Genomic DNA, 120,321 nt, shown 5'->3' on the forward strand with positions numbered 1-120,321 from the left:
TATCTTTATTATTATAATCTTTGGGTTGTTAGAAGGTTAGGAAATCAGGCCTGCGTTCAGGGCCTGCATATCCTGCTGACTCCTGCGCCCTTGCAGAGGGTCACTGTGCCTGTGTGAGAACACGCCAGCCTTCCAGGTGCTCTAACTTCAACACACACACACACAGAGAGAGAGAGAGACACCACAGGAGCCGCTGAGCTCCGTCACCTGGGCCACATCCCTCTCCCCTCCGCTTCCTCCAAATTGTGAAGCGCTTGCTTTCGCGGAAACCAGCGCAGAGGCTGGCTTTCTGCTCCACATTTAACCGCAGCCTCTGCACTGTGCACACAGTGCACAGCAAGAAGCCCGTCCTGAATGCCCTTTCATGCACACACACACACACACACACACGCACACACACAAACAAAGTGTTGCATCCTCAGAGAGAGAGTTACGGTACGGCTCAGCACCGAGGCCTGCGAGTAAGTTCACCACATCCTCCACCATACTGAGAAGAAGCGCACCGCACCGCCATGAGGTTCTTTCACAGCGACGCTGCTTTGAGCTCTGACAAGTGTAAATGCACATTGATGTGGTTTGTTTGATACTCTGCTTCTTGTATTTCCGTTTCCTCCTTCCTTTCCCGCCAGTTGTCGCCAACTATTTGAGCTAAACAGAGGCAGCGGCGTTATTATTTCTGTGTGTAATTTTAGCTCTCGATGACTTGTGATGAAATAAATCTATGTGAAAATGTGTACGATAAAGTTTTCATTCACCTCCACTGATGCTTGTTTACTCCGAGGCAATTTTAGGGCGAATGTCTCCCCCTGTTGTTGGATTACCGCAATAGCACCCATTTTACTGCTCACAACATCAGAATCACCTTAATGCCAGTAAACAAGTTCCTAGACTAGAATATAGCTCTAATATAATGGTGCGAAAAAAATAGAATAAAAAACAAATTACATATGAGAAAGGAAGAAGAAAAATATACAATATATATGCTTGTGAATAGTGAATACCTGGTGGATTCATCAAAATTGTAAATATTGCTCATTGTTGACAATTCAACCTTTTATTCAAATGGAATATGTATTGTCAATCTAATCATAATCATAGCAAAATATTATGTCCACAAAATGAAATGGAGTAAAGAAAAAAAAATTCTCATGTAATTATTTTAAAGGAACTGACTTAAAAACATATGTTGCCTCAGTTGGAAAACTTAATTTAAATAATCAGAACCTTGTAAAAACAATAACACTTCTTAAGAAATTGAACTCCATCTCATAAGCAGACTTATTTGCGATATCATTTACTTTTGTTTTTATTTTAGTTGTTACAACAGATCATTTATATTATATACTTGAATGTACTTAAATTTTTAAAGAAAATAATAATAATCATCATAATAATAATACTGTTTGCATAGACTAAAAAGTACACATTTTATTTTAAGTATTTAGGTATATTTTTATTTTGTTTATTTTATTTTGTAGATTGCAATAACCTCTGGTAGTAATGCCAAAGTTTATTTTATATTATTATATATTATTACTCAATTTTTTTTTTATTTCATGTAATCTGATATTACATGTTATGTTGAAGATCTTTTTTGTATTGTTATTTGTTCAAAATGAAGTAAGTTTTGAAAAAAAGACAACTTTCAAACTTACTTTCTGGATTAGTTTGCATAAAAATAACCATTTTAATTTCTATTCAGTAAATCATTGCCTTAGATTAAAGAACAGACTAAAATAATCCCAACATAATAATCCCAAGATTTGTTTTGGTTTGTACTTTCTTTACACTATAATTCAAGTTAATTTTTTTTCAATATCTGTTTTCAAATGTAATTTTAGGATTTATCACGTTTTGACATCTTACCATATTTTCTTAACTTGATTCAGGTTTGGGCTTTGACTGGGCCATTTTAGCACATCGTTATGCTTTGATTTAAGTCGTTCCATTGCAGCTTCATTCATCTTCCTATCAACTCTGACTGGCTTCTCTGTTTCTGCTGGAGAAAAGCAGCCCACAGCATTGTGCTGCCACTACCACGTTTCATGATGGAGATTGCTTTTTCAGTTGGGTTACAAATGACAGTTATTTTAGTAATCAGTAATTCTATTAATTATTCTGACCGATTAATCAGATGAAAAAATTGGCATATTTTACAGATTTTTCATGTAACTTTTTAAGCTTTTTTATACAACATTAGAAATATATTAAAAGATGAAAATAAAAAAAGTAGTTCAACTCTTTTTTTCAAGTAAGAAGATAAACAGGTTATATCTAAAATGCATCAACATGAATCTGGTGAAGATAAAATTGTGCCACTTGAGGAATAGGTACAATATTTTGTGTAATATATTTACAGACAAAGGTGTTTTTGTCTTATATGTAAAACATATACATATATATGTATATGTTTTGTATATGTATACACACATGTATATGTATGTTCAACATACATACATACATATGTATGTATGTATGTTGAACAGTTTTGGCGTAATTACTGCTCTGAATATGTTTGTTTTTTTCAGCAAATAGCCTTTTTTTTAGTTTGTATACTCCATTTAACTATTAATTGATTACTAAATTAATTGAAAATTGTTTCAATAACCGATTCATCAGTTTTAGTTTTGAACCACACATAGCATCTTTGCAGTCCATCAAATCAAATGACCAGTTTGTGTAAATGTGAGCTGGAAAAAGACTGAGTACTTTTGCAATTAACAGAGCACAATGTCGCTCATATGCTGCTTTCATAAAAACTAATGTGCACAATTTCATGCAGCAGCCAGACACATTGAGGTCATTGTTACTGCACTGAATGCATGTGCTGTGCTCTCTGTCTTCTCTTGAGCACAGGGTGAAGTCTGTGTGTGTGACCAGCGACGCCTCGCGAGGGTCCTGCCTTCAGCTCGGCGACATGACGTGGACCCCGAGGAACAGCTGAGCGGTGTACAGTTACCCTGAGCTAGAATGCAGTGAGCACAAGGGCCTACTGTTCTCCCGGATGTCGACCCCCTGCACCAGCCCGGTGAGGTCATAACATCACCTCAGTCTGCCGTTTATCACGGCGCAGTTTGCCTCAGCGTGCAGAGGCGGCTCAGGTGTCTGAATTAATCCATTCAAGAGTGTCTTCCTTAAACATTTCCTTTGTGACAGCGTCCCGTTTTCCCAAACTGTTCTTTATCTCTGGGTTTGATCCTGCCTTGCACCTCCTGGATCTCCAGTAAATCCTCACCCTGGCGGAGTGAGAGTGCAGCACTTATCAGCTGTTAAGACTGCTCCTGTACGCTACAGAGGAAAACTTGTCCTCTGCTGACACTTGATACACAAAGAGCCCCTCCACCCCTTCAATAACTCCCTCCTTTAAAAGCTCACAGCACAAAATGCTTTGCTAAGACCCATGGACACTTATGTAAGAATTATTACGTAAACTCAACATGTGGAGGCTTAGAAGAAGATAAAATCATATGTCCTTCATTAGAAATAGACGCACACATGATTGTCAGATTCCTAGTACATGTTAGCACATAAAAGCCTCTGTTGACATCTAACTGCTTCTATGAAAGCAAGGCCCCGTTCTGCTGCTGTGCCTTTGCTGGATATCTAAAGTCAAGGCCCCAAACCTCCACCTAAAGGCTCAGCTCCTGCTGGTAACAAGAATCCGTTGCTCCAGGGGTCCTGGAAGACGAGCTTTCAGGTGAAGCAGGGTGCATGACTCTGCGGCGGCGTACAGAAAATCCTCCCTGAACCCTCACAATCTGAGTTTTATTGTTGGTTTTCATCGTTGTATTTGAACTGACTTCCATGCTCCTGCTTTGAAAGCCTTTCAGCCTCCCAGTTTTCTTTTTTCCTCTTATGTTTAGATTTTCTTACTATTCTTTATAAAGAAATGTGACATACATGATTGAATGAAGAGGTCAGAGTTCATGTTACTCTCAGGCTACGTCCACAAACCAGCTCTTGATGCTCAGTTCCGATTTTTTTCTGAAGTAAGATTTTTCTTTTCTCTTTTCTCTTTTCTCATTCATATCGCTAATTAAATTATTGGATGTGCAGTCAGAGCCAGAATTAGTGGGACTGTGATGTGCTGCTGTTTTTGGACACAGACATCTTTTATAATTTCATAATAATAATTTTCAGCCTTTATTTACTCCCTGATTTTTGTCATCTAGCTTGTTGTGGTGCAGAATTATGGTGCATGTCTCAATGCAAATGAGACATGCATTTTGTCAATGACAAAAAAATTGCACAAAATGCGACATGATCATTGGACGGCAGGTGCTTTGAAAACTATTGGATCCGATTTAATTACATACAGCTCAAGGAAAAAATTAAGAGACCACTAAAATTAGTTTCTCTGGTTTTACTCTTTATAGGTATATGTTTGAGTAAAATGAACATTCTCTTATTCTATAAACTACTGACGTGTTTCTGAACTGCCAAGTAAAAATGTAGTATTTATATTTGCAGAAAATGAGAAATGGTCAAAATAAAGAAAAAGATGCCGTGCTTTCAGACCTCAAATAAATCATAGGAAACAAGTTCATATTCGTTTAGTATTGTTTAGAAACAACAACACTAGTGTTTTAACTCAAGAAGAGTTCAGAAATCAGTATTTGGTGAAGTAACCAGCAGGTTTTCAATCAGTCTCAGTGTTGTGGGCTCTTAATTTTTTCCAGACCTGTATTTGAAAGTGGCACAAATCAGATTTTTTTTTTCTATTTTGGTGAAAAGATCAGAATTGTAGCCATGCGATCTATATCCGACTTTTTCACTGCAATCTGAACGGCCCAATACCGATCTCTTCATCCGATGTGTGCTGCTTCATATGTGAAACTAAATTGGATATCCGATCTTTTAAAGGCGTCTGCAGTCTAAACGGTCATGTCACATTTTATCAGACTTTTATGTCATTGATGTGAGACATGGGTCATAATTCTGCACCAGGAGAAGCCAGACAAGGCAAATCAGGATGTAATACAAATTATGAAAATTACGATTATGAATTTATGAAAGAAATGTGCACCACCGCAGTCACACCACTTTTGGCTCTGACTTCACCTCTAAAGAGACTTCTCTACAACTTGCAGTGAAAGCTCTGCTAAAAGTCAATCTTATTAATTGTGTTTTATTTGTATTGTCTTTCTTTGGAAACGCAAAGACAATCTTGTGACGACACTGTTGGCTCCATTGCCGAATAAACATTAAAATTGATCCATAAGCACTTTGCATCAGTTATTTCTTCTGTAAATACATGAAGTCAAAGTTCTTGTGCGCATGAGGGTCGCTTTGGTTACGTAATCCCTTCACTGTTGGGTTTAATTGCGTGAACAAAAAAAAATAAAAAATCGGATTTTAGCCAAAACCAAATAAATAAATAAGTCAGAATTTGGCACCAAGACCTGCTGTATGAACTTAATGTCTGCACTAAAAAACGGTCAGGTTTTATGTTGGGCGGATTCAGTTAGTTCAGTGGGAGAATAAAACAAAAGAGCAATCTCATTAAATGTCTACTCAAAGTCAAAATCTTTCCTGTGTGAGTTTCCTGCTACCTGATGCTGCCCTGACACCAGGGCGCAGCAGGAGTCCAGCGTCTCTGAGGATTGAGTGACGGCCTGACGGTGACTGCACAGGGCGGGGGTCAAGGGTGGAGGTCAGGGGTCAGGTGCCCTGTGGAGGACAGAGATCATAGCAAGAGGGACGGATGCTAACGAGGCACAGGGGTCAGAAAAGAAACCATTAAAATAAAATAAAGCAGAGAAATGTTAGTCATCATCAAAAATAGGAAGAAAATAAGTTAAATCAGCTAAATGGATATACAGTGAATTGGGAAAAAAAATATCTATACCCCTGATAGAGACCCCTTCTTTCATCCAAGAAGTTGTTTTCTGATTGAGAATGACCCTGGCATGTGGGAGAGGTGAGATTTCATGAATTTATTTATAACAGGGGAAAAAAATATTCCATAATTATTCACACACTTTCTCCGTTAAAAGTCTCTATTGAATGTTAGAAACACCAAAATTAAATCTCTGACCGTTTGGCTTCAGTGATGAGCTCAAAGTCTTTGAGGTTGGAAGTCCTCTTTCTCATCACCCTAATCTTTCCCTCCCTTCACAGATTCTCTATCATGGATGTGCCAAACTCAAGGCCCGCAGGGCAAATCCGGTCCGCCCGAAAATTTTATGTGGCCCTCTAGGCTCTAGAAATTGCATTAATGTTTTAAAAATTATTTTATCAATGAAATCAGCAGATTTATCTGCATTCTGCTATTAGGTCAAGGTAAAAAAAGAAAAAAGAAAAGATTCATATCCAAAGCAATTCAAAGTGATTTGTTGGAAGTTACAGGAAAGACAGAAATAAACAAAGCATGAGCATAAATCATTGCGCATAAGAAAAATATGTTAAAATACAGATATTAAAGTCATAAAAGAAACTAATTTTGAGTCCTGATTTAAAGGAACCAATAGTTTCTGCACATTTCAGGTTTTCACAAAGTTTGTTTCAAACAGGAATCTAGAAACCGGTTCCATGAAATATTGACTCAGGGGAGCCAAATACATATCCATGCCGCACTTTTCAGAGTTTTATTTGTAAAACAAAGATTTAAGCCATGCGTCATTTTTCTCTCATCTTCCCAGTTATACACTTTTGCATTCCACTGCATCTATATCACCATTTTACCCATCATGAGGCTTTTTGATCTGTTTAACGTCTAAGGCTATTTGATGTGTTAACATAATTGTCATGTTATGGCTGTTATGACGTTAGGCTGGTAAATAAATAAATGCTACAAATGAAATATTTCTTTTTCTTTTTTAAAAAAGAAAACCAGCATAATAATGTGGAAGTTCAAGGCTGCTCGATAGCTTTGAGAAAAAGCATTTACCAACTTGTTAGGGAAGTTTTATTCCTTCTCAGAGTTACCATGGACAGTTATCTGTTGTTGCTAATTTAAAAGATTCATTGCAGTTTTCCAACCTTGGCCCAAGGTTGTAAATGCTTCTCCAAGCATTTATAACCTGCTGTCTCTGACAGCTGACAGGAAAAGATTGGACTCAAACTGTACAAACTTTGTGAGAAAACTACTTTTAGTACTGATGAAAAGGAAGATCAAAGTCCTGTCTGACCGTAAAATAACTGTAGATTCACAGCTTCAGATGCTAGACAGAATCATGAGCAAAACAAATGCTTATAAAAACATTCTTGAAATAATTTCTTTAAAATAGAAGCTGAACTGAGGCAGAATATGTCTGGAGAAGAAAAAAAAAGAAGGCAATGTTTGATGAACAAAGAACAAAGAAAGAAGACCTCTTTCAACTTTTCACAGAGCAGATCGATGCTCCTTTGAGCGTCAAAAATGTTTATTTTCTTCAGGGAAAAATAGATTCAGTGAGACATCAATAAATTCTTGAAGCAAACATCATACTATCTGGAAAAAAAAATACAAACAGCATAGCCTGTATGAATGTTATCTAAACATCTGGATTCCTGAATTCAAAATGAGCAAAAATTTAAACTGCATGTTTTGGTTGAAGGCTCATGGAAAAACCTTCAGCTTCATTTCCAAGGGCGTCATCGGAGAAAACACGTGGGCAGGTGTGAGGAGGAGTGAATGCAAACTCCGTGCAAAAGTTTTCAACATTTTGTCACATTACAACCGTGAACTTGAAGGAACTTTACTCGGATATTACGTGAAGGGGAAGAAATGAGGTCATGCAGTAAAAAAATATTCACCGTTAGAGATTCCTTTAGTGGTTTGATGTTAGTTTGTCACACTTAAATGCGTCTAATCAAATAAACTTTTATTAAAGAAAAATAGCAACAAAAACTAATAACCAGATGTATCGCCAACAGTCGCCAACACTTTTTTTTGCCCACTCTTATTTCCAGATTTATTATAAACTGAGTTTATTCCTCATCTGATTTGAGGAATGAACTCTGATTCAGGATTGGTATGTTGGTTTTTAGATATTTAAGCTTACTTCATATTGTCAGACAGTTTCTATTTAAGAATCAATACTTCATTTATGGCTGCATGGTGGCGCAATTGGAAGCACTTTTGTCTTGCAGCAAGGATAAGTTGTAAGTATAGAAACTTTATAGGAAATAAAATAAAGGATGAAAGAAACATGTAAGTACAGCCAATTTACTTATGTATTTTGAAAAGTAAAGAAAAGAAAAAGAGGTTGTCATGGTGCAAATATACTTAAATGATCTGATGTCTAAATTAGTTGGATGATCTTGAATATGCAAGTTTGCCAAAAAAGCAAATTATTTCATTTAACCATTATTTTACCTGGAAGTTGCTTGAGATAAAATAATCTCTTTTTCAAGACAGACCTGGCCAGGAGTCACACCAGCATACAGGATATTAAATAATAGGCACAGACAATTAAAACATTACAAAATTCCCTCGAGAACTTCCGAAATATAAACGGACAAAAATAGATTGTAGTATTAAGACTTAATAAAATAATTTTAAATGATTTAAGAATAGCATTTACGCTCTTCAGTTAAACAGAAAAGTTTTAAATTTATTCTTCTGAATAAACTGTTGGAGTTTTAATGACTTCTGCAAATTATTCCAGCACCAAGGTGCAACGTAAACTAAATCCTCTGAGGAGATTTTGGCCACAGTGAAAAGAAGCAAATGTGATTTTGTGTGAACTTCTGACTGGAGACACGAGGCGAAGCAAATATAAAGGCTGCTTACCCAAGACAGCTTCAAAAATGAATGTGAACCAGTTGCTGTTGCCTCCTTTGTTTTACTGAATACCATGATGTTAAGGCATAATGTTTATAGTGTTAACTCCTGAAGGCAGAGTATGTGATGAAATGTGAATCACTGTGACATATTGCATGCAGACAACAAAGTGTTGAAGCTGCATTCTTGTGGATACTGTCTCCATATTACAACACATTCAGGAAAGTTGTTTACAGGAGCTTTTTCCTTATCTCCAGCTTCATGCAGGATTTGTGTCGATGCAAGAAGCCACGTACAGCTTTGAGCTTTTTCAGCAGATGTTCTACATGAGGTGGAAAAGACCATTTGTGATTTGTCATCAAGCCATGTGTCCAAATATTTGTAAGCCGACACGTTGTCAGGTCCAAATGTTTTACTGATCTAAGTTTAAAGAACAAGCTTTTATATGTTTTTTTAAGAGCAAATTCAAATGATGGAGTGAAATGCAGAGCTGGTGAAAACAAGTCTGTAGTTATGTATATGTTATAATGGCTAGTAAAGCTACAATATGAATGGTTTTTCACAACAATGTACATGAATTTATCAATTTTATGCAAACAAAACTCTGAAAAGTGATGGATTCGTATTTAAAGTATTTAGCCCTCTTTTAATTTTCCCCACATTAAATACAATCTGCTGCAAATAATTAAGTAAATAAGTAAACTTTATTTATACAGTACCTTTTATAGGTCAGATATAACAAAGTGCTTTATAAAATGTAAGATATATAAACACATAAGATAAAACAAAAGAGGAGATTAAACAGCATGTGTGTGACATAAAACTAAATAAAAACAAAAAAGTAAACAAATTAATAAACAGAGTCAACTGTGTGTTGTTTAAGCTTCCTATATATCCAGCTGTTTATTGTTTATTAGAGAATATTAGTGAACAATCAGCATCATGAAGACCAAGGAGAACAGCAGGGCTAAAGTTGTAAAGAATTTTAGAGTAATTATGGTCAGCATCACAATTTTTCAACATCAAACAATAACTCTGTTTATTGGGATTTTATATGAAAAAACAAATGCTCACAAATAGTTGCAGAATTGAAAGAAAATTGTTTGAAAATTTTTATTCCAAATAAAATCTGAAAAGCGCGGCATGCATTCTGGCCTCATAGGTCCATTTTTCTTCCAGGGTTTGCATTGCAGTAACAACTGCAAGTTTTTTGTGGTATGTCCCTTCCAGGTTTGTACATCTAGAGACTAAATTTGCTTCTGATTAGATGGAGATAGTTTGTGAAAACCAATTTAATATTCTATACTTTGATAGAGTCATTATTTGATCTAAATTATTCCTTTGTGGATCTGGTTATTGTTAAGATTGTCCTGCTGAAAGTTATCTTTTAAGTTATGTGGGTATGCTTTCACAGGGAAAGCATACCCACATCATGATGCTGCTACCACCATGCTTTAGGGTAATTAATAGTGTGACCATAAAGTTTGATATCACCTTCTTCCACATTCATATATGGCTTGTGGCACACTTTAAATTGGTTTTATTTTGACTTTCTTCAAAAGTTCTCTGCCTTCTATTACTCAGTGCGATGCCTAAAGTTTTGGATATTGTTTAAGAACATAGCTGTGATTTAAACTTCACTACTTTTATTTGAGTGTTCAAGTAGATTAACAGATTTGTCATCAGTTGCGATGCGTACCCATCACCGCTAGATGTCACTCTAAATCCACGCTTAACAATGTCCAGCTCCTCTGTCTCAGAGGAGCTGGACAACACACACACACACACACACAAATGTTCACACATGTAGGAAAGAACAGTGGGGAGAGGTTGCCATACACTTACAAAACATACAGGACCACTATCCAATCAGGGGCTTCCTTGTGTTTTCAAGTCTGAGTTTCCTATTTTCAACGTTACAATCCTGCATACCAGCAGGGGGCACTGTTCACTCCAGATCTGATGGTCTGCCTCAGCATGAGTCTGATATTCTACTACACACACTTGCCAGCGGTTATGTAATGTTTGCAATTATGGACCTATCTTCTGCAAGGTAGCGTCACTTTACGTTGTTTATGCAGAAACTGAAGGTCACCAACACATGTTGCATATCCAAGTAATGCCACGTGCAGAATGCCCATCTGACACTTGTCATCATATAAAACATAAACTGGGGATCATTTTCATTATACAAATTCATATTCACTGTATGCAAGTTACAAACACACAATGTTAGCGGAGTTTACTACAGGCCACGCCCCGTAAGTCCAGCTGGTGGCAACACTCGTGATGACATCATCGCAACGAGCGACCATTGGCCCCGAGACGTTCCTCGTCCGTCCAATCGCCTGCCGAGGAACTGACGTTAGCCAGGACAGCTCCCGTTCACTTACAATAGAGTGGGCGTGGCTTGGAAACCACCTACGTCAGAGCGAGTTAGATTCTGCGCCGTGATTGGCTGAGAGCAGTGAAAGTGAGCGTCTGTTGCTGAGAGAAAGGGAAGGGGGGATGTAGTTGATGATCGGCTGCACCACACAAAGTGAAAATTAGCTCAGAAAATAACTTTTGGACGTAAACTTGAGCTCATTTTTCTTTTTCGTCTGTTTTAATCTGTCTTGCTAAAAGGGTAAGAGGACACAGTTATAAAAACGCGCGTAGCAACAGTTAGATGTGACAATGACCGCATAGGACTGTTTGGATCCTTCCTGTATCAACCTGTAGCGGTTGATGCGTTATCACGCTCTACTCAGGGATAGTACTTGTGCTGTCAATTATGGTAAACATACTCCTCATGAAAAGAGGAGGAGACGGAGGGGACATTTGTGCCTTTTTATTGGCTGGCAGTCACATACTCCCTCCTCTCGACCCTCCCTCATGCTGTTCCTATGGTTCCCAAAGCTCTCATTGGATACTGTAAAGTTTGGGACAGGACACCGGTTTCGTTCAGCATCCCCGCCGCCATTGGCTGAACCTCTCCGTCCGTCCGCTAGACTTTGACAGCCCGCTACGCCCTCTGCGCCGCAGCGCCCGCGCTGTTTGGCTACTGTAACTGTCAGCGGACTGTCATTGGTCGGTTCCCCAGCTGTTAGTGGTTCATTCACCATTTTGTGACTGTAGTGGAAAAGGAGAGCGATAGTTTTTTTGTATCCTTGTTTGAGTTTCTGCGGAGGGGAAAAGACATGTTTTGTGCAGGAAAAGTAAAGTGCGAAGTACTCAAAGCCGACCGCAGAGGGATGTCACTGGGAGCTGTACTAGTCTCCCCATCGGGAAAATAGGACCGTAAATCTTTCTGTGGAATGAGGAAAAACGCTGTTTGAGGTGAGTTGGAACTAAGTTAGCGAAAGGTTAGTGAAGCTGAACTGACGTTGATTTTTCATTTTCAGGAGTTAGCACGAGACTAGAACGTAGGAGCGCTAACGGTCGTCGAATGTTCCACAACCGTCCAAAGAAACGGAGTGACAAGGCTTCCGAGCCGAGGGGGGAAAAAAAACCCAAGACAGGGGAGGGGTGGGAGCGTAACAGCCTAAAAACTTTCTGAAATGTTTCCCCATCCTCCTACAGAAAGATCCCGCATTAATGCAGTTGGCAATAACGTCGCATGTTAATTGTAGAGTACTTTTTCTTGACCTTAGTCTTTGAGTTTTGCGCGGAGCCGCGGCACGTAGGGTAGTAAAAACAAGCGACCTATTTGCAGCGTTGCAGCCTAAATGTTTACTAACACGAAAAGAGATCTAATTCGGGATATTTTAAAAGAAATCAACAAGGGATGATATAAAAATGCATTTGGGGAAAACGTCATTTTGTGGTTATCTTGTACCACCGTCTCGTAGCCTTACTACGACTACTACAACCACCACTATACTACTAATGCTACTAAGGCTGCTTACTAGAGCGATAAAGAAAAGATTTCTGCGTTCATCTAAGTTTTATATACCCTCGGTTCTTGCAACGTTAAGAAATCTCTACTCGCTTGTGCTTTCGTGCACACTTTTCCGTTATAGTGCGTTTCTTGCATACAAAACAATGCTGCATGAGGAATAATTGGGGTTAAGATAATTAAGCGTTACTTTAAAACCGATTGGTTTGTGTGTGTTTTTTCCACCATCCTGCACAGCAAAGAGCCTGATCGCCTCGAGTCATAATATACTCCTTTGACATTGTAGAGCGCCTCTCGTAGTACTCACAGAGAAGCCGGGGATGCTTTCAGTGTTTTCTCGGCTTTTCCCTCCTCTCGTTGTCACTCTACTTTCCTGCTCTGCTATCCCGCAATCATATTCGAGGCATCCCATGACATCTGCACATTTCTAGCAGTATTGCAACAGTTATCTCAAATCATTAGATGCTTGTTTAGGGCATTTTGACTTCATCTCTCCTGCATGTTCCCACTGTGGCATTCATTCCCCATTATCCTCATTAATGCTCCTGTGTGGTCCTGATGTTGTTGAGCAGCTGGACATTGATGTGACATTGGCATTTCTGCCATTTGGTCCCAAACAGGAAGAGTCACCTCTGATCTATGCTACAAAAACCCACGATCAATCCTGGCCACAATGTGTACAAATGTCAGACCTTCTTAGTGCTTATATTTTATTAAAGATGCACCGATCAATAGGCCTGAGATCGGAATTGTACAATTTTCCCTGATTGGAATACTGAAATATGTAATTATTTTTCCTGTTCATAAATGAACTCCCTTTATTTTCAATGTATAGCTGCATCAATTACTTTAATACACTTATTTTTAGACATGGGCTTTTTTGCATAAATTTAATATTTTTTCATCCCCTCATTTGTGCTTGGTTCAAAACCACCACATTTCTTTATCTTTTGTGTTACAGCCCTTACAAGGCAGGTAAAAATAGTGTCGAACCTGATAGAAAACCAGACATCGGTATCTGCAGGGAAGTACATGATCGGTGCATCTCTTTTTTTTCTTCATAATAATGTTATTTAATATCTGCACTGATCTACTAAACAATTACCAGTATTTCTACTAAGGCACAATATTCTCTTTCTGTAACAAGCGGCCCCTTTCAGTTGCATTCATACATGCAGACACAAACACACACAGCTCACCCTAAAATACCAGAACCCCATATTCTTCTATTCAAATCATGTTGTCTGTGCAATCACCTCTCTCTCACGCATGAGCTTATAAACAAAATCGTGAGTGTTTTTTGAAGAGAGCATGTTGTCTGCTTTTTTTTCCCGTTTTACGTGTGAGTGTGTGTTCCCCGGTGACCCAGTTAAGGGCAAAGCCGCCCTGCTATACCGAAGAGTACGAGGACCACGACAGGCTTCACCATCACGGTCGTCCTTCCTTCCTCCTCTTTACGTTCTGCCTCCTCCGTCACTGCAGCCCTGCGCCCAGACAGACACCCATAAAATGTTTCAGGAGGGAAGGATGAGCTGCATGGTGCCTACATGCATACATTCTCTTTGACACGAGCTGCCAATGCAGCATTGCACGAGGCAGACACGGTCTAAACACGGCTGATGCCTTTTGTACAACAAGCCGCTTGATTGCACCCCACACCTTCTTTCATTTCATACACACAACCTGTGCCATCGTGCAAGCGGGACACATGCTTTCTCCTCTTTGACAAACTTAATAAACTGCCATCTGTTTATTAGAGTCTCATAGTTAAGTAATAAATACTCCACAACTTAATTTTCTCATGGCAACACAGAGATGAGAACTCTTTATAAATGACCGAGCGGAGTGAGTGTACGTGCCTGGTGCTTTTCATGCACCTGCATCCGAACTGAAAAACTCAACGAAATTCTATATTTTAAACTCATCAGAAAACCTGTGGGTATTAATTGCAGATATGCAAAATTTATACAGTGAAAATAGAGTTATGTATGTATAGGAGATTGTTTACATGGTAAAGTAAGTGCGTGATAATATATAAGTCCAAGGGAGAGTTTAACAGTATGCATGACTGTGCTGTAAATTCCAGAGAGGGCATTTAGTGTGTGTGTAAAGTTTGGTTTTGCTGCCGACCGGGGCCACATTACAAGGAGGGTCCCTTTATCCTCTGTTTTATTGGGTGAAACAGGCGATTTTTGTCATATAAAGGGGGAGTCCAGTTTATTGCCATGGAGATTGCGATTATCTATCGATGTAAGATTTATAGTTTGCTTTAGACCAGAGCAGCAGCAAGTTTACTGATGGCTGCCTCTAATGTTGGGTGCCAGGACTTGTCCAAATCACCTCTAAATTCCTTTTTCTCTTTCATCCAAATTCAGCCCAAAGGAGAACAAAATTGTATTTTCAGCATTTAACTTTTTCTTCCAAAATTTTGACTGACATTTTATGCACTTCAGCAGCTCCCAACACAGAGAAATTCTGATTCAGACTTGCTTTTTTGTATCATAACATTTTATTCAAGAAGCTAGTGGTTATCATGGATTGGTGATTTTTGATTTTTAAGTTAAGGATTAGGTCACATGCAGTATTTCAATTCTCTGCTTCTCTTAAGCATGGAAATAATAGATACCACATGCAATCAGTGTAGTTTTTCTTGTCATTGTAGTTGGGGAAAGCAAAAACACATTCAACTTTCTATATCGAAAATAATAAAGTAGCAAAAGGGTAATTCACAATCAAAATGATATACATTTTACTTTGGTTATAACTACTCTGGAAATGAAATGAGAACACACACACATGCCTCCCACTGGCTTATCAGCCAAAGTCTTGAGCGTTTTGGGATGGCCATGAGCATGACCAAACACATTTTTCTGTGCTAAGATCACATCCTCGCCAGTCATTTAGCCAAACAGTCAGACATGTGGCTCTGACTCCTTCCTCTTTTCCCATTTTTCAAAAGTTCCTTTACAGACCCAGCATTCCCAGTCCAGGCCCCATCATCTCCTCTAATGAAGGGGTACTTGGTCTGGTACTGGTGGGAGGTACAGTGCGTTCCTTCAATCAGAGTTTTCTCTTTTTTTTTTTTCTTTTTCATTATTTTCAGAGATTAATAATTTAGCACAATTCATAAATACACATCTATATACAGTATCAGAAATTAAACATGTGCCTTTTTGTTGGAAATAATTTAGATTTGAAGTATCTAAATTAACTAGCAGAACACTGCATGTTCTGCTAGTTTGTTTATCCACTACACTCATTTACTGGATGTTTTGATAAAATTTGAAGGTACTTACTACAAATCAGTGAGACATAAACTAACATATTTATGTTAAATTAAATCCAGTTCTATCATGCACTTTTAGAGCAGGTTTTAGTTACTATTTATCATGCTCATATATGTTTCAGGTTGTGTTTTTAAAGCTTCACTTCTCTTTGAAACGTCACTGAAAAGGTCAGTTTGAGAAACTAGAGAGGCACCGATCATTCTTATCTTGGCCGAGGCATTTTTTTGGTTTTCTTTAAAGTCAGACCAGTGCCAATTTTTACCAATTTAGATTTTTTTTTTAAGAACCATGACACATAAAAGAGAAAACTAGTGCTGCAAGGTTTGAGTCCAGGAGAAAATGAAGATATTACAAGATTATCTTCATTTAATGCATCAAATCAAAATGTCCTAATCTGTCTCTGATTGTTTTAGTTAAAAATGTGGCATCAATCCAATTTGATCCATTCTTAGAACAAATAATGCATTTATTTAAAATTTATAGATGAGCTTAGAGATAAATTTGTCCAATTTTGATCTTTATTGGATTGACTGTTTCAAATTTGTGTGAAAACCCATTCACAGGGACTGGTGCAGGAATTAATAAATGACAGCGTCCCTGCTTATGTTGCGAGCCAAACTTACAGACTGTTTATGCTGTGATACAGTGATGATTGCGTGAACGACTCTTGGTTTTGATTAGTCATTTTTGTCCAGGGAGAGATGCGTTTTTGTACGACAAAAAGAGGTACTGTTGTGTTACTCATTTATGTTGTTGTTGTTAAACAGCTAACATTGAGGTCACCTTGGGTGTGCGTGTGTGTGTGTCTGAAAGACAGAGAAACTTTTTCAATGTCAGGACAGGAAGTGTATACGTGTACTGTATGAATTAGTGGGCAAGTGTTTATATCTGCATTTGTCGGAAATCATGCATTTGCGCATGTGGGTGAGTTGCTGAGCATAACCGAAGGGGGAACACATATGCATACGTCTGTGCGGCTTGCTGTAAGTGTGTATGTCTGTAAATGTGTGTGTGTGTCATTGTATTAAGCCTGTAATCTTGCATCAGTGAGTGTGCCTGATCCTGCGCCAGGCTTTTAATTTCTCTCATTTTGGGCATATCTTAACGAGGCAGATTATTCCAATTATATTGTCTTTTTGGTGAAACATGAGTGTGTGTATGTGCGTGTGAGAAAAAGAGAGAGTATCAGTGTGACACTGACAAAAGGCGACTATGAAAAACTGAGACCTCGAGAAGAAGTGAGAGGGAGCCGGCGAGTGCTAGAATGACTGTGGAAATTCCCACTGACTACACAGGAACAGCCTGTTTGATCAAACAACCAAACAGCCGTGTATTCCTCTTTTTCTCCCACTCGTGTTGTAGTTGTGACCTCACCCAGGCCTCCGCCAGCTATTTTCCTCTGATGGAAGTCAAAACAAATGTTCACTCCCAAGTTGATCGCATAGCATCACGTCCATAATGCGCAGCGTGAGAAAGCTTTGCTGTCACATGTTGAAGTGGATGGAGGGACTTGAGTGGAGGGATCATGCAAATGATAATAGAGACATTAATGTGTGTGTGTTTAAATGAAAGAAGACTAAAGATAACTTTCTCTTTTTCTTTCTCTCCTTTCTTTCTTTCCTTTATTGCTTTTGATACAAAATGTTTTTGGTGACCTCTTACTTTTTTTTTGTAAACCAACAAGAGGCTCAGTCATGCTTGACAATAAACTTCTTCATCATTGTCACAATATAAACTTTATTTTTCTAGAGTTGTAATGACACATCCAGCTTAGGAAAGGAGACAGTGCACAAAGCAAGTTCACAAGAATTAGACAAGATTTAAAATATATTTTTGGGAAAGTTAATTATCCATACATTTTTCTTTGTTTATCTTTAAATCTAGATTACAACTTTCACAAACTTCAAACCGTGTTGTAAAGGACCTGCAGACCTCTAAGGCATTTTCTTGTACTCTCTTTATTCTTTCGCTCAATCTGCCTCATTCCCTTTTAACATTTTGCTCCATCGCTCTTCCTTACGTTTTTTCTCTTTGTCCCTTTCCTTTTTGTCTCTATGTCCATTACATTTGAAATAAACCCAAAGCAATTTCTAATAAAGTTTGTATATTAGAATAAATTTATTATACATTTAAATATATTACATTTATAGCATATAAATTATACATATATTTATCTAAATAAATATGTGTATATATATATCAAAACAATAGCGAAAGCCATAAAGCTCCACTCATGAAATTAAATATCTTGGGCTTCTCCTTGGCACTTAGACAACAACTCTGAGTGGTACGCTGCCAAATATACATTTATCTAAATAAAATTTCAAACAATCATCAGTAAAAACTGTTTTAGCATTCATGTCTGCTCAAATATTCATATCAATGCATCCCTAGCAATGCACCTCTGTTTAGTGAAGAATTATCTTGAGGAAATTTGGCCAGTCTTGGTGTTTTAGACTTTAAACTAGACAGGATTCTTTAAAAAAATTAAAAATTGCAGTTTGATTGTGATGGGAATCTATAAAGCAGATGACAAATTCTGTGTAGTTAGCAACTAATCATTATCCAGTCACAGTACCGGTAATCTAACAGTGTGTACAAATATGGACCTCACAATATATTGCAAATGTATCAGCAATTTTGGATATCAATAGATATTAGTTAATTAGATACGTTGAATGCATTTAGTTTCTCTAAATAGTTATAGTGAAATATTCCTCAAGAAACTACACATATGCAGACATAGTCAAATTCAGATTTTTTTCTATAAAACTGTTTTTGAGATTAGATCTGGGTGATAAGAACAACAAAAACATCCCAGATTGTAAGCTCGAATCTGTTTCTGTACAAACTTAAAGAACAAATAAGTATCAAAACATTGATTGTAACTAATGAGATTTAGTTTTCAGAATGTTTTATTAAATAAGTCCTAAGCTTCCTTGAAAACCAGTCTTTATTGATCAATAATGGCACATTCTCGACTAGTAATTTCATAGTGTTTCATTCCTATTTGCATTACTGTTTAAAAATGCAAATATGCTTAAGTACAACCAGTAAATGGCATAAATGTAGCTCACACTACTGTTTGCAGTCTCTCCTCCATCTGGTGAACCCACTCATAGCCTGTTAAGCCTCACGTGTCATCTGTCTTATTGCCTTTTAAAACCTACCTTTATAGTTTTTGACATATTTTGTTTCCCACTTAATCAAAATATTTTTTTTGCTCAGCACCAGATAAGGTGGAAAGAATAAACTGATTTTTACTTCCAGTTGGTACAAGGTCTATTTTCACCATGAATCCAAAGCAGAAAGACAGAATTACTGTTTACATAGGTATTTATTTATTGTAGGTCATGTTGTCATTATGAAATTAGCTAACAATGTCAAAAACTACATTATCCTAATACCTTGCAACCCAAATATAAATCATTTGTACATCATATGTAATTCATCTGTCACACCACATATATGTTTTGCTTCTTCATCGCTGTTGTTACCAAGTATTGTCAGCCAGCCTGTCAAGAAGTCTTCGTTAGTTGAGGGCAAGTCATGAAGTACTTGGTTTGTTGCTTTAAAATAAAAGCACTGAGTCTACATACAGGGTGGCAAGCAAGTCAATATGCAGATATGATAATAATCTCTTAAAGTAAAAGAGTAAAAAGGCATAGTGCTTCATAAAATAGACTTCTATTTGAAAAGAAATGTTGTGGGATTTTCATGTCACAAGCTCTCGTGCTGCAAGATCTTAATTATTTACTTGTTTTACAATTATTTTAGAGTCAGGAGAAATGTTTTGGAACAATATTTAGATTTTATTAAAGAAAAAGCTTAAGAAGAGGGGTTTTTTCCTCTAGCGATCATTTTTGTAACACTGGAATCCAGGTTTAATGTTTTGCAAGCACACAACGACATGCATGCATGCATGCATGCACTTCACAGTGAATCAGGGCAGGCATGGAGGGTATGCCCACTGAAAGCATACTCTAGATATTGAGCCAGTGTGAGTAGTGCAGTGTAGCTGAATTCCATGTATGATGTAATTTTTTTTCCCTTAGCAGTTTCTGATTGTGAAGACAATAAATAACCACCTGTCTGCTTTATCTCCCTTCTCTTTTTCAGATTACATGGTGGAAAGCAGATGAACAGAAAAAGCACAGAAGAAAAGAAGAAGAGAGCAAAATATTTAAAGGAGTGCCTTAAAATATAAAAGAGGAGCCTCATATAATTTGCAGCACTTTGTGTACAGTGAGCAAGAGATGGGACCGTTGAAGACAAATAGGAGACGATCTCCACCATTAACAAGAGGCAGAGGAGGAAAAAAACGAGTTGGTTCTCATCCCGTAAAAGAGAAAGACTCCAAAAGAGTCAAGAAGGAGACGCTTGTCAGAACCACACAGCACACACCCAGCACTCCTTCCAAACGCAAATACACCCCGACGCCCACAGAAGCCAACTCAGATGACGAACTGATCACAAACAGCAATACTACCACTAAGGAGGAGACTACTGAGCAAATGAAACCTGTGGTGTCAGACACAAGTGATGGAAAGAAGCCAGAGGAAAAGACTGAAAAGGAAAAAACGGTGGGGACAAATGGAAACAGTTCCCCACCCACTGATTCTGTAGTATTGCCTACCTCTGCCCCAGCTCCACTCGGCATAGCTGCACCCCCGCAAGCCACCAATCACAGTCCTAGTTTGGGCTCAGTTTCCAGTAGGAAGACGGCCACATTCAAAGCGCGCGTACCCAAGAAAAAATACATGTATGAGCACTTTGCTAACAATGCAAGTGTCACAAATAATATTCCTATCTCCAGCCCTGCTCTCATATCTAACAGCTACGGCAGTATCAACAGTAAAAACAGTGAAAGTGTGAATACTCTCAATAATATTTTTAAGCATAGTAACAATATTCCTAACAGCATTAATAAAGGCACTAATGTGAGCATAAATAGCAGTACTTCCAATATCACTACAAGTGGTATTACCAGTATGACTAGCAGTAGTAACAGTTGTGCTGGAAGCCAAAGTACTTATATAAATAGCATTAATAGCAGAAGTAATAATTGCGCAGGTACTCAGCCATCAGTGTTAACAGTAGACAGTAAAGCTACAGAAACAAACCATTTTGTCTCAGTGAAGGATAAAACCCTCAGGACATCACATTCCAAGGAAAAAGACTCACTCACTGGGGAAAATGAATTGGAGGGTGCCCCTAACTCGGCACGCTCTTCCTCTACCGATACAGCTAGTGAGCATTCTTCTGACCTGGATGTGATGGAGGCAACAGGACCAAATGCTAATATCCACATCCTTGCTCCTTTCCAAAACTCACACCCTAAAGAGGTCAGTCTTTCAGAGGGACTAGCTGAAGCTCTGGCTAAAGGCATGAAAAACCAGAGAGTTCTGGCTCGCCAACGAAAAAGAAAAATGGAGAGTGACATGAAGACTGCCAACGGTAAAGATTCCTGCCTCCAATCTCCTGTGTTTAGACCAGGGGTGGTGCGCAGGGTAAGTGGAGGTAGTGTTGAAGTTCAGCTCCAAGGAGAAGAAACCCTTGTTAAATACCCCTTTTGTGGTAGGACTATGGTGACACCCTCTATAGAGGCTGAGAGTGCTGTCTACTTCATCTTAGATGCACCCCCACCTGGCATTTCCCCCGTAGCTGTTGGGACTCGAGTGTGTGTCCCATTTGGTGAGGAGGAAAGGAGTCCTCTGTTGTACAGAGAGGGGGTTGTTGTTCAGGTGGACCCCCACCCTGGTGTCTCGTTTCCTTACCAGGTACTCCTAAACGAAGACAGAGAAACTCTGGGTGAAAAGTTGGTGGGGGAGAAAGAAAAAGGCAAAGTAACGGGTCGGGTTGTCTGGGTGTCCCGACAGAGCCTGAGACTACTCATCCCTCCGTGGGAGGTCTCCCAGTTAGACGGTGGAAAAGCAAAGGAGAGAGAGCTTGAGAGGGAAAGGGAGGAGAGAGAGCGCCGGGAGGAGATGGAGGTAGAGAGAGAAGTTTGCCAGTTAAGTATCGGCATGGGGGTGCTGGGAGGTGGAGCACGGCTGGGCCCTGGATTTTCACATGAGGGCGCTGCAGGAGTACACACCTCTGGAACTATGCATTCACCTGCCAGTTCCTCCACTGTAAGCTCCAGTGTAGTAGCCGTCACAAGTCATGGATGTGAAAGCAACTTGTCGGGCAGAGAAAGACAGAAACAGCCTAACACACCAGAGGAAGATGTCGAGGTATCTCATTTTAACATGGGTAATTCCATTGGTCCAAAAGCAAACACTGGAACCTCCCAGTACAGAAACATTGTCTCCAAGCCGAGTAGTTACGTTCCTACATCCACTCACCTCTCATTGGTGAGGGGTGTAGGGCCACCTCATCTCTCTACAATAACTAGTCCTCTGCCAACCCCATCCCCTGCTTTACTGACCCCTGAAATAAGCAACACCACTCCAAACCTACCTCTAACCAAAACCACTCCCACCCAGACCCCTACTCCCACTTCTGGTGTGGGCTCCTCTCCGGGCTCCTCCCGTTCTAGGACTCCTCTCTCGCTGGCTCAGCAGAAATACAAAAAAGGCGATGTGGTGTGCACTCCCAATGGCATCCGTAAGAAGTTCAATGGGAAGCAGTGGAGGAGGTTGTGCTCTAGGGAGGGCTGTATGAAGGAGTCTCAGCGTCGAGGATACTGCTCTAGACACTTGTCCATGAAAACCAAAGAGATGGAGGCAGCAGGGGGGGAGAAAGGAGGGGGAGGCAGCAGCTCAGGGACGGTGACCCCTTCAGACCTTCGGGGGAGGGCAAGCAGTGAGTTTGAGTGGGACGAGACCTCAAGAGAGAGCAGTGAGACCAGCAGCAGAGGAGACTCCAGACCTCGTTTGGTCCTTCCTTCCCTCCTCCCCCATGAACTGTCGTCAAGGTTTGATTTAGATGAGTGCGAGGCTGCCACCATGCTTGTGTCGTTAGGAAGCTCCCGCTCTGGCACTCCTTCCTTTTCCCCTATCTCCAATCAGTCTCCCTTCTCCCCTGCCCCCTCTCCCTCACCCTCTCCACTGTTTGGTTTCAGGCCGGCCACCTTCTCCCCTATTACTGCATCCCCAGTCTTACAACACCGGCGACACCGGCAGCCCAGTGGTACAGGGGGTGGAGGGGGAGGGGGCAGTAAACCAACAACCCTAACAGGAGCAGGTGAAAGGGAGAGACATGTTTCGGGCGTCCAGCCCTCCTTCCACAGTAACCTGACGTTTACGGTCCCCATGAGCCCCAGCAAAAGAAAATCAGATGCACCTCCTCCACCACCTCTTCCCTCACACCACCACGATTACACACCCAAAACAGAGCTGGAGCTGGGGGACCTCAACAACTCTTTCAGGGTGCTTTCGCCCCAAACACCAGCATCACATTCCCGCACACATACACCCACCCTCTCCCAGTTTAAAGGACTGAACACACCTTCTTCCAGCAGGCCCCCATCCTCTGCTGCTGCCTCTCCTCCTCCTCTGCTGGTGTCCGCAACCCCTCCCTCTCCCCTCTCCACTGACGGAGGGCTTCGGCGAGTGGTCCCTATACCCCAGCAGACTTTGCGGGACTCCCCTGTCATTGTTCGAAATCCTGAAGTCCCATTAGTGAAGTTCACAGAGTCTCCCTTAGAAAGAGGAGGAGGAAGAAACGAGGCAGCTATAGATAACACCCCACCTAAAGACATTGCTTTAACCCCCCTTACTCCTCAACCCGTCACGGGCCTCCAGGTTCCTGTCCCAATTAATGCTGCTGCAGCAACAGTACCCAACGGTACTGTCTACTTGCGGAGCCCAGCCCAAACTCTAGTACTTGTTTCCCCGACATCTTCCTCTCTACCTTCCACTGACCCTACTGCCACCCCCCTCCAAGCCCTCTCGGTTGCCGTAAGCACAACAGTGACAGCTTCAGTTCTGAGTAGCACGGACAGCTCCGGAGAACGACAAGACAACAAGTGTACCGGGTTTGGTGGAGAGGTCCAGCAGCCGGTTCCCTGTCACCCCTCTCCCACAGCTCTGCTCCCTCTGATCCTACCAACGGAAAGTCTGCACCCTGCCCCTCGAAAGGACATCATCATGGGACGTCCTGGCACAGGTGAGTGCGTGTACAAATGTGTGCTATGCGTGTGAGGTGAATGAGTTAAAAATAAAGGGGAGAAACTTTTCAGTCTTGCAGGAGGAAAAAATAACTAATTTGGAATCAGCTGTTCAAAGATTATGTTTGTGCATCTTGGGAATTTCTCTAAGTAGTATTTAAAGCATAAATTAATTTAAAAATAAATTTAAAAAAACACTATTAGGAGGTTCTAAAAATGCATAATTTTAGTCAGATTTCTGCACATCAGCAGTAATTTAGGCACCACAGGTGAAAAATATATCAAATATTTTTCATATAAAGGATTACAAAACACAGAACACTCATGTGAAAATACTGCTTGAAATACAACTATCTAATTTTAAGTAGATGCATTTGAACATTTTTGAGGAACTGTATATTATTGTGCAGAATATTAAGGATATCCCATATATATTTTTAATTACATTAATTTTTTTTACATTCAATATTTATAATAATGGCTGCAATTTTTTCTTTAGTCACACACATTACTATCTCAGTTTGCACAGATCCCTAGTTTAATGGGCTTGTATCTGTACCTGGCCCTTGGATTTTTATTTTTCAATAAAATGGCCAAAATATGATTTTAATAAACATTCTCACAAGACTTAATAGCATTATGGTGAATACAGATTATTTTGAGGACCAAGTACCAAAGAGAAAAACATCTTGCATTTTGCTTACTGAGAAACCTTAGCAAGTAAATGTAATTTCTTTTCTTTTTTTTTTTTTTGTTATGCTCAACACACACAAACACACACACGGTTGGGAATTGTTTTGAAGTATAAAATGTGATTCCTTATGCATCATATTTATTTTTAATTATTAAATACCAGCCCAGTAACATTATTCTGTGCTGTTCTTAATCAGATTTGAGATTACATTTTCTTAAACAAACAAACAAACAAAAAATTGTTCACACTATTCTAGTGTTAACACAAATATTTAAAATACACAAAATGATCTAACTCCTTTCATTTCAAACAGAAGAGCTATTTTTTTACTATGAATGCTAAAACAATATTGATTATTGTAATAATTGTAATATTATTTCCTACATGTAGGTTGATTATAATACATTGGTAAAAAAAATAAATAAACATGGCATAAACAACAGTTCAAGTCATTTATTTTTTAAGGTTGGTTGGTAAATTGCTATGCATTTTTTGTCGTTCTCTGTTGTAGAGTATCACAAATATACTGAGCTTATATTAGCTGAATAAGTAGTTGGGCGTTTTACTCTGAGAAGCGTCTGCAGTCAGCTGTTTAACAGACATGCAGCTTTTAATTCGTAATTTTAAACCTCAATGACATTGATAAGAGTGTGGTGCTTCCTTTAATATCTACGTCATAGGTGTCTGTTTTTTGTAACTGAAAATATTTCCACACCAGCAAATCCTTCTATATTGCAAGTGAGGGAAAGATGTAAGCGCCTTGTTTCAGCCATCTTACTGACAGTGCACAGCAATGGGTGGCAGAGACAGCAGAGAGATTTTTACATCTTATTAAATGTACTTCAAACCCTAGTAAAACAGTGTAGATTTGGAAACCACATTTATTCATCTGATTTATTGTACCTGTTTCAGCCCCCCAAAAAACCTTTTAAAACATAGCTAATAAAAATTTCAAATAGAGAGCAGGAGAGAGTTACCTTCACATAAACATGCAATGACCCGAGTGTGCTGATGCCCAGCGAAGGAGGTTCCTGTCAGCCAGCATGCTGTTGTCCCATATGGCGACCCCCCAGTCATCGTCATACCACTCTCCTGTTAACAGTAACCAAATACTAGATCTGTCCACATGATCAGTGAGATTCCTGGAACCGGCACCTGCAATTCAGCAATACAGTGTGAAAAAGATCAATCTGAGAATTTCTGAAAACTGATACTGTGTTATTCATAACTTTAGAAATTAGGGCTAAATATAAAGTGCAAAATTTCCAGATACAGATTAAACTGTTGGTTGAATTTGATCTGACTTACCAAAGTAATAATTTAAATACTATTGGTGTGCTTTTAATTGTAAATGGTTATGGAACAAAACATAATTTCTCTGTAATCCTCTGAGTGTATCTCAGAGTGTGTGTGAGGGTTGGAAAAATGCAAAAGAGGACGTATGCACTGACATGCATGCTGTGCTGTTTTGTTGTTTTCTATTGGGATTAACTTCTACATTATAAAGGATTAGCTTTGCAGATAGCGGAGGGTTCCTCTTATATTTCCAGTCATTAAGAAAGCAGTAATTTTGAGGTTGAGTGGTAACAGTCATGCCTCACCATATTTCCGAGGGACTGTGCAGGAATAACAGCAGGGGTTTGTATTAGAACTAATAGAGATTTTATATAAGATTTTTTTTTAAAAACTATTCTTAATGAAGAGTTGAGGTAGAAAAATGTTGAGAATTAGTGCTACACAAACAAATGACCATTTAGAGATAAAACCGAATGTGTGAGCAAAATGAACTGTATGTAGGCCAGCTGAAGCCTTTCCCCCAAATTGTGTTTTTTTCCCCTTTGCTGAAAAAGGGAAAAAACATGTTTAGATCATAACCAGCATAGGAGATATTGTTATTGAATACACAGCAGCACAGATAAAAAGGCAAAAGCTAGAATTCAAATGCATGCTTTGTTTTTAATTCTTTTCTTATCTTTAAAATGTGTATACGTGTCGTCAACTCTCTGACCCCAGTAGTTGTTCTTACTCACTGCAGAGTTTTTCTGTTTGCTCATATGTTGTTTGTTTAATAGTAACTGTATAGTGAAACAGGGTGTAAGCAGCCTCCATGGCCAGCTAAATGGAAGTTGGTTTATTCTGAATTGTGTGTCGGTGTCTGTATCTCATATACTGCAAGTTTTAGTGTTTTGTGTGGGTGCGTGAAAAATGTGTTGCTCAAACTCTGCTGTTGGAGGAATGCGCTGCACTATAGAGTGTGTACAACGTAAGTGTGAGAACATTATTTGTCATCGGTTTATCATTAGGTCTGTTACTTATGCACATATGGTGTCAGTCTGTCTGATTCACCTGACCTTTTGCCCTTGTTTTTTTATTTTTTTGCACTAATCGTTGTGGAGGGATTCGCGGGTGTGACAGAAAAGTGGACAGGCAAGGGAAAGAAGGGGTGTCGTTTTGAGTCTACGCTTCTTCAACTGATCCCTTTTTTGCAGCTGTAGGGACGCTGAATGAATGAATGGCACCTCTTTGTGTGGGTGTGCGCATGCTTTGCTGCGTGCATGTCTGGAGTGCATGTGGTAGCGTGTCCAATTACACATTTGGTCTGTTTCTGGATTGCAAGATTGTGCAGGTATTATTCTTATATTTATCTGTTTTCTCTCAGCTTGTGAAATTGGGGGAATTAATATTTCTTTGTGTTTTTTGAGGTATGAATATTTTTAATGTTATATGAATAATAATATAAATTGCTATGCTTCTTTTTATTTTATTGTAGTGTACTTTAATGGGATTTTGTGATAGACTGTCTAGTGCACAATTGTGGAGATGAAGAAAAGGAATGCATGTTTTTTTAATGTTGTAAAAATGTATAAAAATGTGTTATGCATTTGTATTCAGCCTCCTTTAATCTTTTATCCCCACATAAAATCCAGTGCCTCCAACTGTCTGTAAATGTTCCATAATTAGTAAATAGGGTTGGTCTGTGTGTAATTTAACCTCACTACATACTGTCTGTTAAAGACCTCCAAAGTTTTTCAGACAATCGTGAAAAGATCAAGGAACACACCAGACAAGTTACAATTCTGGAGAAGTTTATGACTAGGGCTAGGCAGAGGTTGCACTAGACTTTTTCATGCAGTTGGATGATATATTCAAATGCGTTTTGTTCTAATTAACATTCAACAAGCTGAACAGAGCATCTGCATTGGGCTATCACACATCAATGAATATTACATGAATAAATGTAACATTTTATCCATAGTGGGGAAAAAACACTGACTCAATAACATAAACACATTATAATGCAATAACATATAAACAATGAAATTAAATGATTACACTTAAATTATGACCAATTTACCTGCAGTGAATTGAATGGACAGTCTCACAACTTCCTCTTGGTGCCTTTGGACCTGAATTGCGCACCTGCTTGTGCATAATCAAATGTCTCAAGGTTTTGTTGTTGATCTGGTAGCTGAATCTGTGCTTTGCTGGAGACTGGAATTACAAGCCAGAGTTTTTAAATCCTGGGACATTTCTCCAATTTAAGTGATCAGAAGTCAGTAAATCTTTCTGAATGTGTGTATGCGCTCTTTCTGCAGCAGACGAGGTCCAAAGCCTACTGTTCAACTGGTTGTTAGCTCCCGCATAGCAAGATGCATTTAGTTCTGTGTTCAGGTCAGAGAAGATACTGATGGGAATTCATTTATTTTTATTAATTGATTTAGTTACCTCCACACGATGTACCCTGTGCATAAAGTTGAAAATGTTTCCGTGTCTGCAACAAGTGGTCAAGTATGTGAATTATAAACTGTCAAAGCGATGGACAACCTTCAGATTTTTCCATCACTGTTTTAAAAAAAACAAAGACAGAAAATATTCTGTCAACAACACCCCTGGTGATGGTATTAAACAATATCCAAATATTTTACCATCTCACTAAACACTGGTCAATCCATCATCTAAAAATAAAAAATGTTTTCATAACTGGAATCCTACCAGACATGGCTGTTCACCCAAACTGAGAGGCAGGGCAAGAAAAGGCTTTATTCAGAGATCAGATAAGTAGTAACCATGGTAACTCTGGAGGTGCTGCAGAGATCCACTGCTCAGGTAGGAGCAAAGGATCCACAACTTTTCCACAAATCTGGCCTCTTTATTGCAATGCAATATTGTTGCATTGCACGCAATAAGTCAGAAGTTCCTCTGTTGTTTGCCATTGCAGTGGAAGAAGATCCTGTGGTCAGATGAGGAATAATTTAAGTGGGCATGCATGTTACGAAATAAACTAATGCCCTGAACAAACTGTTTCCACTGTGAAACATGTTGGTGGCAACATCAGGCTTTTCCTTCAACAAAGACAGGGAAGCTTGTCAGAGTTGTTGAGAAGATGCGTGTAGCTAAATATAGAGCAGAAAAGGAGGTCCAACTTTCAGCAGGACCACAACCTCAAACATGCAGCCAGAGCGAAAGTGGCATGATTTAGCATACTCATGTTTCCTAAACATAATATTGATAATCTGTGGCAAGATTTGAAAACTGAAGTTCATAGACACTCTGCGTCCAGCCTGACTGAGCTGGAGCTATTTTCCAAATAAGGAGTAGATATATAAAACTGATAGAGGCGTTGCCCAGAAAGGTTGCCTCTGTAATAACAGTAAAAGGTTGAGCTACAAATTATTGAATCGAATGACAGGAATACTAATGCATTTCAGTTTCTAGATACTAATTTCTCCAAAAATGTGAAAAAATGCATACTTTTTTCTTTCATTTTATCATTATGAATTACTTTTTGTTGGTCTGTCATGTGGCATAATCATAAAATACATGTATGTGAATTTATCACGACAAAATGCAAAAAGGTTTATGGGTTATTAATACTCAGAAATGTTAGCGTTTTTTTATTTTGGAAAAGAAACAAAAAATAAAATTGGCATTTCACGACTTATGCAAAAGTACTTTTGAGTTCCCTTGAGCTCGAATATAATACTATTAGAAATATGTGTTTATGGTTGTGTAATGATAATGACTGTGAGTCAGAGCACACACTGACAATCTGTGTCAGCATCAGCATAAATTTGGCCTGATTTATGCCAGAAAACTACAGCGGTATTTCTGGGTAGGTGAAAACACTGAAACATCCTCTCCAACTTTTCTATGAAGTTTGTTGCCAACTCTACAGTCTTAGATATAAAAACTGTCAAATCTGCTTATGAAATGTGGATTTTCTTTTAAAATACACTAAAGGCATTATAGAACGAAATATGCTTCAAATAAGTGTTAAGAATATTTTATAAAGTAAAAATAAATTATTTTTAATTAGGCTGAAGCTCAAATCACAATGTATGAAGCATACATGTGAATGTCCAGTATGTGTTTAATTTCACAAATTAAATAGCACAAAAATTCCCTCTGAAATACCTTAACTATTTTGAAAAAAAAAAAAGTCTGATTGGGAGAATTGAAAAGGTGAAGCATGAGACCATTTTGTTAAGGTGTCACACGCAGCGTGTGTGTAGAAGACCAAGTAACAAAATGTCAATCACCCAGTACCGGATATGATGTGTGAGCGCCAAAACGTCTGTTGCCATGGCAACACAGCAAACATCTCACGATGCAGCTTGTATGACACAGAGTATTCACAGATAGAAATAGCGGTTCCCAAATGTGTGTGTGTGTGTGTGTGTGGCTGTTCGTGTGTGCCCCTGCTCACTCAGCGAGGAGGAACTTCAGCTCGCTCACACATGTTCACACACGCAAACACATCATGAGGTGCTCTTGTCGCGTCTCGGCCGTTTCAGACAGCATCACCCCAACAGCGGGGACGATCCAGAATTATTGGAGGGTTTCCTCTGAATTACCTAATGCCTGAAATGTTCAAGAGAAGAACTTATTGCAGAGATTTAAACACTTACAGTCAACACACACTTAAGGAATACAATTAAACCCAAAAATTGTTTCTATTCCAGACAGCTCTAGATTTAAAGATCAAGCAAGACATTTGTTTCTTAGCGGAAAACCACAGGCATCAAATGGTGTCATATTTGAAGATATTCAGTTCAAGAAATACCTTCAACTGATATTTGAGAACTAAAGAGAGAACTAAAACTGATTTAGTTCTCTGTTTTGTTGACATTTTTAACAAAAACATACCAAAAATATTTATACCCTTCTCAATAATCAGTTAATGCTTTTATAAGCAATACAGCAATCAAGCACTTTAAATGCTAATATAATTTTGTGCGTCTTCACTGGTATTTTTAAGCATTTATGTTTTGCAAAGAGCTCCAACCATTGATGTTGGAGGGAATCCGTGCAATAACCCTAATCTTTAATTCTCTTAAGAATCTCTAGCAGATTAAAGTCAGGAATCTGGGTGGGCACTTTAAATATAAATCTACTGAGTGTGTGAAAAAGTTTTTTGAGCTCACTTCTTTTACTGATACCATAAGTATCATTCTGCATTGAGAGATTTCTAGCTCTGAGGTCAGTGAAGAAAGTGTGAGTCTGTTATTTTTGTATTTATTTTGTATTGATTCTGATAAAATTGGTTTTCTCTACTCGTTAGACAAACTTTGTTGAATGTGAACATTTTTATGAATGGTCATAAAATGCATTTATGTTTTAAAATTATTTATGCATCTTTTAATAATGAACACTGTTGTTGAAGAGGATTTAAAAAGAGGTGCCTTACAGTCTCTATATTTTAAAAAGAATTCATCATTCGTAATGTGTTGTTGAGTTGCTCCCTAACGGAAACAATCGCACACAGTTTGTGGGAGTAAACATGTCACTCGCCTCTAAGTACACGTGAATACACTTTTTCACACTTGGACGCATCCCTCCCTCTGCTTTTTTCTTTTCTTTTTTAGGGTTTTTTTCCTACTAAAGAATTATGACACTTTTTTAACTCTTCGCTTCATCGCATTGCAGTGGCTTTGCTACCCTTCCTTTCCACTTTCGCCCTCCTCATCCTCATCTACCCGGATACGGATACCCGGGAATAACATCCCCGCTCCCTCCCGCCCCTGCTTTACGTAATGCTTAAAGCCCTGCATATCCTCCCTGTCCATGGCAACAACCACATCTGGATCGCACAGCCATCTAGACTGGCACTGAAGCACACGTGAAGCCCCCGTCAACACTTACCACTAAAATTTGTGTGCAACACTGATCTATTTTTTAAGTAGGTGAAGCATACATAGAGGAGGTTCTCGAGATGCAGCGCTACACGGGGATTTCTTGATCTGAGATGGCTCCAAGGCTTTGAGCACAAGCATGTGAAGTTGAAGCAAATTTGGGTTGATTTCCTATTCCACAGGAATTACCTCAACCTTATATACTCTTATCTTAGAAGATAAGTTTTATTGTACTTCTTATATACAAGTTTGAAATAGTTGGTATTTTGCTTGTGAATCTTTTTCTCATCGTCATCTCACACTCTCCCTTGCATCTTCAGTTTCACAGACTTTGCACTAGTTTTCTGATGCTGCCTAGTTCTTTGCCATTTATCTGCAGACTAGCAGTGCCCCCAAATGGCTGAAAACATACATTACAAGTTGCTTCACCGAGTGGATTGGAAGACCACCGTTTTCAACACTGATCTCAAGTTTGTACCTCGTATATTTTCCTCATCGATGGTTACACGTTGATAGAAGCAGCATTCAAAAGCTGGAAGGCTCTCCTGATTTAGCTATTGTTCTTTCTGCCTCCTAACTTCCCGATAATAAAAATGTTATTTGTGACTAAATTATAGTTTACTTTTTTGTGAAACAGGACAAAGGTCAGCGCTGTAGAAAGACATCTCTCTGTGTCCAAAAGCTGTCCAACATAATTTGTTTGGCTTATTTTACGAGAATGTGGTGATTGGCAACAATCCGATGTTGCCGTGACCACAGGGCAACATCGGAACCTGTGCCCAACATCGCTGTTGCCATGGTGACTGCAAAAGAACCGGTAGATTGAGTTATAATTGGACAGAGCAAATGGTGGGCTGTGGGAGGGAGAGGCGCAGAGCACAGGGGTGGAAGATGAATTAAGGGATGAAAGTGAAGGGATGGGAGAGCGAGCGAGCGCCATGCTCTGCCTGCACGGTGCCAGCGAAGGTAAAAAAGAGGATGAAGGAAAAGTTTTTCCAGTGAAATCATACCAGTGTGACTGATGTAACGGTGGATAGGCAGAAGAGGGGGTTGGACACATGATTTCACATGCATATTAGAAGCATGATGTCTGTGAGAAGAGACAGCCAATAAAACCTGCTGAACACCTACACAAATACTGCACCGCCAGCACGGTGGCGAGGAGAGCGAGTTAAGCTTAGCTCAGGGGGAATTTCTGTTTCACTGTTTCTCTTCACACCTTTTTTTGTTTTCTCACCAATCATCATGACTTATCTCTATTTTAAATGAGTAAGTGTGATGTTTCTGTGGTTTCCCACCATCATCTCATGTTGACTCTGTGCAACTTCATGCACATGCAGTTATCTGCTTTTTTCATCTTACTTGCCCTTTTTCTGTTTAGCTGTCTTAAAATGGCTCAAAAGCATGTTTTAAGGAGATTTTATGTAACAAATCAACACAAAGTAGTCCATGATTGTCAAGTGGAAGAAAAGCACAAGATTGTTTTCAAATGTAGGTATTCGACCAGATTTAGTCTGATACCCCTTAATACAATCCAAGCGGCATCAGAATCAGCTCGTTAGTAAACTGTGTCCACTTGTGTATAATTTCAGAAGTTTGTTAAAGAACATTACTGAGCATCATCAAGACTAAGAAACACTGCAGTTTACAGCAGGATTAAGTTATAAAACAAACAAGCTTTGAACGTCTTACACACCACGGTTCAATTAATCATCCAAGAATTTAAAACGTTTGCCCCTACTGCAAACCGAGCTATAACCATCCACCTAAACACACTGGAGCAGCATTCGTCCAAGATGTAGACCGGAGGCCTGTGCAAATTGGAGGGGCAGGAAAGATCAGCAACTCAGGTTGGACAAGGTGGATTCCATTTTGAAAGTTTTGGACTACATGTAAAATTAATCAAGTGTATTTGTATAACACGTTTCAGCAGCAAAGCAGTTCAAAGTGCTTTACATAACAAAAACACAAAATTACAAAGGTATAAAGAAAACACCATACAGTCAATAATTGAACAGACATTACATTTTGATGAGTGCCATCACCAATATCATACACATCAAATATGTTGGTCAATGTGTAATTTTCTGTTTCGAAAGCAACTCTTAACAGGTGGATTTTTAGGAACATGTGGTAGAAAGTTAACATCCTGAAAATGCCAGCTGCATCATAAAACGTGGTGGTGACACCACCATGCTGTGGGTGTGTTTTTACGCAGAGCAGGAAGCTGGTAAGAATTCATATGAAAGTGAATTATTCTAGCTACTGACGGATTCTGAATGAAAAATAGTTGGAGGCTACGAAAGACTGGAAACATGATTAAGCCATAATTAGGTGGTGTTCTTCTAAAATCTAAATCTAATTAAAAGTCAATTTCAAGACTTAGAAATTATTATTTACAGATGCTTGCCATACAATCTGACTGAGACTTACCTATTCTGCAAAGAAGAGTGGGAAAAAATGTCTGTCTGTAAATGTGCTGGTAGAGACCCTAGGAGACTTCCAACTGTAATTACAGCAAAATGTGACTCATGAGACTGAATGCATATGCAAACCACACTTTTCACATTTCTATTTGTAAAGAAAACTTTTAAATCATGTGTCATTCCCTCTCTTGATGGTGGTACTCCACTTGGTCTTGGTTTATCAAATGAAATCCTGATAAAATACATCAAAGTTTGTGGTTGCAATGTGACAAAAATGTGAGATGGTGTAAATATTTTTGAAAGGCACTGGAACAGTTTGTGGCAGAGGGCTTGTACTGTTTATTCAGGCTGTAACAACGGAGCAGTGACTGTAATCACCCCATCTCCACCCATAACCTCTATCACCCTCTTTGATTTTGACTCACTGTGTCAAGCTTTCCAACTTTACCACGCTGTGTTTGCTGGATTGAGTAGTTGAGAGCTCAGTGTGGTTGATAAGCTATAATCTCCTACTCTCACCATCTGACTGGCTGTTTTTCTAATACCTTTAACTCTTTTTTCACATCAGAAAGAAACTAGACTCATCCTGTACTGTTCACTATGCTGATGCAAACAACTTGAGAATATCAGAACAGAATTGTGAAAATGTGGCCTTTTGCTTTGGATGAAACGGTTCTTGCTTGAGCTGTGGAGGTAGAAAGTCAGGCTTTGACTCCATTTTCAAATCAAAGGAGTCGCTCAAAACTCAGAAGTACCCAGTCAGCTCCTGAAGGGTTAACGTTTTTTACTACTGACTGCAGCAGCTGCCAGTGGCTCTCTCAGTATTATTGGTCAAATATCACTCCTGCTGTGCTGACTGGTTCTTAGTGAAAACCAAGTCCCTCCCAGAATTGTATTTTTCTTAGATGAGTCAGGCCAAACACGACTTCTTGACTCATGCAGTATCATTCGTTCATGTCGACTTTCTTTCTGTCTCATCTCTTATACAACACAGGTACCTCTAAATGCCACCCTTTCCCTCCCTCATGTGTCCCAATTTCTGCCCCTCTCCCTCCTACCTCTATTTAAGAGAAGTTGTGTTTTCACAAGCTGTTTTCTCTCGATACACCCCTTCTCTCCAGCCCCCCCTACCTCTCCTGCTGAAAATGACTCTCATTCTATTTTTACCCGCTGGTGCTCTTCAGTCTGTTCCACCCATTTTGCCTCTCTTTTCAGCCATCACTAGTGTCCTTGTTTTCCCTGTAAGTTTTCCATCAGAAAATTGAAAATTTCAGCTGATCGAGAGAGAGAAGCATCTTTTGTGTTATATTCTGTTACATAACTAACTTGCATCCTGAATAAATATGCATTTAAACATGGAGGGTTTTTTTAAATGGTGGTAGTTTTATTTTAATCCACAAATTTGAGTTAGGGTAACAATGGATTCTCTTTCAGGTTTATAGAATAGCATGGGCTGGTTTCTTAACTCCTTATGCAGTTCATACTTTATCGTGACAGGTAAATATTAGGACGTTTTGGCAAGCCATTTTTACACTTAATTGCTAGAGAGAAAATTTAAGCTATCCATCCATCCCTTGTTCTTGCAGTGGAAGTGGTGCCTGTCTTCAGCAGCTCATCACAGGCGAACACAGAATTAAGAGACCAATTGACATAACAGTCATGTACCCGAAGAGAACTCATTTATGAGGTTTGTTTTTTGTCAGATATAATTTTTTTTGATGATATGAAACATAGGACTGCGATGGTGCAGCTGGTAGCAATTTTACCTTGCAGCAAGAAGGCCCTGGGTTCAAATCCCAGTTTGGGAACTTTCTGCATACTTTTCCTATGAATGCATGGATACTCTCCTGGTACTCCGGCTTCCTCCCATGGTCCAAAAATATGACTACTGTATATATACTGTATATAGGGGTCTTCAAATCCAGACTTTGAGAGTTGGTGCCCTGCAACTTTTAGATGCATCTCTTCTTCAACTCCCCCGTGAGTCAAATAATGAGGGCATTAGCAGGACTGCAGAACTTGACTGCATACTGAATTAAGCCATTTGGTTCAAGTGTTTCGGACAAGAAACACATCTACAATTTTTGGCCTGGATTTGAGGACTCTTGATATGAACAGTTCAGTGACTGTTCATAGTTTCATTTGAGATATCAATGAGATTTTCTATCATAAGGAAAAAGATCCTTAAATGTCATCTTTATTATTATTACTGTCTAAAATGGTACGCATAGGTGCGGCTTTTAAATAAATGCTATAATGGCTTGCCATATGTTACACAGGCGCCTCCCTGTATAGATGGTCTTCGGGAGCAGAGGCACAGGATGTGTAATGGGTAGGGAACTAGTTAAATTTCTATTAAGTCATTGGTTGGCCTAAATCTTAGTGTCGGCGTTTGATTGGCTCCTTTGAACGTCACTCTAGGTTTACTACGACTCCTCCGCCAATGATATGAACCTAGGGAGGGCGTAAAGATAGACACACTAAAATAAGCACTTTTACAAAGGTATATAAATGATATGTATGATTTATGAAGGGGCTCAAAAAAGCAGCAGCTCGAATTGTTTTCGTTGTGTTGTTTATTCCTGAATCAAGTGAAGATATTGAGTTGAGAAAAACTTGCCGCCGTAAAACCCAGTAAAATTTGCATATGACTGGCATTCCACCGCACGGCCCAACCAATCAGAGTTCGCGGGGGGCATTTGACGGGCAGCGAGCTCAGCCAATGATTGAATAGAATTTCCACAGAGGGCGGGACAAGCCTGGGCGAGGTTGACAGGATGAGAAGGAAGGGGAGGGGAAACGAGTACGGGGGGGCAGGCAGCCTAGTTTACAACAAGAGGAAGAGGGAGGGAAAGAGAAAGAAAGGCTTACCAGGGAGGACGAGACTAAAATAAAAGAGTAAACTCCAGCGGGGAGCTTCGGAGATGCAATGCGAGGACTTTTCTGGGCCAAAACAACACTCGTAACGGCAACTGCTAAACGAACTGGACGGAGCGCGCGTATGTGTCGTCCGCACCAAGTGTTAGCTAACCTGCTGCAGACGGACGGATTCAACCAAAAGTCGCTTATTTTTTAAAGCCGCTGGAGGCGACTTCGACTCGGTATTCGGGGGTTTGATGCCGAGCTGTCGTGCCCTGGTTTTAAAGCTTGACAGGAGAACCAGAGGAGTGAGAAAAATACAACAAGCAACTGCGATTCACTCCCCCCGCCTTCCCTTTTCTCCTCGCTGACTGGAGCCAGAAGTCTTCACCGTGGTCGCTGGGGTTTTTATCGCTGTGTTGTAGTCTTATCAGTTGGCAGCTTGTTTCAGGTCTGCGGCCAAATTGGCCAGGTAGAGTTCGAGCAGCTTAATTAGAACCTGTAATAACCTCTGTTTTTTTATTAATAGGTGGGATCAAGCTGATGGATAGCGGACTTGCATGCACAGGGTGATGGATGAATGCACCATATTTTCGGCATCATCCCATGCTTGCTTATTTTTTTACAGTTAAACTCACGTTGGATGGTGTTTCCTTATAGCTTCTTTTGTATTTTGTAGGTGATTACCTGGTAAAAACAGGTGCATAATACAGCAGAGTGAGTGCTACGGGAAGCAAGTCACTGTTTTCGAGTGCTGCACTTGTGAAACAGTTGTAGTTGGATTATTTAGGCAGCCAGTTCGTGTGAATACACCTTTTGTAGTTGGGACATGAGAACAATTGCGTTTCTTTTGCCTGTGTCTGTGCGCCGGGTGCATGACCAGGGGCGTTCCCGAGAGGTTGGTTCAATTTGGAGCGGTGCACTTGAGGCTCCGCTTATTACCAGAGGCAGCTAAAACTGCCTCTCCAGGGTGTTCTTGGTTGAATTAAGAGGTGTGTATATACATATAAAAGGGAGATAACGACGGGGCAAACACTGTTACAACAAGCTGCTGTGAACTCCTACAACTAAAAATACACACCAATCAGCTTTAATCAGCCTGGTGTATCTCGTTTCAGCGTTGTGGAGTCTGTTTGATACGGTGCTGTCCTACATCAGCCCTGAGAACTGCTCCAGTCCAGGGCTTCATGTACCTCACTCCGAGCCCACCTGGTTGCAGGTAAAATGTAGCGCAGAGCAAAGTTTGACATGGGCCAGGAAGACTGCGTAGTTCCCGGGTGGATGTTGTAACCCAGGCCGTGGATGGGCTAGAGGCCTCGTTAACCCTTTCCCGACCAAGCTGCTGTAGTAATGTAAACAAACACGGAGAGAGGGCATCGGGGGTAATTAGACCAAAGGGAGCTGGATCTTTGCCTTCAATCCTATTTATATTTCCTGTGGGCCGACTTTACGTCGTTAAAATCAGATTTAAATTGTGTCCTTTTTTTACTCTTAACGTTTATACTGTACATTTTGTCCACTGATGTTGCATTGCTTCGTGTGCGCAAGATTGCGGTATTCTGCGATACCACAGATGGACTCAACTCTTGTATTTTGAATACAAACCGGGATACCTCTGTCTGTCACGTCTTTGAAATCCTCATCATGCATGGTTATGATGTTCTAATAATTGTGAATGATGAGCGCGACCTGAAAGAATGAAACAGGTTCAGACACCACTGAGCACATGTCGTCATCTGAGAGCTTCCCACCACTATCAGCACTAGATTTTGGATTAAAAATGTCGTCTTACCTTGATTTTTATTCATAAAAGACCATATTATTATTGTTTTTCTACCCCACCCCCCTTTTTTGGAGACACATCAAGTATTCAATTATGTTCTCCTCAGAGAATCCTCAGTACCTTCGCCAAGGATTAAGCATGTTTGGTCAGTAAATATGTTGATTTTCTTTCTGTATGATGTGAATGTCGTTTGTTTGCCAAATGTGAACACATGTAGCAGTATTTAATCGTGCTAAAGCAGCCTTTTAGTGGTTACCTATCCCTAATGAGACTCATTCTGTTGCTTGATTTTGTGGATAAGCTTTTATGTACTCTCTTATTCATTTATGCCTCTTCAGACATTGGATGCAACAGCTTTTGTTGTCCACCCAGTCTGTTTCTGAGAACAGAAAGTCCTTCTTGTACATCTGCTGATTTTGGTGTGATTTTCCCAGTTAAATAGATAGAAGTGTATTTCTGTGCCAGCTCATTTATTTCTCTGTATTTTTGAATGGCTGGTAGTTTTCTACATTTATATATGTTAACCAGTCTGCAGTTAAAAAACAAACAAACATTCGTTCTTTGTGTCTGAAGGAGTTGCTGTAAGTTTCTGGGTTTGAGTCTCAATACTTCAATACAAATATATATTTCATTATGACATTACAAACTCGTTTTGAGAAATTAACTGAGTGAATCTGTGGTAAGAACGTTTGAGGTTAACATAACCCCAAAATACAGGAAGCAAGTTCTAAAAAAAATCTAAATAGAAAAAAATCTTCCTTTGAATCTAGTGTCATACCACTGCAGCATAAGGCAAAGTTGCAGGCATAGTTTAATGCAATTAAATCCTGCCCTCTTTCTCTGCAGTGTGGACCAATGTAGAACCACGGTCAGTTCCAGTCTTCCCTTGGCATTCATTGGTTCCTTTCCTGGCACCCACCCAATCAGATGCTCCGTCTCATCCTAGTGAGGGTCAGCACCCTGTCAACCACCCTCAAGCAACCAGTCTAAAGACAGGTAAATAGTTTTGTAAACAGTATTATCACAATTTTATTATGTTTTCTCATTATGTGGCTATCTTTGTTCTTTTGTGCCATTGTGTTTCTTCAGATTGTCAGGGGGTGGCAGCGCTGTCACAGGAGCCTGCAGAGGCACCTCCCACTGTAGAGAAAAGTCCCCCATCCAGGCCTCCCCCTTCGTCTGATGAGCCTCTTCCAGAGAAGGAGAAGGGAGATGTGGAGAGGGAAAGACCTGACAGCGAAACCGAGAGTGATGTAGATGACCCGTAAGAGCAGTTCCTCTGTGTTTGTTTGTTTCATTTCGATTCTGCTGGTGGAGACATTTAAAGGGCTGGATAGATGCACAAACACCACATTGCCCATCTGTTAAAGCAGTTATAAAACTGTCCGAGCCAGCATTCACAGTCATTTTTTTTTCAGTGCTGTGTACCCACACAGAAAGTAAGTGAGAGTGATATTTTCTGCATCCTTGCTCTAATTTGGGCTGAAGAGCTCAAAGCCAGAACAAAAGCAGATAGGAACAAAAGCACTCCATCTTTGGTCTCTATCACTACATGTAAAGCAGTGGCTCGGCTCTCAGCCTTTGAAATAGATGAGCTTTCTGTCTAATATGCAGATGGACAATGGAGTTATAGAGTAGATGGGAAGCTGTTCCAGTCTGTAAATTACTAGAAAGAAAAAACATGCAGAAGCCTGTATGAATTTTTTTAAAGGAAATGTTTAGTAAAATTGTTCTTTTTCTGTCCATTAGCTTCCTCCCAGGAGTTGTACCAGAGCAGCCTCTCTCCACCTCCCCAGTAAAGCGACGTACTCAGTCTCTCAGTGCGTTGCCCAAAGATGGAGACAAGAGCAGTCCAGGAAAGGTACTCCCTATGAGGTTATGACAGAAACATAACTCTCAATAGTTCTTTAACCTAAAGAAAAACTTATTTGATGTTTTTCTGCTTCTCTTGCTCACTCCTGCAGAGGGAGAAGGATCACATCCGGCGACCAATGAATGCATTTATGATTTTCAGTAAGCGTCATCGAGCGTTAGTGCACCAACGGCACCCAAACCAGGACAACAGGACAGTCAGCAAGATTCTTGGGGAGTGGTGGTATGCCCTGGGAGCTATGGAGAAAAAGAAGTACCATGACTTGGCCTTCCAGGTATACAGATCAATATTCTGACAGAAAATGACACATATTTCAATATTATAGATGAGGAACTGTAATCCTTTCTTGTTTTAGGTGAAAGAGGCCCACTTTAAAGCACACCCAGACTGGAAGTGGTGCAACAAAGACAGGAAGAAGTCCAGCTCTGAAGGTCGTGGTGTCCCAGGAAACAAGGATATCAGAGAAAGAAGCATGTCCGAATCAACAGGTTGGTCTTACCTACAATAAACGTATAAGTAGCTCAATTTTCATGGCAGTTGACAACAATTGATTTTTTTTTTATAGAGCCCCATTCTGTGGAACTCAAGGGTGTGGGTCCAGGTCTGGTGGGTGTGTCAGAGAGGAGCACAGGAGAGGGGCATGTGGGTCAGCTTACCCGGCCCAGAGCCTTTTCCCAGAGTGCCGTGCACAGCCTGGAGAGGGGAGACAGGGGGAACACTCAAGCTCTGGCAGAGCTGGCCCAGGTAACGAAGGACAACTGGTAGGATCGTACTTTAAAAAAAAAAAGTCTTTATTTATGGCAAAGATTTTTGTTTTGCAAGGAAAATGCCATCTTTGTCAAGTTTTGGTTTCCAGAACACGCTAATTAAAACAAATATTCACAGCTGTTACTATAGACTACCATGCATTTTAAATGCCTCCATCATTAACTCCATCTTCATGTTCTCCAGATGTGTGTGGACAGCGGTGGCCAGTTTACCAGCCATGCTCCTGCACCCTCTCAGGCTCAACGGGGGGTCAGTGAGGATATGACCAGTGATGAAGAGCGTATGGTCATCTGTGAAGAGGAAGGAGATGATGATGTCATTGGTGAGAAATCTGCCATGCTCTGTTCATTAAGCCACATTAGATTAGAGATGGCTGAGTGTCTGTTCACTACTTCCTGCATCATAAAGCTTCTGTAGCTTTCCAGCAGCTCATGGAGAAGCAGTGAGAACATCAATCAAGTCAAACATGTGTCATTTATGCAAGCTTTTTACTGTTTGTTTTTTTTCTCAATTTAGTCTCAGGTGCTGTGTAATAATTTCATTTTGACCGTAAACATCAGCTTATACTAAGTAGAGATGAAAATCAAGCAATTTTATGGCCAATTTCACATTTCCAGTCTTTGTAAACTTTGACTAGTGTATAATGATTGCAGCTGATTTATCTTGAAGAAATATAAGATATTTAAAATATTTTTCCCTTCCTGCCTGCCATGAGTGTTTAGGAACAGATTCCACTGCTCTGGGAGAAAGCAGTTGATGTGAATTATGATTATTTTATTAGAAAGGAAAAATAGATCTGGAGTGAATCGACATTTGAAACTGTCTTTGCCATCTTATATTAGCTACTAGCAAGACTAGCATTACTAAAACTCAATTTTTGTGTATATTTCTGAGAGAATATAGATCCTTACTTTCAGATCTGGGATGTTGAATCCTCAAAAAAATAGGACTTTCTCTTTTCAGCCTTTCTGTTATCCACTAAAAGTCTCACTCTCAAAGGCTGAATAAACCACTAACATGTCTCGCAAATATTTAAAAACGATAGTTTCTTTTGAATTTATTACAGCTTTTGTGTTTGTCGCTTATCCCACTGTTTAGAAAAATATTGTATTCTTGATGTTTTACAGCTGGTTATTGGTTAGAACCTAAAATTGTTTGATTTCTGTCACCTACTGATTTTATTTTTGGTGCATCTTTAGTTTTGACTGAAGAATTAAAACACTTAGTCATAAATAATAATTGGTTAATATTAAGGCTGGGACTTCAACACGTTCATAAACGTCTTTGTTGTTGAGCTTATATGTGTTTGGTGTTTTTTTTTTTAATAATTTAGCTGTCAAAGGGTTTTTAAATAGAAAATGTTCCCTATTTTGTCAATATATAGTTTTTGATTAAAACATGATTAAGTACAGACCATGCAAAAGACTTGATTAAAAATTTTAATTGAGTTCCACCACATGTTAATATATACAAATATTATATGTTGTAAGGAATTCCAACAGTAGCTGTAGCGTATTTTGCTTTTCCACAGAGGACCCTTATCCCAGCAGCTCCATAGACCTAAAGTGTAAGGAGCGTGTGACCGACAGCGATAGTGAGAACGGTTCAGGAGATGAAGGGGATCGGAAGGTATGCCACAAATGTTCCTGTTCATATTTTTAGGTCTCCTGCTGCATATTGATTGGGTTGTTTTGTAACACCTCTCTGTTCACTTTTTTAGAGAGTATTTGCGCCCGTCATCTGTTCCACTGCATCATCGTCTTCCTCACACCATACCCCTCATGGCAGGAGTGTCTCACTGTCCTCTTTTCCCAGCAGCAGACGTTATGATGAGGGCAGATCTGGAGTGGTAGGGTTTTCAGACCACAGAAGAAAGGAAAGAAGTGATGGAGAGACTAAAGACACTTTAGTGAACGAGGGAGGCAGCAGTATGCAGGCCTCTTCTCTCTCCATCTCTTCTGCTCAACTGGTCAAATCAACTTCTTCAGCTGGAGGGCCTCCATCCTCATCAGTAGGTTCCCTAGGAGCAAGCCAAGCTCTGGGCATTGGTGCTGTAAGGGTTGCATCTACCGTAGTGACGAACGTGATGCGTCCGGTCATCAGCACACCGCTCCCAATCGCCAGCAAACCTAGAGATGGCGGCCCGTCGTCAAGCCCGCATCCTCCAGAGAGGAAGTCCCTCACTCCCCAGCAGCAGCCCCAAATTCTGATTGGTCCAGGAGGAGGAGTTGGGCCTCCAGCCGGAGGGGGTGGGTGCTACACTTCATCATCACCAAACCCTGTAGGTGCGGGTGGTGTAGTGACTAACTTAGTGTTAGGAGGGGCTCTGCCTGCTCAGTCTGCTGTCCAGCTCATCACTCCCTCCCCTCACCCTCAGCCGTCCCATCAGCATCCTCTTCCCTGTACAGCCGTCTCTGCGTCACACAGCCAAACCAACGGCCCCCTGCCCCTCCTCCAGCCCCAGTTCCTCCCTGGCTCCCCCGCACCGCCCCCCGGGGCTAAGGCCATCACACAAGTTCAGTACATCCTGCCCACCCTCCCTGCCAACACCAACCCCAAGAGCCCACCGCAGAATCTCAGCCAGCCAACCAGTATCTTCAACCTACCCACAGTTCCACCAACACATGTGTCCCTGGCCAATGGGAAACAGCAGGGGGCCGGTCTGCAAACAGGATACGCTCCCAGCCCTGCAGTGGGCGTGGTCAACCCTGGAGCAAGAGGTAAAAGGTCAACCACAAGTCCCACAATGTCCTGCATTTCCTCTGTGACTTCTAATGATGTGATCTGTTCCTCTGTCAGTGCAAACCCAGTCTCCGGTGCTCCAGGGTAAAATGTTTGTTCCTATGACAACAGTTCGGACTGCGCAAGCCCCTGCCCAGCAGATTCCCATTGTCACTCCACCCCTTCCCGTCCAGAACGGTGCACAGTCCGGAAGCAAGGTCAGGGAGCGCTTCACAGGAGGGAATAACATGGAAACGTTTTTCCCAACTCTGCTTGTTTTGCGTTAGGAGCATCAACATGGAAAATCATCCATGTTTGGCTGTTCGTCATGGATTCTCTCTTTTTTTTTCTTCTTTTTTTTTTTAATTTCTAGATTATTCATCTTGCCTCCATGCCGATGGTCCAGTCCCAGCAGCCTCAGGGTGGAGCAGTGCATCATGCCAGCCCCTTCCCAGTAACAGTGGGAGCAGCAGTGGTGGCACCAGGATCTGCCCCCTCCCAGGCGGTGCTGCTGCCGCCTGCACCTACAAGGTAAACAATGACAAACTCTAATACACCTGGTAAATATTACATTATATTCGAACAGTAATGAAAGTTTTTAGCCAATTTCTTGTTTTAAAAAATGCACTCTTAGCTCTGTCTTTTAAGTATTTTATTGCTTCATCTTTCTGTTGTAGTTTGAAGACAAAAATTTTCTCTTTTGTTTTTACTTACTGTTACTAATATGCTCAACCATTTCTTTCCTTGCTCAGAATGACAAAACTGTTCAGACAATAATCACATTAAAGAAGAAAATTTCTTAACCAAATGAGGAAAAGAACCTGAAACAAGTTTTATTCTCATGAAAGATTTATCAACAACTGTTGGGAAGTGAATGAAAAATCTCTAATGAAAAAAAGTCCCTTGTTAATTTGAATTTCTGTCATCTATGCAGTTTGTTGTGAAATTGGTTTTGCAAATTCAGAAAAGTTAACATATTTTTTTATGATTTTACATTATAGAGCTTGATAAAATTTGGTGTAATCTTGTGGTGACTTGAAAATAGTTTAGCAGTTTTTGACAAAAATCTAAAAGTTTGTTCTTACACAAATAGCTCTGGTGACAGCATCATGGGGATCAGCAGGGACTCATGGGAAGGCTGGTGGAGGTAAATGCAGTGAAATCCTGAATGAAAGCTTGTTAGAGACTACAAAAGAGAGGTGAATTATCACCTTCCTGCTGGACAACAAGTCCCAAACAATTACAATACAACAGTTTAAATAAAGGTCTCCAGTTCCTGCAAGCTGTCCTGCAACGTCTGGATGCATCCTGGATCTAACGCACCTGAATCAGAGGAATGAGTCTTAGCTCTGTTTATTGCTGAAACCTGAGCCGAAAGGCTCAGGTTTTGGAGCCTTACAAAACCTGAAGCATCTTAAAGTTTCAGGACAGGTTCTCGAGGACCGTAGCTGCAGACCTCTGGTTTAGATCAAAGCTTATTCAAATCTTATAACGGTCCAGTGTATTTCAGCTGTTTTGGTGATAGTTTCTTTTCATTTCAGCCTTCAGGGTAAACTGATTCCAAATTGCTGCTCATGAAGTGAAGTCAAAAGTGCTTCTATCCCTGTAAACCGGTTTACAACCAAGTAAACAGGATACATTACAAATAACAAAATCTCCTTCTTTTCTACTGTTTCCCCAACTGCTGCTGTTCTTTGTAATTGAATCTGCTAGGAGCCAAAAAAAATCCTTCAAGTGTTCTCCTACTGGTTGGATCTATAGCAGTCATTTTAGAGATGAAATGGAGCACTGCAGATCGATGTTTGAGAGAGATGGATGAACCCAATAAATGTCACCGATCAGATGTCTGGGAAGGCATAAACAAAGCTTGACATAGCCATCAGCTTACAGGCATATGTCATTCTCCTTGCTGCAGATATTAGAAATCATGTTTCTTTATGACATTTTCGCCTTTTTGTTTCTGGATTTTTGTTGGGAATATTGATAATTTACAGGTGTCCTTGGCCCAAGTCCAAACTTTCTTCTAAATATCACAGCTAGGGCTGCAACTAACAATTATTTTAGTTATTGATTAATCTGTCAGTTATTCTGACGATTAATTGGATAAAAAAGAAATTCTGCAGATTTTTAATATAGACATTAATTAGAAGTACATTAAATGATGCAATAATACAGTTTATATTTTAAATTAAAAAATAAAAGTTTTATTTTTTAATTAAATAAAACTTAATTAAAAGTTTTATTTAATTAAAAATAAAACACAAGATTCAGTTGGTGTATGCTTGATCATTTGTAGCAAGGGACACATTCTTCAGGTAAAGATATGACTTCCAACATCAACATGTGAAAAACTGAGTGCTTTCTGCTTGAGTTAATATTAATACAGTGCAGGGCTAATCTGTTTCTTTACAGAATTTCAACCATGTGAAGCTAAAACTTCCACCTGGGGAGTTTTGAGTAAACCATATTTACAGACAAAGAAGGCTTATGATGTTTTTCAGCAGTTGGTCTTTTTTGAGTCTCTACATTCCAGTTAATGAGCAATCGATTTCTAAATTGATGATTCTTTCAATAATCAATTCATTGCGATTAATCTGATTAATCGTTTCAGACCTAATCACAATTTCTAATCCAGAAAAGGGAAATTACATTATGGGTTTCATTACTAAATATTATTTTGTATCATTTAATAATCAATAATTTGTTAAATGAATGAGCCTGCAGATGTTTTGCCAGAAAAATGTTGACTTAATAGTTTTAGACCAATTGTCCAAAGAGATTGTATTTTCTCTAAAACAAAGTTGCTGTGTCTGAACTTCTCTTTCTCTCTGTGACATTGGATAAAAAATATTGGAATCAGATGATAAAACATCTGATTATTCTTTAAGAGGTAGTGCTGAAAAAATAAAAGCATAGTCTATTTAACATAGCCAGGTGATAAATTGAGGTGGAATACATTTGTTTGTGCTGTATACGTTGAAGGAATTAATAGATTTTACCGTGCTTAGTGAGCAGACAATGCAAGAGGCTAAATTCCTGTCGGGGTGCAGCAGTAAGACTGCAGCTCTATTCTGGATGTGTTAGTCATGCTGGTGGTGGCCTGAGTTGCCTCTGCCTGCCCACCCCCACACTACCTCTCAGCTCCTCACACTGCACTACTCATCTAGTGCTACTTGCTGTGGTGTGCACTCATCGACTGACCCTCTCTGCAGCGCTTCTCTTTTTGTCTTCCTCTTTCCTTTCTAATCAGGTCTCTGTTCCTTACATTCTGGCTCTGCATTGTCATTGTACTATTACAACATCTGCCACTGCCGTTGCACTTCTCTTTAGATCTTATTTATATTTAAAGTGTTAACCTCACTGTTGTCGTTATTCCTATTTTTGTGCCTCCTGTTCAGAATTACCTATGTCCAGTCCACCCCGGGGGTGCCATCCACTCTGCCTCTAGTCTCCACAACAACAGGCTCCTCACCCACCCAGCAAGCTCTACCAGTGCCTGGATCTGCTTATGTTCCCTCACCTTTAGCAACCCTTGGGTTTACAGCCATTGCACCACCTGGACAGACACTGGTTCAGCCACTGATTGCAGGTTAGAGGAGACATAAAGTCAAAGTTTTTGTTCCTTTCTACTACTTCTATGTTTGAGAGAAAAGGTCACCTGAAGAATTTACTTGATTGTCAAACATGAACCTTAACAAAATGAAGTTTTAATTATTTTATGCCCAATGGTTCTGCCAAAGATGTATACCTCCTTTTATGTCAATGTTGGTTTAATGCACTGCATAAAGAGTAACTATCACTTTTTCATTTATGCATCTGCATACTTCTGCTTTACAAAACCCCAATCTTTGTTCTTTTTATCCACTTCAGGTGCATCTGAATAAATTAAAATAGCATTGAAAAGTTGCTTATCTTTAGTATTTTAATTCAAAAAGTGAACTCGTGTATTTATATAGACTCATTAAGCACAAGGTGATATATTTTATGTTTACTACTTTTAATTTAGAATATTTTAACTTGGAGCTAATGAAAACATAAAATTACATTTCTCAGAAAATGCCTCCCTCTCTCATGAATATTGAGAAAATATTGAGTGGTCAACCACTTCCTTAACAAATGTGGAGTAAAGATGCTATTGCTGTTGCCCTTTCTTTGCAAGTGTATTAAAATTATAATGGCATTACTTGTAGCTGTACTAATGTTAAGCTACAAAAAATAAGTTGAACTGACAAAACAAATATGGATAATAAAGATGACATTGCTTCATAAGTTTATTTGCATAGCACATTTTGGCAACGAGGTTTTGTCGGAGTGCTTTATATAGCGAATATATGAAACAACAAACAGAAGAAATATTATGTTTCAGTGGCATGAAAAAGGAAAGTGATGAAAAGTTGGAACTAAAATAAATGACATTCCAGTTATTATTAATCAAAAGCAACTCTTATCAGGTGGGTTTTCAGCCTTGATTTAAAGGAACTCAGTGTTTCAGCAGTTTTGTGGAAGTTTGTTCCAGATTTGTGATGCATAGAAACTGAATTCTGCTTCTCTACGTTTGGTTCTGGTTTTGGGATGCAGAACAGACCAGAACCAGAAGACCAGAGAGGTCTGGAATGTTGATACAACAGTAGCAGACCTTTAATGTATTTTGATGCCAAGTGGTTCAGTGACTTATAAACTAGCAGTTGTATTTAAAGTCTATTCTCTAAGCTGCAGGGAGCCAGTGTAAGGACTTAAGAAATTGGGTTTATGTTCTCTACTATCCTAGTTTTAGTGAGAATGTGAGCAGCAGCATTCTGGTTCAGCTGCAGCTGTCTGACTTGCTTTTTAAGGCAGACCTGTGAAGACACTGTTGCAGTAATCGATGCGGCTAAAGATAAATGTATGAATGAGTTTCTCTAGATCTTGTTGGGACATTAGTCCTTTAATCCTAGAAATATTCTTTAGATTATAGAAGGCTGACCTTTTAGCTGTCTGTGTGGCTCTGAAGGTTCAGGTCTGAGTCCATCTCTACACACAGATTTTGGCCCTGATTGCTGGTTTCTGGCTGTAATAACTGAAGCTATGAGCTGACTCTTTAGGTCCAAAGATAATAACTTCAGTTTTGTTTCTGTTCAGCTGAAGAAAGTTATGGCACATCCACACATTGATTTGTTTTAAGCACCTATTCTTTTGGGTTCCTAGTCACCTGGTGACATAATATAAAGAGCTGTGTATCATCTGTGTAGTTATGGAAACTAATCTTATTATTTTCTATAATCTAAGCTATCAGAAACATGCAGATATTAAATAGGAGTCCCAGGATGAAACCCTGGGTTACACCATATGTGACTATTGTCCACTCTAATGAAAAGTTACCTTTTTACACGAAGAAGCCCCAGTTCTTTATGTAAGACCAGATTAGCTTAAGTACTGTACCAGAGAGTCTGACCCAGCTCTGCAGCCACTTATCCAGACAGGCAGAGAGGCACCAATACTCCCATTTTACCGCTGATGCAAAGCTGTGGAAAACCTAATAAAGGAATTGTAGTCAGAAATATAAAATCAGCTCCATCTCTTCAACAAAAGCCTCCATGGATCATTTTTCCTGAGCTGAAAGCCTGCTATAACTCGCTGTGAATGTCTGAACAAACAATAAAATCATATCGGGTATTAAAGTCATATTTTAGTATTATTTGAACTGAGACGTGCTGATTTTGCTGTATAAAATTGAAGTTGTATTGTTTGGACAAGATTAATTTTGGCCCTAATTGAACTAAAAAATGAGACAGTTGTGGTAAAACTCTTAAATACATTTTTGTCAGTATTTGCAGAAATAAATCACTTGTAGGATAAATGTGCAAAGCTGTACATATAAATTAGGCCAAAGTCGACTATATTAATACTTCCATTAGTTAAAATAAAAGAAAACAAAGTTTTTTGTTAGTATATAGATAAATGAGATTTATTTAATGTGGAAGTAGTCTAATGGATGTCCCTCCTCCTTACCCAGGTCAGGCCCCTCTGCTCGCCACAGCTCAGTCCCCACAACCCTCCACCGCCGCCCCTGCCTCAGGTTCCGGGGGCCAGATAGTCACCGCCATTTACCCTCCATCACCAAGCGTCACCATGGCAACAGGGGTGGTCTCTATGGCGCCAGTGCCCCCCAGCGTGGTCTACTCTGTCTCTAACCCTTCGAGCGCTTCTCCCCACATCCTGCCGAAACACACGATTGCCCCCTCCACCGTCATGCAGCTCCATCTGCCGCCCCACCCGGACCGCCAAGCGGACAGGCACTTGCCCCCGGACCGATCCGCCGACCGTCAGAGCGACAGGCAGCCCGACAGGCAGGTGGACATCCTGGCACATTCAGACAGACAGGTGGAGAGGCAGAACATAAGCTACAACAGTAACAGCTCGGCAGCACCCCCTAGTGGCTCAACTGCGTCCATAAGGCCCAGCAGTCCTCCACTTCAGATCCAAGCACCTGGTAGGACTGCCAGTTCTTTTTCAGATGAAATAATGATGTTTTGAAGCTGTTGGGGAAAAAAATTACATTTTTGTGGTTTACAGGCAGCACACCCAAGTTACTACATCTTCCAGTCAGGCTCCCCCAGAAAGTAAAAGCAACGGTGGCAACCATTCCTGTTGGCAGCTATGACGGAGGTGGCCGAGGGAAAGACAGAGAACGAGACAAAGAGAGGGAGAAGGAAAGGGAGAGAGAACGAGAGCGAGAGAAGGAGAGGGAGAGAGAAGCAGCAGCCAACAGTCATTTCTCCTTTGAGCCTGAGCCTTCAGGGCACACGGGGTCTCCGGCAGCACATCCCAGTGATGAGCCGCCGTCCTCCGACACACCTCTGGAGGGTTCCAGCACCGCGGACTCCTCTGACCCAAGGAACAGGGAAAGCACAACAACCAAAGAGGTGAAGCGTGACACTCTAACACTACAACACAGACGGTCACAACAAGCAATAAATCAGTTAATCTCATGATGAAATGAGGTTGATCATTTTCATTTGGACAACAATCGTTAAAGAGATATTCCCCTTTAATATTGGAATTTTGAAAAATAAAAATAAAACATTTCACATTCAGTACTACATGTGTCAAACTCGAGGCTCAGGGGTCAAATCTGGCCCACTATAATTTGTTATCTGGCCCTCTATGCTCTAAAAACATAAATAGAACCTTCAAGATAACATTTGTGTGCTTAAATATTATTTTTTATCAGTCAAGTTAAAGCTCTTTTGTATCTTGTATCTGTATGCCACCAAATTACATTATTGAGAAAAGATGTTCAATACTATTTCATTTTAAGAATGCAACAACAGCTATTTAATATTGTTTATGGGTTTTATCAATACATTATTTCACAACTGGTCCTTTGAGAACATTCATGATATTTTTATGGCCCAAAATAAAAATTAGTTTGACACCCCTGCAGTACGAAGTAGTTTGCACTTTTAATATGCAAAGTCCAAACTAACTTTTAGGACCTTTAAGACTTTTATATATAGATATATAAAGGTCCTAACTGTTACTTTTGCCTGTTTTCCCTGTCAAAGCTGAATGATTAGTTGGTTTTTTTTAAACGCAATTTTGGTTACAGAGACTGCATAAAACATTTTAATTATTGTTGTTTTGTTTATTTATTTTGGATATTTAAAATCTCTTCCAGTTGCAGTTTTATTTATTGCAATAATTTTTGGCACAATTTATTGTCCAGCCTGATTTTTTTTTTCCCAGGCCACCTTTGCGTTAGTTTTTAAGATGTATGTTTTGAACCTTTTCACAGGGTGGGTGGAAGGAGACTCTCCCCTCCTCTCCTCTCCCCCCTCCGTCAGCCACAGAGCCCGCTTTGCCTCCTCCACAGACTGACAAAGACGGACCTACACCCAAAAAGATCAAAGCCCGCCCACCACCACTAAAGAAAACCTTCGACTCTGTCGACAAGTGAGTCATTACCTCTGAGAATATTCTGCGTACAGGTTATTGATTGGTGGACTGTGTATATATACTGTATATTTGTGTGCGTTTGTTGGACTGGCAGGGTTCTCTCAGAGGTATATTTTGAGGAGCGGTTTGCCGAGCTGCCGGAGTTTCGACCCGAGGAGGTTTTGCCGTCACCCACCCTGCAGAGTCTGGCCACGTCACCTCGCGCCATCCTGGGCAGCTATCGTCGCAAGAGGAAGAACTCAACAGGTCTCCCTTCTGATTTTTATATTTGTGTTACTAGACGTTAATATTATTCAGCTTTGTTTGCTCAAAAGGTTTCCTGCTGTCGTTCAGATTTGGACTCTGCACCTGATGAGCAAGCCTCTCCAAAGAGGAAGAGTCGGCGGCGTTCCAGCTGCAGCTCTGAACCCAACACACCTAAAAGTGCTGCCAAATGTGAAGGAGACATCTTCACCTTCGACAGAGCAGGTAGTGTGTTTGTCCAGGAAAGTTTCAGGAATATGTTGGTTGTTAGTCATTGCAATATAAATTAAATTAATTTTATCACACTGAATAAAAAAATATACTTGTTGCCACCAGCTAAAACTTTTCATTTGTGTTTAATTAGGATATTGTTGCTATTTTTGATTTAAAAATTTATACTTATTTAGCGTCCAACGCGGTCTTAAAAGATCTGGAGTTTGAACCAATAATTTTCTACATCTTGATAAGAAAAATTTATTATTTACATTTTCAGACCTTGTTTTTAATCTTAAACATAAAAATCTGAACTTCAGGAAAAATAAAGGCCTTTAGACCCTCTAAGGCAGGGATGTTAAACTCCAGTCCTAAAGGACCGCAGGTTTTAGATGTGCCACAGGTACAAAAAACGCTGGAATGAAATGGCTTAATTACCTCCTTCTTGTGTAGATCAGTTCTCCAGATTCTTGCTAATGACCTAATTATTGTATTCAGGTGTGGTGCAGCAGAGGCACATCTAAAAGTTGCAGGGCAGTGGTCTTCCAGGACTGGAGTTTGACAGCTGTGCTCTAAGCAAAGGTTTTTAATCTATAATGTGATTCTCGACCTGAATCTGGTTCCAAAGAAAGCACTTTTTGCTTGTTTGTTTATTCTTTTTTTACAAATTGAATAAATGTATCCTAGATTACAATCATACCCAGTAAATTTCTCCCTTATGCCATACAGTGAACAGTTTTATCACTGTTTTCTGCTTTATAGTTTAAATTGTCCGCACTAGATTTTGAAATGGATGCTAAAAAAGGAATGAATTTGCCCTTTAACAGTTCTGAATCAGAAGCATGCTCCAGCATTGTGTTGCTTTGTAACTTGGGGAACATATAGTTAATAAAAGCTTGAGGGAAATGTCCTTTACTCAAATGTCTGATGGAATAAAAACTGCTGGATTACACGCAGAATAAGATGATGACATGCAGGTGTTCGCTAGCAGCCTGACGAGATCTTTGGACCAAGAAGAGACGAAAATTTAGTTGAAAAGATCTCAACAGGAAGCTAATGAGCTAATTCCTGTCAGCTTGAATCTGATTGTTAAGGATATTTATGAAAACAGCTGAGTCAGATATGAATTAGTTGGCCAACAAACCTTCTCTGTGGGGTTCATTTCTTTATTTTCATTCTTGGCATTTCTTAATGGGAAGATAGACACTAATTATTCCCATTTTCATTTCATTATTTTATTTATCCATATAATCACTTTGATGCACATTTAAAACAATTTCAAATACTGTATGTAAATAGAGGAGGGTCCAATTAAATGATTAATTGGATTAATTGTGATGAATCCATTATTACATTAATTTAGTAGAGGATTGTTAACTGGAGTACATACACTCAAAAAAGGCAGTTTGTTGAAAGATAAAAAAAACCATCTTCGGAGCATTAATTAAAAACTGTAGAAAATATGACACAGTTTGCATTTAGGATCAAACAATAATAAAAAGACTTTGTAAATATGTTTTATCCAAAACTCAAGTGGCAAAGTTTGAGTGGTTCAAATTCTGTAAAAAAAAAAAAACAATTAGAAGATCAGTAAATCTTCCATTAATCAACTTTTGCTATCTAACTATTGATCAATCATAAAAAAATAATTGATGGATTAATCAATAACTAAAATAACTTAGTTCCAACTCTATAATATAGAACAAAAGTTAAGACAATGGCTTTAGCATAAAATATAAGGAGCTAAGTACAGTGTTTAAAAATGATAACTCAACCAGTGAGTAAAGGCTGTTTAAAGCTAAATTTTTTGAGATGTTATTTATCATATAACTTATAAAATCCTGAGCAGATCTCACTTGTCTTGGAAGACTTTAACTTTAGCCTTTTGAAAAGCTCTGCTGCCTTTATCTTTAAGCCCTTAAAGATTTTTTTAAGACTTAAAGCATTGAATTCAAATTAGGTTTTAATCTCCATGTCTGTTGGTTGTCCAGCCACAGATGGAGAGGACATTCTGGCAGAACTGGAGTTTGAAAAGGTGCCGTATTCGTCCCTGCGACGAACTCTTGACCAGAGGAGGGCGCTGGTCATGCAGCTGTTCCAGGAGCAGGGCTTCTTTCCGTCAGGTACACTTACACACAAATATTAACAATAATCTAAAGAATTAGTTTGTAACTACAAGCCAGAGTTCATACGGGTGCTTGAAATTCTTGAAAGTTCTTGATTTTTAATTAAATGTTTTCAAGGTTTGGAAATGCTTCATTTTTGTGCAAAGCTCTTGAAAGTGCTTGATAATCACACTGAACAGTTTTGTAATGACGCGAAACATTTAACCAAATCAAATATTTTCACAACATAATTAAAAAACTGACTTGTTTTTTTCCTCACTGTTTGGAGTTAATCAAATTAAACGTTTCCTTTTTTTGTAAAGTCGGTTAGAATTACCAAACGGATTTCTATTTGAAAAATGTCAGAAAACTTAAAAATTTTTTGTAATGTTTTTTTTTTCTTTTTATTTTGTGTCAGTATTTACCGTAATGTGAGAAAAAAGGTCATTTACCTTTACACAATTTGGTTGGATTGTTTCAATGTAATGAACATGTACTATGCCTAATATTGATCTGTTGAGTTTAATAAAGGTTACTTATATTTTATGTTAAACAATGTAACTGAAAATGGGGGATATTTTTGTTAAATTAATGTTTTGTTCTTAGACTAGTCAGGTATATAGGGTGTGTGAAAGATATTTCAAAACATAAAATTTTATTATATTTTAGTTTACTTTGTCCCTGCTGTAGAATGTAGAATACAGCCTTTTTTTTAGTTCATTTGTATTGTTTTTATCTCCGAAAGCAATACAAATGAACTGGAAAGGTTTGAAAACTCACCTTGAAAATTCTTGAAAAGTGTTCAAACCCTGATGAGCGTTGATCTCCTGCTTGCAGCTCAGGCCACTGCAGCATTCCAGACAAGATACTCCGACATTTTCCCCTCCAAGGTGTGTCTGCAGCTGAAGATCAGGGAGGTGCGGCAGAAGATCATGCAGACAGCGACACCCTCTGATGCCTCCATTTTAGGCCCGTCAGAGTCCGCTGCATCGGCTCCAGGACCGTCCGGCTCCCAGGTGGGGGAGGGGGCTGGCAAAGGAGGTGGAGACCTGCATGATGAGGAAGTGGAACAGGGAGCAGACGCGAGTCCAGAGGAGCTTCGTGAGTCACAGGACTCTTCTAGATGAGTGGTTGACCAGTCAGCAACTTCTCCGCTTCCACACTTATCCGTATCCAGTTAGGATTTGTTTGCAGTATTTGGACATTTTAAATGTTTTATTTTGTGTCCCTGTCACACCAAAAACACGAACACTTTAAAAACAAGTGGCACAGAAAGTACCACATAAACAAACTGTTCATTCCCAGACTTGAATCAGCACTCTGTATCGACCACCTCAAAGGAAGATTGATGCCGGTGATCGAAGGACCATCATGTACAGCTGCACTCATTTGCCTTGAAGATGAAACGGTTCCCGCTTCGGATAGACAAACGGCAAACGGTTAGCAATTTTAAAAGAGGTAGTTGGTCCATGTTTTGATTTTTGTTCTGTTTTTAATCATTTTAGAGTAAAGGCAGTGTGTGAGGAGCAACCTGTATGTAAACTTGACTGTTCTGAGTTTGTGGTTTGTTTCTGCTGACGTTCGGGGGCTGGGCCCTCAGCAGCCGGAAACGATGCGATTGCTCGCAGTGGACCTTGAGAGATCACTTCCTCACCCGTGGGCCTTCAGAGGAGGTTTTACCAGGAGTGACTCGAAGATAATCAGAAGCTAAACGTGGACTTTCTGGCAGTGCCACCATTCCTGCAGTTACCTGACCAGCCAGGACTGACCCGTTAACACATGCCAGTAGTTGGGAAGTGAGCATTCCTGTGCCTCTTGTTTGTTTGCCATGAAGGAAGGAGGAAAAGTCGGAGTCACCGGCAGGCACATCCTGGCTCTCAGATATAGAGGTCGAGCGGAAAAGTTCCTTAATCCTCTGTTGCCAAGCAGTTCATTTACTTCTCTTTTTATATTTTGTTTTGTATTTAACATCGTCATTCTCAGTTTGTTGTTGTACTATTCTTACGGTTATTACTCATATCATTTAAGTGAATCATTCTCTTCTTTGTATTCGTGTTTGTTTGTTTTTTTCTTCTTTCTGGCAGAATTTCTTTTAGTTTCTGCTGACGTTAAATTTCTTCTTCTCTTCGGTTGAACTTTTTTTATTATTATTATTTAACAGTTTTGGAGGCAGGTGAGACATGCTGCTCCACGCCTGTACAGTTCCTCCATTGTAGTCTTCCCTTGACTGGCCTCTCACCTCAGCAAGGACCTGCGGTGTAATTCTTTTTATTCATTTCAAACAGGAATACAAACACAGCGTGGACCTTTTTAAGTCATTTCAACAGTAATAAGTCGTCTGTTTTTAGAAGACCCCGTATGCCTCTTACTACCCTCGCTAGGTTTCTATAGTCTCAACACTTAAACTTCTCCTTCCTCCACCTCTGTCCTCCCCTCCTTCCTCCTTTTGTCACTTTATTGCTCTCTCCTGACCTCCTTTCTAGAAGGGCGGAGGAAGAAAAACTGGAGGAAGTGAAGGGAGGGAACAAATCAAAGAGAGCTGGTAGGACATAATACTGGTTGTGTCTTTGTGCAAGACTTGGTTGTGTTGTAAATAATTACTGTAGAGTCAGTAGACTCATTATTGATATGGAAAAACAATCTGTCATTGAGCATATGTTGACTTTTATCATTACTGAAGAAAAAACAATAAATATGACTATTAATGTTGTGTTTTGATTCTGATTCTGTTACCCTGAGAGAAATGTATAAGTATAAATTAATGTATAAGTATAAATTGGATTTAAATTTCAATCTTTAATTATTGACTGATTTAAGGTCTGTATCTGGATGGGTGTTAAAGGTGTGTTTGCACAGAAATGTCATCTTTGAGCTCTTATGTATTATTCCACACTATGCCACCTACTGGCCAACTAGTGTAAGTTCACAAAACAAGTGTTTATCCCTGGTGAACACAATAATCTTTGGAGGGCAGAAGTGTCAAACTCCACACCTGAATGGCTGGTGTGCTGCAACATTTAGGAGTTGCTCCGATCAAAAAAAATAAAAATAATCTGGTTGTTAGATGGGCTGTAAAGATTGACTGCAGGTTGAGGAAGGAAATTAACCCTTTACTGGACTTTGAACACATCCAAAAGCTGCAGGTTGCCAGTCCTGGTGGGTCTGACTAAACTTTTCTATAATACAACATGAAATAATGTTAACAATTAAGTACTAAAGCAACTTAAAATATAGATTAATTTGTCATGTTAGGAAACTAATCATGTCCATTGAAGTGGACATTATGCATCATTTATTTTGGGGGGGAAAATACAGATGCAACTACTCAAGTAAAAGAAACATGATCAACTACAACTTACGGTATATTATAACCAAAGCAATGTTTTCTGCAAATTTGTTTGTACATTTCAGTCATTGTCTTCTAATTTTGGATAAAATCAGTGAATTGTGTTTGTTATTTAACTACCAACGGTGCTGGAATTAGTTCGGTGCATCACTGAGCTCATTCTTTACCACTTCCCTTCATGTTTAGTGTGAATACGTTTGTTTTGTAGAAATGTCTGTTAAATTACAGGAATAATATTGAGTGAATGATAAAGTCATTGTACTGAACAATGCTTGCTTTGTAAACCACAATATTTTATTGTCTAGGTTTAACTAAATTTCAAAGTAGCATCTCATTTTATCCAAATAGTCCCACTGATGCCATTTTTGGCCACGTACTGAACCAAACCTGTACAATGTAATGTAATATGTATAATACCAGCAACAAACTGCTACCCTGTCCTGTCTGTGGTTGGAGGGCAGCCATTTATTTGGATTTTCTAATGAATGCGATGAACTCATCAGTCTGGATCTGGAAATTTCCACACCTATTTGACCTTACTATCGATCCCAGTGCCAGGATTATTACAACCATTCTAACTATGCATATTTCTTTCTCTATTTTATGCAGGATTTTCAATTCGAGGGGGAAAAGGAAAATGAGTAGAAGCTGGAGATAGGGCAAGATGGAGGAAGAACAGCAAATGTGTCTTACTAGGTAAATGTCCTTCTAATTGATTAAAACTTAAGGTTGTACAATAGGGTTATTTAAGTATTAGTTATGTCCAAATACAGCTGTCTGGTTGAAAAATGCAGAGAAACATTAAGAAAAAAAACATTTATTTTACAATGAAACAGTGATAAAAAATAATATAAATGTAATCAGAGGCACAAACAATGGTCCTTATTTAAATTTATAGTCATATCTTTAATTTAATAGGTATCACTTCCAAATGTATCAACAGTGATCCCCCAAATGAGAAAAGAGGAGGAAACCTGACAAACTTTGGTCTTATATTCGAGTTCAGAAGTATCTGGTTGCGTTAAATCATCACATTTTCCTTCACAGCATTGAATTAGTCTTAGTTTTCAGCCAGTATTAGGACTAACGTTGAATCAGATCCAGTTTTGGTTCACTCAGAGCAGCTGCAGCCCGTCCGCTGCTGGGTCCGCAGCGAGGCCGTTCTCCAAAGCTCTCTGATAGATCTCCAGCGCCTGCTCCAGAGGCAGAGCCCCTCCCTCGCTCGTCTCGATGATGGCGATCGTCTCTCCAAACTCGTTACACATGATGGTGGGGGTGCCTTGTGTCTGTGAAGAAGATTATTATTAATTAGTAACAAAGTATTGGGATTCCTACTCTTAATTTATCCTATTAATATGGATGGTCCTGGTGAGGGAAGACAAAATGAGTCCTGCGTGTAATCCAACAGGATTAATTATCATTTAATTGTAAGAAAATGTAGATTATGTAAGGTTATATGGTTCCATAATGACCACTATGACCCTCTAAAGCAACATTAATGTGAGTGAAATAAACCCAGAGCCAGCTCTGAGTATTAGTGGCATTGTAGATGAAAATTACCACCAAAAAAGTTACATTTTGGGGCTAATTTAACATTTTCACAAAAAATTGGATAATCTCTACTGTCAAAAAGTTCTAAACTTGGAAAAAAAATCATAGCAACCCTTAAATGTGAAAGCAAAAACTGATTTCTACAATATGACAAAATACTTAACTTTGTATAAGTTTTCAGCCCTTTTAAAGTAAACAGAGGTCTAGTGTATTCAGGGTTTCCCCCAGTGTATTGTATTCAAAATCACACCAGAGTTCACTTTAATCTAACAGAGACGGAGCGTTTTAGGTGAACCAGAGTTTGATTGCACATTCACACCTCCCCAACAAACTGGAGTTTCTAGGTAAACAAACTAGAGCTTGATCAAAGTGGACTAAACATGGCTGGTGTGAATGCTCCGAGTGGCCATGCAAGAAGACACTCAACTAGAGATACTATGGTCAGTGGAAGAAAGTTCTTTGGTCTGATGAGACCAAAATGGAGCCATTTGGCCTACAGACAAAATGCTATTGCAGAGTGAAAGACTGATTTGTAAAAGCAATAAAACAATTTTTTTTAAAAAGAGTAAAATATTCAGCGGTGAATACTAAGAGGCACTGTACCTGCTGTAGCTCTGAGGTCTGGATCTGGATGAGCTGGGTTTGCCCGTTGGCCAGGTCCACTACGGAGGCATCCACCACCGCCACTGCAGAGCCAGCCTCCGCGGCAGCAGCCTCCTCGTCCAGCTTCTGCTGCCTCGCGTGGGTCTTCTTGTGGTTCCTCAGGTTGGAGAAGGTCTTGAAGGCTTTGCTGCACAGCGGGCACACGTGCGGCCGCTCGCCCGTGTGCGTCCTGCGGTGCTCGGTGAGGTGCATGCTCTGGATGAAGCCCTTTCCGCAGGTTTCGCAGCGAAACGGCCGCTCACCTGTGTGGACACGCATGTGCTCCCGCAGGTGTGTGCTCTGACGGAAGCGCTTCCCGCACACCTGGCAGGGGAACGGCCGCTCACCGGTGTGGACGCGCTGGTGGAGCGCAACCGCAGAGGATGACACAAACAGTTTGCAACAGATGGGACATTGGTGAGCTTTGGGTCGCTTTCCGGCGCTGCGCTGCGGCCGTCCTCGACCCAGGGAGAAGTGGCTCAGTCTGTGAAGCCACAGGTTGGAAGGAGAGTTAAGCTTCCTCCCACAAATATTACAATCTAAGGCTCCTTTACCACAGCTGGTTAAATCCCCTGATGATTCGATCACTGTTGTTGATGTAGATGGTTCTGACAGGTTTTGGACCGGTGTCGAGTGCTGCTCCACACAGTGACTTTCCCGCTGACTCTTGGTCAGAAAGCCCACTTCACAATGAGGACAGGGAAAAGGAGCCGGAGCTCCAGGGTGTTGAGTGAAGCGGTGCGCAGCCAGCTTGTTGGGCCAGCGAAATGTGGCGGGGCATTCCGGGCAGGCAAGCTTCGGCGCGCTGGAGTGCAGCAGGCTGTGTTGACGCAGGTTGGATGACTGGGAGAAGGAACGGTAACACACGTCGCAGCGGTATGGGCGAACTCCAGAATGGATGAGGGTGTGGCGCATCAGATTGGCCAGCAGGGAGAAAGTTTTACCACAGTCTGAACACTGGAAGGGCTTCTCACCCGTGTGTATGCGCATGTGGTTCTGCGCATGGATCTGCTTCTTGAAGAACTTCCCACATACGCCACACACGAACCTGCGCTGAGGAGTGTGGGACTTGCTGCGGTGGTGAGCGAGCAGCAGCTGGGAGGGAAACGTCTTCGAACACGAACGACAACTAAACGTCCCTTTGTCTGACGACGAGGCGGTGTCTCCTGACGCGGCTTCATCGACAGAACTGGAACTTGCGACATCTTTCATCATAACCTGCTCATGAGCTGCTTCCATTTTAACATTGTCCTTCTCCTCCGTCGTTTCTTCAGCATCCAGAGTCCTCGGAGACTCAGACTGTGGATTCCTCAGTTCCTCCATCTCTTCTTCTGTGAGTGGAGCCTGCTCATTGATTCCCGCTTCATCTATTTGAGGTTGCTTCTTCTCTCTTGCTCTCTGTAGGATAGCAAGAGCGGAGGCAGATGCTCTTTGTGGAGGTGAAGCCTAGAGAAGAATAGAGATTACGTGACATTACGTTAAGAGGGCTGAAGCAGTGAGAAGGACAGGGGTATGCCAGTTCCTACCACAAAGATGTGAGTGGCTGTTCCTGATGAATCCTGGTCGAGGTGGGTCCGACGATGGTAGAGGTATTTAGTCATGTTGGTGAAGGTTTTGTTGCAGATCTGACACCTGTGAAATGGATCTGCAACATGTACCTTTCTGCAAAAGGTCAAAATGAAGAAAAATGCATATTCAGTCAAAGTCATTTTTGCTAAATAAACCTTTCCAAATTATTACAGCTCCAATTGAATAATAATTTGGAACAGGGCATTTTGAGTTTTTTATTTTTGAAAAATATACTGTTCTCATGGGAAGCTTTGTTCAGTAAAATTTGATTTATACTGTAATAGTTCATGACTTGAAAATTATACTGACCATCATTTGCATTGACCATTTAGGAAAATCTGAGAAAATATCACTTGCATAATAATTTGGAACATGGTGTATTTATATGCGAGTTTAATCTATCAATCTGTTTCCGTGTCTGAGAAATGATCGACCAACTTTTCAGCTAGAAAATATTAAACTTTGTTTGCAAATAGCTGTCTCATTTTTAATATTTATTTACCATCTTTATTCTATTCAGCTCTAGAGGAGATTAGCACACTTTAGGCTATTAATTATATTATACAGTATTATAACCTTCTGTACTTTAAGGAGCAATATTTATCTGCTGCAAAGATTCTCCCCAAAAAGGTTTTCTTCTACAGTTTAGAAGTCATAACATAAAAACACATTAACCTTACCCAGAGAACCACCAAGCAGCAGCGAATTTTAATATCTGAGTAGCAGTGCATGTACTGGATTTAAATCCCCAGGAAGTTTCCAGTGTTTTTCACAGGTTAGCAGAATGAAATTTACAGAATAAGAAAAAAATTGGATCCATGAAGAGTCCCCCCCTCCACACACTTGGACCCTTAATTACTGTAATGTAATCAAATATTCACCTGTGCATGATGAGCGTCATCTCAGTAGTGAAACCATTCCCACAGTCCACACACAGATACCGTGCAACGCCTGAATGAGTGCCTATGTGCGTCTGCAGCGACAGCGCTTTCTTGAAGATCTTCCCGCACTCCGGACACTCGTGCGTTCCCTCCTCGTGAACACGCTTGTGAGCGGCGAGCCGGTTGATGGAGGTGAAGGCGCGGTCGCAGAGCTCACAGCGTAGGGGTTTGGCCAAACCCAACGCCTTCATCTCTGCTGCTCTGCTCCTCAGATCCTGCGACTTCAGCAGAGCCTCTTCGCTTCCTCGCATCTCCTCCAGGCCACTCATGACACCCGGCCCTCCACTCTCCTTGTCCTGGCCCAAGAAGTGCTCCCCCTGGTGCTGGAGGAAGTCCTCTGGAGTATTGAAGAGAAGGGCGCACTCTGAGCACTCGTAAGGGTGGATGACCACCAGCTCGGCTGATTGCTGCTGCTGCTGGCCGGCGCCAGGCGCCAGCCTGAACTCCAGTCTCTGAAGGCCGTTCTCCAGGACCTCCAGCTTCGCCGAGGAACTCTGACCCAGAGCAGACAGCAGTGTCGGCTGCTTGGAGCGGTGCTGGCTTGGGACGGTGGAGCCATCTGCCAGAGCTTGAGCGGTGAGGATCTGCAGGTGCATGGTGGCGGAGCCAGGAGTCGGAGTCACAGGGGGCAGCAGGTAGGAACGGGTGGACCCAGCAGGTTTGGAGGAAGATCTACGAGTCTTCTTCTGCTGCTGCTGGTGGGAAAGTACCTGAAACACAAGATAAAATGAAAACATAAGAGGATAGAAACTCATGCACTGTTCAGAAGTTTGGCGTTTTAACTTAGCAGGATAAACATCTACGATATCAAATCCTGTCCACTACAGATTTAAATTTTCAGGAAACAGACAGCATGTCTAGATCAGGACTGGTTGTACTAGAATGCATCGATAAAACACATCAACAAACTGCTGAATTATTACAAAATAGTTGTGCATACATTCAATAAGTGAATAAATAAAATAATATTGAACATTTTTCCACATTGATCAGTCCCTACAGAAATTTGTGACCGTTGTGATTGTGACTTTTTTTGCAGTCAAATTTACTAATTTTGTGGAGCTACTTTAGAAACATCTGCAAGAAATTTTGCAATATTTAAATAGGCCTTAAATGTGAGTTTTTGTTACTTGCCAAATTGATCACAGGCTGGACATCAAGTAAGGATGAGTTTGCATAGAAGTAAGAAATACTGCCACCTGCAGGTGGGAGTTAGCATCATTTAAACCCCACGTTTTTGATCATTTTTGCAGAAAATTCACAATTTTGCATTAGCAGGAAAAAATGTATTTGCGTAAATTTCCACCACCGTAAAAAACTGGAGGGACTGACTGATGTAATTTGGCAGTAGACAGATAAAAACTGTTTTGATTTGGTTGATAAAATAATATTTATGCATACAACTGTTATCTTGAAGTCTCTAAGTTTCAATCTGAGGTTTAGAGGGCCACATAAAACGCTGTGGCGGGCCGGGTTTGGCCCTCAGGCCTTGAGTTTGACTCATGTGGTCTAGATAAAACCTTTCATTGAAAGATGGCATTTGGCATTTTCCCCCAAAACAAGAGGCAGACAAACCAAACAATCACGGGTTTATATGAGGTCTAGGTAAAAACACCTGTGCCAGGATCTCTCCAGCCTGCTGCTCACTCAGCACAAAGTTCTGCATGTTGTTGAGAGGAGTGATGGAGCCGTCCGCCTGCAGCACATACTCCTGTCAGCGTGAACAGAAACACAAAATCAGTCTTTTTATGTTTGATTAAAACATACTGTTAAATGTCCATTTACTAGGATAATGTAACATTTTAAAGTTTGGAGAAAAAAAATTAAAAACAGTGACCTGAAAAAGAGGCAAGCAAGAAGACATCTTGCAATAAAGAAAATTAACTCTTTCATGTTTTTGACATAAATTCAAAATTATCTTCCCTTTAAATGAAATGGTTATTGGTAATTAAAAGCGCCTGGGTGTTGTTTGCTACGTGAAGTTAGTAGAACATTAACTCAGAAGCTGACTAAGCAGAAATGTCTCTGCCAAACTCCATTACCAAGCTGCAGCTGATCAAAGGTTGTATTTACAACATAAACAGAATAAGTCATCGGTTGGACGCTGGTTTGTTTCTCAGGAATGGATGAGTGTGTTGGATCGCTTACGTTGGAAGCCTGTGTGTTGCTGTGTGTGCTGCTCCTGCTGTGCGTTCGCCGGTGCTCCAGCCAGGTATCAGGGGAGTCGAACAGAGCCAGGCAGTCGAGGCACTGGTACTGAACGGGTCCCTGCGCCTCTGAGCTGGCCTGCTCCAACTCCTGAACCTCACACACCTCTGGAGAAAAAAGGAGAAGAAGAAGTTTGAGTTGGCTTGCAGCTCAGACGCTGTTTTTCATTTAGCAGCGGTGAAAACATGAGGCAGATTCAGCAAGAAATATGACATTTAGAGCTACTGAAAACACGCAGATACAGGGAAAAGAGGAAACAATAGAGCTTCTAATAAACAGGATCATTTATCACAAACAGAGGCGGGGAAAAGAGATGCAACCCAGAGAGTTTTGGAAAGAGGCAATGTAAACAGTTTAGATTATCTCTGATGTCAACTCAGCAAAGACAGAAGTCATGTGAGCAATTTAACTATTTAAGAATTTTATAATTTCAACAAAGCTGCTACTAATGAGAAAGAAACAACTGAAAAGGATTAGAGCTGGGAAAGGAGTAGGCACCAACAGAGAAGAAGATATAAAAGGAACGGTTCTTAATGTCTATAGTTAATCTATAGTTAATGTCACTGTTCGTATCATTTCTTCCTGAATAGTTTTCTGCGTTTGCAAATATTTTTACCGTTTAACCTGTGTTATGAAGTGGGAGAGAAGCAGAAGAGGAAACGGAACAGACAGATGAGAGAGAGCAGCTAAAATGACAACATATCAGTTCCAGCGTTAAGTGTTCGAGAGGGTGAACTTGCACTATTATGTCATCCTCATTAAATTACTTGAAAAAGGCTTTAAAACAATAATATTATTGTTTATCGCAACAATTATTGGGAAAATGATCATCCAGTAAAATTTGTTGTGACAAGCCTAATATTTTTGCATAAAAATCTGGTCATAGTAAAATACACTTATGGTTAGAAAGCAATAAAATAGAAAATACTACAGGGTTTTTAATAATTTATCAAGGTGCTACATGTCCTGTAACTTTTGCTTTTAAATCACCGTGTTGCTCGAACTCCATCCCAGCCTCTCTCATGTGCATCTCCTGATGCTGCAGCAGCTCCTCTGCATTCACAAGGAGGCTCCCACACTCCAGACACTGGTAGTGCTGACCCTGGCCGATGCCCGAGGCCTCAGCATCGTTTTCCTGGGCCGTGTGGATCTGCTGGTGGATCAGAACCTCCTCCAGGGTGCCGAAGAGCTGCTGGCACTCGCTGCACATGTACTGGTGCTCCACATACATGTCCTCTGCCTCCTCCTGGCCCCCTTCTGCCATCGTGGCAGGGTGTCAGCGTGGGTGGTGACTTGTTATGCCTGTGAGTTTATCATGGGAAGTTGTCTGAAGGACTGATTGATGGTGAAACGTCACAGCCCGCACTTGTTAATGAAGGCAACTTCTTGGCATCTAGAGAAACCTCGGGTTTGCGGCACGCCTGAGAGAAACGACAACAAAAACAAATTAAAACCCTTTTTAAAAAGTACAATTTACCTCCTATATGTTTATAATTGATTTATAAGTGAAATCCTCTATTAATAAACAACAATCCCTGTAGTGTTGATGGAGGCATGGTGAAAGAAGTGCGGGAACAAACACCCGGCCGTTAGCTGAATGAAGGGCCTCTGATGCTAACATTACCACCTCGATCAACTAAAAACCCCACAAATTCTTCACCTGCTTCCAAAAATAAACTCCTATCTTTGTTTACAATGTGTGATAGCGTATGGAGAGCTGTTGGCGGCGCTCCTTTGGAGGCTGCAGACCTATTTCTCGGCACCGCGGTTTCCTGAAAGCGGAGGCCCGGTTCGTCGGGCGGTCCGTCAGGCGGCGCTAGCCACTTTTCTCCGCAGCTCTACGGCCATGACGGCGGGCCCTTCTTTACCCTTACCTCTCATTTACTGTCGCTGAACAGACCGTTGTGTGCTCTTCCCTCGTAGTGAACGCACCCGTTTGTCTTTGATGGCAGTCTTTTGCCAGCAGTCGTAGCTTTAAAAATTCTCAAACAAATAAATCGCCATATAAATATGGCTTATAAAGCGTGTAAAGCGACGTTTACCCGCCGTTCGCCGCTGTTCCTGTGCTGTAAAGCCCCGCCCAGTGTGATAGCGTGTGCGTTTCAGCTCCTGTGATTGGACACAGCGACTGTCGATCATAATTGGCACTTTAATGCTGGGAATTGTAGTTTTTATAACCATAGAAATTTTAAAGCGAGGAGAATTTTCTCCAAATACAGGGCAGTACTAAATGAATACACTGATGTATTCAAAGTTAAAATATTTTATTTTTAGTCTAGCTTTCACATGAACTTTAGTAGTTTTGCTTTTACTTAAATAATTTTTAAATATTTTTTCTTATTTGCTTATGAATTTTTAGAAAATGTATCCAGATTGGTTTTAATGCGTCTTTATTTTACTCTTTTGCTTGTTTGTTTGTTTGAGCTTAAACAATACTATACATCTATTTTTTTTACTATACATCTATATATATATATATATATATATATATATATATATATATATATGTGTGTGTGTGTGTGTGTGTGTGTGTGTGTGTGTGTGTGTGTGTGTGTGAGCATATTTATTTTCTGTATGTCATGTTGCTGCTGCTGCTGATGTTGCTTTCTAAAATCAGGAATCTATAAAGTCTGTCTTATCTTTTCTTATTAATACATTAAATAAATGTTTTTATTAGCATTTATTTGTCTTACAGTTAAACCTTTTAAGTCTTGTCAATGTGTTTGTTTTAATTCCTCCAGCCTACCCCCCTATTTTGTTTACATTTATCTCTGGTGTTTTCTCGTTGTGTCTCTATGTTTCCTTGTGATGGATGGTGACCTGTTCACCGTGCCATTTGCCTCTTGCCAAATGGTTGCCTGAGATAGGCAGCGTCTACTGTGCAACATTTCATATTAACCTTATGTTGATTTATGCCTGTTTTGACAATTACCTGTCAAAACGGGTAATTTAAGGAAACTCCTTTGTGTAACATCTATGGGTAGAATATTACTAGTTTTGGTTTCATCAAGAGCCATAATCTGTCATATTTCACAAAGAAAAAGCAGCACTAATTAGATCAGAACCAAAATGTAGTGTTTTCAGATAATATATAAGCAAAGAAACTGCACAAGATTTGAGCTTTTTTGGTTTTGTATCAATAATTGATAACCGTTTTTACAGACTAAAATCAATAATAATACACAATTTTCAGAGTAAAAAGCCTGAATTCTGCCTTTTTACTAAACAATCTGAGATTAAAGTCATATTTTTTTCCTGTGGCCCTAATCCTCTTCCGTAGATAATAACCTTCTATTCCGTTCTCAAAACTCAATTTCCCATGAACCATTGTAGTCTTTACGTCGTTGTGCGTCAACTCCCCAGTCCCCCCACCATCACTGTTCTACAGAGGAAGAAAGGGGGAGACGGGAAACCTATACTGAACGCTGTAAGTGTAATTTTTTAAAATTTATATCAAATATTACAACACGCACACATATGGCAGTGTGTCCGCCCGTGTTGCTGCTCTAAACATTCAACTGTGCCCTCGGCTCTAGTTCACACAAATATGAGCGGCAGCGGGCGGGCCAGGACCAGCTCATTCGCTGAGCCTCCCGGAGCTCCCGGATCTGCTGCAGCCGGTGCCGTATCGGCGGGGGCCGGCGGAAGCTCGACAGGAAAAACTGGGGCTTCACAAGCCAGTGGAAGCGGCTCGACGAGCTTTGGAAATTTGAAACTGCCCAGTAAGTTTTGTATTCACATTTTATATGACCAGTCGTACGTGGTATTGTGGGCATCGGAGGAATGTATTCTTTGAAAATAAAGGCGTCAAAGTAAATTTGATGTCGACTGTTGCTGGAGAGCTAAACATAGCAGTTAGCCGGATAGCCTTGTTTTTCACCGAGGTAGCGCAGCGATCAACGGCTTTCATCTGCTAGCAATGTCGTTAGCTTTGGTGGCGAAAAGCTTAAACTAGTCGCGGCTCAGCGTTAACAAAAAAATAAATATTTTTTTAAAATTGCCGAACAGTTCTTTGCCATTTGTTTGTGAAGGATGGAAGTAGCTCAAGCTGAGAACATCATATTTTCTGCTATTTATATCAGAGGTGGATGCTAGCTAACTTGCTAACGTTTGGAAAAAGTGTTGGGAAAATTCATCTACTCTTAACTTTTTCGTCGTCTTGAAATCTGGCTAATCTAATGGATGCGTTTTCTCACTGATATTATGTCAGCACTAGATGGTTCATACATCTTAACAGAATATATATTGGCATGTTGGCGGAATGTTCCCAAGGAGGATTAAATGCTATTCAGATGATCCGAAGATCATTTATGTTTTCGAAAAATTAAGACCGCGACAGCATTTTAAAAGCTGACATTCTTGTATTTTAATGCATTTGTTCTATTGAAATCATACATTAAATTTTGATCCTCTAAAATATATATATTCATATATATTGCAATCCCCCTTTTAATGCTCTGTCTGTTTGTTCACTTGAAACAAAAACTGAATTTTTAAACATTAATAGTTGACATAGTAATTGAATTCTGTAATTCAGATGAAAATTATTTCCAATTTCAGATGGAAACTGCACCAAATGCAGGCTAATTAGACATATGCTGCAAGTGTCGGATCATCTGACAGTTACTTTACATTATTAAACTATAATTTTTGATTTTCATCACGTACCTTTTTTATTTTACCTACAGGAATGGGAGAAAAAAAACTAGGGATAATATTCTGTATATTTATATTTTTGACAGGAATTGTCAAATTGCATCCCATAATTGCAAATAAAAGCCATTTTACAGGAGACAGCTTTTATCTCCTGTAAGATAGGAGATAAAAGCTATCTCCTATCTTACAGGAGATAAATATAGGACACATGCAACCCATAACTTGCATGGGATAGAGTTAACCCATGCAAGTTATGGGTTAACCCTAACCCATAACTTGCATAATTAGAGCACAAAGAGCTGTATGTTGGAGAAAAAACTAATTTAATCTGAAAGAGCAATAAAATAACTTAAGTGATATAATTGTTGGTTAGAGGTGACAAAATGGCAAAAAAACAAAACAGCAATAGTAAATGAAAAGGTGATTTTGAGGTGGATGGTGCAGCGAGTAGTATAATCACGTGCCAAGCGATTAGAGAACTAACAGCAACAGCAGATTTGCTGATTGTAACATACTTAATATGAATATAATACAGTACTGATTTCTCTTGTTTGCAAATGTTTAAAATAATCCCTAGGTTTGTAGCTCTGTTCATCAAAAAGGGCTCAAAACCATGAAGCTGTGCTGGCATCAACATTCTTTAGAGATAATTGAAAGATGGATCTTTTATTCGCTATTTATCTCCTGCTTTGACAGTTTGTTAAATCTGGTTTTCCCTTAGGCAGGCTTGTGTGCAGACATGTAAATGTCATTTTCCTGCTTAGCTAAGGATTTGTACCCACAATATTACTTGTTGCTTTAAACAAGATAGTAAAAAAAGGCAAAACTAGCAGGTCACTGTGTCACAATTTTAGTTCGAGCCACAAGCTGAAGCTATAACAAAAAATGACTGTTTTATTTCAGAGTAAATTTTAGTGTTAGAAATACTGTCACAATATTATTCTAAAGGGTGAGAAATACTGCTGTATCAGTGGAATTTGGTTTTTTTTGTGAATTTTTCGTGAAGCACTTAACTCTCAGCATTGGTAGTACTGCTACTACTACTAGTTTATTGATTTACTCTGTTTTTAATAGAATAAAGTGACCTTTTATTTTCTCTTAGGGGATATTCAGGTATATCGCCAACAAATATACCTGCATGAATAAAATCTTGCAGGTTCACACAAAGGTAAAATAAGTAAGACTATCCAAAATATGAACATAAATTCACATGAAAACACATTATTATTCAGAGCTTTCAAAACAAATAACATAGAGTGGTCAAAGGGGAATAATATGTTCACTAAAACCCTTAAAGAGAAAGATAAGAATTTAGAATATTGTGCTGCCTTCATTCAAATAGTTAATGATGACGATAGTTATGTAAGTAAATTACATGAGCTCTCTGTTTAATTTCATTATCATTATCTGATGGAAGCCTGCACAGACCAAAAAGGTGTAAACTGTAATCTGTTTGTAAAATAATAAGCATCTTATACACTTTGTAGAATTAACTGTCCATGATTTAGGTATTTTTAGTATTTGTTCAAAAAACATCTTGAATCATATTTTGAGGATGACTAAAGCGAAATATTTTGGCATCGAGTTGTGCAAGTTTTTAATAGTTGTAATACTCTGTGGCATGGACTCATTTTATAGGACCCTATTAATTATTAAGTGCTGACTTATTCATTTTTATTTTCATCAGTCAGCATTTCTATTCATCAGTTTTCCATGTCTTTATCTTTTTGGTAGGTTGTACAAAAATACTTTTTTGTTCAGTTGCCCATCGTTACCATAGCTTTTAAAAATCAATTTAAAATATAGAAATCCTCAATATGGCTAGTAAATCACAGTATCTTGTTTATCATGTAGCTACGTTTAATGTTGCGTAGCTACATGATTTTTATATTTTTATTTTTATTGTTTTAGTAGTCATTGCAAACAGAACATTGGTGTTCTGTTTGCCTCAATCTTGTATCGATTGGTGAGCCATAGCAGAAGAATAACTCGTCTAAAATTGTTCGTCTTTTTGTCATCAGATCAGCTGCTGTGATCAGGCATAAAGTTGATCAGACTTTATAAAGTCTGCAGTGTGATCTGGTTACAGATTCTTTAAAGCTGGGTTCTGTGCTGAGGACAGCTATTAGAAGTTGCAAACTCATATCGCTGCTCTGTGGTTGTTCAGTGTGACAGATGAGCTGAAACCTTCAAACTTGCTCTTCAAACTAAACATTAACTACAACCAATATCAAATAGTGTCAGAAGTTTTCTGGAAAAGTCATGCAGTGCGACTGCTGCAGAACAAACTGATTATCTTTTTTGGGGAGGGTTCCATGTTATTAGTGCATCCATGCCTGTCTCCTTTTATCTTCCAGCTTTATATTGACCCTTTACATCACAACTTGTTTCTCTGCAAGATTTTTGAAATCTTTCAGCCCATGTCAGGCTTACTCTGCGACTTGGAGCCTCCATTGATCAAACTTGATGTCTACTGCATCACAGTGTTGCTCCACTGGAGCAGGATCTTGAAAATTCAGTGACTGAAACACATTTCGGTGCCCCTTCAATCACTCCTGTACCATTTTTGCAGAACCTCACTTCATCCTGCAGAAACGGTCTGGACCCATTTGGTCAACAGTTAATATTCAGGTTAGTTTAGGCGATTCACGTCAAAGTGATTTCCATGTGAGAGGCAGGCGCTTTGCTTGAATATCAATTACATATCTGTCGTCAGATGTAAGAAAGGCTTTTTTCTTTTGAAACCAGATTTTACTTTTTAAGTCATTTTTACTGTTATTTTTCTATGTGTTGAACACTTGCCCATCCTTTATCTTTAAAGGATGGGACGTTTTTAGGTTTTAGTCTTGAAATCTGAAGAACTTTTTTACAGACTTATTTTGCCTTTACCTTGTTCCAAAAGAACAGATTTTTAAAAATTGCTTTTCTATTTATTAGTACCAACTTATATAAAACATTCACATACTTTTTCATAGCTTTAGTCAACCTGACCTTTTGTTGCCTTAAACATTTACTTAAATACAAACTCAATTTGTCTGAGAAGCTTTTTCTATTTTCCTTAAAAAGACTGAATTTCACGTTGTTTCCTACTTTCTAAAGTCTCCCACTTTTGTCCACATTGGTGTCATAAATAGTGAGCGCAGTGATAGCAACGTTTTAAACCAGACTGGTATTGTGAGTCACGACCAGTCCACTCTAAAACCTTTCATCAGTTCAGCCTTTAACAGCGCTTTGACTCAGGGGCGGCCACATTAGCTTCTGACCTCCTGCTACTTTACATAAATCCAATCCCCGTAACTTCCATCTAATGTGGTATGTAGATTTCCTGTTTAGGGATGACAAAGCTGTGTCTATTATTTGCAATCACCCCTGAGATATGCATGCTAAAGTACTTGAATCCGCAGAGGAAGAGATAAATCTTAGCAACACAATATGTAGAGTTAACAGCATAAGTAAAGGGAAATTAATCAATTCATCTTGAGTTTGTTGTAATTTATTCTGCTGGTGGGTCAGTTAAGATGTTTTGTTCTGTTGAAAAGGCAACAAACTTGTAGGTAAAGAAATTATAAAGCACTAATGTCTTTAAAGTAATTTATCTACGTCTTCCTGTCATTAATTCATCATCCAACACTGCCAGGTAAGGTGCCAGAGGTCCACTAATGATAAAATATTGATAGTAATTTATCACACAACTGACAATCTTTTTATCAGCTTAAAAGTGTGCTAAAGTTTTTTTTTTTTTTGCTTACAAACAACTCTGGGGTAATTTTTCATGAAGTACAGGTATAATGAAAGTCACCCTGCTCATCCATTTTCTTTAACTCGTCAGGTTAGGGAGCAGAGCTTCTCTCTGACAGCCGGGCAGAGCACTAATCTTTGCATTTATTATTCAAGACACTATCATGCCACCGTTTTTTCATTTTTAATGTGCTCCCATTTAACTTAACTTTTTTAAGAGAAGTGGTGGCTGTGCTGAAACGCTACCCAAAGGGCCCGTTGAGTGGAGCAGTGATAGAGCACTGCGCAGGCCCCACACATTGACTTATCTCAGCGCTGCTAACCCGAGGGATCAGATCTAGGCTAATCATGATCTAATCATGTGGATATAATACAGGCTACTGGGAAGCTTTGGATAACTCTGCTATAAAAAGTTTTAATGCATAAAACTTAATAGTTGTGAAATTTCTTTTATCAAATCTTAGTCATAATCCAGTTTCAAATCTTTACTGGAGAGTATTTTATCTCTTTGGCTCTGTTTTAAAACAGAAATAGAAAAGAAATGTGGAAGGGTCTTGTTAAGACAAGCGAACTGAGCAAGCCCAGAAAATGTTGCACCTCTGGGTGTGCTGCTGTCCACGCAATTTCATCACAGGCTCTGACAAGCCTGTTGGCAGTGGGCCTCTTAACTGCTGCTCCTCTCCTCCTGGTGTTTTTTTTTTTTTGTATGTGTGTTGGGTTTTTTTAGGGGTTTCCTATATGTCAAATCATTCCTGACCCAACACATGCACAGGCATAAAACACCACACAGCTATTTGACTCTAACCGGAGCTGTCAGGAAGTGTTACATCTTCAACATCTTCCTTTTGCCTGTATTTGTCACGCGAGGTCAGACATTGGTCTGACCTTATTGTGTTTTTAGAAGCATTACTGAGAAAAAAGATTTGATGCAGTTGTGGTCCCACAGTTTTGGGTTTTTCTGATGGATTTTATCACGATGGTGTCTCAGGAAGGAGGTCATACAGAGGTTGGATTTAGATTCGGTTCTGCATTAATGCATGCCTCCAGACTGAAGGGTTTAGCCTCGTTTCACCCAGGTGAACAAGTGGAGTGCTGCAGGAAGTCTCACTGCCTCATTATCATCCAGTGAAGTCTCTGGAGCCAACATATAGGTTACATCTATTAAATGAGATACTCATCAAAGACTGTTCATTATCAGGTGCAGAAACACACGGATCCTTGGACAATTTAAACTTTTTCACTTCTGCTATATTAGATTAACAAACTACAATGTGTTTTATGGAGATTTTAAATGATAGGATAATGTAAAGTAGTACATAAATGTGAAGTTAGAGGAAAATGATACATATTTCCAGGATTAAGAAGCCTATAGAAGAGTAGAATTAGGTTTTATCTATTTACTAATATTTGGTTTACCAAGCATTTTTTCCCTTCAATTTTTAAACTGGAAAAACTGAAGAACAAAAGATACAGTTGATTTTATGTTTTTTTTAATATTTAATTATAGTATTTTATCTTTGACTTGCCACATCATAACTTGATTTCAAAATTTTATTATACAGTATTGCTACACAAGCTACAAAAAGGCAATTTCATTACTTTTTTAGACCCGAGAGATCTTTAAAAACCTTAAATTTACGTAATGATTTTATCATTGAATGGACTACGGGTTCAAGCACTGTTCTTAAACAGTGCTCTAATGGATCTGCTTTTGCTACAGAATACTTCAGTCTGTAAATAAAAATCCTTATGAGTCCATAGGAGAGAAAAAAAGTGAGGTTATGGCGTTAGATTTGAAAGAAGAGCAGACTTATTTTGGTCCAGGTGGCAAAAAGCTGTGAAAAGGCTCAATAACACAACATAAAGACAGTCAGTACCAGCATTTTTTGTTTCACAGCTTATGGAAATGACATGCATTAGACCCCATTACTATTCAGGCAGTTAAGGCTGCAGTAAATGACATTTTTTTAAAATAAAGAAAGTGTACTATCTCGTTTTACAAAAACTTCAGAAAGGTTAATGAAATATGGACAATTAAAAGGAAACATTTAGAATTTCTGTAGTTTCAAAATTAAACACCTTGATGAATCATTGCAATTAAATCTTCCAACAAGTCTTTTGGGGAATGCCTCTACCACGTTTACTCATCTATAAAATTAACTTTTTGCCTCGAGCTCGAATTGAGAGAATCTGAACACAAATTTCTGCTGGAGGTTCCTACTTTAAAAAATTTTTGCAGCCTCTGGAAAGGTTTTCTTCTGACATTACTTTGTATGTATCTCCATCAATCTCCTCTTCTCCTCCTGTGCCTGCTGGAGAAGAACGCCCTCACATCATCATCAATTAATTTTCATTTCCGTCACAATGTGATTTAGGCATGCTAAGTCGTTTCTGTTGTGCTGTCCACAGGAGACAGCGGCAAAGTGACGACGGTGGTAGCCACCCCCGGCCAGGGCCCTGACCGCCCGCAGGAAGTGTCCTACACAGACATAAAGGTCATTGGAAATGGCTCCTTTGGCGTGGTCTACCAAGCTCGCCTCATTGACACGCAGGAGATGGTGGCTATTAAGAAAGTTCTCCAAGATAAAAGGTTTAAGGTAAAACAGAGGAGCATTGATTTGCTTAGACAACCACAAGAAAGTGTTTCCTGTCTCCTTAGCGTTTTCTTTTTCTGTTATAGAATAGGGAGCTGCAGATTATGAGAAAGTTGGACCACTGCAACATTGTGAGGCTACGCTACTTCTTCTACTCGAGCGGAGAGAAGGTGTGTTTGTGTTGACTTCATGTTTTATGTTGAAAGAAATTTTTTGGTTGCAGCAGCAGCAAGCTCCCACGCCCAGACAATTAATGTTTCATGACTCACTGATGATTCATGTACATGGTGAGGGCAAGGCGGTCGAACAGTGCATCAATTTAAGCTTTTGTAGACGCTTGGTTTGACACTTTGTGTTTAGATTTCAAAGCTTGACTTTATAATGAACTTTGCGAAACGCATTCAAGCAGATCGGTTTTTTTGGGTCAAAACCTATCCTTAGATTACGTTGTTTTTACTTAAATAGGTTCAAAGTTTTTGCTGGTTTTAGCCCGGCATTGCATCGTGTTTTAAAACTGTTTTGAGATGAAAATCTTTTCTATCTCGTGATCCAGTTTATAGTTCCACAATACCAACCCTTGTTGGTGATACACAGTCTGCTACTTTATTAAGAGCATTTTATTTGCTTGAATATAGTAAAATAATGCTACGTTGCTTAATTGTACACCCAACTTTGATCAGTCACCTTTGACTTAGATTTTATTGATCAATCAGCAGTGACGGTATTAGATTTAATTTTTTTGGACAGCAACAGATAGCTATTTTGTTTTGATATGACTCTTTGATAAATCATCTCTTAAACTTTTTATGCACAGCTTCATCTTGGTACTTGGGGCCATAATGGAATAAACTGAAGCTTTTGTAGCTAAAAAAATAAGTATATTTTTTACTTAATACTTTATTTATTCCGCACTACATAAGATGCGGTTTCAAGGGAAAATACATGATTAGGAATTGGATGAATAAATATGTTAATATTAAAATTGTTGCACAAATGTAATGTTTCTTCAGTCAATATGACTTGGACATTTATCCAAATTTTACAGGACTTATGTGGTTAATTTTGTACATTGGTGGTGTTAAATAAAGGTTGGCAGTCAGACTCCTCATTCCCAGTCACATTCTGACCTGCATGTGTTTGAAGAGGAAATGCTGCTATAAAAAAAGCCCCCTTTGCTCGAATTGCAGATCTGGAAAAGCAAGTCTGGAGCGAAAATAATGTAGTTTGTGACTTCACACCCTGCTCCTCAAGAATCCGTCAAGAAAATGTCTGTTTGACAGCAACTTGAGATTGTTTTCTCCCATGTAGTGTATTTTCTGTCTTTCACTTCTCTGCACCAGAAAGACGAGGTGTATTTGAATCTTGTGCTGGATTTCGTCCCGGAGACGGTGTACAGGGTGGCTCGGCACTTCAACAAGGCCAAGGCCATCGTTCCCATCATCTATGTTAAGGTAAGTCGAGGCTAAAATCATCCACATTGTGCTAAGAAGTTATCCCACCCCCATCTGCAGGCTTCAGCTATTTTTTGTTATTTCAGAATAGTTCAGATTAAGTTTAATTGCATTAAAATTGATCTCATTCAGATTTTTTTTTTCAAATTAGAAAGTGGAAAACTGAATTACAGAAGCTTGCAATGGGTATCTCAATCTCGTTGTAATCTGTTGATGACAGTGACAAATAAATCTTATCTTATTTTTACCTGGTCTGCATCCTTTAAAAGTCTTAAATTCATTCATCTAAAATTAAAATGCTTTAACTTTATTTACAAAGTAAGTTGGTTTTTAACAACTGTTAATCACAGGTCTTAATTTTTTTATTGGCAGGACTATTTAATGTTGTGTATTCAGTGTATTCTTTTCCTCGCTGGACTTTTCTGTCTGGCAAAAGTTTGAGTTGCATTCAGACATCATCATTGCTTTCTGTGATTCTAAATGGTGACTCACTGCTAACATACCATATCTAGCTGGTAGCTTTTTTGCATCTTTAATGTGTAAGTGCAAATAAATCGCCAGTTGGCTGGATAAAATTTGTACATTTCTGTGAAGATATAGGTATTAAATTCTATTCATAATTATCTTTAATTTGAGTTGGTGAAACCTTGATTGTTATTGCTCTGCATTTATCTTAAAAACAGTCAAACAGTCAATTGTGTTACAATTTCTGCACAACATAAATATTGCAAAATACCTTTTATAAAGAAACTGCTTCACAAGTTGAATCTGTTTACATCCCTCTGACTGCAGCTTCAAATCCTAGCCTGGAAACTTGCTCTTAAAAGGACTTACTGCTTTAAAGTTGATTATAGTTATTATTTTTTTATTGTAAAATGGCATTTAGTATAAATCTTGAATATTTGTTTCCTCTCTGCTCTCCTGAGGATATAATGAACCCATAAGTCTGTTTGCTTTCACAGACAGCTCAGCAGGATAATGAAAGCAGAAAGAAAAGATGGACCCATGGGAGTTAATCGTTTGCAATACCCTTGGATTCCTGTTAAAACGCTGCTCATGTTGGTGTTTGTGTTTACTGCATATGAAGCAGCGGAGAGGACATTATAGCTGTCTCATGGCCCATTTCCCCACCTCAGCCTGCTGCTCCCCTGAGGCGTCCACATGCACGCTGATCTCTCTCTCTTTTCTTCCCTGATGTCCTTTTCTTCCTTCTCAGACATATTTCCATCGTGTCACTGCCAGAGTCCTTTTAATTTTTTTTCTTCTTCCCTCCTATGTTTTTACCATGTTTCCTTCTCTTCCAAGCCCCTCTGCCCTCTCGTTAACAGCCGTCATTTCTTATCCCTCAGTCATCTTGTCCCCCATTATTTTATAATCCGCTCTGCCTGCTGTCTAGGCACCCCGTGGGCAATAATGGCGATAATTATGACGATGACGGCAGTCACCATTTGTCATGTTAAGATGCTTCCTGCGTACAATTCACAGATGCAGCAGAAGATCGCCAACTTCATCGTATTGTCATATTTTAGATTTGAGGCTGACATCACCGACCTAGATGTGAGGACACATGTCAGAAGATTTAGACGGGGACGGTTACACTTCTTCTGGGAGAATTTTCACCACTGTGCTATTTCGGTGTAGAAATGTGTCACTGCAGGCTCCATCACAATCCACACAGTGTTCGCCTAAACCATTTTCATGTAGCCAAACATAGAAGAAGGGAATATTTGGTCAGTTACTTATGAAGTCTGTCAGCTGCCTTCCTTCATAACTGGATCATGGTGACACATACAGCTTAGCAGTGATTGGCAACCACTAGAAAACAATTTTTTGGTTGTGAAATTTTTAAAACAAAAGCAATTTAGTTTATGCGTTTAGGGGATCATTCCAAGTAGTATTTTAAATTTTTTTTATTTACTGGATCTTGTCTCTGGGGTGAGTAGGATAGAGTATTGTTTTCTTTTCATTTTTGTTTAGTGATAAATTATATATTTTTGATCTAGTAGTTCAGATGACATTAAGGATGCCTTTTTTTGTCAAATAACTAAAAATTATTGGTGCCTGAAAATAAGATTCTGCATGAAACAAGCAGTTTATACCCTGGTCTCCCATGATGACTCAGAAGTGTTTGTATATTTGAGTGTGAAACAGCTTTTGTTTAACTGAAATGCTTCACAGGGACTGCAGCAGTGCAAACATTTGTGTTGACAGCTCAGTTGTTCCTGGCCTCCTGTGTAATGAGGGAAGGAGCGCTCACTCCAGGTAGCAGCCTGTCAGTGGGAGAGCACGCAAACATGTAGGTTCTCCTAAAACATGCTTGGTCTCCAGAGACCGAGGCGCTGGGGAGCAAGAGAGGCAGGAATTTCTTCAGAGTGGGTCTCTTATATCTCACTGTTCAGAGCTTTTAAAAAATCCAAACAGTCCTTAATAAGCAGTGCTCTATCTAACAGATTTTGCTGGACAATAAATTGTCCCAGAAATTATAGCGCTATAATTGTTGCTTTGAAACCATTTTCAAGTAATACATCCATAATGGCATAATAATGCACTGTTCACTCTTTCGACGACCAATACATTTTAATTTTGGGAAAGAAATACTCCACACTGGAACTGGAAGACATTTTAACTATCAAAAATAAAACACAACAACCAAAAACAATAAACAAAATTAAAATAAAGAGCTTATGCAACTGAAAACATAAATAAAATGAGTTACTAAGTCTGTGTGAATAAAATAACCCTTCAAAAATATTAATCATCAGACTGGAATTTATAAAACTCATTTTATTTGATCATGCTATCAAGTAATGGCTTACTGCAACAGGCTGAGCTGTAACAAGGTTTATTTATTTTAACGCTGTGACATGGGAAAAGAAAATTGCATTTTTGTTTTTTTCATAATTGGTGAGACTGACTGCTTGTTTAACTCTGTGATTGTTTCTGTCTGTCCCTCTCAGGTGTACATGTACCAGCTGTTTCGCAGTCTGGCTTATATCCATTCCCAGGGCGTTTGTCACAGAGACATAAAGCCTCAGAACCTCCTGGTAGACCCAGAGACGGCCATCCTCAAACTTTGTGACTTTGGCAGGTTGGAAAGTCACTTCATTGTTTAGTTCTTTCTTGATTGCTGACTTTAACAAAACAATTTTGCAATCTCTGACGATCCTTTTTCCCCTCACTCTTCAAAAACTGTGCAGTGCAAAGCAGCTAGTTCGAGGGGAGCCGAATGTGTCCTATATTTGCTCACGGTACTACCGTGCCCCAGAGCTCATATTCGGCGCCACCGACTACACATCCAACATTGACATCTGGTCAGCCGGCTGCGTGTTAGCCGAGCTGCTTCTGGGCCAGCCCATCTTCCCCGGGGACAGCGGTGTGGACCAGTTAGTAGAGATCATTAAGGTACCGCCGCTCCGATGTCATCTGGACAGAAAAACTAACAAATCAGTTGATAACATGTTACGTTAACGTACCAGTAGCGGTAGAATGTTTTTTTATTAATAAGTTTGTAATTCAGTTTAAATGGGTGTACAAATCACATAGTTTAAAGCAAAGTAATGAGTTTTTAGGAACAGCAGCTTTTTAATTGACGCTAATAGCCTCAACTTAATAGAGAAGTTGGAAAAAAAACGGGTTTTGACTTGAGACATGAAAATACGGAAGGTGTTTGTTTTTGCTTAATAAAATAATTTAGTATAGTAAAAAAAAATTGTGGAAACGGCAGCTGAGGAAATCGTTTATCCTCAAACCGGGGAGACAGATGTAGATCTATTAATGCATATACGTATTTATCTAGTTTGTAAATCCAGTTCTTTCTATAACTTTTTCTTCAACTCTAATTGGTGAACTTAGCAAGGACATTTTTCTCCTACGTCTACAGACTTTATAACTCTCTTTCTGAGCAGATGGCTTCGTTTCAAAATCTGTTTCATCATTCAATGTGTCCTTCCTCCTTCACTACTATATTCCTCCATTCTTTCTTTCCCTCCTTGTCTTTCATTCTTCTTTCTCTCTAACCTTTGTCCTTCCTTCCTCCTCCTGTTCCTCCATGTTCTTCCTTTCTTTGTTTTTACTTACATTTCTTTCCCTCATTGTGTCCTCCCTTTCACACTTGGTTTCCTTCCTTTTGTTACTTTCTTGTGTGCTTCCTTGCTTACTTCCTGTTTCTTTTCTTCATGTTCTGCATGCAAAGTGTAGGAATCTGCTATAAATTAATGGTGTTCTTTTGCAGTTTCTATTTATGTTTATTGAGGACTTTGGAAAGTTGAGTCTGGAATTTGTACATGAAAATATGTAGGAAGCCTGAATTTGAGTCATAAAACCATCATGGAAAAAAAGACATTTGCAAAAATCAACAAACAAAAAAAACAACATGGAATCAAAAATGAACAGCTACCAGTCAGGAGTGGAACGAGTCTATGAAGCTTTTCTGATTACCGCTTTGTTACAAGAAATAAGAGATGTTTTGTCAACAATTGGACAATATATCTAATGCACCATATAAATGGAAACCTTAATATACATTTTTTGTAATGGTCTTGATTGGTAACAAGTAATTTTCCATCATTTCAGGTTTTGGGGACGCCGACGAGGGAGCAGATCCGGGAGATGAACCCTAACTACACAGAGTTTAAATTCCCACAGATCAAAGCACATCCTTGGACAAAGGTTTGTTTTCTTTGGTTTATCTCCTGACTTTATACAATTGAACTTTTAAATCTCCGCCTATTTTTCCCCCCAAATTTCCAGTTGCTCATACCCAATCTTCTCTTTTGACGGGTTTTGTCCGTACACTGATGCTGACTCCCTCTCTCCTCTCAGGTGTTTAAGCCTCGCACCCCACCAGAGGCCATCGCCCTCTGCTCCCGCCTGCTGGAATACACCCCCGTTTCCAGACTGTCTCCTCTGGAAGCGTGTGCGCACGCCTTCTTCGATGAGCTGCGTCAGCCCAACACCCGCCTGCCCAGCGGACGGGAACTGCCGCCCCTTTTCAACTTCAGTCCTGTTGGTCAGTTCATTTCTGCCCTCTGCGTAAATTGTTTAGCGATTTAGACTCGCATCTAGCTGCCGTCATAAGTTAGCAGCTGTTGTTGTTATTTAACTGACTGTATTTTATCTGTAATTGACAATTTGTTCCTCTCTGCTTTCAGAGCTGTCCATCCAGCCCCAGTTGAACTCCACACTCATTCCTCCTCACGCTCGTGCACAGACATCGCCTGCCTCACACGGTACAGTTAGCCGCTTTGCTTATGCTTCCTGTTTTGGTCCAACTGTATTTGTTTCTGTTTAAAGTAAAATCAACCATGGATAGATGTGAAAGTTAACAGAAGCTCAGATGTTAAAGGTTTAGATCTTCCTATCAGCAGCATGAAAGTTATTAATTTTGGCCTTTTAATGAGTCATTTGAACAATTTTCCAGGGTGGAGTAAAAAAAACAAATGACTTGAGTTATTGTCAAAAGCAAGAACAGGACTCAAATGTAAACAGAGAACCTTAATAAATGTTTAAGTCTCCCATAGCAAGTTGAACAACTAGCATCTGGCATAATTCAGGATAGTTGAGCCGTCTTCTTGGTGGAAAGAGTTTAGTTTCACCCATTAGTTGGTTTTATGTGCAGACCGTTTTAGTTTTGTCCTTATATTTTTAATGCAGTTGAGGTCGGGGCTGTTACATAGCTGGATGTAAACCTGTTTCATTCTTTTCAGAACCAGTTGTGATCTGTTTGGGATTATTGTCTTGCAGGATTAGTTAGTTCTGTCCAAATTTCAAACCATCTGACCCAAACTGTCGAAGTTGGTCAGGATGTTTGGGAAAAGCCCAGGAACACAACAGGCTGACATTTGGCTTCTATAAACACACTGACCACATGCTGAAAATTAATCATGATTATGCTTAAAGGAAGGGAAAGAGTAAAAAATATCAAGCAATTTAAAGAAGCTCTACTACTAAGAATGGATGGATGTAGGCGGAAACAGCAGCATAAAGACTCAAAATAAAGGTTAATTTACTGAAACAACACATTCAGAGCATTAATTAAGCCAAAACTGTTAAAAAATTAAAGATAAAAATTTTCTTTGTCCGTAATGTGGCTGTGTTTGGTTCAAATTGTTGTAAAAACGAAAATCTCCTATTAAGCATCTTTTGCTATTATTAATCGGTTAATCAAAGAATAATCAACAGATCAGCCCTGCATTGTATTGATACGTCAGGCAGAAAGGACTGAGGTTTCCACATGTTGATGATGGAAGTATATTTTTTTAGCCTCTCATTCATCCTTTGCTAGAAATTATCACGCTACACGAAAGGAGTTCCGTTATTGCTTTTTAAGCAATGACATGTTTTCTTATTCAAAAAGGAATTGCTTTTTAATGCATTTCTAATATTGTATTAAAAGGCTTTAATGAAAAATATGCATAATGTGCCAATTTTATAATCCTTAATTTAATTATTTGAATGTATCACTAGCATGCTAAACGCCTGTGAAATGCTGGAAATCGCTCTGCAAAATGCAGCAAAGGATGTCTGTTGCATCTTCATTCCACCCTGAAAAACAAAAAGCACCTTCTGCTTCAAATTAATGACTTTTATGACAGAGATGAGAGGATGTGAACTGACTGCAGTGTGTTTGAAATCTGACCTGTGATTAGTAACTCTGCCTTTTCCCCTGCAGAGGGCAGCGTGTCGGACAGTACCGCCCAGCCCAGCTCAGCACCTGGATCCATCAACAACAGCACCTGAGCATCCATCCCTCTATCACAAATTTCAGTTTCGTCTTCCCCAATTATTTCTTTCCCCCCCCACATCCTTTTTTTCTTTCCCCTGCTACTCTTCCTCTAAAAGCTTCGTCCAGGCTCCAACCTTTAAAATAGAAAAAGATAACCAAACTCACTCAACTGAAACGCTCTGCATTTGTACCTTTTCCAAAACTATTACAGTAGAAAGCGGCTGCTGCGGCCACTCGCTTCATGAAGCTGTGGGTTGTTTTATCGCCGTTTTTGTAGCTGCCCTTTGGTTTAATGGAAGCTGCAGTTCAAATGGGCGGATAAAAAGTCAAAGTCGGTAGGATAAGGAGAAGTCTTCTACACATTCTGGGGTTTCTGTATTAAAATCAACAGCTGACTTTTATTTTTTTTTTAAATGTATTTAATTTGCATTAAAATATTTTAGAAGTGGCCACTGATTTGACTTTTGATTGGCTTTGGAGTTGAGATGGCGAGGAGTATTTACAGCTTGATTTTTGACAATCATCCCAACCAGAGCTCAGCGTTTATAGAAGATCCTCTTCCGTTGCTTTCTGAAAATGTCCAAATAGTTCCAAATAATTATTTTAACATTCTGGTCTCTCACCGGAGAAACCTTTTAAACTAGAGCTGGTTTTAAATGGTAGTACAGAAACGGAGCGCCACGGCTGTTTACCGTTTTGTTTTCGTGCTTTAGCTCCTTAAACTGCCTTTTTCCACAACGAGGAGGAAGCGTGTTTGAGCAGAGTTTACACTGCTTCAGGTTTGTCGTTTATAAGCTTTGTTTGTCAAGCTGGGAAAGCCGAGTGGTTGGTGTTGATTCTCAGTAAGTATTGCACATCTCCAGGCGGGAGTGGAAGGAAGCAAAGGGGACAGTTTTTAATGTCACACAGAGGAAGAGAGAGCCTCTGCTGCGGGGCTCCAGTCGCATCTAAAACACGAGCCTCGCCGCCTGCCATGCGTCGGGGCGCAGCGCCGCGTTAATTATGTTGCTGTACAGTGTTGCGTCTCACATCGGCTCGATTATGTTAAAAGACTGACATCAGGTGCAGGGGGCCGCTCATATCATGTTGCTCTTTGAATGCATTGCTAAGCTAACAGTCCGCTGTCAGTACAAGATGGGTTTCTTTCTTTCGAAAAAAGAAAAAAGAACAAAAAAAAAAACCAAACGTAGACGTGCATGTTCAGTTCAAGCTGACCCGACTGATATGTTATAATCTGACCAGATGTTATGCTCAAACCCCTGGAAAAACTCGACAGCTTTCGGAGCCTACCCCCTTCCATTCCTCCTCTTCCTCCCACTTTTCCCTCCTTTTTTTTCACAGCTGAACTGTAAATATATCAAGTACCTTTTATTTTGTTATTTTTGTTATTATTGTTATTATATTGTTGTTCTTGTAATTTTCTTTTCTTTTCTGTAGTAGACCGGCCCAGCAGCAGCAGCCGGACTGTTTATCCTCAGTCGCAGTCTGTAAATACAGTTTCATTTCAGTCCCTTGTTCAGAAAGGGGAGAAAAACAGAACAAAATGTTTCATTTTTATTCTCTCTCTTCCTCCATTCCTCACCTCCACTTTCCCTCGTCCTCCATTAATGTTGTCATGACTGTTTTATTTATTGTATTGTTTTTAGGGGAGGGTTGGGGACTTTCTCTTTGGATTTTTATTTTTCAAATCCAAGTTGGTTCTGTCAGATGCAAAATAATTTCACATCCAAGATACTGTACTCATTTACGATCCTGTATGTATGCAGGTGCACATGCGAGCCGATTCTGGTTTTCCATTAAACTTCAATGTGAAGGGAATGTTACAAGCCTCTGTATACGTGGGGCCCGTACGTGTCTGTGTGTGTGTGTGTTTTAGGGCGTGGGCACAAATCACATTGTGTGTGTGTGGAGGAAAAGGGAAAAACGAATCAACCTAGATGACATACATCATCTCCTTTGTCTGACTGTGAGCTATTTTTGCTTTCTGCGTGTAAAAGTTTTGACCCGTCAGTCTAGTTTGTAATTTTTACAGATGGAAAGTTTGAGCAGGGAATGTGTGTGTGTGTGTGCACCGTGCTGGCTGACCATAAACATTCTCCTACATGAAGAGCTAGCTAATCATGTTTTCTTTTAATCCCCCCGCAATTTCCTGAGTTGACACTTTATTTGTGGTGACCCTTTCATTGCCCCTTTTTTTTAAAATAGGGTAACATGTCATTATCGGGGACAGTGCCGTTTGATAATGATGAAATGTGAGGGATGGAAGGAGAGAGACAGTTTTTGTTTGTTGGTATAAATAATTAAACTCATTAATAAAGTGATGAAACTGTCTCTGCTTCACATTTATGACTGATTGGCTTCTGAAATACAGTCGTGGCAGAGGATGCACGATGTAATGACACAAGGAAGTACAAAATTACCTTTAATTACATGGGGGACACATTTTTATTTTTGAAGTTTTGTGATCCATCTAAATAATTTTGGAGCGAGTACTTCAGCAAACAAGCTGCACAAGTTTAAATTTATTGTGGGTAATCACAGTTAAAAAGATGCATTACTTATGTAGTTTCTTATTAAGGAATGGATTTTGATGTCCAATTCATTTTTTGTTCATCTGTGGGAAAAGAGTGTGAGTTAATTGGACTTTTACGCAAACAGAAGATACTAAAATGTGTTTTTTGTCTTAATGTGAGACACCTTATCCCTTACATTAGGAATCTGCAATAGTGCATAGTGATTTCTAGAGCCTTGTGTGAAACTTTAGGCCATCTTAAAAAAGCTAATAATGATTCTGTGCAAAACTGATTTAAATATAAAAATAATTCTAGACATTTAGCTGGGGGTTTTTTTGTTGTAATTTTTAACATTGTAGCTTAGCAGCTATTCTTCAGGAATCATGCAGATGACTGGGACTCGTCCAGTAAAGATGAAGTGTGTGACTAATGGTCGTCATGTGGATAAGTTCACCCACCTGAGCTGTGGATCCTGGCAGCTCCTCCAGACTTCCCATAGGCCTCTTGGCTGCTTGTATTATAAATGTTCTCAGGTGGATGGCCGTGTTGGTAAGTTGTGCCTTACTCTTCAAAGCTGTTTTGTAACCCGAACCTGTTTAAACTTCCTGCTTCTTGGTCTTCATGATGCTGATTGTTCGCTAATGTCCTCTTAACAAACCTCTGAGGCTTTAACAGAACAACTGCATTTCTACTAAGATTAAATTAAAACACAGATGGACTCTATGATAATTAGGTTTCAATTAAGGGAACTGTTTATTGCACTACATTGTATTTAGGGGTATGTACATTATATTAAGATGCTGTCATGCATTTGTTGGGTGAGCCTTTCATTAAAATCGACTCATTATGCTCTGCAGCTGAATAACTGGAATCTGGGCAAGATCGGCTGGGTGGTGATGCAGTCACAGTGGTTGTCATGGGAACCAAGCTAACGCAAATGTCAGTGAGGATATCTTTGACCTCGGCAGGTGAAATATTGCCCTTCCACAGCTGGATCTGATGTGATTGGGCGGACATGCTGTTTGTCGCTTTTTACTCGTGTTTTTTATTTTTTTTTACTTGTCTCAACTATACATCACCTTGAATACAATCTGATGTTATGAGTTTAATCTTTGTGTTTGAGCTTTGGTTTGTTCACAAATACATCTCGGCAAATAATAGTCAATTGACAGTGATTGTTTTTAAGTTTGGTAAGTTGATCTTGGGCCCCACTCCCAGACCAAATGACCAAATCAGTGTTGGTTCTGGTTATGTTCCTAACAGGAAGAGGGCCTCCTGAATCATATTCTGATTAAGGCCTCATTCAACCTTGGGCCACGCTGATTGAGCATTTTTTTAAATCCTTTGAACAAGTGTCAAAGTTACTATTTACATAAATATTACTATTATTTTTCTATTATTACTACACTTACTAATATTTATGCTGGGATATTTGGGGTAAATCTGTTCTATCCTAGTTATACTTTTGTATTCTATTCATTTTTTCCTACTTTGCTCCATTTTATGGTTTTTCTATTAATTTATATGCTGGTGGTTTCCAGATTAAGCAATCCTGGTCTGGTCTAGTTTTTCTGTGTGAATATATTGTTTTTGGTGTGTCAGTGTAATCTAATTACATCTGCTTTACAAAGGTAAATACTCCTGCCTTTAATATTGTCATATCTCTACATGCTGATGTTTTTGAGGCTAGTAGAAAATGTTTCAACCTAAGCTTTCTTTCTATTTATTTTCTTATGTACTTGTTTACTGCACATTTGATTGTATCTAAATGAACAGCACGTCCAAGTGATGTGTCGTCATGACTTTGTTTCTTGCCTCCTGGTGTAATTCACATTTTTGCAACACAAAACAGACTTTAAACTGAACTAACGCATACACATTACTCTTGAGTTCATGAAAAGCTTGTACTGCAACAGATACACAGACGTTGGCAAAACAACAGAAGACCATGGAGGTGAAGATGCAGAGCAATCAATGCTGTCTGACAACACTTCCTCTTTCTCCTGGGACCTGCAGTCTCTGAACCGTAACCTCCAATGAAAAGCCTACCTGCTAAGCTGTCATCATGCTGATATGATATGACAAGGTTGAATGATGCTGTTCTGCAGTGTGCTGCTCAGATTGGACAGTTTTTGTGGAGCCAGTAAGTGACTTCTCTGGCAGAATGCCCGGCCAGCTTTTTAATACCATTTGGAGTCGGGTTAAGCAGTCCAATGGAGCTGCTCATCTTTTCAATCAGACGGTGGCCACAGGCAGCACATTCTTGGAAATTAGTGGAGTGGACCAGTCTATGCATGAACTGACCTGGGTGGAGAATGCCTGACGTAGCAGAAATGAGATACACCAAACAGCTGGCTGTCCTCTCCCTCAGCAAGGGTAATTTAATAAGTGTTTGGGCAAATAGTCAAGTTTATCAGCCCTCTGAGGGAATTCAGTGCAGTTATTAACATCACTTTATTAAAAATATGAACTCAGAACCTTCAAATAATGTTTCACCAAACAAAAAACCCAAAACATCGATCCACTTCCAGGAGATTCAACACATGCAGCACAATTATAACCACCTACTTTCTGAATGAGCATGCATTTTGATGAAATGGTAGGAATATTGACCAGTCCCCAGGTCAAATGGACAAAACAGTCCGAGGGACTTTACATGTTCTCAGTGAACTTTCAGCATTTTTTCTAATTATTTCTTCTTTCATGTATTTTATCTTTTTAAGTATTTGTATCATGTTTATCTCTAAATCCCCCCCAAACTCCTGAATGTCATCTACAGGACACCATAAATGACTTCCAGTCCCGGATTTATTTCACAACTTTAAATGTATCGCTTGTTACTTTTTCATACAGTGAGCACACTTGCATGAAAATCTGTAGCTTTAATCCAGTGAAAAACACACAATCAACCCTATTAAGTCTTCATTTAATAAACAGAACATTTTGTTTAGCCCTCCAATGCTTTCATTATTTATTTTTTATTTAATTTTTTAAACTTTTGAGTCATTTTGTTCATCTTTGTTGAAACATTTTTACCTGGATGCATTATGAATTTAACATATTTTTCCCACTACACTGTCTTTTTGGCTGTTTTTAAGTGTACCTGCTATTCTTGTTGATCTTATTGTGCTAATTAAGTTTTTTTTGGACCACAGATTTACCATGAGGGTCTTGTAGATACACATGCAGGGCCCTCTCTCTAAAAATTTCCCTAGGCGTGAGTGTGTGTGTGTATGGTTGTTTGTCCTGTCTGTCTCTACGACAGGCTGGCCACCTGTCCAGGGTGACCCCGCCTCTCGCCCGGAACGTTAGCTGGAGATAGGCACCAGCACCTCCTGACCCCACTAGGGACAAGGGTGTAAGAAAATGGATGGATGGATGGATGGATGGATGGATGGACATGCAGGGCCCTTATCACAAAAGGCACTTTGAAATAGATAAGACTAAGAATGATAAAAAAGATTAGTAATCCAGTCACTTTCAGTACAGGTTTTAGAATAAATGTATCAGGCATAGTGGCAAATTGAGTGTTAGAGGCTCAATTTTCTAAGGTCATTGTTTGACCTCCAAGGTCATTGATAGAGGTCATTGACCTCTAACAATGACCTTGCATTGTTAGACATCAATGCGAGGTCAATGGTTCATTGACCTCGCAGACAATGTGAGGTCAGACTGTAAATGCAGAACCTGCAGATGAATAAATGGCTGGATTTACTGATAGGTGGATGCAATATTTTCTTAATTCAAACCAGACCCAGAAACTCAGGAGCATTTACAAGCCCAGATGTAAATCCAGGTATTGAGATAGGCAGCCAAACAGAATAATGGGGTTTGAATGATTTTTTTTATTGTCAAGCATATTTTGTGTTGCTATGTGAACATATTTCTGGATATATAAATGAAAGATTAGTCCTGTGGATCATAAAGAACGTCTGCAAGTACTTTAAATATAAAAACAGGAAATTTTCTAAAAAAAAAAATTGTAATCTATATCTTTGAATGAATCTACTACTACAGCATTGTCGTTGATGGTGGCGGGCTTTTGGACTACAAAATCCTTGCAGTTTGTAAAGTGGAATCGTATTGGTGGACAAAGAGACGCATTCCGCCAATCAGGTTGAGCCTATCAAGAAGGAGAAAAAGCTGAAGTTGTTCTATTTCCTCCTCGACGACTAACGTATGTCTGCGGTGAGTTTTGTTATATTATTTTTACTTATTTTAAGCTGCTGTCGTTGTTTTTCGTAAAAAAATATCGCATTGCTACATTTACCTGTGGTGACTGCATATGGAGGATTTCAACGGGGGGAGACAGCTAATGTTAACTTTTAGTCTGACGCCGCCATTATACCACCGAAGAAGCACATCCCGCCCTCCTTCTTGAGTCTTTTCTTCTTCTTCTCCTCGGTATCAGAAAGTAAGCAGCACTAGTACAAGTTGTTAAACGGGGCACCGACTCCGGCTAATGTGGCTCCGTGGCTCGTAAAGAAGGCTAAAGCTGGCGGCAGAAGCTGCCTGCCACGCCGGGGACACGTTAGCCATGTTACAGAAAAGATGGCCATGTTAGCAGTGCTGCTCTGCTCATAGATAAAGCCACCGTCTTTAACGGCTGCTAGCCCCGTTTAGCCTACATTGGAACGGTCATATTAGCTGGCTGTCGCTGCTGATCGGTCGCCCAGGAACACGGAAACATGAGGGCTTGACATTATGCTAGCGTTTAGAAATCATTTATGCTTATAGAATGTAGTCAATATTTTATTGTTTGACAGTTTTGCCCTCTTATCAGTCGGCAGCTGACACTAGCTAAGCAGTAAACACAGTGTTGGCTATCATTAGGTCATCCTTCACACTAATGTGACAAATCCCCTAGCTTAGGATTGATACCACAGTGAGTCCATTAAGGTACAGTTCACATCTTATTTATACCTTAAAGCTGCATAAAGACTCCCAACTGCAACAAATAGTATTCATAATACACCTGTTTTGTGGCCTCTTCATTGCTAACCTGTTACTTTTGAATCAGTTACATGTTAGTGTTAACCTTCACCACGGTACACTGTTATTTTTATAGTAGAGTATCAACAAAAATAAATAAAGATGCTTCGTAAAGTATAGGTAGTAGCTATAGGGACTATTATAAAATATAAGCAGATAAAACGACTTCAAATAAATACAATGAATGTAAATTTTCACAATAAAACATGTTTTGTTGCACTCAATAAATTAGTGTATTATTGGGAAGTTTAACTTGTTTCAGTCATTAATTTCAAAAAGGAAACTCTTATTGTACAGATACATAACACACAGTGATTTTATTTCAATATTAGTCAATTAACGCTTGAAATTCTCAGAAACTGAATATTACATTCAACCAGAGGTGGGTAGAGTGCCCCAAAATTGTACTCAAGTAAGAATAGCACTACATATGAACACATTTTTACTCAAGGAAAATAAAAAGTAGCCATCCAAGAAGTTACTGAAATAAAACTATGTTTTGTAAAAATGCTACTAAAGCATTGGATAACTGATCATAACATCTGATTTAATATTTTAAAACGATGTCACCATAAACACAAAAATATAAATGTAATGTGCAAATTCTGGTATTTTAAAAACTAAAATGGAAAAAATAATACAAATAATTACAAAAATGCATTCAGGCAGAAAAAACACTTTTATAAATAAACATTCTTCAAAATAAATGATAATTTATTTCAGACAGACATTTCACCAACAAATAATAAAAGTGAAACTTTCATATTTCTAAGGGTAAATAAAATTCTTTATTACCAAATATAAGTACTCAAATACATACAACATTTGTTCGGTGACTGTGAGTCTGAAAAGGAGTATGATGAAGTTTAAACATTTGAAACAAATAACAGTAGGGAATAAAAATGTTAGAACAGGGTAAGATTCCATTTTTTTAATCCAGTGACTCAATTAATTGTCAGAATAATAAATAAAATACTTGATTGCTAAAATGATTTTAACTACAGCCCTAATTTCTACCAAATTTCTTCCTTCCACCCAACTTTCTGCTTACATATTCATTGATTAATCTTTTTTTGAGCAATGAGATTTTGTGGCTTACCCTCATTTTTAAAAGGATGGGGTTTTTTCAAGACAGGTGTCAAGTTTGCAGTCTTCCCCTTGATCACACAGTGTTTCTGTAATAACATGCAGTGCAAGGTGCAAAGGTTAAGGCAAATACGGTGTTACCAAAGGGAGATGCACTAAAATCTTCTGAGGGAAATTTCACCTGTAAGGGGCTTTAATGGAGGAAAATGACATGTAGATTTAAAGGTCAATAGCAAATCAGTGGAGAAGAGTAATATGCATTTGAAAATAGATCCTGAATGAAGCATAAATAAAAAAATTAAGTCTTTAATAAAGAATTTACTTTTTTATTTTTGTACATTTTATTTTAAAATGTTCAATATATTTTTAAACTTATGTATTTATTACCCTATTTAGACTTGGGAGGGTTGGAGTGCACACAGTAGATTGTAAACTGACCCCAGGAAGATGCAGCATGCTGCTGATGCTAATGAGGATCTCAATGAACATAAACATAAACTTGCACTAGTACAGGATCAGATGCGACTGTGTGTAATTGGAAATGTATCTAACAATATGATTGGATTTAATTGGATGTGAAATGTAACTGAACCAAATTGGCTTCCAAATAATTGGTATGTGCTTCAGCTGTTTTTTCCTAAATATTATATTTGCTGTTAATTGGCACTTTACATACAGACCGAACTGGGTTAAATATGCTGCTATTGAATGTGAATTTCTGTTTTTGTCTTTGCTTTTAATGTTGTTTGTTGCTTTCTTTTTCCAATATCTTGCCACTGAAAGACCAACGACATTACGAACTGATCTCTTTTAAATATCGACTTTTTCTTACAGGTGTGACCGACGAGTTCTGATTTTGTTTGTAGGGATTATAACATAAACTCAACTTTAACTTAATTTAAAATGATAAACATAGTCCATGAAATAAAAAATGGAAAAAGTCGCTTAATATGCAGCTTTGAATCCAATAGAAACTGAACATGCATCTAATTTGTACTAAACCGAAAACAAAATGTATCAAACAAAATGCTTTCGGTTGATGTGTTTCCAGACTGGAAAGGATTTTTTGTTGTTGTTGTTTAATGCATTTAATGACTAGAGAAAAAAATAAATTACATTCTTCATTATCTGAGCTACTATTCAGAGCCAGTCAAGCAACAGTTATTGGATTTCCATTACTAATCTCTTTGATAAGTGTGTAAAAACACAACAAGGTTTGTTTCTATTCGAACAAACTTTGTTTAAAACCTAAAATGCAGTGATAAACAGAATTATATTTCCTTTTTGACCTGTCTAAGAAAGCGCATAAGAACCTTTAAAATCAGAAACATCTGACCCATAATTGTTCTTCCACAAGCAATCACCCTAATAAAAATGACACTCTAAAATAATCACTCTTAGTTTTTTTTCTTACATGCTTTCCAGTTCTATTTGTAAAAGTAACAAGCCATGGAGCATAAGTCATAGTTTTCCTGAGGGAGTCTTCCCAAAGGATCAATAAAGTACAAGTCTAAGTCTAAGTCTAGTGATAAAATGCAACGTTTGCAGATGTTTATTCTTATGAATTTTCATCACACTTTGACTGTTAAAATGCCAATTTTACTCATTTCTCATATTTAAAAGATTTGAAATGAATTCAATGCAGCAAATGTAGTAGTCACCAGTTATTTTCACGTACATCTCACTGTTAAAACCATAGCAAATGTTTAAACCTCAACACTTATTTTCAAAGATGGGCTTTTGCATTTGGAGAAAAATCTGGAGCAGATTTTACTGTCCAAAAAGATAAACTCTTGCTGAATTATTTAAAGATCTTTCATCAGACTTTCCAACAAAATAACAATCACCAAATATCTCCTGTGTCTTCATATTTCTATATTAATGTTAGTAAATTCAAGAGCCTTTCCGATCTGAAGCTTTTTTTTGCCCATATTTTATGCACCGTGAGGTTTGATTGGATAGGAAACGCTGCAGAGATTGTGTTTTGATTGTTGCCCCTCTCAGCAGCAGCATGAGTCTGACTGCACCTCCACTGAGACCAATTACAATACGTTTCTAATTGATGTTTAGGACAAATTTCGGCTCAGACCATGAAATGAAACAGACAGACCAAGAGGGAGAGAGGGAGGAAGTGTGTGAGGTCTCCACTTGAGCAGCGACCTGCATGGTGAAAATAACAATCAGCTCAGGCTCACTGCGCGATGAGTCATCTTGGCAACTTCAGGAAATCTTGGCTCTTGCTCCCAGGCTTCCTCAAAGTTGCACAGACTTCTTTTTATCAGGAGAGGGCAATGTTCACAACCGAACTTAAGATGCATTGCTGGGAGAATTTGTATAAGCTTCACGTAGAGATCTTTCTCAAATATTCAAAGCATGGATTAGTTTTGTGAACTGTTGCAGCTTTTTTTTTTAATCTTCCATCTAAGCCAGTTTTGTATTTCTGCATCTCTTATGAAATGTTTATGATGTGTTTCCCCCAGCAGTCATGGAGACTACATCGGTGTACATGTGCTTCCCCTGCTACCAGGAGTTTAATACTCTAGAAGAAGTCCTTCAGCACCAGTTGACATGCACCGCTGAAGAAGATCAGCCCAGCTCATCTGGAGCTGCCCCTGCTGACGACCCAGTGCTGCAGACACAGGTAAGCACTGGAACATGCATCGCCAGGTTACTTTGATTTCAATGTGTCGCTATTCATGTGGGTTTTAACTTAAAAACACAAGCAATAAAATATGTGTTTTAGCTGTTTGTCATGAAATGATCCCGTAAGACCTCTGAATCGTATTTAGAGACTGACATCGAGCTGACAAGTGAATCTGTAGTCATGAAATACAGTTTCCTGCTACCCCTCATACTAATGGTGACCTTGGAGGAATCACTTAAGCACTTAACATTGAGATGCTTGTGGTTATTTACTGGCTCATTTTAAAGGGTCACCTCACATTATTATCTGATTTAGATGTACTTTGATGTTATAATTTTGACCTCAGATTAACCAGCAGGACTTTATGGATTGGGAGTAATGGGGAAATATGAGATTTATAATTGTATATGAAATATTTTTATTATCTTTGAGGTGCAATTTTGATGTATTTTTACTGAAAAAAGTAGAAGTTGCTAAACTGAAATGTGAAAAATAAAACACAGTTGGATATTAAGTCAACTGCAGCATTGTGTTTTATGAGCTTGGAGCGGGGAATGGCATCACATCCATAGTGAGAGCGCTTTGGCTGTAGGTCGCAAAACTGGGATTTGCCGTTTAGGGTTTCAAACACAAAGCAAACATCTTAACACTTTGATATTTCACAACACAATGTGTCACCAGTTTAATGAGCTTACTACAAAAAAACTACAACCAATAAAACATAGAAGAAGTAAAATCATATTAGGTAAATATATATATATACATATATATATATATATATATATATTTAAATGTGCATTTTCTGCGACTTTTGATCTTTTCTCTTGAAAAGGTTTTTGTCAAATTAGAAATTTGTAGGAACTTTGCAGCAAGTGTTGTTAATGTACATAATATTATTCTGCTTCAGAAACACATCCATAGCAAGCCATTGTTAGTTAACTAGTCGGGTTATCTGCTAAGGGAGCGAGCTTGCAGAGACGTTGTGAGTAGCTAGTTAATTGTAGTATTAAAACACCATAAGCTGAATTAGTGTGATGAGTTGTGCCTGGAATATTTTCCAGAAAACAGAATTGGTATTTTGACAAATGAAGGAAAAGTGTAGGACTATGGAAGGCTCTGCAACTTTAACCTTCTTCTTCTGAAGTAGAGCAATAATAAATATACATATATCTTATATGTGTTATATCCTGAATCTGCTTTATGAGGAAAAGCATATCTCAAAAATAATTAGCCTAGTTTACAAAATACAACATAACTATTGCCCAAAAAGGCAGCAAACGTTTGGAAAAAAAGCTACACAATAGCATAAATTTAACATTTAATATAGGTAACTAAATAAACAAACAAACACTGCTAATAAGAAATTACCTGGAAGCTCAGTATATATGTTTATATGTTCTTTATCCTCTTCATTAGGGGCAAGCTGCAGTGATGAGGCCTTTTGACCCATTATTTAAAAACTTTTCAATTACCCTTTGCCACTCAACAGTAGTAACTTAATATTATTGCTTTTCTTGTCTGCTGGAACGCCTAAAATGCACAAATATATATTTATTAGTTTATTTATGCTTTTTTTTGTGTCAAACACCCACAAGTTCCATCCACTCCCATTCAAACAGCAGCATCTGGTTTCCCTCAAAGGGCTGCGTAGACATTAAAAGAGCACAATTCTGCTTTTCAACCAAGGTCACACTAAGCTTTTTTATTAATGTATGCGTATAATTTTAATTAAAATTACTTGGTTTTGCTTTCTTACCAACATAACAACAGAATTACTCATTAGCACATTGTTTACTAAAGTAACGAGTCACTAATGAGACAAAGCTGTGTATAACACTGGAGGAGGAGTGATTATAAAGTTCATAAAAGGAAACTATAAGACATACATGTTGTTGGTAGAAATTGGTGTGCAAGAGTTTAATGTAAAAATAACAGGGCAGCTTCTCAAAGCATAAGTATGCGTAAGTACTACTTCATTATTTAGCTTCTATTGACTTTACTGTAGATGAAAAAGGCTGCTCCAGGGGCAGAAGAGGAGAACATAATCAAAGATGGAGGCCAGATTGAGGTCCAGAGTGGCACATTTACATGATATCCGCCGAGTTCAGATGAATCACCAGAATGTTCCCCATGATTCAGTTATAATGAACAGTCTGCTGCTTTAGAAATCTGGGATGATCCAGTTCTTCAGTGGGCGAGTCCACTATCTGTGTCACTGTTTCTGGATTTATTCTACATCCTCTTGTTTTTTAATATGTTAATCCAAAATTTGACCACATTTACAATTGAGACTCATACTGATTTTGTTTTGCATGATGTGTTTATGTTTTTATTTTTCTGTTGTGCTCCATTTACACAACCCTGTTGTGGAGTTTATTCTGTCAGAACAACATTTCAGTGTTCTAAAATAAGGTTTCTTTTTTTTGTGCTAAACCTGGACAGATTGAGCCGAGTGTTGGGACAAATGTGGCACTTTATTATTTTGCCAAACCCCTGACAGCTTCAAAAAGCCCTCGGGGTTAAAAGCAGTCCCTGGCCCTCATTTAGCTTCAGGGCATGGCTGTCTGAGTTTGTGCCCGGACTTCCATCCTTTACAGTCTTAAACATGCGTCTATAAAACACTGTGACACTTGTGACAGACAGATTGCGTCCTGAGTCGCCAGTGGGAAGAGGGGCATGAGAAATGCTCCAGTCAGTGCTGCTCTTTCTCCTGACGGATCATTCGTTGGCCTTCTCCTGGATGAAGCAGCTGGAGAAACGCTATAAACCCTTCGTAGCTTATGGCTTCCTGGCACATGATTCGCCATAAGTAGGTTTATTGCGTGTCTGCACTCTGCATTAGCTGTTGTAATTTCCGTCGCTTTAATGTGACGTTAATTTAAAATCTGGTTGTTAACGTGCAGAGCGTCAGCGGAGAATGCTGTGCAGATCTCTCTGCAGAAAGTCAGAATTAGCTTTTAATTTGAATTTTTTCAAAATTAAACTTCCCCCAGCTCTTCCTTTATCTTTTCATTTTATTCTCATTTTATATTAATTTACGTTTTACTTATGTGATTGGAAAAAAGAAATCTGAGTGAAGCTCCTAATTTACAGATCGATTTATGTTCCTACCCTCATCTACAGTCATAATATCTGGGTAGTTAGGAATTTCTTTCAGTGTGTAAATTTGCTGATTCAAGGCGGAAAATTGGAGTTGTAATGGCAGTAAAATGAAATACAAACACATGCTACACTTCCTGTTACTTTAACTTAAAAACAAAGACCCCTCAAATTTTACTTTGCCTGTTCTTTGCAATTATGCACTACTTTGATTTGTCACATAAAATACCAATAAATTTCAGTTATTATGTGATAAAATGGGAAAAATAAGTACAACTAAAAGTGTTTTTTCCCCCACTTTAAAATATCATATTTTTTTAATAATTTTTTATTTTGAGAACTGGTGATATGCACTTAACAATAGCGAGGCTCAAGGTTTGACGATATTGTTGCTGTCTAGTGGCGCAGCAGGCGGTTCTCAATTTGCATTTGCGTTTGCATTTTTTTTCGCTCTGCTTCCTGTTTAATTACCTGCTTTGCAGTAATTAGGGACTCCAACTGCAGTTGTATTCACTTTACTTGAAGAGTTTCCCAGGCAACAACAGCACCACATCTTAGCTGAATTTATGCCCCAGAAGGTTTCTAAGCATTAAATGTTTTCAGAAGGCTTTAACCAGTCATGTTTTAAAGAAATGCTATCATTGTTGCTAGTGTATTGTGGAAGTGTTGAGTACAAGTCATCAATAGAGGGTACAACATGCGACTCACTTCCTGTTTATTAGGAGTCGGTAGTCCTTTAGGAGTAAAATGCACATTCATTTTAAGATGTGATTACAATCAGGAGGCTTTTTGAAATGACCTGACGACATCTTAAGGTGCCCATTATGGCTCATACCTCTGAATATCACTACAGACCACATATCATTAGTCTGTGACTCTTGTTGAACTGGACTGATTGAAGCAGCTCCAGAATTTCTTCATATTTGACCTCGATGTTCTTTCTGTTGTTATCCAAGTGGATGAAACCCTATGGAGTGACCTCTTCAACATCAATGACTTAGACTTAGACTGACTTTATTATCATTTTGCATGCACAGGGTGTATACAGAACAAAATTTTGTTGCATACAGCTCAGGACAATGTTTTGAGGTTCCAATGTTGTGAGGTTACTCCAGAATAAAATAAAATACAGTATAAAATCTGAATATAAATATGAATATAAAATATAAAGTGCAGGACTGACAGTAAAATGGAAGTTACTTAGCTATGTATATGTGCAAGGTATGAAGTGGAGACCAGTTTTTGAGTGCAGTCCAGTTAAGAGTTCAGCAGTCTGATGGCAAGTGGAAAAAAGCTGTTTCGGAACCTGGTGGACCTGCACCGGATGCTGGCTCTTCTGAGTGTTGTCTCACACAGTGAGGCTGTATGTGGGCTACCTGAACCTCTCAGAGAAATCTTGGTTGTAAATACATTCCCCAACAATGAATGGTCATTTCTCACTGACGTAAAGGGAACCTATTGTGCAAAATTCACATTTTTACATCCGTTTGGGTTTTAAGTGCCTCTAAAAACAATCCAAGAGCCGTTTCTCGGTGTCTGGAAAATAAGCTGTTTCAAAAACCTCTTGGTTGTTAAAGCATATTTGAGTGGCGCTGCCCAGTTACCTAGCAATGCAAGCTGAACTCCAGCATGTTTGGTCAGCTGGTTTTACCCTTCATGCACTATACAATGGCTGCTGAAAAAGACGATTAGTTGTTTACTTACCATCCAGAAACCACTTCCTGCATTTGTGTTGGCTGTGCAGGAGGCTCTACTTCTGCTTTTCAAGAATGTACAGTTGTATAACTGCGGATATGTTTTCAACCATTTTCATATATGAAAACGTTGAGTTGGGGGCGTGGTCAGCATCAGTTTATTTTGATTTAAAGTACCAAGACACCCTAAACCAGATCATTCTGAAAAGAGCTCAAAATAGACAGAACTAACCACACTGAAATCTCATTATATAAGAATAATTTTGTGCAAAATATGTAATGAACATGTTTTACATAGCCCATAAACCTATCCTAATCTGTTAAAGGAAGCATCCTTTAAGAGAAATACGATGTAAAGATGAACACTGCAGGATGGATTTAATTAACAAAAAAAGGCTAAATAAAATAAAAGAAATGAAGGTTGTGTGAAACATTTAAAAATGTCTGTTCTCTTTTTCACAGCAACATGTAATAAACATCTCCAGGGCAGTGGCGGACCAACAGGGAGATGGCTCACAGGGTGACGCCTCAGAGAGCGCCGTTCCTCAGGTCGAAGCCCAGTCGCTTCTTCCCTCTGTGCAGAGTATCAAGAAAGAACTGGAGGACGTTTCAGATGGCGAAAGGCAAACAGACCAGCCCCGAATCCTTTACCAGTGTGGGGATTGCGATAAACTTTTCAAGAGCCTCGAAGAGTGGCAGCAGCATCGTAAAGAAGGGACGTGTGAACAAGCTGGGTGCAAATCAGCACTGGACCCCAACGGTGAGCCGGAGGCCTCTGAGAGCCAGGCCGCAGCAGCAGGTCAAGACGATTCTTCTACCCCACAGAGAGAAAGCGGCAACACCATCCAACCAGAACCAGAGGAGAATACTGAGGATGGAAGTGAGACGCAAGTTCCAGAGACGTCCTCGTCTCAGACCCCAGAAGGTCTTGTTGCTGAGGTTTCTGCTTCGGACGATTCGTCTCCAAGGAGGAGAGGGATAACCAAGAAGCCGAAGCCGGAGCCAGTGTTGCTGTGTGTTGATTGCGGCTCGTGTTTCGGTCTGGTGTCTGAGCTGGTGTCCCATCGTAAGACCCAGCACGGCTTCGAGGAGGCTCTGCACCGCTGCTCCGTGTGCGGAGAAAGTTTCCTGAACACCACGCTCTTCCTCTATCACCGCAAGCAGCACAAGCAGAAGGGCGAGGAGACGGTGGCGGTGGTCCCTGAAGTCACACCGGAGGTTTACGCCCTAAACAACGGGGGCAGTGCGCAGGATGGCGTTTCTTCTTCCAGCACTGCGACACACACATTTACACAGCCCGAGTTGTTCTTCTGCACCCACTGTGGGGAGAGCTTTGGAGACGATAAAGGCCTGGCGAAACATCGTAAGGAGAAACACAGCCTCAGCGAGCCGCTGCACACCTGTCCCCACTGCGGAGACGACTTCATGAACACAACTCAGTTCCTGTACCACCGGCTGAAGCATCGCTTCACCTCAGAGAGCGAGGAGACTCATGAGGTCGAAGTAAGCGACGAATCAGCTCCTATCAGTAGTGAGGACGGTGCACAGAGCTCAAAGAGACTGCTGTCCCCCTCTGCTGGGGAATCAGGGTCTCCCGTTCCGAAGAGGGGCCGGCCTTCATTCAGGATCCTAAGTGCCAGTTCACTACAAGGTCAGTGGAAATCATTGCAGTTTAGACAATTTGTTGATGCCAATTTCCTTAATTGGCACCAATCTTTTTGTGAGATCAGTGATCGATTGATACTTAGATGTGAAGCCGATCTTCACTTATATGTGAAGACCAGGGCATGTCTGCACGTTTGCAGTTAACAATAGTCACCCCACTGTTGCCAACTCAGCGACATTATTGTTATATTTAGCGACATTTCAGACAAAATAAATTAGCATCAGCCAGTCAGGCTTTTTAAAGATGGTTCATCGGCCAAAAAACTGCAATCGGTGCACCGCTACAAATGATAGATTATTTTAAAACATGTTTTGTGTGCAATGCATTTGCATTCAAGTCTTCTTCACCTGAGGCAATACTTGGTGGAATCATCGTTCGCCACAATGAAAACTGCAAGTGTTTTGGGGCATCAGTCTCTGCGTGGTTTGGACAGCTAATGAGCGAGACGTTTGGCTGTTGCTTGCCTTGTCTGGATTTTATTTACAGCTATCAGAGACGGTCTGAATGCCAGTGCACTTTCTGGTTTTAATTTGAAAACCACAATATTCCTTTAATCTTGACAGCTTTGTTGGCACGTCTCATAAAATCCCAATAAAATACATTGACATTTTTTAATGGCACATCCCAATTTTCTTATTAGTCTACAAATACTTTGCCTGGCACCATAATGAAAAACATTATGTCATCCTGCTCAACACTTCATGTCTTATATGATCAGGAACCAAAGCCTCTAAAGACGACTTGGAGGGCAGCGGTGCAGGCGACACGAACAACACAAACCAGCCTCCACCTGCCAAGCTGCTGCAAGACTGGGCCAGAACGCCGTTGCCCCACGTGTGCCCCTACTGCGGCAAAACCTTCACCAGGCGCGTCTTCCTCCGCACCCACGTCTACAGCCACACCGGCGAGAAGCTCTTCACATGCAAGGTGCCAGTCAGAAAGCCTAATCAAAGTGTCCCTTTCCCTGAACCTGAGGGATGATTTGCTTTGATGTAAAGATCATTTAGGTCGCGCGGCTGACTTTGATGAGATGATGTAATACTTCTAAGTGTGGCGGATGACACAGTTTGAACTTCAGGCCTCATTAAATCTGACAGGTCCCCCTGGGTCTTTGAACAACAGGAAATGTTTTAAAAATTAGATTTTGATTAAGCGTACATATATGCAGTCTGCCAGGTGTGGGCATCCGTGGATAAACTACAGATTTTATAACAGAAAAAAAAAGAATTCCTCACGAGTTGTGAAGGCTTTTATGATGAGGATGAAAGGATGAAAGGATTTCATCATTGCAAAAAAAAAAAAAAAAGCATCACATTCTGAGTTGTTTTATAGTCAAAAACATCATTTGTAATTTGTCAAGAGAGCCTTTTCATTATTGCAGCCTACTATACACGTGTCTTTGTTTCCCAGCAAGTAATTAAAACTCCTATAATCGTGTATATCTGACTAATCCTCATTGTTGTTGTGAAGGTGTGCACAAAGTCATTCACCAATTCCCAGAGCCTGCTGCGCCACAGCATGAACCACACAGGCAACAAGCCCTTCTGCTGCGACGTTTGTGGGAAAAGCTTCTCGCAGGCAACCACCCTGAAAAGACATCACCTCATTCACTCATCAACGGAGCCGGCACGCAAGAGAGGACGCAAACCAGTAAACGCTTTTACCTTTTTCTCCTCAAAACACCGATTCTGACATGTGAAGCTTACATTATAGGGCTCTGCAAAAGTAATTTAGACTCAAGAGTTTTTGTACATTTTGTCACCACAAACAAAATGTGTTTAGATAAGATTTTATGTGATAAACCAGAAAATGACAAATTATGATGGAGTATTAAAGCTATGCTAAGAAAATGAAAAAATATAATCCTAGAATAAACTCTTAATATTATGACTATAGTCTCAAAATATTCACTTTATTCTTCTGTTATTATTAAGTTGTTTGACTTCATCCTCACAATGTTATCTTTGTTCTACAACTTTATTCTAATATTATTTTGACTAATTTCTTGTAATTTTTTTTCTTTTGGATCGTCCTAATGATCCATCATAGCAAATAATTATGGAGATCAATGAAATCTGAACCCTTTTTTAAAATTATTTTTCTTTCACAAACAAATGTCTGGAAAATGTGGCTTAAATTTGTGTTCAAGTCAGTGAGTCAGTTCTTTGTAGAATCACATTTCTCCTGCAGTTCGATCTGTGTGTCTAACCCCTTTACACATGTAGAGACCCAAAATATTCTTCAAATGAAATGGAGGGGACTCTATGAAGATCAGTTTGCAAATTTCGTTTCTGATTTTCGACTGGATTTAGGGCAGGACTTTCTTCTCACAATTAAACTATTATATGACATTCCAGGCTGTATACTTGGAGTTCCTGTTTCACGTCTTTCAGTTTCACTCTCTTGCTGGAGAACAGGCTGCCCACAGCATAGTACTGCCACCATCCTGTTTCACTGTGGGAATGGCTCCTGCAGGATAATTTTTTTTGCCACATTTGTTCCGTCAATAAATTCTCTGAACTGCTCTTTGCAGTTCCTCCAGAGTTACCATAAGCCTCTGGACTGTAAGATTTATTTACAAACAGATAAACTCTGTTTACTAATTATGTGACTTGTGAAGACTGTTATTTGTAGCAGATTATATTTTAGGGTATCAGAGAAAAGAAATTCAGTCTCCCTTTTTAAGTGTTTAGCTATAAAAAGACAGAAAACCACATGTCCCTTTCCTTCCAGTTTTCTTGTTTTTGGTCTGTCACATAAAATGCATAAAAGTTTGTTGTAACATCTAAACATGTAGAAAGGTTGTAGGGGTATTCCACAGATGCATTAGCTTTCTAATAGGAGTTCCACTAAATCTATTTTTTACAATGATAACATGTTGGGAAATAGCTTTTTTATTGATCTGGACTATTATGTCTGTCATCACAGGCGTGTAGCGTTGACAGTGACGGCTCTGCTCTCTTTGCTTGTCCAAACTGTCCCTCACACTTCAGCACTGAAGAACAGCTTAACGACCACAGGTAATAACCCTCTCCTCCTGTTGTTGTTGTTATTATTATGTTATTTGGACTGTATGTCTGCTGCCGACTACACAATGTCATGTGGTTGTGGGTATTCAATCATTTTCTGAACTCTGTTTACATTTCAAATATAGAGCCAGGACAGGATTTAGATAACCTTGCCTCCTCTCAACAGGAACTGTGAGAACTGAGCTGTGTCCGAATGCTGTGCTAGACCTTTAAGCTGTACAGCAGACATGCAGATGTCTGGGCTCCTTTGAGCCAGAGCCTGTGATTGGCAGCTGGAGGCCTAGTAAATTAAGATGATAATGATAACAGGAAGATGGACCAGCCTGGTCATATCCTACTTCGCTGACGAGCGGCGAGAATATCAACACTACAGTGTGTGTTTGTAATACAAATTTGGAAGAAAAGAAACGATGACTTACATTTGCACTCAATTTTCTCTTGTTGATACAAATGCAGTGAAATAAAACATGTACCTTGGCTCTTAAATTACTAAATATAAATATGTGAAAAGCCAGAAAACATTAAAAATTGACAATCATTTCAAAAGTCAGCAAAAACCCATTTTACACCGATATACAAGTCTGTAAAATTATCAAAAAATGATCTGGACTCGACTCTGTTTACCCAATACTGTACGCCTTTTAAATAAATAACTTACTCCTTTTTATGGAGTCAGACCAAATTCTGTGTTTCATTTTCATTCATGCACACTTTCAGCAAAGAGGTTGCCTCAGTTATATTTGAAAGACATTAAAGGCTGTTCGCCATAAAAAACTGTTTTTTATTTTTTATTTTTTTAAATCATCTCTAAAATTATTTTGGCAGGACAGATTTTTTTTCAAACTGGCTGTACTCCATTGATCTGATTAGCTGAAACAAATCAACACCAAATGACAGATGGTTCATTTGGTTTCCTGTTTAATATTTTTTTTATGGTTGCCCCTTTAAAAAAATGTTATTCAAGGACAACTCCCTTAATGGTTATTAATTAGAACGTTAATAACAGTGGTTCCTGTTGGGGGCGAGACACATTAACACGGATCTGCAGCTCATATTTTGAAATTTAACTTAGAAACAGGACTTGAGACCAGGCTGTCCCTAAATATGAAGCACATTAGTGATTCTAATGTAATAAAAAGAAAGTATGAATAATTTTCAGAGCACCTTTTTAATGAATTCATATATTATTTGTTAATGTTGTTTACAGTTTCAGTATGCCCTTAATTAGTTGTTCTGCTAAATGCGCTATACTGCTGTATTCTCTATCTTGTGAAAGACAAAGTAGAAATTTTACATTTTCAGTGTTGATTTTCATGTATTTCAAATCACTTGAACGCTTGATTAAAAGGCAAAACGTCACACAATCACAGCCATCCTGGGTTTTCTGATGATTTTTACGTCTGCTTCATATAAATGAACATCTGGTAAGGTGGAGAGATGCCTTGTCAGAAGTGGTTACTCCCTCAGCGTCGGCTCTCCCTGTTATTTTTTCTGATTGTCTTTTTAACAGGCGACAGAAACCGTCTGCTTTCCAACGCTCGCCTTGCTTTTCACTTTTAGTACAACTTATTTCAACTTAACTTATACAACCTACTGTTGTATAAGTTAATGGGGAATAATTTGTGCGTACGGTTTCTGTCAGGATATGGTTTCTAAAACGTAAACATCCACCTGCGTTTGTTCTGATGATAAACTGCCGGAACTGCAGCATTTTTTTGTTTTTTGTTTTTTTTTGGTCCTTCACAGTCCTAATGCGGCATTAGGTGAATACATCCTAACACTTTTCTCCTCCCCTAAGGCTACACTCGGCGTAACGTTATGCAATGGATAAATATAGTCTTTCATGTCCTAACTGCGACTCCTCCCAGTTTACTGCTGTTCTTTTATCTTTAGCTGCTATACGCTTAGCTAATGCCTTCATTTGAACCGGAGTACGACTAAGTACACACATGCTGATAATTCTCCCACGAGTGTAGCGAAAAGCAAACCATCACTTCTCTAGCTGGTTTTCACAGCTCTGTAATTTGGAAAGTTGGTCTTCAGAGTTTTTTTATATATGGAGGTGTGATAATCTCGTCTTTTAATTACCTCAGAGGTTTCATTTCTGAGTTTTCACTCAGTCAGGAAAAATCTGGGATTTGATTGAAGTATTTTCCAGGCCATGTTTATAGAAACACTTACAGCTGGAGATTTTACTCTCTCCAACAGCTTTTGTAACCCAAATGTTTTTCAAAATACCTTCATCTTATTCAGATTAAACAGAGTGTGTCTTGGAATGTTAATTTTCAAGTCTTGTTGCAGGATATTGATTGGATTGAGACCTGGACTTTGACAGGGCCATTTTATCACAGCATTGCATTGTCGCTCTGGTTGTATGCTTAAGATCATTCTGCTGCCGGAAAACAAACACTTTCTCCAGAAAGCCATCTATTTAAAATCATCTGTAGTTTGGAAATGTCGCCTTTGTAGTCTTTAAATAGGATAATCTCATATTTTCATTACACCACAGGTAAAATGTCTGCCTCTGTAAAGTTGGGAAAACTTTACAGCATCAGAAGAAAATATTTGGCATTTTCAGTTTCCCATTATCTAAATCCAACTCATCCGTCCGTTTTTCCTTTTTTCCATCCATCCTCTCTTAATTTGTCTATCTGTTAAGCTTGAGAGATATAAACTTCAAAGTTTAAGATATGTTTGTAATATTTATATTTTGTGATGACAGAAGTGATGATAAAAAAACAACTTATCACATTTTTGTTTTTGGAATTGCAGAAATAGTCAACTGATCAGTCCTACCTTTTATTGATAACTCAAGCAGAAAGGACTTCATTTTTAGCTGGAGATGCATCCTTTGCTACAAACGATCAAGCGTATACTAAAGTAATACTGTGTGATTGCATTTTAGAAAATAAAATGCTTATTTTCCTATTTAAAAATGTATTATAATATTGCATAAAAAGGTTTAAGTGGCTAAATGAGAACTCTGTAGAATATGTCAGAGTATTTTATTTGATTAATGATCAGAATAATCAGTTGCTAAAATCATAGCCTTGTTTGACATGTAACTTTCCTGTCCCGTAATGAATGACAGTTTCATCATAACCCTGTCTGTCTGTAGATTGCTTCACACAAGCCACCCGTTCCCTTGCCCTGAATGTGGAGAGCCGTTCAAACGCAGGAAGGACCTGGACCTTCACTCGCTCATACATCAAGGTGAGCTTAACGGGGCGTATGGAGGCAGAGCGAGTTTGAATGTTTTGTTTCTAAATCCAATCTGTGCTCACGTCTGCCTCTGTGTAACCTTGGTGTTTTTCGCCTTTGATTAGCGGTTCCGCGCAGGAGTAAGAAATTGACAGAATGCGACGAGCATAACAAGAAACCAAATGAAAGCCCATGGCTTACCGTAATGGAAATCAATCAGGGATGATGTTCTTATCAGTACAGCAAACACTGAATTACTATCGATTAATTCAAAGCACTTGATAAATGAACATGTCGGCTTGTGTTGGTGGTCTATCTTTTTTTATTTCCACTCATGCAGCCGCTCTGTATGCGCATTGTTCTTTTGATGCATGAGGTCACAGACTTTGAATTGATTTGTGTGCCACGAGGAACGGCGTAGCTGGGCGGAGGTAAATGAACTGGGTCAACATGTTGACACCTCATCTTAATCAGAGGGGTGTTAGCGCTGCAACCTCATTAGTTAAGCTTGAGGAGTCAGCATCCAGCAGAGGTCAGAGGGATGGGTCTCCTCTGAGAAAGATGATGGGAGAGATTGATCTATTGATCAGTGCAAGGCTTTAAGCTGAGATTGTCCTTATTAAAGGTTTAATTAGAGGGTCCCAGCAGGGAGCAGAGTGCATCTTGCTAATGGGATACACACCGCAGATGGTTAGCAGATTGCAAGATATTGGCATGATGGCCTTTGGACATGACGACGGGACCATCAATGCCAGCAGTCCTCTGCCAGCTTTTCTAGAGTGACCCACTGAGAGTTTGGTTTACTTTGCCAAAATGTATCTGGGACACCAGCTGTATAGAGACGAATCGATGAGCCTGAATGCTAAAATGACAAACAAGAAATGCAGAAAACTTTCACAAAGTGCCACTTAGTTTGCTGCTTTGCAAGACTTCGGAAAAGAAAACCTTTTATAATTAGATGTTTATGAACTTCGATAGAGTTTAAAACATCACCTACAAAGACTAAACCTAACCGTCTTGATTGTGGATTTGAACGTATATAATGAAAGAGATTTTATGTGTGTTCATATTTGTTAAAAAGTAATTTCATGTGTCTCCTTATTGGTGGTCTGTGTTGTGTAATTATTTTTTTTGTATAGAAGAAAGCCAAAAGTTCAGAAAGATTTTTCTTACTTTACTCTAACCTTCTATAATGCTGAAAATTTCTCATGTTTTGAAATTCTTTAGTTTATTATAGAAATAAAGAAATTATTAACCCAATATATTTTTATTTATGTGTTGTGGTGGGATTTTTCTGTCATTTTTGTATATTAGAATCTTTTGCCAGAAAATCTTAATGTTTGGATTAGCAAAGTATTATATTGGTAGACAAATTGATTACTGAACATAAAGTTTTATCTTAAAATAAAACCTTTGTCACTCAGCCAGTGCTTAAAGTGAAATTGCTGGGAGCCATAAGCACATCTATTTAAAGTATTTTCCACATTTTTATGGTATTTTTTTTTTTTGCAACATTAAGCACACTAGCAGGCATCACCTTTTGTGTTACTAGTGTATTTTTTAAATATAAAAATAGCATAAAATCAGGTAATAAAACAAATTTTTTTCTGTCCTGAAAGAAACATAAACAGAGTTCTTGTTATGTTAGTCAAGATTTTATGGATCCTAAGCAAAGGGCCTAAAGAGGGTGCAGACTCCAAGTCCCAAAACTGAAAACATTTATTTAAGTAATTTAAATCAAGGTTTCGGCAAAGTTTTCAATAGTATTAAAAATTGTTTCCGTTTCCTCAATTATATGTCGTTTGGTATTTGGTTGTATCAACTACCAGCTCCTTTGTAATGGAAAAAAATTAAGATTTAAGGAGGTTTGGCTTGACTTCAAGTAGAGAAGTAACCATTTGAGGACACCTGTATGAAGGGTATGAATACTAATGTAAGTGTCAGCCCGGAGTTACAGGAGTGTGTGAAACAATCTGTGACCCAGCGTCTACATTAAAGGCAGTGAGCTGCATCAAAGCAGCACAAGAAACCAATTGTTCAGAAGAGTCTCCAGACGATCTTAATAATGTAATGCATTAGTAGGTTATCTAGTCAGGGCAGGAACCAGTTTTGTCCGCTTATGCACTGACCAACCATTGTGACTTTGTTGACACGTTATTGTTTGGTATAAATCCTGTCCTCACTGTGAATTATTGCCTTTTCTCCGCTGAGCTGCAGCCTTGTCTGACCATATTTCCACCTCCTCATCTGCTTTGAATAAATTACCCAGAGAAGAATTAGCAGGCTCACATCTACCTTACATAAACAAACCACAAAGTTTTTATAATTTGACACTTAAGGGATTTCAGTATCTGAGTGAAACCTGTCAACAGCTGTTATTAAGGATATGTTACAAAACTCGCATGACAGAACCAAAAAACAATACCTAAAATTAACAACTACATAAAGTTAGTAAGTTGTGACACAAGTAAATTTTGATTAACTTCTTTATTTAGTGTAATTACTTTGTCTTAAATGTAGGTAACAATAATTATGAAGATTATTAAGTGGATATAAACTTGTTTTCAGACACAAGGTCAAACAAAAACAGCTAGCAAACCAAACAGATACACACATCTATATTCACCTAAAAATAAAATTACATAAAATGTCATAACAATAACATTAATATTAAATTTACACTCCTGAAACTTGCAGAAATTTTGCATCGACTCTAGAAATGTTTGAGAGGCATTAGCACTTATTAACTGTCAGTAAACATGACGGATTATGATCCCTGATCAAACCAAATGACTTCCTGCAGGCAGGCAGATGTTTATTGAACTTATTATACCACAGCTGAAAATAATGCCAAATCATCAGTTTTGAAAGAAGGTACGAAATGTTTCTCTGCTTTTAGTTTCTACAAGATTTTAGACACAAACATGCACAGATGAGCCCCATGGATTTTCATCCGGGATTTTTAACTTCTTAAGTTTCCAATGGTGTCAAACGTTATAAAATCAATATCCTCTGAACGAAGCAAACCTTTTCTCTTTGTGTTGCATATTGGTGGTAAAATTCAGGTTGTGCTGTTGAAGAGGAGCGTTTGGTTTGATGTAGGTGGAAAAGAGACGTGACGGCAGGTTAGTTGTCGCCCTGCCATGAAGCTAATATCTAACTTTTTAGGATCGTTTTAAAAAAATGCCTGATAGACATGTTGTGAAAGGATCTCTAATTATACCTGGGATTTGTATTGTTAGCGTTTAATTAATATTTAGCGTGGATCAGTTGCCACGGCGTCCACAGAGACACAACAGAGTGTCACAACATCTGGATTCAACACATGTTTTGTCGTTTCATTCATTATGAACCATTATAAGCGTGTGCTAACAGCCACATACTTATAGGAGGATCAGCTGACCAGATGTTTGAACACAGTAAAACCTGCCGACGTTGTGTTGCAGACAAGCAGCCGGTGACCTGTCCTCACTGCTCGTCGCAGTTCATCAACCAGTCGGTGCTGGACATCCACCTGCAGCGATGTCCTTCATCCGAGGAGGAGAGGAACACGGGGCGTGGGCGGGGACAAGGCCGCGGACGCTCCACTGGACAGGTTGGAACATTTCAGGGTTTCACGTATATTTACCCCCGTTTTGTCTGGAAGGAATAGAGAATGCGTAGTAACGTCCTCTAATATGCAGATAAACTCAGTTATTTATATCCATGGTAAATTTGTATTAGAAAAAAGTTGGAATAAAAATTATTTTAATTTGACAGAGAGCATTTTTTCTGGTAGAAATAGAAAATGGGTGTGGCAGAAAAGGTGCGAGTGCTGGTGACTGATTACTTTAGTTGGCTTAAATTGGAAAAATCTGGAAAAATATTTGTGTTCCCAGATTTTATTCTCTGTCCGTTTGCCTATTATATCTGGCATAAATATTTAAGAAAATATTTTCTTTTCTCTTTTTAGTCTCCTCTTCCATCTAAAAGAAATGCATAGCCTTTCTGTGATGCATCTTATTTATTATTCTGGAAACATAAAGTCATGGATTGTTTGTTACAAATTTGGGGAAATTTTGATCCATTTAAAAAAGTATAAGCTACAAACTTCAGTTACATTTATTATTAACAGCTATTTTTTTTTTTTTAAGAATGATTTATTAATTGTGTCTGCTATTAAACTGCTAACTTGTCACGTCGTGAGACTATCATATATCAACAGTCTTAAGTCAGAGGCCTCTTCTGATTCACTGCAAGACTGACTGCTACTGGAGAGCCTTCTTGCCCAGAGTACAAGATATGAGTAATGACAACATTTAATTTCCTCTGAGATTAAGTATTTTTGAGTTATTTAATCACTTCTCCCACTTAAATGTGTTCATGTTAGAAGTTGAATTGTTCCAAATGTTTCAAGAGATCATGCTGCTGCAATAAAATATAACGTTAAGGCTTCTTACATGTCCCCTACCACGAGTGTCAACAGGATTATCTGCTGCATTTGAGCGGTAATGTACTTGTCCCGCAGTTTGACCACACACTGCGATGTTGTCTCCATCCCATCTATACTTTGTCCTCATTCTGTCTCCATTCCTCCCACAGATCGAGTGTGACCTCTGCGGGCACCGCTGCATGACCCAAGAGGGCCTGGATCTCCATCGTTTATCCCACACAGGCCAGACGCCGCTCAAGTGCCCGGTGAGGCCGTGCCGCCGCAGATTTACCTCCAACAGCACCTTGGAGGAGCACGTGCTGGCCCACTTCCAAGGATCGCTGTCCAAGTCCAAATCCCGACCGCGCTTCCGCTGCGACATTTGCTTCAAGGAGTTTGCCTACAATTCCACCTTCAGCGTTCACATGAGGACACATACTGATGAGAGGCCCTTCGAGGTGAGAACAGTGGCGGAGCTTGTGCGCTCGCATAAAACGCCAGATTTGTCTTGGCTTTTAAAAGCAGATTTCGTCCTGCTTATGTGGGATGATTACACACAAACGGTGGTTGTGACCATTCCACAGCGCAGACATTCATGCAGTTTTGTGTCCTGAGGGTGATTCCTCTCCCTGTGTACCTGTGATTTATGACAGGGCTGACTTAGAGCCTGTCAGCTCCCCTCTGTGACTGATTCTATTCTGGGATCCTTTCCTTCTCTCTGATGCAGAGACGACGGAGCAGGACATCAGCTACAGACCCAACCAAACCTGAGCTTACAGAGTTACAGGACATGGTTTAATCTTTGTGGCTTTGCTGTATGATTAGTAATATAAATAATTGATTAATGAGTTAATTTATTGTTGATCTTATCAATGGACTACGTGGACATTTTCCCAAAAACCCAAGTTTTCTATGATCAAAATGGCTCAACCTGCTTCCATAACATAAATATGCTGAATTTTAAAAAAACTTTCAATTTTAACATTATGTCAACTGTATTAAATATTGGCTGAATAAAAAGAAAAGTGTAGTTTTCTCACATTATTAAACTTAAACGGGATCGTTTCAAGTTGCTGAACAAAAAACAAAAGATGAAAATAAGTTAAAAATTTGCTCCATGAAGTGAATTAACTCACAGAAGACATCAAAATTAACGTCGCTTATTGACATTCCAACATAATTTTTCTCCATTTTTCTGTCATCACATCCACTCCTTCATAGTGCATCAGTGAATTTCGTTTGAGAAGTTGACGTTGCTCGGCTGTATGAGCAACATTAAGTTGAAACTTAAGGAGGTTGTCAAGTGTTTATATTTCAAAACAGAACCGCCTGAAGTGCATTTTGCATCCCAGATGTACGTATCAGATACATATTTGCATGGAAACCAACAGAGCAATCTGAGAAGAAGAATATGAAGAAGTACGTCTCAGGGATACTTGCGGTGCCAATCCGTCAGAGGCTGCGGTTTCAATTTGAGCGTCCCCAGTGGGAATATAAGCAAAGCTGAATGTCTTTCTTTTGTTGTGCCTCAGGTTTAATCAGGCGTTTAGCTGTGGCTCATTGTGTTTGTTCAGGTGGAAGCGTGCAGGGAGGAAATCGCAGTGTGGCAGAGAAAGGTGCGACAGCTGATTACTGATGGGATTACTTTAGTTAACTTAAATTTGAACCTTTTCTAACCTGAGTTCCTACTCAGGCTGGAAAAGTATGGGAAAACATTTGTATTTCCAGACTTCATTTTCTGTCCTTTTGTTTAAAAGTTTTAGCCATTTGTCTGACTTTAGTGTTTGGACCCTCACAGATTTTTTCTGTTTTTGTTTCGTTGTTGTTCCAACAAGTTCAGATTTTTGTCCCAAAAAATATGAACTCAATTTTGAAAATGATAATTCTGGTTTTACCTAATGAAGCTCTGCAAACCAATTCGACCCTATGTGGAAAAAGTAATTTCCCCTAAACTTAGTAGATTGTCAGCAGCGGCCGCCAACAAGCATTTGTGACAACTGGCAATGAGATTTTTGCATTGCTGGGAGAAATCATCAAGTTGTTACTTGTCAAATGTGAATCCAGACTGTTATATTCTCTTTTATCCAGCCATGGTTTCGGTTTTGGAGAACATTTTTCCACGTTCCTCTGTTTCCTGTTAGAATCATAAACTCTGATCTTAGCTGAGACTAGCGAAGCCTGCAGGCCTTCAGATGTTTGTCTTTGTTCTTTATTGACCTTCTAAATGCGTCATTATCTGCTTTTGGTGTAACTTTGATGGTCTGAAACACTTCTGGGACATTTGGATGACATTTGTTCACCGTTTCTCCATTTCTGGAAAATGTTTCTCACTGTACTGCAGTCCCAAACCCTTAGAAGGGGTTTTGTGATTTTTTTCCAGACTAAAAGTCGTTGATGTCTTCGTTTCTCATCTGTTCTTCAATTTCTTTACACCGGAGCATGATGTGGTACGATTTTAGCCCGCTTCATGTTGTCAGATTGATTCTGCTTGATTGATTTCTTCATTCTATGGATCAGGCGATAATCAAACCTTGGTGTTGAAATTGGACCAAAAAAGTTGTTAAAAGGTTTTAATTTATGATTTAACAACAAACTAAATATATTTTCACAAAGGACCACAATGGTTTGTGTGGTTATTTACTTCAATAAGTGAAGTTATTGACTGGAAACTGCTTCTGGTATTTACTCTTGTTCTCTTTGATGATAATAGAATTTGTTTATATGAAATATTAATGTGTGACATAGTAACAAAGCAAAAAAAGAGGAAAAAACAGGAGAAATGAGGTTAAATATTTTTTTCACATCACTATCCACCCATCGATTATTAATTCACAATATTTATGAATCATGTAAAACTCTGGGAATTTGATATGAAAAATATGTAGGAATATGATCAACCTCTCAGGTCAGCTAAACCAGGTTGGGGGCCTCAACTAACTCCATCACTCTGTGGTTACCTAGCAACTTACTGTCTCTATGGTTACCTAGCAACAACATGTTGCAGTTTGTGCCTCATTACTGCTTAAAAATAAAAAAACGGCGAGGAGTGAAAGGGAAAAACTGTAGATAAGACAGGAAAGGTCACATCACCAGTTTGGTAATATTTCAAATATTTAAAACAAAAAAATGCATTAATTGTTATTGATATTGCCTGATATGAAACCCTTATATTGTTATGTTTTTCAGCCATATTGTCCAGACATTAGACAGAAAATTATTAATCTTGTTTGATCTCGACTTCACAAACTAATTTTCTTTAAAATTCAAAAAAAGTTCACTTTTATGGCCAAATTTAGATGATTGATGAAGTGAATTTTTCTTTTCTTTTTCTCCGTCCTCTTTGCATTTCCACTGACCGGTCTTCCTCTCCGTCTTTCCTCCAGTGCTCCACCTGTGGGAAGCGTTTCCGCCAGCTGCCCCACCTCCAGGACCACGAGCGGATCCACTCGGGCCTGCGGCCTTTCTGCTGCTGGATCTGCGGCAAGAGCTTCAGCGTGGCGGCCCGTCTCACCGAGCACGCCCGCACCCACAGCGGCGAGAAGCCGTACCCGTGTCCCCACTGCACCGCCGCCTTTCGCTCTCGCCCCAACCTCGACAAGCACCTGCGCCAACACGGAGACCTGGCCCCGGAAGCGGCCGAGCAGGTGGTGCAGGCCGCTGAGGTCGCCCACGTTCAGAAGGTGCTGGAAGGGGCCAAGGCGCTGTCGTCGCTGGCGACCACCACGGACCTGGAGTCGGGCACCGTGCAGACCATATACGTGCTGCAGGAGAGCGACGAAGGCACCGAGACGGTGATGATCCCGTCGGATTCGCTCAGCGGGATCGAGGGAACCTCGCAGGTGGTCATCCTGCCCTCGTCGGTGCTGGGAGGCCAGGCTATCACGGTTCCCACCATCACCATGGAGGAGAGTGAGATCACCATGGTGGAAACGGGTCAGTCGCCGCAACACGCCATCGAGTTCATCGTGGAGGAGACGGTGTGAAACCAGAAAAGAGTTTAAAGATGAGAAAGTGTTGGGGATTCTTGATTGACTTTGAACGTGTTTTTTGGCAACCTTGGTGAAGAAGTCTTAAAAGCATGAAAAGAATTATTGCAGCAGCAAAATCACACAATAAAACGCCCTTTAAAGCTTCCTGAAAGTGCTCTTTTGCCGATAGGACAACACTTGACATAATTCATTAGCAAGAAGCTAACGCACAAAGAAAATCCTCTCTGTAGAGTTTTTAATAAGATTTAGATCCATGAGCTGAGATGACCAGGACTGAATGTTAATTTTATGTCTTTGGAGATATTTCTGTTTTGATTTTTGTGTTTAAAAACTCTTTGTCACTTCCTTACAAGGTTCCTGTTCAGACTTGAGGCGTTTCTTTTTCTCAAACTCATCCTTCGTTTCACACCAAACCCACCTGGAGTGTTGGAGAAACACTCAGTCTTATCCTCATCGAACACACAGAGTTAGGAGAAGTCGCTACATATTTGAGTTTGTTTATGTTTGTGACAAAAGTTTCCCCCAAGTGTCACTCATAAAAAACAGATTGACATGTAGAAATAAAGCTGAAGATGCCTCTTTGCTGCAGTGTTATAATGTGAGAGTAGCAGCCTGAGCAAGAACTGAAAAAAGTACAAATAATAATAAAAAAAAACTAATAAAAACTGACCCTTGTTTGTAAAAAATAAAATGTTTGCTGCCTACAAAATAAATGCACTCAAATTAAAATTTCAGTGAGATTTTGCTACTGCAGTAAGAAAATAATTTATTTAGAGACTCATCTTTACCAGAGGTGCAAACAGACATGTCCTCTGTATAAAAACAATTTCTGTAGCAGTGTGTAACTAATGGAGTAAAGACTGATCTGTTCAGGGAATTAATTTATAGTCATTTAAAATGATTTAAAAATAGTGAAAATGGCTTTTTGATTCTAAACTAATATGTTTGTGCAGCCTGTTTTCCTCTTTCCTAAAAATAAAAAGCTCTGGCTTCCACGCTCGTGAACCTGCGTTGCTTTATTGGTCCTCCTGTAAATCACCGCTCCTGTCATTCTAACAGAAGTAGAGGCTGTTCTCCTAAAAAGATAAAATAAAACCAGTAAGCAGCAGTCAGCGTGACTCCTCATTGAGGAGAAAATGAACCGGACCCGCTTGCTGTTCGCAGACGGGCGACAATGTTCTGATAATTTGTTGCGCAGTGCGATATTGATCCGTTTTGTGCTGTAATTAAATACAATAATAAGAAGGACATGGTGAGATTTATGACGATTTAACCAAAATGCAGAAATATGCGGTGGCAAGTAATGTAATTGAATTATAAGGCACTTGCTGTATAGTTATCAAAAATAATGATCCTATTTGTGTCTGAATGGGAAGAAGCTTAATGTGATATAAGTTTTGCCAGTGCTGCAGTGGGCCATTATGGGCTTCTAAAGCCTGGTTTATAGCTGTCTCCCACCCAGTGATTGCTGACAGGGGGGTTTCAAACCACACACACTGAGGCAGAGGCGCTCAGTCTTCGTTTGTTTTATGTCATGGAGGCAGAAATGCTGATGATTCTGCTGGAAAACCCAAAATATGAGGGGAAATTGCTGCATTTCAGGAAAGAAGCCGGCGTCAAGAACCGATTCTAGGAGCCTCAACGAGCAACCAGTCGATGAAAACATGGTATTATTATTTCTTTCTGGCAAAAACTCCAGGGCTGAGTTTCTGGTTGAGTGCTTTTTATCAACCTGCTGCCTAACAGTGAAGCAGAAGTAACACACACAGACGTGTAATTAAATAGTTTAGGCTGGCGTTGAAATCATGAGACTTTAATGCTCTGCTGAAGAATTCTGCCTGCACTATTAATGACTTTTAGATGCGCCGAAGACAAAATGCTGCCGGTGTTCGACTGCTGGCTCAGACCTGGATGTTTTAGAGCTTTTGGATGACAAAGGTAAATAAAATTCCTCTTTAGATTGTGATGAAACAAGATTTTTTTTCTCCACTGTTTTTTTTATTTTATTTAACAAAGTCAATCTTTAAAATGCAAGATAGAAAAAGACAAACACAACTTTAGCTTATTTTATGGTAAAGTGATGAATTCAGATTTCATGAGTCAGATTGTGTGTGATGTTAGAAACTTAAGATTTATTATGTCTTTTATAAAATGTAAAATATTGTATGAAATGTAGTGCATAAACGAGTGCATGATTATATTATAATATCTGAATATTGTGGATTTCATTTGTATTTGTTTCTAGAAAAGGAGATTTTTCATCAAAGAAGCAGCTAAAAGGCCCATGGTATTTCTGGAGGAGCTGCAGAGATCATAGCTCAGGTGGGAGGATCTGCTGACAGGACAGCTTTTTGTCCTGCACTCAACAAATAAACGCTGGAAAAATCTAGTGGCCTAGCATCAAGCAACTTAAGGTACAGAAGTTGAGTTTCTAGTCGGATTGAACAAAAATGACACCTTTTTTGGCCGTCATGCAAAATATTCTGTGGGAAACTGGATCCGTAAGCTTAAATATAGTGGCAGCATCATACTGCGGGGATGCTTCTCTGCACAGGCAAAATGTAAGCAGGTCATAGTCGATGGGACAGAGTTAAATAAAGGGGAGTTCTGGAGGAAAACATGTTGCAGGCTGCAAAGACTTGAGACCAGGATAGAGATTCACCAGGCGTACCCAGAAGGGCCCCATATGGGATAAATGAGGGCTACAATGTGGATCCCAGGTGGTTTTGTTCTGGTGGCCCTTCATGGATTTGCCCAGATAGAAAGGCAAATAAATAAATGTGGGCAAATCCATGTGGGACCCTTATTGTAGGCCAAATTTATATCATATGGGGCCCACCTAGGTATGCTGGTCCGAACTGCTGTATCCATATCGATGTGTTCAAATGGCCTATTCAAAGCCCAGACCTACATCCATGTTGCTTCAAATGTACTGAGTTCCTTGGGTAAAAGTGAGTTTGTAAGATATTGTAATATTTAGGGCTGCACCGATTGCAGTTTTCTGGTCGATCGCTGATTACCGATCTATAAAAATCCCGACCTGCTGATTCTGATTTTGGCTGACACCAGTTTTTCTTTGTCTGAAATGTTGATAAAAATAGCAAGAAAGTTGCTGAGTTGGCAACAGTGGGGCAACAATTGTTGAGTACAAGCGTGCAGACCTGAGCTGGCGGGCCGGTCTGTCAGGGAAACCTCGATCACTGCAGAGCATCAGAGGGCAGCGGCTGATTTTTTGACATTTGCTGAGGTAAATTAGATCGGCTTCACATGTAAATATCGGCCGATCATCGATTTCACAAATTAAGGATTTTTGGGTCACATTTAACTTATGTGTGTATAAATGTGTTGAATTAATTCCAGTCTTAATAATGCATCATATTTTCTAGAAACTTGTGTTTCTGCTGCTAAAAAGCGACTGTTCATCTTTTTGTTGGGGAGTTAATTCCACTCGTGGCCTTTCTTCAGAAAACGACTGCTGTGTTCTCGCAGCGGAGGGTTTTTATATTCTGTTTCTTTGCTTCCTTTTCATTTGCAAATCTTTTTTAACAGAACTGGCGATTTTTATTACAGGGATTTAAATTTCTATCTTGCTACTTGTAGACCCCTGGGCTAAATATGTGTTTTAAATGTGGTATAAAAATAAGGTTAAATTGAATTAAGAGTTTGAACTCTGCACAGTTCAGAGGAAAGTCTGTGCAAACCTTTTGCAAACTGTTGAACCCTTAGGAGATTTTCAATTCATCTGTTTGAAGTGGATTTGATGAAAAACCGCTTCATGGCCAAAAAGACTATAGGAAGGACAAAAATATTCTGAGCATAATTTAAAAAAAACATCATAAG

The 120,321-nt window shown here is 39.3% G+C and overlaps 4 protein-coding genes across 8 annotated transcripts; 3 read left to right on the top strand and 1 right to left on the bottom strand.

The window, feature by feature from the left end:
* The first annotated feature begins 11,810 nt into the window (after positions 1 to 11,810).
* On the top strand, positions 11,811 to 57,447 carry cic (capicua transcriptional repressor). Of its 3 annotated transcripts, none has more exons than XM_023331619.1 (21): positions 11,811 to 12,025; positions 19,991 to 23,983; positions 39,726 to 39,875; positions 39,969 to 40,143; positions 40,629 to 40,740; positions 40,844 to 41,026; positions 41,108 to 41,240; positions 41,318 to 41,496; positions 41,704 to 41,842; positions 43,052 to 43,149; positions 43,241 to 44,240; positions 44,320 to 44,459; positions 44,615 to 44,772; positions 47,640 to 47,830; positions 50,234 to 50,710; positions 50,794 to 51,143; positions 52,016 to 52,173; positions 52,271 to 52,422; positions 52,510 to 52,644; positions 54,624 to 54,755; positions 55,575 to 57,447. In XM_023331619.1, exons 2-21 carry the CDS (start codon positions 20,128 to 20,130, stop codon positions 55,862 to 55,864), a joined length of 8,208 nt encoding a protein of 2,735 aa, XP_023187387.1. In that variant the 5' UTR covers positions 11,811 to 12,025; positions 19,991 to 20,127; the 3' UTR covers positions 55,865 to 57,447. The 3 variants fall into 3 exon arrangements, with proteins under 3 accessions (XP_023187387.1, XP_023187386.1, XP_023187388.1); XM_023331618.1 differs by having other exon boundaries at positions 11,812 to 12,025; positions 52,262 to 52,422; XM_023331620.1 differs by lacking the exons at positions 11,811 to 12,025; positions 19,991 to 23,983 and adding an exon at positions 37,051 to 39,024 and having other exon boundaries at positions 52,262 to 52,422.
* A 1,465-nt stretch (positions 57,448 to 58,912) lies between these two features.
* znf574 (zinc finger protein 574) lies at positions 58,913 to 67,072 on the bottom strand. The gene is made up of 8 exons (XM_023331450.1): positions 66,869 to 67,072; positions 65,985 to 66,415; positions 64,935 to 65,101; positions 64,402 to 64,497; positions 62,727 to 63,496; positions 61,803 to 61,938; positions 60,238 to 61,722; positions 58,913 to 59,369 (listed from the first exon to the last, which is right to left on the bottom strand). Exons 2-8 carry the CDS (start codon positions 66,256 to 66,258, stop codon positions 59,199 to 59,201), a joined length of 3,099 nt encoding a protein of 1,032 aa, XP_023187218.1. The 5' UTR covers positions 66,259 to 66,415; positions 66,869 to 67,072; the 3' UTR covers positions 58,913 to 59,198.
* Positions 67,073 to 68,321: 1,249 nt separating this feature from the next.
* gsk3a (glycogen synthase kinase 3 alpha) lies at positions 68,322 to 86,488 on the top strand. Its single transcript, XM_005798731.3, has 11 exons — positions 68,322 to 68,421; positions 68,531 to 68,716; positions 75,798 to 75,985; positions 76,069 to 76,152; positions 77,323 to 77,433; positions 80,391 to 80,521; positions 80,631 to 80,835; positions 82,006 to 82,101; positions 82,255 to 82,441; positions 82,584 to 82,661; positions 84,104 to 86,488. The coding sequence occupies exons 2-11, from the start codon at positions 68,542 to 68,544 to the stop codon at positions 84,169 to 84,171; spliced, it is 1,323 nt and encodes a 440-aa protein (XP_005798788.1). The 5' UTR covers positions 68,322 to 68,421; positions 68,531 to 68,541; the 3' UTR covers positions 84,172 to 86,488.
* Positions 86,489 to 90,795: 4,307 nt separating this feature from the next.
* On the top strand, positions 90,796 to 117,486 carry LOC102231574 (zinc finger protein 493-like). Of its 3 annotated transcripts, none has more exons than XM_023331454.1 (10): positions 90,796 to 90,858; positions 95,232 to 95,389; positions 100,648 to 101,836; positions 102,570 to 102,778; positions 103,322 to 103,501; positions 104,780 to 104,871; positions 107,999 to 108,093; positions 111,528 to 111,676; positions 112,663 to 112,950; positions 115,876 to 117,486. In XM_023331454.1, exons 2-10 carry the CDS (start codon positions 95,234 to 95,236, stop codon positions 116,473 to 116,475), a joined length of 2,958 nt encoding a protein of 985 aa, XP_023187222.1. In that variant the 5' UTR covers positions 90,796 to 90,858; positions 95,232 to 95,233; the 3' UTR covers positions 116,476 to 117,486. The 3 variants fall into 3 exon arrangements, with proteins under 3 accessions (XP_023187222.1, XP_023187223.1, XP_023187224.1); XM_023331455.1 differs by having other exon boundaries at positions 90,819 to 90,858; positions 95,229 to 95,389; XM_023331456.1 differs by lacking the exon at positions 90,796 to 90,858 and adding an exon at positions 91,041 to 91,084 and having other exon boundaries at positions 95,229 to 95,389.
* The last annotated feature ends 2,835 nt before the right edge of the window (positions 117,487 to 120,321 follow it).

Source organism: Xiphophorus maculatus, chromosome 3 (assembly GCF_002775205.1).
Source record: "Xiphophorus maculatus strain JP 163 A chromosome 3, X_maculatus-5.0-male, whole genome shotgun sequence".
In the NCBI taxonomy this organism is placed as follows: Eukaryota; Metazoa; Chordata; class Actinopteri; order Cyprinodontiformes; family Poeciliidae; genus Xiphophorus; species Xiphophorus maculatus.

What these genes read in the sequence shown, in the direction of transcription:
- gsk3a (XM_005798731.3), top strand. Translation starts at nt 68,542, where the DNA reads ATGAGCGGCAGCGGGCGGGCCAGGACCAGCTCATTCGCTGAGCCTCCC. An exon ending in TGGAAATTTGAAACTGCCCA is followed by an intron (nt 68,717 to 75,797) that starts GTAAGTTTTGTA and finishes TGCTGTCCACAG; the next exon opens with GAGACAGCGGCAAAGTGACG. An exon ending in TCCAAGATAAAAGGTTTAAG is followed by an intron (nt 75,986 to 76,068) that starts GTAAAACAGAGG and finishes TTTCTGTTATAG; the next exon opens with AATAGGGAGCTGCAGATTAT.
- znf574 (XM_023331450.1), bottom strand. Translation starts at nt 66,258, where the DNA reads ATGGCAGAAGGGGGCCAGGAGGAGGCAGAGGACATGTATGTGGAGCAC. An exon ending in GATGGAGTTCGAGCAACACG is followed by an intron (nt 65,102 to 65,984) that starts GTGATTTAAAAG and finishes TTTTTTCTCCAG; the next exon opens with AGGTGTGTGAGGTTCAGGAG. An exon ending in GCAACACACAGGCTTCCAAC is followed by an intron (nt 64,498 to 64,934) that starts GTAAGCGATCCA and finishes TCACGCTGACAG; the next exon opens with GAGTATGTGCTGCAGGCGGA.
- cic (XM_023331618.1), top strand. Translation starts at nt 20,128, where the DNA reads ATGGGACCGTTGAAGACAAATAGGAGACGATCTCCACCATTAACAAGA. An exon ending in GAGAGTGATGTAGATGACCC is followed by an intron (nt 40,144 to 40,628) that starts GTAAGAGCAGTT and finishes TCTGTCCATTAG; the next exon opens with CTTCCTCCCAGGAGTTGTAC. An exon ending in CAAGAGGAAGAACTCAACAG is followed by an intron (nt 52,423 to 52,509) that starts GTCTCCCTTCTG and finishes GCTGTCGTTCAG; the next exon opens with ATTTGGACTCTGCACCTGAT.
- LOC102231574 (XM_023331454.1), top strand. Translation starts at nt 95,234, where the DNA reads ATGGAGACTACATCGGTGTACATGTGCTTCCCCTGCTACCAGGAGTTT. An exon ending in TCACTCGCTCATACATCAAG is followed by an intron (nt 108,094 to 111,527) that starts GTGAGCTTAACG and finishes GTTGTGTTGCAG; the next exon opens with ACAAGCAGCCGGTGACCTGT. An exon ending in GCGGACGCTCCACTGGACAG is followed by an intron (nt 111,677 to 112,662) that starts GTTGGAACATTT and finishes TTCCTCCCACAG; the next exon opens with ATCGAGTGTGACCTCTGCGG.